Source organism: Populus euphratica, unplaced genomic scaffold (assembly GCF_000495115.2).
Source record: "Populus euphratica unplaced genomic scaffold, PopEup_1.0 scaffold84.1, whole genome shotgun sequence".
NCBI lineage: Eukaryota > Viridiplantae > Streptophyta > Magnoliopsida > Malpighiales > Salicaceae > Populus > Populus euphratica.
The window spans coordinates 35,618-175,439 of NW_011499964.1; the positions used below are offsets into that span (position 1 = coordinate 35,618).

The 139,822-nt window shown below is 31.2% G+C and overlaps 12 protein-coding genes, 1 long non-coding RNA gene and 1 pseudogene across 25 annotated transcripts; 9 read left to right on the forward strand and 5 right to left on the reverse strand.

Annotated features, from left to right (window-relative positions):
• Window positions 1–12,548: 12,548 nt before the first annotated feature.
• LOC105138852 (uncharacterized) lies at window positions 12,549–19,805 on the forward strand. 3 transcript variants are annotated; one of them, XM_011045060.1, is made up of 13 exons: window positions 12,549–12,662; window positions 13,823–13,862; window positions 14,047–14,626; window positions 14,970–14,995; window positions 15,842–15,919; window positions 16,651–16,724; window positions 16,851–17,101; window positions 18,041–18,132; window positions 18,410–18,466; window positions 18,845–18,912; window positions 19,060–19,166; window positions 19,246–19,316; window positions 19,442–19,805. In XM_011045060.1, exons 3-13 carry the CDS (start codon window positions 14,059–14,061, stop codon window positions 19,556–19,558), a joined length of 1,509 nt encoding a protein of 502 aa, XP_011043362.1. In that variant the 5' UTR covers window positions 12,549–12,662; window positions 13,823–13,862; window positions 14,047–14,058; the 3' UTR covers window positions 19,559–19,805. The 3 variants fall into 3 exon arrangements, with proteins under 3 accessions (XP_011043362.1, XP_011043361.1, XP_011043363.1); XM_011045059.1 differs by lacking the exon at window positions 13,823–13,862 and having other exon boundaries at window positions 12,551–12,662; XM_011045061.1 differs by lacking the exon at window positions 13,823–13,862 and having other exon boundaries at window positions 12,552–12,662; window positions 16,854–17,101.
• Window positions 19,806–22,000: 2,195 nt separating this feature from the next.
• LOC105138853 (monothiol glutaredoxin-S17-like) lies at window positions 22,001–25,071 on the forward strand (annotated as a pseudogene).
• A 1,376-nt stretch (window positions 25,072–26,447) lies between these two features.
• On the reverse strand, window positions 26,448–29,008 carry LOC105138854 (pentatricopeptide repeat-containing protein At4g21705, mitochondrial-like). The gene is made up of 2 exons (XM_011045063.1): window positions 28,659–29,008; window positions 26,448–28,154 (listed from the first exon to the last, which is right to left on the reverse strand). The coding sequence occupies exons 1-2, from the start codon at window positions 28,965–28,967 to the stop codon at window positions 26,916–26,918; spliced, it is 1,548 nt and encodes a 515-aa protein (XP_011043365.1). The 5' UTR covers window positions 28,968–29,008; the 3' UTR covers window positions 26,448–26,915.
• A 1,022-nt stretch (window positions 29,009–30,030) lies between these two features.
• On the reverse strand, window positions 30,031–31,947 carry LOC105138855 (heat stress transcription factor B-2a-like). The gene is made up of 2 exons (XM_011045064.1): window positions 31,485–31,947; window positions 30,031–30,663 (listed from the first exon to the last, which is right to left on the reverse strand). Exons 1-2 carry the CDS (start codon window positions 31,773–31,775, stop codon window positions 30,331–30,333), a joined length of 624 nt encoding a protein of 207 aa, XP_011043366.1. The 5' UTR covers window positions 31,776–31,947; the 3' UTR covers window positions 30,031–30,330.
• A 16,466-nt stretch (window positions 31,948–48,413) lies between these two features.
• Window positions 48,414–51,236, reverse strand: LOC105138856 (E3 ubiquitin-protein ligase RMA1H1-like). 2 transcript variants are annotated; one of them, XM_011045065.1, is made up of 2 exons: window positions 51,076–51,236; window positions 48,414–49,277 (listed from the first exon to the last, which is right to left on the reverse strand). In XM_011045065.1, exon 2 carries the CDS (start codon window positions 49,251–49,253, stop codon window positions 48,552–48,554), a length of 702 nt encoding a protein of 233 aa, XP_011043367.1. In that variant the 5' UTR covers window positions 49,254–49,277; window positions 51,076–51,236; the 3' UTR covers window positions 48,414–48,551. The 2 variants fall into 2 exon arrangements, with proteins under 2 accessions (XP_011043367.1, XP_011043368.1); XM_011045066.1 differs by lacking the exon at window positions 51,076–51,236 and adding an exon at window positions 49,391–49,791.
• A 6,987-nt stretch (window positions 51,237–58,223) lies between these two features.
• On the forward strand, window positions 58,224–61,068 carry LOC105138857 (putative golgin subfamily A member 6-like protein 8). Of its 2 annotated transcripts, none has more exons than XR_844876.1 (9): window positions 58,224–58,514; window positions 58,592–58,681; window positions 59,157–59,216; window positions 59,308–59,347; window positions 59,476–59,569; window positions 60,203–60,262; window positions 60,341–60,432; window positions 60,528–60,725; window positions 60,825–61,068. XR_844876.1 is itself a non-coding variant. In XM_011045067.1 (9 exons), the coding sequence occupies exons 1-8, from the start codon at window positions 58,408–58,410 to the stop codon at window positions 60,612–60,614; spliced, it is 630 nt and encodes a 209-aa protein (XP_011043369.1). In that variant the 5' UTR covers window positions 58,224–58,407; the 3' UTR covers window positions 60,615–60,616; window positions 60,825–61,068. The 2 variants fall into 2 exon arrangements, 1 of the variants encoding a protein (XP_011043369.1); XM_011045067.1 differs by having other exon boundaries at window positions 60,528–60,616.
• A 4,486-nt stretch (window positions 61,069–65,554) lies between these two features.
• On the forward strand, window positions 65,555–68,688 carry LOC105138858 (multiple C2 and transmembrane domain-containing protein 1-like). Of its 2 annotated transcripts, none has more exons than XM_011045069.1 (2): window positions 65,555–65,588; window positions 66,171–68,688. In XM_011045069.1, exon 2 carries the CDS (start codon window positions 66,345–66,347, stop codon window positions 68,661–68,663), a length of 2,319 nt encoding a protein of 772 aa, XP_011043371.1. In that variant the 5' UTR covers window positions 65,555–65,588; window positions 66,171–66,344; the 3' UTR covers window positions 68,664–68,688. The 2 variants fall into 2 exon arrangements, with proteins under 2 accessions (XP_011043371.1, XP_011043370.1); XM_011045068.1 differs by having other exon boundaries at window positions 65,563–66,242; window positions 66,336–68,688.
• A 2,975-nt stretch (window positions 68,689–71,663) lies between these two features.
• LOC105138859 (CASP-like protein 1C2) lies at window positions 71,664–72,834 on the forward strand. The gene is made up of 3 exons (XM_011045071.1): window positions 71,664–72,007; window positions 72,122–72,224; window positions 72,342–72,834. The coding sequence occupies exons 1-3, from the start codon at window positions 71,853–71,855 to the stop codon at window positions 72,573–72,575; spliced, it is 492 nt and encodes a 163-aa protein (XP_011043373.1). The 5' UTR covers window positions 71,664–71,852; the 3' UTR covers window positions 72,576–72,834.
• Window positions 72,835–78,191: 5,357 nt separating this feature from the next.
• On the forward strand, window positions 78,192–81,245 carry LOC105138860 (probable 2-carboxy-D-arabinitol-1-phosphatase). 2 transcript variants are annotated; one of them, XR_844877.1, is made up of 8 exons: window positions 78,192–78,493; window positions 79,366–79,517; window positions 79,612–79,731; window positions 79,814–79,913; window positions 80,188–80,327; window positions 80,411–80,490; window positions 80,747–80,977; window positions 81,013–81,245. XR_844877.1 is itself a non-coding variant. In XM_011045072.1 (7 exons), exons 1-7 carry the CDS (start codon window positions 78,352–78,354, stop codon window positions 80,871–80,873), a joined length of 861 nt encoding a protein of 286 aa, XP_011043374.1. In that variant the 5' UTR covers window positions 78,192–78,351; the 3' UTR covers window positions 80,874–81,205. The 2 variants fall into 2 exon arrangements, 1 of the variants encoding a protein (XP_011043374.1); XM_011045072.1 differs by having other exon boundaries at window positions 80,747–81,205.
• Window positions 81,246–81,267: 22 nt separating this feature from the next.
• LOC105138861 (uncharacterized) lies at window positions 81,268–81,821 on the forward strand. The gene is made up of 2 exons (XR_844878.1): window positions 81,268–81,517; window positions 81,597–81,821. It is a non-coding gene; the product is annotated as an uncharacterized LOC105138861 (long non-coding RNA).
• Window positions 81,822–84,786: 2,965 nt separating this feature from the next.
• LOC105138862 (pentatricopeptide repeat-containing protein At2g33760-like) lies at window positions 84,787–87,197 on the forward strand. Its single transcript, XM_011045073.1, has one exon. It carries the CDS (start codon window positions 84,869–84,871, stop codon window positions 86,624–86,626), a length of 1,758 nt encoding a protein of 585 aa, XP_011043375.1. The 5' UTR covers window positions 84,787–84,868; the 3' UTR covers window positions 86,627–87,197.
• A 10,992-nt stretch (window positions 87,198–98,189) lies between these two features.
• On the forward strand, window positions 98,190–105,580 carry LOC105138863 (callose synthase 11). 4 transcript variants are annotated; one of them, XR_844879.1, is made up of 3 exons: window positions 98,190–103,779; window positions 104,965–105,045; window positions 105,160–105,580. XR_844879.1 is itself a non-coding variant. In XM_011045074.1 (2 exons), exon 1 carries the CDS (start codon window positions 98,418–98,420, stop codon window positions 103,764–103,766), a length of 5,349 nt encoding a protein of 1,782 aa, XP_011043376.1. In that variant the 5' UTR covers window positions 98,190–98,417; the 3' UTR covers window positions 103,767–103,779; window positions 105,160–105,580. The 4 variants fall into 4 exon arrangements, 3 of the variants coding, with proteins under 3 accessions (XP_011043376.1, XP_011043377.1, XP_011043378.1); XM_011045074.1 differs by lacking the exon at window positions 104,965–105,045; XM_011045075.1 differs by lacking the exons at window positions 104,965–105,045; window positions 105,160–105,580 and adding an exon at window positions 104,370–104,480.
• A 1,088-nt stretch (window positions 105,581–106,668) lies between these two features.
• LOC105138865 (uncharacterized) lies at window positions 106,669–110,928 on the reverse strand. Of its 3 annotated transcripts, none has more exons than XM_011045079.1 (2): window positions 107,763–110,928; window positions 106,669–107,151 (listed from the first exon to the last, which is right to left on the reverse strand). In XM_011045079.1, exon 1 carries the CDS (start codon window positions 110,664–110,666, stop codon window positions 107,811–107,813), a length of 2,856 nt encoding a protein of 951 aa, XP_011043381.1. In that variant the 5' UTR covers window positions 110,667–110,928; the 3' UTR covers window positions 106,669–107,151; window positions 107,763–107,810. The 3 variants fall into 3 exon arrangements, with proteins under 3 accessions (XP_011043381.1, XP_011043380.1, XP_011043379.1); XM_011045078.1 differs by having other exon boundaries at window positions 106,669–107,231; XM_011045077.1 differs by having other exon boundaries at window positions 106,669–107,158; window positions 107,763–110,925.
• Window positions 110,929–112,656: 1,728 nt separating this feature from the next.
• On the reverse strand, window positions 112,657–120,435 carry LOC105138866 (probable ubiquitin-conjugating enzyme E2 24). 2 transcript variants are annotated; one of them, XM_011045080.1, is made up of 9 exons: window positions 119,955–120,435; window positions 118,287–119,138; window positions 116,731–118,185; window positions 115,720–115,857; window positions 114,637–115,086; window positions 114,486–114,549; window positions 114,243–114,382; window positions 113,628–113,939; window positions 112,657–113,218 (listed from the first exon to the last, which is right to left on the reverse strand). In XM_011045080.1, exons 3-9 carry the CDS (start codon window positions 118,153–118,155, stop codon window positions 112,973–112,975), a joined length of 2,775 nt encoding a protein of 924 aa, XP_011043382.1. In that variant the 5' UTR covers window positions 118,156–118,185; window positions 118,287–119,138; window positions 119,955–120,435; the 3' UTR covers window positions 112,657–112,972. The 2 variants fall into 2 exon arrangements, with proteins under 2 accessions (XP_011043382.1, XP_011043384.1); XM_011045082.1 differs by having other exon boundaries at window positions 118,287–119,153.
• Window positions 120,436–139,822: the final 19,387 nt, after the last annotated feature.

The following is a 139,822-nucleotide window of genomic DNA, read 5'->3' on the forward strand; positions in this document are numbered from 1 at the left end:
AACTTTAATTTTTCTATGAATTGAATTGCATCCCTAAACATTAAGGATTCCCAATTATACACTAAACCATTCGACTCCTGTGCAAAGTCACAAGCAGCCCATAATAGCTACTGGAAATAACACTCCTTGAATTTATTTATTTTTGTTTAGATTTTTAGGTAGTATTGGTATGATGGACAATATTAATCGAACTAGATTGAATTGAACAAATAACTATTTTGTTTCATATTTAATGTTTTGGATTGAATTAGATAATTTGTTTTATTGTATTTGATAAATGTTAGATGAGACTTAGCTGATTTGAGGTATAAACCAACTCGAGTTAAAAAAAAATAAAAAAAATTAATTTGATATAATCTAGTCAAAAACTCAAATTAACCTAAATTAAAATATAGGCAAAAAAAATTTATTTCAGAGTAAAAATTTCTTTAAATATGTATGATTAACAAGCCTAGATGGTAATATTTCATCTTTCAGCTCACCAAGTTTCTCACGGGCTGACTGGCAGATTACAACTTTGCAGTGTCACGAACAAGGCATGATAGAGAGGCAACGTAAATATTGCACAATTATTTGATGGACCATGTCTCCTGCTCCATTGCATTTTCTTGTAGAGTAAATGAAAGCAATTTCTGCTGAAGACCTTTCCCGCTATGATTTTCCCACCTGTTTGATGAAAATAAACAGAACCACGGTATAATTTCTTCTCAAAGCCTTGGATAATACATTTTCTGAAAGTGAGCAGCTTCAAAAGTAATCCATGCCTGAATGGATCTTGTGCACTTACCGAGCCACTCCCGGCTAATATTGTCCATATTCTTATAGAGTAAATCAAAGCAATTTTAATTTTTATTTATTTATTGTAAGGGTATTTTGATTATTTTATTGTAGAATGTAAGAAGATTTGGAATGACACAACCATCGTAATCTTGAATCTCGGTGAACATTGTTTTTAATGGGGTTTTAGGTTGTTTTAATCTAGGCTTCTCTGGGAAAATATTTATAAATGCTGGCACGGGATGACGATAGACATCGAGACTCGGATGTTCAGGTATTTTTTCATCAACTTCTTATAGTAAATTCGTCTTCCTGCAGTATTAAACCTTTCGAATTGTATTGTAATGGAATCTTTTATGCCATTTCTTTTTAACTATCTCCCCTGTTTCATTTTATAGCACCAAGCATTAATACGCATTAGTACTATTATTTTATGGGTGGTATTACAACGTTAATTGCCATGCCCTTAGAATAGTTTTCCCTCAACTGTTCACGACTCCAGGTGTAGAGGGTGATTGTATTATTATGTTTAAATCATTGATATATATATATATATATATATATATATATATATATATATATTGTTAGGAAAACTAGGAACAACCGGACACCAATTTACCCGGATCAATTCAGCGAAATACAATTACAATTCACAAGTCTCAATTCTTTCCCTCTTTGTGCAGTAAAACAGAATCAAACAATGATGAAAAATAATACAAATAATCACAAAATCAACACCAAGATTTTTAACGTGGAAAACCCGATGTGGGAAAAATCACAGGACCGTAATCCACCTAAAAACTTCCACTATCAACAAATAATGGGTTCACAATCATTCTTCCTCAGATTCAACTAAGGGATACAACATATATATCATCAAGAACAACTTATTCTCGGATTACAACAAGATTAAAGGAGAATTATTTGAGAAAAACTCACAAAATTGACAGCCCTGTTTTCTGTCAAAACGGCCAGATTCCACACCACCAATCTTCGATCCGACCATCCAGAATGAAGATCAACGTGTCTAGAAGCTGCTGTCAAAATCTCAGCCCGATCCAACGGTGAACGAGCTGGATATCAAAGAAAGAGCACAGGCTGCTCTGCTGCCTCTTCTTCTCTTTTTCTCTCTTCTAATTTCAATCTTACGCTACAGTATCCGAACCACTTAATTTTAAAGTGGTTAGCTGCCTCTCTTCTCAATAAATATGGTGGTCCCACCATCACATGGTATGAGACCATACACAATATATATATATATAGGTTAGCTGCCTCTCTTCTCAATAAATATGGTGATCCTACCATCACATGGTGTGAAACCATACACAATATATATATATATATATATATATATATATATAGGTTAGCTGCTTCTTTTCTTAATAAATATGATGGTCCCACCATTACATGGTATGAGATCATATATATATATCAGTGCTTTCAGTAAGATAATCTTACGAAGCTTAAGCCATGATCTTACCACGTTGTTTGATTTTCATGCAGTCTTTGGGGAGCTTTCCATTCAAGTCCATTTATCCTCTTGTTTACTTATATTATGAATTGATGCATGTTACGGGGATTTTTGGTTACCTGAGGCGATACAGTTTACCAACTCCTGGTTGTCCTAATGTTTTTGACAATAGATTGATGCAGCAGAAAACAACATCTATGTTGATTCCTTTTCCTTTCTAGCTTAAGTCAGTTTAGGCAATAGATTGATGAATGATATGGGGTCTGTCCAATATAGACTTCAGAGGACCGTGAGGGCATTTCTTCCCGTGGAGGAGATTATTTATTGTCAATAGATATTGAAGGTATACGATTCGACATCTTTTGATCACGTATAAGAAGTCTGCCGAATATTCTTGGATCCAACTCTTGGAATCCCGACGAACTGGTTGAGGAAAATAGTGCAATGGATACTGGAAAATCTTTAAAAAACGTATCTGAATTTCCTGTGCCGATGGAACCAGAGTGGTTGTGATACCAGGACCAAACAATAGAGGGAAAACTGCTTCAATGAAAATCCAGGTGTGATGTCTCTTGCTAGGATTGTTGTTATTAACGTGCAACAATAATGAAAAATATAGTTATAGTTTACTCTAAAATAAGGAATATTATTGTCAAAAAATTATAATGATAAGTTGGTATTATTAAACAAGTTGTATCAATTATTAATAAAATGATATAACTCATGTACTATTATTATTATTGTTATAATTTATGACTAAGTTGTCTTACCATTCATACTTATAAATAAAGGCATACATTAAATAGCAAAATAAAAGAGTAGAATAAAATTGAAATAGAGAAAAAACAAAAGAGAAAATGTGAGAAAAAAAGAATAAGAGGCAGTATAGCAATATGTCTTCTTTCTTTGATGTCTAGCTTATTTACCATTGGATCGGACTGATATTTTACCAACAATTTTTAGACAAGTTACTCTTTATAGGGGTGATCATTTTCGGTTATGTTTTTATTAAAAAAACTAAAACCTATTCAAATTGGCCGGTTTTGGTTTGATTTTTAGGAAAAAAACTGGTTCAAATCAATTTGGCTTGATTTTTTTTATTTTGGCTCTGTTTTATCTCGGTTTTTTCTGGTTTGGCTTGGTTTTTTCGGTTTGGCTTGGGTTTTTTCAGGTTTGGCTTTGGTTTTTTTCTGGTTTTTCAGTTTCAGTTCGGTTTATTTTTTCAATTTCAAACTTATAAAACTGAATTGAACCGAACCAGTCAGTTTTTTCAAAATTTAAATCAATTTTTTTCACGGTTCGGTTTTTTCAATTATTTTTTTTTATTTTCTGGTTTTTTTGCTCATCCCTAAATCTTCATTTAGAATGGTTGGATCGAAGATCAGTGGTATAGAAGCTGATCCTTTTAATAGAAAATGGGGTTGTCAATGTTGTGAGTTTTTTTCTCAAATATTTTTCTCTTTAATCTTATTGTATTCCAAAAATAAGTTGTTTTTTATGATATATATATATATATATATATATATATGTTTTAGTCCTTAATTGAATATAAGAAAGAACAATTGTGAACTCATTATTTGTTGATAGTGGAAGTTTTTAGATGGATTACGGTCCCGTAATTTTTTCTGCATCGAGTTTTTCACGTAAAAAATTTTGGGTTGATTTGTGCGATTGTTGCATTATATTTGTTGATTGTTTGATCCTGATTTTGATTAAGAGTTATAACATATATATCATCAAGAACAACTTATTCTTAGAATACAATAAGATTAAAGAGAGAAATGTTTGAGAAAAGTTCATAACACTGATAACCCTGTTTTCTATCAAAACGACCAGCTTCCACAACATTAATTTTCGATCCAATAGTGCAGAATGAAGAGTAACGTGTCTAGAAGCTGCTGTCAAAATCTCAGCTCGATCCAACAGTGAACGAGTTGAAAATCAAAGAAAGAAGATAAACTGCTCTACTGTCTCTTTTTTTTTTCTCACATTTTTTTCTCTGTTTTTGCTCTCTTTCAATTCTGTTATACTTTCTCTCATTTTGCTTTGTAATTTATGCCTCTATTTATAAGAATGAATGGTAAAACAACTTGATTATAAATTTTTACTCTTTTTCAATTTTGTTATACTTTCTCTCATTTTGCTTTGTAACTTATGTCTATTTATAGGAATGAATGGTAAAACAACTTGATTATAAATTTTGACAACACATAAATTGTACTATTTTATTTATTATTGGTGCAACTTATTTGATAATACCTTCATCTATATTGTTTGATATTGATTTTGATTACACGAAAAAAAATTAAAACTTGTAAATTATGAATTGAACCAGCTAAATTAATATCTAATTATTTGTTCTTAGTTTCCCCTGACATCTCTCGGGTCAAATACTGGTTATATTTGCCAGTTATGAATACCCCAAGCTTGTATCACGGATTTGTACGATCTTGGAAGCAGCTTCCAATGAATCAACTTGTCCTCATTGATGAAATTTGTAGTGGAACCGATCCTTCATATGGAGCGGCCCTCGCAACTCATTACGCTGATTCAAGTCACCAGGAAAGACAAGGATAGTCGATTTGAGAATGCAGCCATGGAGTTTTCTCTTCAAACATTACGATCTAAGTATTAGATTCTCGTTGGGGGGGGGGGGAGTGTGCTGGTGATTCAAATGCATTAAGCATTGCTAAATCAATTGGTTTTGACAGAAATATAATTGAACGTGCACAGAAGTACTGGGTGGAGAGGTTAGTGCCTGAGAAGCAGCAGGAGCGAAGTGACATGCTGTATCAATCATTGTTGGAGGAAAGAGAAAGAGTGGAAGCTCAGGCCAGGAAAGCTGCATATCTTCATAGAGAGATTATGGAGCTTTACCATGAGGTAGAATTTAGAAGATCTAAATGAGCACAGCAGCTTCTGATTTTGTTGTCCTATTTTATATATATGCTTCTGCAGTTGAAACACCTGGTGATGATGAGACAGTCTTAGTCCAATACGGTAAAACAAGAGTTCGAGTGAAGAGAAGTGACATGAGAACAATTAAAAGCGATAAGAAAAAGAAGCAAAGCAACCATTCTAGTCCCAAGTTTGAAGAGACAGGTATGCATGGTTTGCTGCTCTGGAGAAATTTCAATGGCTTCAGATACAACAGGCATTAATTCCTATCTGTCTTCGCTTCAGACGCATCCGCTATTCCTTAAGCTAGATGTCCTTGTCATTCTGGTTTGAATTGTAGGTCAAGAAGAGTTTTTCAGAGCTAAACAAAGATGAGGACGTTTCTTATGGCCCTCGAATGCACTGTTCTTCGATGTCTGCAAGCGAACCGCACTCGGTTATCTTTGTTGTGCATGGCATGGGCACTGGAGTTGTCAAGGAGTGCGCACTGGAGGTACAAGGTAAGCATCCGCGTGTTGCCAAATATAAACCAGAAAGTCCACTGAATTTTGGCTGTACAGTTTCTTGTATCAAGTGATGAATTTACAAGCTGCTCACAAATCTTTTCGTGAGCACGAAGTCTCCAGGTTTCATTTTTCTCCCTTCCATTTCATCCTTTTTTCCATACAAGAAATGAGTTATAGGAATACTTAAACATTGCAACATTATCTATTGAATTATTTCTATCACAACTGAAACATAAATGCCTTGTTAACGTGGAAATGTTGGTTCCCTCAGGTGAGCTTACACGACCACATGCTGAGGAAACCAGCCTTGTGCCAGTTAGTCCTCTGGCAGAATACCCTCTTGCTGGTGAATAGTGTTCTTGTTATCGGTATTTGTGAGTCCTTGGGTACTATCATGTTGGCTATCGTGACTGTCAGTTGATTTGTTTGACCAATAGCATGCAATGAAAAGTAAAAAGGAAGATCAGAAAGTGACTGCACGGCTTGCACCAGCTCAGGGGACTGGGACTGCACCAATTTGAGTAACTACACTAGCTCGAGGGACTATACCAGCTTGAGGGATTGCACTGGCCCAACAAGCTCAAGGGACTACTTAGACTGGACTACTACTCTGCAGTCCAAGCTCTCGACCCAAACACGCGGTCCAACTAGGTTTTATCCCAAAAAATATCAAATCCTTTCGTGCAAATTTTAAAAAAATTAGCGATTGACACAGTCCCAATATAAAGTTACAAACTCAAGAAGATCAATATGGTACTCCCCTCAACTTACGTGTGGTACAAAGCTTACTTTTCTCTTGTTAATGACTATTTCCTGCCAGCATATTTCCTCGAAGAGCACCTACCACGAGGTAATTATTCTCCATTATTATACTACTTTCCACGAAGTAAACTGACATAAACAAGTTCTATAAATAATAAAAATCACCATGTAAGTGAGGTTCTAGTCTAGCGGTGAGAGGGACTTGTTCTTTTTCTCTGTATCTGGGTTTGAACCTTACCATGCACGCCTGTCACTTCCGCGGTGCCTTACCTGTTCATTGGACTTGCAGGATGTTCAGTGAGCCGTGGAGATTAGTCGTGGTGCGCGTAAGCTGGCTCGGACACCCTACGTAAATCAAAAAAAAAAAAATCACTCGGTAACACAAGCAATTCAACTAGTTCACACAATAACAAATCCTACGTTCTTCACTCTCCTTTTTTTATATATTATTTTTCCTTGTACATTTCCTAATTTAAATTTCAGAGGGTCTCTTGAAGGAGGAATTGTGTTTGTAAGAAAAGCGTGAAATGGCCATGTTTAGTCACATATGAAGTCTATCAAGCCCAGGGCACAATCGTGGAAACCCAATCCAATATGAAATTCTTTAAAAACTTCATCTATGTCATAGAAAAAATGCAAAGTAAAGATGGCAGATTGAACTTGAACGCATGAATGTAACACGTTGGAGAGTAGTCACATTGCTTGTTAGATTGATTCAGTCCGCATCCAAGTATACCATGCACCAGTAACAAACTAACAATCAGTCATGTAGGAATAGTTTTCTGGCATCAGTTTTCCTAACCTTGAACAGTTTATTGAGCTTGATTCATGCACCTTTTTATTGAAACTTTCTCTCAAGTTCTCTTAAAGGCTATCCTTTTCTTTTCTTTTATACCTGTGGACGTTCGTGCTAGTTTATAAATATTTTGATTAATTCTCTGAAATTCTAAAATTAATAACTATATAAATTTTTAATAATTCTAAAACTTGTAATACTTGAACCGATAACCTAACCAATTAGTACCATGAGGTTCTCTCAAGGCTATCTTACATGCAGAGATGGAGACAGAAAACATACACTAAGTGCCTGTCTTGTGTAGTTAAAGACTTGTAGTTCACGCACTTGGACTTCAACGATGTTTTGTTAGGGACATGCCTATTGTTAGCTAGACTATTGGTTCTAGATAGGGCATGTCATCATCACCATCAAGCCAGCCCTTTTTGCTGCAGGATTGAGAAACTAATGAAATATCAAAGCTATCTTTCCTCCATTGCTTATGCTTAATATTTAGCATTTTGAGACTGTCTCAAGGCATTTTTCTGCCTTCTCACATTCTAGAAAAGAAATTTAAAGCCAATGCTTTTGGATTTTTCTATAGACATTTGATAAAATTCCTAATTAACTTAATTCACATGTCCATTTATTCTATACAAGAAAAAGACTTCAATTAATGTAAAGGCTGAAGGCAATATTTATGTTTTTAATCAAGAAAAATATAGATGCTTGAAGGCTACCACCGACGACCCTGTTAAAGAAAATCCCCGTTCGGCTGCTCCAGAGAAGAGATGGGCTTAAAGTCAAATTAATGGAATAGCCCACTTCAAATTCAATAAAACTTCGTGCTCCACCACATGGCATTATCTAGTCAATTTTGAAATAATTCACAACGAGCGATTAGATTTTTTTTAAAATGTAAAAAAAAATATTAATAGCATAGAAATTTTTTTTTATAATGCAATTAAACTTGAGTAAATTAACAAATCTTAAAACTTTTCGATTATCTTTTTATCCAGTATGAATTTCCAATTAAAACTCATCCATGCTAATTCAATATAAATTAGTTGATTTTATGAGTTTAAAAGCAATTAAGATAAATGGTAAAAGCATGATATAATTTATATATAAAATAATAAAATCAAGATGAAAAGCTTTTTTTAATTATTAAAATTATAATATATTGGATGATTCTGATTACCTGTAATTTGATTTATAGACTCAACTAAATTTAATAATTTTATTTTTTAAAATTTTTTTTACTTAATTATATAATAAAAATTGATGTTCATAATTTTGAATATCAATCCTAAAATAAATATTGATTCAAGACCATGTAATATTTATACAAAAAATAAAAAAGTCACTCATGAATTTTATTTTTTAACCAATTCAACATTAAAAAATAAAATTGAATAAAAAATAAAATAATTTTTTTAATTATTATCAATATTAGTTAAAAGATCAAATTTCTCCCAATTAAGCTACTAAAGTTAAGCTTCAAGAGTGAATTTTTTTTTAAAGAAAGCATTAGACTTAAGTTAATTGTTATTTTATGTTTAAGAGTATTCTAATAATTTAATTTTATAGAAAAAATGTAAAAAGATAGCAGTAACCTCGAGTAATAAAAAAATAGCTTATTTACAATAATTGAAGGATGGAAAATGTTAAAGTTTGTGTAGGAAAATATAGTAAATTAATTGTTTTAATTCATAGTAATTTAAGTAAATTTTCTAAACTTGAATTAATATTTTAAATTCATAGCTTGTGAAATTGCAAATCTGAGTTCAATAAAAAAGTTTATTTTTTAATTAATTTAATATTGAATGAAAAAATTAAAAAAAAAATCAAATTAAAAAACTTATCAAAAAAATAAGCATCAAATATGAAAAAAGAAAAAAATAAGGAGGGTAAAATTGAATAGAAAACAAATAAAAAAACAGAAATCAAAATAGTAAATATCAAATCTAATATACTAAAAAAATTAAATGAGAATGAAATTAAAAACAAAATTAAATACGAGAAATTAACTAAAATAAAATAAAAAAATAAAAAAGAGGGGGAAAATCAAATAAAAAATAACTTGAAGGATTTATTTGTAATTTTGGAGGGCTTGATGTGGATTTTTAGGAGAAAAGAAAAAAAATGAAACAAAAAAAATATTTTCAATATTATATCAAAGATTCATTAACCATACATGACATATAAAGAAAAAAATATCAAGATGAATCAAATAACAGGATCAAATAATGATTTTGATCATCATATTAAATCACATGTATTGCTTGAAAACGGTAAAGCATGTATTAATAATTTTTTTAATTTTTATTTATGAAAATACAATATTACCTTTAAAATCAAAAAATTATTATAAAAAAATCATTATGAAATGATGAATAAACCCTTGAAGCCAAGCTTTTGACGATTTAATTTCAAAGGCAATAGAGTTATTATATTATAGCAAAAAAGATAAATATTAAAAAGGCCCCTAAACCGTTGTTGAATGTTTTTTTTCTTTTAAAAGTAATAAAGTAATTTTATTGTATAAAAAATTATAAAAAAAACTGAGATGCCCTAAATTTTACTACAATGACAAATGAACGAAATAAAAAGATTATTTTACTCTGTAAAGTACAGTAGCTCACTGTGATTTTTCTAAGGATAAAACCATCAATTTATTATTATATTCCACATCAAATCAAGGTATATGTATAATTATTTCTCCTGTTCTAAACATAGTTATTAGACTCAATTTAATAAGTTAAATTAACTGGATTAATTTAAAAAAAAACAATCCAATTTTAATTAAAATAGTTGATTATAATTGATATGAAAACCACGAGTCGACATGAGAAATTAAATGTCTTTTTATCAGTGTTCGACTCAAATTTTATAACAGTCATAAAAGATATTTGTAATATCTCTACATTTTCAAATTGACTTAAATTGAACGTAGTTTTGGATTTTAACATCCCAGAAATGGAAATCAACGCTAGAATTGCATGAAACACCAACACCACCGTTATCCGTTCTTCAAAAATCCCCAGAACTTGATCATCTGCATTTTTATACGTTCATGCAGGAGCAAGTAACGTGATTCGATACATGAACCTGCCCTTCATTTCTTCACATGAACAGCACCTCGCCGTATTCCGAATCGTTGAGCAATGATTTAATTTACGAGATCAGGCACAAAATCTTCCAAGAAAACAGGTCCTCCAACCCCTAAAAGGAAATCTACAGGAAGCCAGCACAGAAGAACCTTAACGCAGATGGTTATTGACTCCATATGCCAAAAGAAAGCGAAAGGAGATTCCCCATATGTCGAAGCACCTTCATATTGAAGGTGTCTTGATGCTTGCCTCTCTTTCATTCTCAACATGCATTCATGCCCCACCGGCTAGAGATCGTATTTTTAGCTTGTTTGGTTTTTATTTGAAAAAATAATTTAATTTAATTTAATTTAATGTTTTTAGAAAATTAAAATTAATTCATGGTTTAATTTAGTTATTTTATAAAAAAAACTAAAACTCAACTGACTGATTTTAGTGATTTTGTTTATTTTAGTTATTTTATATTAAAAATAAAAAATTATATTATTTTTTGAAATTATTTTATAATTTTTAATGGATCTAATTTTGATTTAACTCGTTTTTTAGTTCGGTTTATTTATTAATTTTGATTTAATCTTTTTTGTTTCATAATTATAAAATCAAATTAAACCAATTGATTTTTTAAAATGTTCGAATAGGTTTAATCATTTTTATTCACAATTTAATTTTTTCAATTATTTTTTTACCGGTTTTTTTAATTTAATTGATTTTTTAATTTTTTTTTCTGATCTCTACTGCCGGCCCTGTGCTTTCCCAGCGATATCGACCATAATTATCAGGCTGCAACTTCTTTGGGAAGACAATACATTTGTCCCCCAACTATCACCAAACTCTCAAATTGCTACGCCAACAAAAGATATCTCCAATTGGACCCTCCATCTATCGAATAGACTAGCATTACCCAGTTTACTCGTCATCAAAGATTTGTACAAAAAACGATGTCACTTTAATACAAAATCTCTCTCTTTTTTTATGATGATCTTAAAGGTGAAGGTACTGATAAGAGGTTGATCAAGCAATGTCCGGTAGATTGGGGGATTTAATTGAGTTTTTTCTTTTTTGGATTCAATTGAGAATTGAGTGATAATTTAGGTGCCATAGTGAAAATAATTGTGTTTGTTTTTATTGTGATCAAAGATCAAAGCTCAATCGTGTGGACTTTCAAGATAGCTTGAAATTATAACTTTGATTAGAAAGATCGAATTCCCCTTGTAAAAACCACGGGAAATTGGTGACAAATTTTAATTGTGAAGTAGTTTTTGTATTGCCATTTAAAACTACAAATCCGTTTTATTCCTCGTGTTCATGGAAAGCATGGTATTTTTTTTTAAAAAAAATTAATTAAAAATATATTAAAATAATATTTTTAAATTTAATAATAATAAATTAAAAAAATATTGATATAATAATTATTTATACCAAAAATATTTTAAAAAATAGAAGGTATCATAATTTCAAATGAGAGGAATGTTTGAGAGTGTTTTTTCTTTATGTTTTTGGTTGATTTTTAAAAATATTTTTCATTTGATAAAACATCTAATTCATATTTTTTAGTGTTTTATAATGTTTTATTGATAAATAAATAAATTATTTTAATATATTTTAAGAAAACTATTTTAAAAATGATTATACACACAAATAAAATGTGATCATGCCAAACTAACTTGAGAGGGGAGCTTAATCAAATGCTACAATTTTCTTTTGTTTTTTTATTTTTATTTTTTAGAATGATTGAATAACTTGGAATCTTTGAATCCAAGCAACATGCATTTAATTGCTGTGTTGAACACTTTTTCCCCCCTTTGCTTTTCAAAGAGGCATGCATTTGGGGCCCCCTTGACCATTTTCAAAACAAAGTTTTCTTAAGAAGTTTCTTTCTCATGATTTCTTTTAAATTCCAAGTAATATGTAAATTATTTTTATATACATATATTTTATTCTTTTTAATATATTAACATAAAAAATAAATTTTAAAAAATAAAAAAATATTTTAATATATTTTTGAATAAATAGTTTTCTAAAAATAATCTACCGGCCACTTTTTTAACTCTTCTGTCAGCGTATGGATGAGACGAGAAGGAAGAGGAGAGAACCTAACCTGTAAAGGAAAAGGAAGTCTATTTAAATAACAATAGAATCAAAACATGGACCCACTCTTCAATTGAGCGCCAAAAGACAATCATTTTGTATTCTTCTGATTCTCAAAATAAATAAATAAATAAAAACGCTATTCAATCAATATTCATGTTCTTTCCATTTCTTTTATATATATATATATATAGAAACGATACCCTGACCGGAACCTCTTGAGGCCAAAAGCTTATCTCCCTCTACCAGTTCTCACTGCCAAAGCCTCTCTGGTTAGCTACTTCAGTTCACTCTCCTTATAAAAAAGAATTTTTTTTTGGGTTTCAGTTGTTTTTTTGTGAAAATGTTTCTTGCGGGGAAGCGAGTTTTCTTCTTCTATTTCTGGTGGAATTTAAATCTTTTATGACTTATGGATGTAGATTTAATAGTTTTTAATCAAATTTGATTAACTGGTAGCCGCTGACTGGTAATTGGATACAAAGTATGAGCCTTTATAAAGTTTGATGCGTTTTGATTCTAATTTTTTTGGTCTTGACATTTTGTCAAATAAGTAGACTACATTTCTGATAATCTGGTTTATTATTAGTTCTTGTTTGCTTTTAGTGGCTTCCATGCTCTCTCTCTTCTTCTTTTTTTTTGGGTTGGGTGGGTGTTAAGATAATTCTTTTATGCTTAGTTTGGTGGTAGGCAACTGTTATGCATTTTGGTTTTTGGTTTCTGTCTGCTACCATTCAAAGTCGAATTCGTGGGCATAGCCGCTATAGCACTACTGGAATGCCTTTCATTCATGCTGTTTTTTTATTGCTTTTATTATTGGCTTAATGTGGTTCTTGTTCTGTTAGCTGCTATGGATGTAATGGTCGTGAATTTTCTTTACATGTTTCAGGACTCTAAGAACTAAATAACAAATTGGGATTTTTTTCTCTGCATGCTCGTGTCTGTTTCTTTTGGAAGTAGAATCTAGTTTTAGTGTAAATTTAATTGCTTCTAAATTACATTTGATTGCTTCAGTAGAAGGACGAGTTAGGGGATATAAATAATAGATCTTTTGATTGGTTTCACTACTTCTGCTGCATCTTCATGGTGATTTGTTTCATCGTAGACGTTTTGTTAAGCATATAGACTATATGCAGACTGCATTATTTGGGAGATGGGTTTTTATTTAGGAAGGGGTTAGCTTCTCCTTTTATGTTCATTTTTTGTTGCGTTAATAGTTTCTTTTTTGCATCACAGAGCATTTTTCTCTCAAATTAATTCTTTGTGACGCCCCACCCTCATTAAATTCATTTCTATTACTGGTATCATTATTTTGATTGCTTTGTTTTATTTCGGTAATTTTTTTATTTTTTGGTTCTTGCTCTGTTGGCCCATATGAATTCAATGTTTTATAATCATGTTTGTTATTGCTTGGATGTTTTGCGGGTGTATGCAGATGGGAAAACAGTATGTCTTGCCCGTGGTATGGATGTGAGGTTGGATTTGCATTTAGTGAATATGACATTTTTTCCTTTTTTCTAGCGCATGGATTTGCTGTTTTGGTGAGGGCTATCGCTCAATTCCTTTCTGGCATGGTCTATGTGAATGCTGAAATGATCTCTCCAATCCAATTAAATATGCTGAATTGATTATTGAAAATTTTCTTTCTCCTTTTTTCAGTAGTGCATTGAAATGGAAGTATCTACTTCAAACATATTGAAATATGATGATGAGGAGAAGACATTGGGGGCCTTGCTTGAGGCATTTGGTTCAAAATTTTCTCTTGAACAAATAGCATCTGCTTATTGCAAGGCAGGCCGAAAGGCAGATTTGACTGTTCAAATTCTTCAAGATATGGAGGGAGGTGCCTCTACCTCTTCAAGTCATTCATCCAATGGAGAGGCTATGCTGAGTGAAGGGTCTTCTGAGTCATCCAATGGTTATATTTTGAAGGAATGTGATGCAAATGGAAAGTGCAGAAATGTAAAGCAAAAATGGCGTCCAGTTTCAGGAGGCACTGTTTCAAGTGTTCTTGGGAAAAGTTACATTAGATCCATGCCAGTGGGCAATGGCTCTTGTGTCGCAACCAAACCATTGAAATTGGACGCACAGGAGTTCTCAATGTCTGAACTTTGGGGAGAAGAACCCAAACAAACCCAATCAAAGCATGATCGTATGCATAAGGATATGGAAGATTTTTTATTCAAAATGCTAGGAGATGGCTTCCAGCTGGATAGGGAAATGATTCGACAAGCTTTAGGTAAACAATGCTTTAACTCTTTTCTCAATCATACATTGATGTGAAACCTTCTATTCCCTAGTAATTGGCTGTCCTGTAACTTCTACCTTTAAAAATATCTGGAATGAGTGGAATCTGTTTTAAATTGATGAGATTTTCTGTAATTAAATGTGAGCTCTCCTCTATATGATTTGTGTAACCTACTCTGTATGATTTTGTAAATAACATAAATCTTCAATCAATTAAATATTTAAATTTGAGATGGGATGGAGGATTTAGATCTTGAAAGATTCGATCCTGCACTACTATATGCAAATGAACTATCAAACCAGATCTCTGATCAGGTTTTATGTTGATTTTGCAGATACATGTGGGTATGATATGCAAAAGGTATGCATAATGTCCTCTTCAATGTTCAAGGACTATTTTGATTTTTTTTACCAAATGCCCTCTTTTCTATCATTTATTTTCAAAACCAAATCTTGATTACACTTGTTGCTGGTTAAAGCAATGATGCTTTCATAGTGGTGACATATTGTAGGTTGGCATTTGTTGCTTGCCTAGGATTCAGAGTTATATACTTTTGGTTGCTTACAATGGTTGAGCTTTATAAATTAGTTAACTGAGAGGATTAAAAGGCATCACGGATTTACGGTGACAATGAACAAAGGCCTTTAAAAAGTAGGCTAGAGTTTTTAGCCACAAAGCTTGGGCTTTAATAGTTAATTTGTGATCACACCATGATCACCTTCAAGAAACCCTAAAATTTGTGCAACTATTGACCTTTTTTTGGTGCATGGCTGGTTTTTTATTTTTTAGAGTAATAAGCCATTCTTTCAGTATGCTATTTTGCCCACAAGTATGGCTACCTTATAAAAGTTAATATAATTTTGAGGGTGTTCGTTGTGAGGGAATTTTAAGGTGGAATGTAACTGGAACCACCCATAATGACGAAACCAACTACTTGAGTATTACCAGCGTACACGTGCTAAAGCTTCAGTTCGTTTTAGTAGGATGCCTCAACTGATGAACTTCACCCTGATCTTCCTCAATGAACCTATCAAAGAACCTGTGTTCAAACATCGTTGATGAACATGGATGAAACTTTTAAGTTAATGTGCATGATGAAGTAACTCATGAAGATACTGCATGTTTTAGTTTGTTCTTAATTAATGTGATCTTATCATCTGTGTTAGTAAGCATTTCTAAATCTTTCTTTCTTTTTGTACCTTTCAGAGCATGGAGAAACTACTTAATTTGTCAGCAGTGATTTTGGACAAAAGGAACAATTATGCTGGTAGTTCCACTGGAAAGGTTAGCATGACCAGCTCAGTTTAGAAAAATCCTCATTTATTGAGGGATCATTTTACATACCATTTAGTGCATACCTTACAGAGAAACTTTTAGTTTGTACAAGTTGTTAACTTGAGTATTTGAGTAATTAGGCAAGGTCAGTTGTTACTAGTCTTGCATCTTAGTGCCTGTTGGCATTGAGTTTGCAACTGTGTTTGGGTGCATTTCAAAATCTTGTTTGCCCTGAAAATACATTAAATTGATGCTTTTTTAGTGTTTTTCAATATTTTGATGTGGTGATATAAAAAATGCAAAAAAATCCGAGAAGAAGCCACCACACTCCTAAAGAGGCTTGAGTAAGGCTGGGAGAGTACTTTAAATGCCAAAGCTTTCCTGTTTGTCCTATATGATACAAATTTTACTCTTGTTCTTCTTGGTTGGTATGAGATTATAATTCAATAATTAGTTGTCTATTGAATACAGTTCTTCCTAGTATTAAAGAAGAAGTTTAGTGGTAAGAGGCTCATGATGACTGGCTTCATGGTTTTTAAGTGTGCAATTAATTATTCAATTGAAATATATGGATGTGTCAATTGTTCAATTGTGCTGCTTTTTTTCTCCCTCAGTAAGTTGGTATTTGTCTTGTGGTTCACATTATCATCTTTGGAATTAAGTGAACTTCCTCTGATTTAAGGTTTATAATGATATACTTGATTTACAAATCTTTTTCCTCTTGCAATATTGTCTTACAGTTCACAGATGCACGGTCAAATAGTGGAGGACCTTCATGTCAAAAAACTTTACAGTTTATGAGTTCCTATGGAGGGTATGATAAAATTTCTAGCGAGTTAAATAATTTGCTTTTATTAAGCTATAGGATACTTTTCTCATAATTAAGGAAAGATCTGATTATTTTACATCTTAATACATTTGTTTGCTTGCATTTGCTCAGCAGTGCAAATAGAATTTCAAATGCAAATGGGGGAGGATCACCTGGCCAGGGGAAAGAGAGACACAACCTCCAGAAGGAAATTTTGGCCTCACTTTTTAATGGTGCTGAGAGATCTGGGGAGTTATCTGGAAGAATAAAAAAGACCGAGAGGAGGTCAATTGTATATGGAGAGCCAGTGGTTGAACCTCCTACTGACTTTACCTTAGAGAACAGGACTGATTTTATGGACTGTCTGCAAGATTATGACAATGGTAAGAACTCTTTTGAGATGAACTTCATTAACGAAGTAATTTGTATAAAAAAGTTAGAAGGCTTGGATGCTTTAGTAGCTCATTCAGAAGAAATTTGGGACCTGGAGCCCCTTTTGTGGCTTCTATGGACTAGATTTCTTTTCACTGCATCTACATTGCTTTTTAATTCATGGAGAGCTGAGCAACACGTTGGATATGTTTTTGCTAGTCCCTAACACCCCCTTCACCAAAGAAACAAAAAAACAAACTGAAATATTCTTGCATGGATCTGGGAGCTTACAATTTTCTTTTATATTTGCTCACTGTGGCTTGAGTTAGAATTGTTTGATGGCCTGTTTGTAATGTTTCTCTCTGGTATGAATTAAAGCACTGATTCAGTGATATGCACCGTTCTTTCCTTCTTATTTTATGGCTTGATGATAACTAAAGGATGCATCAGGCAATAAAGTTCAGGGCATGTGTTTTGCTGGTTGCTCTGAAATGTTGTAAGCAGGCATGCCTGCGCTCTCTCCCAGGCCTATCATTGCAGCTTGTAAACTCATGTGGCAAATTCTATTTGTTTTTCCCCCATGAAATATTGCATTTTTTAATAGCAATATGATGCACTTTGAATAGGTCTCAGACATTGATAAATTTTACTTCTTTCATCAGAAGAAACAAAAAAATCTCCACGGACATTTATATGTTACTATGTGGGGTTAGTAAGAATCCGTGTTTGTAAAAGAAAAGTTAATAAATTGCTTATGGACCTCTTCACTTGCTGCAAAAAAATGGTTCTGATCCTGTCTTTTTGAGTATAATTTTCTTTTCTTTTCTTTTCTTTTTTTGTGTGTAAACTTTGCAGACTTTTTTTTTTGTTAAAATGCTATATATGGGCCTTTTAGTTTGTTAATTTTTTCTTGGTTGGTTTGTTAATGTTATTCTCTTTATGCTAAGTAGTGTTATCAGTTGAAGATGAAGATGATAGTTACCATCTTCTTCGTAAAGCTTGGAAGGAGTATCGGACCACAATGAATGAATTTTACAAAGCTGTAAGTTGCTAATTCTATTTTCCTGAAATTTGGTCTACCTATGATAATGGCATCTATACCTATATTTTCTAAATTTGTAATTCCTGAGTAAATTTGGTTATATAACATGTTATAATAATTGTAGTAACATGAGAAAAAGTTTCCTATGAATATTAATAGCTACAGGCTACTGCCATTTGATAGCTCAGACTAGCTTTTGCATAAGAAATCTGCAATGTGGTTTGCATCAATCACCTTTTTAGTCTGGTCACGCTAAAATAAGAATGTTCCTTGTCAGGCTGGTGATGCGTTTGCCAAGGGAGATGATGAGCGAGCAAACAAACTAATGGATGAGGTAAGGTTTCTGACTGTGTCACAAAGCAAGATGTCTGTTTACAAGTCATCACATTATTTTTTATCTGGCAACATGATCGGCACTCAAGATACGAACAAGATATATATATTTTTTATTTTCTTGGATGGTTATCAATTAGGTGACCACAAGATCAAAACCAAGCTGTGACTGGTTGGTAGAGCTGGTCAACATGAGTATGGGTAGCATAATAACCAAAATGAAATGTTCATAGCTAAAATGAAATGTTCACGAATGGAAGTTCCATGTGCATGCTTTTAGCTGTGGATTTCAAAAGCATCTCAGTTGTGTCAATTTCAATTAGAAGGTATTGTTGGATAATATAATAATTTTGGTTATAATTGTCCTTGGTATTTGCAGGGAAATTTTTTTCGTGACAAGGCTTATGAGGTAGACGAGGAATCTACTCAGAAGATTTTTGGAACCCAGTTAGTGATTTTTTTCTATGCTTTTTTCCATTTCATTTGGTATCTAATGGTGTGCACTCTTTGTTTTTTCTATTCTGTTTGCGTTATAAATCTTTATTGCTTCCCTCCTTGCTTTTTTTCTAATCTATTGGTTGCTTTCATTATCAGAAATGTTGAGACTCAAGACCAGATGTTGCTTGATCTGCATGAACATGGTGCAAAAGATGCAATACGCTCCTTGAAGAGTAATCTTCTCTTACTCTCAGGCATCCCATGTAAGCTATCATCAAAGCATTCTTTTGCCCTCGTAATCTCCACGTCATGTATCTTATCAAAGTCAATTTCTTGCTTCAGCATTCAAGTACCTCAAAGTCATCATTGAGACAAATGAGGTGGATGTTACGAAAGGGGCTCGTAGAAGATTGGTAAGATTGCTTTGATTCTTTTATTTGAGAGATTGAACCAAAAATGATTCACTTTTTCAAGTGATACTCATCACATCCGAAGGATCCAAAACAGAATTTATATCTTACCCCCTTTACTTTTGCAGATTATGAAGCTATTAGAGAAGGAATCGATAAACTGGACTGAAGGAGCAGATGCTGGAACATTACTAATTCAACTGGATAATATCAACCCTAAGCGCTTGAGTTTCGCCAAAAAATAGTACACGACATGGAATCAAGTGGGTTTCTTGAGAAGCAGGCAAGCAGCCACCATTTTATTTATTTTTTTTTTTTTTTTGAGAATCATTGTCGTGAATCATGATCATTTGTTGACAAGTTACTATTTATCAAAATGTTGACCGTGTAAACGCTATAAAGAAGCAGCGAAGAATAAATTTTGATGCATTCTTTGATGTATTCTCAACTCGTCTTCTGTAATCCAGTAATACGTTTCAACTTTCTTGATTTGATCTCCCTTCTTGAGGTGCTTAATACTTTTAATGGCATTAGAAGAAGGTTAACCGTATCCTAATGATTGTTAAAAAATTATTTTTTTTAATGAATCAGTTTACAGTAAAATATCAAAGGTTAAGTTTGATATAATCATGAGCATAAATGAGGTTTCTACTCTTCAATCAACTTTTGAATTCAAGTTCATTTTCTCTGTTTAAATTCTTGCAACTCCATAAAGCTAATTTTCCTGGTGGGTTTTTTTTTTTTTTTTTGTCAGTGATTAGTGAAGCTGCCTTTTGGTTTAAAATTAGGAATTATTAATGAAAAAGATAAAAATAAAATTGGGAATTCTTGTGATTTACAAATTTGATCATGGGAGAATTTGGTAGGTTTTGAGCAAGGACTTGAAGGATTTGAATTATCAGACAAATTGGGATAAAAACAAATTGATACTAAAAACTTCTTGGAAACACCAAAAAAAAAAAGTTTAAAAATAGAGAAAATGCCATAATAGTCTTTATGAATAGAGATTTGTCAATAGCATCATTATAGACAAAAAAAAAAAATTGTTTTTTTGATATAAATGTATTTTTAAAATATAATATTTTTAACATTTATAACTAAGTTTTAACTTTATTATTTTTAATTGGATGATATATTTTTACTTGTTTGGATTTTTTAATTTTTTTTTTCTTGATATATATAAAAATATTTTTAGTCACTATACTAATTTTTGTCATGTATCATAGGAATTAACATAATTACTTGAATACAATCCACAGAAGATTTTTTATAAGAAAAAATTCCATAAAAAAAATAAGAATACAAGGACAAATATGCCATTAACCCATTTTTATTGAATAAATGCATAAATGAATGGCATTTGTTCTCTTAACTAAAAACAAAATAGATAGAATGGTATAAACTTTAATAAAGATAGTATATATATATATATAGAATCCATAAAATATATATATATATATATATAATAAGAATAAAAAAAATGCATCATTAATCCATAAAAAAATAACAATAAATATTTAAAAAACACTAATAAAAAAAAAGTTCTTCGCAATCAATCACCACCGATAAATTGAAGCCAGGTATTTTCGTTACTAAACTGAAAGCCGAAATCATCCAAAAGACGTATCTGTGGGCCCGACTCACCTATCATCTGTTCAATCAAAAGCATACACGTGTCCTACACTAACCCATTAAGAGACCCACGTAAGGCATCCCTGAAAATAGACGGTGACTGATACTGATGTATGTATGCTTGCGTTGGTGCCATCAGAAGTTGATGGGTCCCGACAGGGGAAAGGGTAAAGTTTATTTTGGTCCCAATTAAAGCTATATTTTCATGCAAGCCCTAATTGTTAAATTAAATAGATAGATAGCGAAAGTTGATGAGCACCTAGTCACCTACTTTCGCCTTATTATTATTATTTTTTATTCCATTAAAATAAATTAAATATATCCAAACCTAATCTGTATGTTAATTTGTTAGATATCATATAATTTATAGTTAATGATAACGAAATTAAACATTAAACTTCAAACAAGCACTTAATCCATAAATTCAAATATGCCTTTATTAACTATAAATTTATATTTTGAAAGTAAATTTAAAAAATTAAAATAATAACCTTATCAAGGAAATAAAATATAATTTTTTTTGAAAATTGAATATACCCAAAACCATATCAAAGTTTAAGAATTTTATAAATACCTCTCCTCATTTAAAAAATATTACGAAAATTTCTTTTGGATTCTCTTGTATCCAAAATATCCTTAGTATTTTAAAAATCATCCCCTTCAATAAGAAAATCTTAAATATTAAGGATATTTTGAATACAAAAAGTATTTTGATAATATTCTTTAAATAATCTCAATGATTTTTTTAAGAAAATATTCTCTTTGGACTTGGTGGACTTGGTGGTAATTAGGAGTAGCTGCTTAACATTAATGAGTTGAATTGAAACTTTTGGGGATTTTAGGTTATTACAACAGGAAATCTTACATTGAAGGGATGAGTTTGAAACTTGTTGAATTGTATGGGGTCAAAATATAGTCTAAGTAAAAAATCTAATAAAATAAAAGAATATTAAATAGTGTTTGAGATTGTGATATTGTTTTCAGTCTGAAATATATTTATTTTTTAAAATTTATTTTTAATAGCTGTATATTAAAATAATATATAAAAAAATAAAAATAAAATAAAAATAAAAATCACTTTTTAAAAGAAAAAACAAAGACACAGGTTTCTATTTATAAACAAAGGGAAGGGAAGTTGTGCTGTGTCTGCAAATTTCTGCGAGTGTGTGGTTGCAGGCTGGAATAAAAAAAAATGACGGGGTCGGTAAAGGACGTGAAATCAAAGGCTGAGCTTGATAACATAACCAAAAGTGGAGAAGTAGTAATCATTCACTTCTGGGCATCATGGTGTGATGCTTCAAAACAAATGGACCAAGTCTTTTCTCATCTCTCCACTGATTTTCCTAACACCCACTTTCTCACGGTATGTAATGTGAATTTCTTTGTTTGCATGTTGGTGGGTTTTTGTTTTTGTTTGAATTGGTGATGTGGGTTTTGTCTCGTAGATTGAAGCAGAGGAGCAACCAGAGATATCAGAGGCCTTTTCAGTGTCTTCTGTGCCTTATTTTGTTTTCGTGAAGGTATCTTCGTTTTCTTTTAAAGGGGAGGTTTAGAGATTTTTATGTTCTTTTGGGTTGTTATTGATGTTTTGTTAGGAAGTATCCGTATCCAGCTTTGCTGTTGGAAATTTAGGCTGTAATGGTAATCTTAGAAAAGGACATCTTTTGGCTGTGTTAATATTGATTAATTTGCTCTGTTTTGGTGGGTTTCATGATTCTACTCGTTTCTTGTAGAAGGTGAATTAATGAATTGAATATCATGATTCTAATCTTCTCTTGTAGAAGATGAATTAATGAATTGAATTATGTAATTCACTTGTGCAAGCCATTCGTATGGTTTTAAGTGATGATTTGGTGGAGCACTGAGTAGTCTTTTAGCTTGCAGGATTAAGGATTTCTTATTTGGGTCAAAATTGAATCCATGAAGCACATTATTAGAGTCTTTAAAATGAAAAGAGTAATGCCAAGTAAAATCGGTTTTTAAGAACAACTATCTAGAATTCATGAGATACATGGTGCTGCTGGCCCAGGCTTTGAGACAAAGACGAGATGCAGTGGCTTTTTTGTATGCTTTTATTGTGTGCTGTTTAATAATCCCGTGGAAAGATGCTAGTTATTTTATACTCCTGTAAATTTTGGATTAAGTCTGCATCCAACTCATGTGATATTGTTTGTGGGTTTTGCAGCTTAGCTTTGGAGCATTCTTTAAACCCACCTGACTAATCAGGCCACCGAACTTCTCAAAACCAAAACCATTCATTTTCAAAACCTGCCTGCCTAATCATGTAACACAACTTCTCAAAACCAAACGAATTATGAGATCCTTAAAATTGCTAGGTTTGGATTTAGTTGGGCTGAACTGTGCATCCGGCAAGTAGATGGGTATACAATGTCTATTTCTGAGCCATGTAAACCAGAAAAGTTCTTGATATGTAGCACACACTCAAGTCACCATAAAGGGCCTATTTTCATCATCTTTTTATTCCAAGAAATTAGAAAATGACCTGAAAATTTCAATTTGGTACTCTATTTTTTGCAAGATTGTCTACATTCATGTATATATAGCAACCTAGGAATGGATTACTGCTGTTCTAGTCTCCTGAAAACATAGTTCTCATTGTGAATACTAACCAGCCATTTCATGCATTTTCTTCATCAGGATGGCAAGACAGTTGATACATTGGAAGGTGCAGATCCTTCCAGTTTGGCAACCAAAGTCGCTAGAGTTGCTGGCTCAGCCAACCCTGGAGAACCTGCAGCCCCTTCCAGCCTTGGAATGGCTGCTGGACGTACTGTTCTTGGAACAGTCAAGGAGTTTGCCAAAGAAAATGGCTCCTCCCCCCAAGCAAACCAAGCACAACCTGGCCTCAGTGATGCATTAAAAAATCGATTGCAACAGCTGATTGACTCTCACCCTGTCATGCTATTTATGAAAGGGAATCCTGAAGCTCCTAGGTGTGGGTTTAGCCAAAAAGTTATTGATATTTTGAAGGATGAAACTGTGAAATTTGGAACTTTTGATATCTTATCTGAAAATGAGGTTCGTGACGGGTTGAAATTGTTCTTGAACTGGCCCACATTTCCTCAGCTGTACTGCAAGGGTGAGCTTCTTGGCGGATGTGACATAGCAATTGCAATGCATGAGTGGTGAATTAAAAGAAGTTTTCAGATATCATGGAATTGATGCTATTGGTTCCGTTGAGGAAAAATCAAGTGGAAGTGAAAATGGTAAGGGCGGCATTACACAATCTACTGGCTTGAGCACAACCTTGACCTCCAGACTTGAAAGCCTGATTAATTCAAGCCCAGTTATGTTGTTTATGAAGGGAAAACCTACCGAACCAAAGTGTGGTTTCAGTGGGAAGGTAGTTGCAATCCTTCAAGAGGAAAAGGTGACCTTCAAGAGCTTTGATATTCTCACCGACAAAGAAGTCCGTCAGGGGCTTAAAGTCTATTCTAATTGGTCCAGTTACCCTCAACTGTACATCAAAGGTGAACTTATTGGCGGATCAGACATCGGGCTGGAGATGCAGAAAAGTGGGGAACTTAAAAGGATTTTGGTTGGGAAAGGGATTGTTCAGAAGGAGACTCTAGAAGATCGCTTAAAGAGCCTGATCACTTCTTCGCCAGTGATGCTCTTCATGAAGGGCACCCAAGATGCCCCCACATGTGGTTTCAGTTCCAAGGTTGTGAATGCCCTGAGGGAGAAGGGTGTCAGTTTTGGGTCCTTTGATATTTTATCAGATGAGGAAGTGAGGCAGGGACTAAAGGTCTTCTCAAATTGGCCAACCTTTCCTCAGCTTTATTACAAAGGTGAGCTAATAGGCGGTTGTGATATTATACTGGAGCTGCGAGACAATGGAGAACTAAAACCCACCCTATCTGAGTAGGGTTGACATCGATTCTTTCAAATAATGACCAGCCAAACCTAAATTTTCTACTCATGTTAGTGGTGTCTGTTGATGTTATACATGAGCGATGAGCCTGAAGATTGCACAGTATACTTTCTTATCAATGTTCTGATGCCTTGCTTGGTTTTCTGATGGATCATAGATTTAAGCTATATTATGAAAGTTTGTCTTGCAACGTGGTTCAAGTGGTATCAAGTATGATTTGGGTTGCTTTTACGATGGATGAATCTAGCTGGTAATATTGTAGGGTCCATGCTTTCAATGGCCCTCTCGCACAGTCCTATTGTCATTTGTTAGTGCTTTCAACTTGCTCGACCTTTCCTGTTTCCTACCATCGTGAAGGGTTGATCTGTTGTGTCAGATTTGCTCGTTAAATGCAGTCTTAATGGCCAGAACAAATAGTCAGAGGTGACAGACATGGGGTAAGATTGGTCGAACAGAAGGGGAGATAAGTGTTCCCGTAACTGTGACCAAAGTCTGAACGGTGGTTTTGGGCTCACAATACATGACATGTGCTTGGCTGCTTGCTTGGGCATGTACATGCTTTCCTTTGCAAGATGAAAGATAAAGGTTTCATCACATGGTCATATTGCCAGTTCAACTGAAATCACATACACAGACAAGTTTTCCTGACTATTGATTGTTTGACGAGGTAGAAACTCCAGAAATTCAAGTTGGAAGCAGAAAATTACAAAATCGATTTATTTCGTATGAACTTCTATTCACACGAGGATTTTTCATGAACTCTGACAAATTCATTATGGAAAAAAAGAAAGAAGCAACAGGTGCTTAATAATTGCGCAGTTTCTTCGCTTAAAAATCCAATTTTAAAGCAAACAAGAAAGCACAGATGATATTGAAAACCAATAGAACATAAAATTTGTACTTGAGGAGATTTAAAGAAAACCTCAAGAGATCATAATATCTTTTAAGCTGGTGATAGGTTGAAAATGAATTGATGTGATTACTGAGAATCATAAGCATTTATAAAGCATTTATAAAACAAGTAATCTGCAAGTAAGGTTCTAGTCTAGCGGTGGGAGGGACTTGTCCTCTTCTTCCGCACCTGGATTCGAGCTTTGCTATGCACGCCTGTCACTCTCGCGGTGCCTTACCTGCTCACTGGGCTTACAGGATGTTCAATGAGCCGTGAAGATTAGTCGTGGTGCGCGTAAGCTAACCCGGATACCCCACGTAAATAAAAAAAAAAAAAAAAACAAGTAATCTGTTGAATTCATGGACCCTATGATGCTAGAATTTGTAACGTTGCAGGGGAAACAAAGTCTTAGAGGCTACAAGGTGTCCATCGTTACAGAAAAATGATGAAAAAGGTGATAAGGATGCTGAAAATATTAAGTTGTAGCCTTGCTTGGTTCACGGAAGTTTATATATCTACATTTGGTGAAATACATTCTGGTTTTGTGGACTTGGATCCACACCCTAGCCCATTTATTTTTAGGCTTAGGTCGTGTCTGGTATTTTGAGTCTTCGACATGAATCATGCCTCGCATTCTGTCTTAGAATTTACCTTCTTGAATGTGTCAATTCTGGCTTTGTTGCTAGCTTAAAATCTAATGTTTGCATTTTTGAAGTTTTTAAGCAATAAATGCTACAAAGAAAAAAAGAACCAAGTACAAGGATGGGATTATCTCCTAACGAAACACTGTAAGTAGTTTTTAAGGGAGAAGGATTGTCTTCCACCTTTAATTTGTGTGGGGGTATAAATCTATCTTCAAACCAGAGAGAACGGGGAGACAGCAAATCCCAAGCAGCACTCTAGCCAATGCATTATGCATGGAATAAGGCTGTCGATAAATTAAATGGACCAAGCATATAAATAAAACCCATCAAGATTAGCTCGAACAATTTCATATGGACAGCTGGTAGCAAGCAAGGGAATAATCTTGATAAATTTGAACTACCAATTGCTTCAGCGCAACTAGACAGACAAAATGGAGTGCTGCACCAGTTGCATGATTCTCTCAGGAACAAACTTGATTTGAATACGGGAGTTATTGTGGTTCTCAATGGAATAACATTAAGGCCTTATGTTGTTGAATTTAATTCTGCATCATGCTCAAGATTTTCTTAGTTTCTTCGTCCTCCTTTATCTTGTAAGTTTTCATGGCGTCCAACAGTCCATGCACTTCTTTCCCAGCTCTTATATGTGCCTTCAATACAGCATGATACATTTCCCTGTTCATTGGGATGACATTCTTCAACGAGGACACAAAAGCTTCTGTGTCTTCAGCACTACCTTCATCACCAAGCCAACTCAAAATGCCACTGATTACCTTTTGATTTGGCTTCCATTCTTTATTCTCCTCGTATAGGCAGAGGGCAGCCTTCATACAGCTGAAAGCTTTTGCCACCTCATTTTTGTCAAAGAATCCTGCAGCAACTTTGCCCCAAATGTTTGGGAGAGTCGCCTTTCCTTTCTCGGTCAAGTTCTCAAGCAGTGCCTTTGCTTTCTCATACAAGCCTTTACCAGAGTACCCAATAATAAGGGTATTTGGCACCCGAACATCATAAAAATTGCCGGATGATTCCCACTCTTTTAGCACTTTCTCCACTTCTTCAAACTCATCAAGCTTCACTAGAGAAGCCATAATGTTGATATAATCCTTGTTTATAGGCCTTCCACAAGTAGATTTCTCCAGATCCCACAATCTCAAAACCTCAGTCTTCTCCCCTAGTGTGGCATAGAGTGAAATCAGATGATTGTAACCAGTTCCATCTTTCTTATCTAGCCTTGTTTCTGATTTTTTCAGGGAATCAATGGCCTTATCAGTAAGGCCACCTTTGATGTAAGAACTAGCAGCAACAGCATATGAGTTCCAGTCCACAACAATGTCCGGTTGGTGCTCCATCTCATTCAACATCTTTTCCATTCCCTCAAGGTCACCTCGAGCACCATAGGAATTCATGCAAAGTCTGTAGCTGAAGTTATCAGGTGAAACATTTTTTTCCTTCATCTCATTTAGGACCTGAGGAACCTTCTCAAGCTGGCCAACATTCGTGTAGAGGCACATAATGTCATTGTAAGAGAGAGATGATTTGGCAAAGCCCATCTCTTTCATTTTCTGCAAATGCGAGATGGACTTATCAGTTTCACGCTTCTGAACATAACAATTCAGAAGTGCACCGTATGTCTTTTCATTTTTATCCTGGTCCCTCAGGTTATTGAAATAGTTCTCAGCAGAAACAAGCCCATGAACTCTACCAATCAAATCCAATTGAACAGCATGTTGACTTGGTGAGAATATGCAAATGCCCTTTTTATTCATCCACTCTGACACCTGCACCCACAAAGTGCCACAAACTCAGAGGCAATAAAATATAAGTATATATTACCTGAACAAAAATTCTAAAGAATAGCAGATTAAATTAAAAAGTTCTTTGGTAGCCAACATTAATAACAAAAAGTTCAAATGAATTAAAAAAAATTATGCTCTCATTTACCTCCATTTATAAACATTGCATCCTTTATCAACCGGAAAAAAAAGAACATTTGTATGTGTTTTCATAAAGAAAGATATATAGATTAAAAAGGCAGCAATCCATCCACCAACACGGTTGAGATGCACATACGGTCAAAATCCATACAAAGCCAAGCATTTTTTATGTGAAAACTCATTTTGAGGAAAAAGTCCAACATAGCATTGACCATTAAGCAAAGTGATCGACAATTAGTTTAATGTTCAACCTTCCTTTCTTTTCCTTTCCTACATTTTCTCAGCAGCCAAATAAAACCCAAATCAACAAAAAACAAAGAAGGAAAAAAAACCCAAAAAGAGAAAAACCTGAAGGGCGTGAGTGAACCGTTTTCGCATGCGAAAATCGTGGATAATGCGTTGAAGCTCGGCAACCTTGACCTTCTTTCCGCTTTGGATCCAGCTGTCAAGCTCAGGCTCCAAACTTGGGGTGCTTCCTAAAGGACTGAGCTTTGAGTACAGGGTAGCTTTATTAGTTTTGTTGGTGTAGTAAGATCTGGAAATGATTGCATTTTGAGTTTGGATTAGGGTTTTAGAGATTAGTTTTGTGTTCATTGTTAGGGTTTCGCTGCAAAGACAGGGTAAAAGAAACAGCGGAGTTTTTTCTTTTCCTGCCATGAGGGTTTAAGAGAAACGGGTCTTGGAGCTCGGCTGGGCTTTTATTGGGCTATCAGCGGTAGATTCCAAAGCCCGTATGTTTGTAAAAAAGTCGTTTTTTAAAAAAAAATGAATTTCAAACAAGTGAATTCTAAAAAAAATAAATTTATAAAAAGTAAAGTATTTTCCGATATTTGGCAGTGTTATGGAAAATGAACTGGAAAATAATTTATTAATATTTTATTTTTCTCAAATTTATTAAAATAATAAGAAATAAATCTTACAAATTATTTTACAATTGATTTTTTTATGATTTCTTCTTCTTTCTATTTTTTCTTATAATATTTGATCATCATTCTTTTAATTGTTATTTTTTTATTTTAATAAAGCTTCTAAATTTATATATTTTTCTCAAATTTATCATTTAATATTAAATTAGTTATGAATCGAGCTTAGATATAAGATTTCACTAATTATAAATTTAATAGATTAATTCAACTTTAAAATATTCGTCAAGGTTTGTTTGTTTTTTAAAACTCATGTTTTTTTAAATTTTATTAGTATTTATTTGCCAAGGATTTGGGCTATATTAATTTTTTTATTTTTTTTATATAAGATTTTTCATTGAATTTATAAATAACTTGGATTATCTTGAATTTTTTTATTTATCATTCTTTATTAAATTTAGTTTTTTCACAATAATTTTTTTAATTAAATTAATTAATTAATTAAATACATGAAATATTTATTTTATAATATTTTATTTAATTTATTTTCTAGATTGTTGTTTTAACAACATGCGTGGTATAATTCAGTATTATCATACAACCTTTAATAGTGGTATAAAAATCACCTTAATGAACTCTTTTTTTTTATTATTATAAGATGGTGTCACCGCGGAAAATAATGACTTTCGAACATGTCTTTTCTTCTTCTTCTTCTATATATATATATATATATTGATCCAACTTATAACATAACGCTAACCACCTATCTAACTAGAAACTATAAATCTATAACCCAATTCAAAGCCAGGTTATGAGTTTTGAGTTGGATAAAAAGATATCGAAAAAAAAAAACCATATACAAGAAGTCATGGGTTGTGACCAATTTAACTACGAGGGGAACTACCTAGCTGTCCTGGTTATAACATAGCAGTAACAACATTCGTAGAAGAAAAAACGCACACAAGAGACCTAGACAAAGGCATAAACCTACTTCAAAAACTAAAGCTACAGGCATCTCTCTCTCTCTCTCTCATCAAGACAATATTACAAATATTTAGGGAAAAGTAAAACTAAACACTAAGCAATACACTGGAGAAGGAGACCCGCTGAGAGAGCACTCCTAGGCCTTTGCTAAATTCTTTTAATTTCATCAGAACTTAACATAGCCTCCTGGTTTTGTTCTGGTGGTTTCCCATGTATTGAGTAAGACAGTCCAATAACTTAGTTTCTAGAGCCTTGAATTGTGCTATTTGGATTTGCAGTTCAAGTTTCTCTCTTCGAAGGTTCTTGTTCTCCGCCATGAGCATCGAACAAGTAGTTTCTTCCATGTCAAGTGTTGCATTCTCTTGATTAGAAGAAGCCTTTAAATATGTTGGAAACATACTAGGCTCACATTTTTTCCGAATGATCTCGACTAGCATGTGCCTCCTCCCTTTCTGAAACATTTCATGCTTGAATTCCCATTGCTTCGATGATGTTTTCTTGAATCCCTGCTTTAATTCAGAGGATTAGATTCACTATAAAATCACAAGGTCATGAGATTCATGGCACCGAGCCTAAAATGTTGCCATCCTGGTTTGACAGAAAGACATGTACTAAAGCACCAAGGCCCATTTGGATACCAAATTACATGAAGAAAATGTTTGGAGTGTTTTTGGAAATTTTTATTTTTATTTTTTGTATTTTTAGATTGTTGTGATATATTTTTAAATAAATAGTACTTTATACTTTAAATAACAGTGTTAACTACACTCTTAAACATACAGAAATAGACAAAAAGTGAATCCATATATAGTAGCTTATACGTAGATCATAAAAACAGTATAACCACTAGCCTGTGGTGCTTGCATAAATTGAAGTGCAGGTTTCTAAAGAAAAAATGGGGTACAGGTTTGCTCCCTAAAAACAGTCCTTGTCAGAAGAGAGAAAAACTCGCTCTGACCCACATGATTGAATTGTAAAACTCATACAACAACTACATTAAACTTAGCACGACTTTGTTTACCCTGTACTTTAAGCAGTCAAATATGAACAATCAATCACCTCTGATCATGATAATGCATAGTGTTCATCGATAATCCTTAACTTGGATCAGATCGTTAAGAAAAAGTAGGCAAAAAATATTGTAAAACTCCCATTATGTCGTGCTAAAAAGAATTTCCCTATATATTATATGGTGAACCCTAAAAGAAACTAACTGCAAAACAAAAGGGGATCATTTTTGCCTAGAGGAAAGTTGCTGGCACCTGATAGGAAGGCATAGCATTAAATGTTGAAGAGATGAAAGCATACAGTAACAGTAATTACTCACATAAGTGTTAAGCTGACGGATGAAGCTGGAGAAGTTGCTGTGCTTGAAGTATCTAGGCAAAGTGAGCTCTGAGAACTCAGCTGGAGACCACACTACAAACCCATTTCCCTCTGCATTCCAAGAAGCAATTCTCTTACCATGAGGAGCGCTATCATGAGCCCCACCTTCTTCTAGCAAGTCGTAAGTCTTGGATAAAAATGGAGCAGGGCATTTTGTTCTTGGAGACCTGGTGTTGCTTGAAGAACTCTTGCTTGTTGTGTCTTGTTCAAGCTGAGAGAAAGTGGCCGCCATGTTTTAGCTTATTTATGATATCCAAAAGGTTTCTCTAATGTCGAGGCTTTCTACTTGTATCTTCAACTCCGGCCTTGGGAAACTACTAGCAGCGAGGAAGGTGGAATGTTTCTTTTGTACTCTTTCTTTTTTTAATTTAATTTAAATATTTTCTTATCCTTTTGTAACTTTAGGTGCATGTAACTTTCTTACGTTGGAAGGAGATAATCATTGGAGATTGTATGGGACTATCTAGAAAATGGGCGACAATTCAATTTAAAAAAAAAAACTGGAGTAAAAAAAAGGAAAAACTGTTTAAAAGTTTCAGATGTAATACTTCTCAATTTATAAAATTGAAAAATTAGTTTCTTAAATCTATATAAATGAAAAGAAAACATGAACTATACGGTTTTTTTTTCTTTTATTAACTATATACATATATAGTTTCATAAGTTTAGTTTTTATTGTAAATCTATTATGAAGATTTTTTTAGTTAATAATACAATTTTTTTTCATTACAGTTTTTAATTTGAATGAAATAAAATTTAGATATAAAATAGTAAGATTATTATTATTATAAATTATGGTTTTGATTTTTATGAAGTATACAATTCTCTAGTTATTTATTAGAAAAGAAAAGGAAAAAAAAAACTAAAATGAAAAAGAAAAACTGTTTTATTTTTTTTATCAATGAACACGCCCATATTATTGATGTGATATCCTCAATTTATTCCCATAAAATAAATAAAAATAAAGTGAACATATTTACTAATCCCTCGGTCAAATAAATACAAAATTAATCAAAAGAAGGGCCGGGAACTCTGACCTTACTTTAGAAGTCCCTACAAGCTATATTGTCTGCCTATGCCATTATTGAATTGTTATTCCCTGTATGACTGTGACCACTACATTTGTCCGAACTTATCAAACTATGCACGTCTCCTTTGATCGGTACAGTGTGGAGCAGCCATTTATGATTTAAAGTAAAAAGTTAAAAATATATTAAAAATATATTTTAAATATAGAGTATTAAAATATTTTAAAAATAAAAAATATTTTTAAATTTTTAAAAATTACAGTTTTAAATTTTTAATCACTTTTTCAATTACAATCATAATTTCAAATTTTAGTTGGGTCTAAGTTTATTTTTAATCATTAAAAGAGTTAACTTAATTAATTTTAGATATTCAATAAATTAATTCATTATTAGAGTGAAAATTAGTTAATTTCTATTTTAAGTTTTATTCAAAATAATATTATTATGGATTTTTTTAATTTATAAAAGATAATATCATTTTAAATGATAAAAAACACAATAAATTTATATCAATTTATTAACTCGTTGATTAACATATTTAATTTATAATCAAAGACTAAACCAAATCATAAACCGAACTAGATTTATAACTATGCACTTATCCTAAGTCGATAGAAAGTATTGGGAGGCCATAAGATGTAGCATGTTTTACTCCTGAAAAGTTTACAAGCATGTACGTTCAAGAAGATTAGGAGATTAAGCTCCCTCTGAAATAGGATTAGCAAAATGGTTAGAGGGATGTCCTTCTTGAGCTATTAGAATTCAAAGTAGTGAATTTTTGTTTTATAAATTTTGATAAATTTAATATAAACGGTCTGTCTTTAAATATAAAAAGAGATTTAGATCTTTACCGGTTTTTATTTTTTATTTTTCAATGTGAATAGTCTATCTTTAACATAACTTCAAATACAAATGAAACAATTCATCCTCAATTTCTGGGTTTTCATATTTAAAAGTATAATAAAAAAATATTTATATTTTCACATATTTTTAACTTATCAATTTGAGATGTTTAAAAGTATAATAAAAAATTATTTATATTTTCACATATTTTTAACTTATTCATGTTAAAATAAATTTAAAAAATAAAAAATATTATTTTAATATATTTAAAAAATTACAACTACTTAAATTTAAAAAATTACAACTACTTAAAAAAAAGACTTTGAATGGGATTGTTAGATTATTCTACAGCTGGAGGCAGACATGATTTGACAGCTGAAGTGGTTAGGTGTTCACCGATCCACAAAGTGCCTAAAAAGGCCACTAATAGCCTCCATTTATCATCTTGCTTGCCCTTTCTCTTGAGGCCATACCTGTCAATGTCATGCCCTATCCAAAAGAGTTTTTCTTTTTCATTTTTCCTCAACTTCAAAGCAATTTGCCACCAGCACGGCAGAGACTTCGGGAAATTCCTCCGGAACTGCTTGAAAGGGAGTTTTTTTTTTAATTTTTTTTATATTTTTAAATCATTTTATATGATAATATTAAAATAAATTATAAAAATAAAAAATAATTTATAAAAACCGAGATAAAACTAGAAAAAAATAACTTAAATATTATAGAATAATATAAATTATATTTTAGAATTTTATCTAATAGTTTAAAGTATTGAATCGAGATGTTTTTTTAATATAATATTAAAACTTTAATGATTAAGCAATTATAAGCTTGAATTTTATTATTTTTATTTATTTAATAAAAATTAAATATAAAATAATATAAATATATATACATTTCATGATTTAAAAAAAAATAAAAAGTAACCAATGGATATTATCGCGAGGCACTAAAAACCGAAAACCGAATTGACTGTTAGACACCGATTTAAAATTTGGTGAGGATTGTGTTTTTACTCTAGAAGAAACCTTTAAACAAACAACTTATTTTAATAATTTGGGTTCTTCATTCAAATTTGTTTTTTATTTTTTAAATTGTATTTTATAATTTTATTTAATTTATTTTTAATAAAACTATTCTATTATCATCATTATATTACAAATTTGGATCAATCTTATTTTATTTTTAATAAATTTATTTTTCATTATTTTATTTTTTATTTAAATTAATTAAATTTAAATGACTCGGGTCTTGAGATATTTTTTAATTTATGATTCATCTTAGCATTTTTTTTATATTAGAAAAAATTTACGGCCGCCTGGTGTGGCTGTTCTTACAAAGAAGATTAAAGGTGACGAACAACCTCTCAATTATGCCAATCACACATTCCCTTTTGGGTGCGTATTTATGATCTTCCTTTGAACATACGATCCATGGGAAATATTCAGTGCATGGATCATATGAACAAATTAAAGAAGGGTGTCGTAATTCACCTCGTTCTAGAGTTTCCATTGATGTGAAGAAAAACATGGTAGAGCATGCTGGAATAAGATAGAAAAGGCACTTGTTATGCAGGACATTTCCCTTTTAACCCTTTCTATACTGATTTTTTAGACTAAAATTGATGCATAATTAATGTTTATAATTATTACAATTAATTCTCACTAGTTCGATTTAATTATCCTTCACAAATAAATAAATAAATAAAACCCGATAATTTTTGCTTTAAAAACTATTAGAAAATAAAAGGATATTGTTCAGAATGTTCGCTGGATAAATTAAATGAATTGATAAAAAAATATATATTTATAGAAAAAAATTATTTTGCCAAACTTAAGTTGAAAATATGCTAGAAAAAATAACTGCTTATAATCCAAAAAAATATTTTATTTCGTTTCCAAAAATATATCTATTCCATCACTAGCCTGAAATTCCCTAAAGACTCATCTCTTAAATCCCCCCCCCCAACACCAAAAATAATAATAATATAAAATAAATAATGAAGCTCTCACTCAGATTGCAAATCCATTTACGTTCAATTTTGGCTAAATAATGAAGCTCTCACTCTATTGCAAATCCATTTACGTTCAATTTTGGCCTCTCAACATGTTTGCACCCAACTTCTCAGTTACACCAATTCTTGATCAATGGGTTAGACAAGGCAATTCCGTAACAACATATGAGTTGCAGCAGATAATAACGGAGTTGAAGATTTACAAGCGTTTCAATCATGTGGTTTGTGATTTTTATTATGATTTTTACTTTTACTTATGGTATTGGATTATGATTTTTTGTTTCCCATTTTTTTTATATGGAAGGAAACGATTTATTGAAAATAAGTAAAAAAGTGCACTTGGTGTAGAATTCATGTGGTTTTCACTTTTTAGATGATAATTAGGGACTAAATTCTGCTGATTGCAACAGATAGGGATGCAAAAATGAAATTTTATTGAATTTGTGAAGTTTGAATGACCCACTTGAACCATTGTTGTTTTGTTATATATAATTAAAAAAATGAGACCTTGATCTTTTGTTATGAAACAACCAAATCTTATTACGGATTTTGCCAATCGAAGCAAATGGGCCTGTGAAATTAAGTAAGTTAATCAGCTTGTAGAGAAGTATGTATACTTGTAAGTTATTCCGTGCCTTTGATTGTTTATGGTCGATTTGGATTGGTTTTCTTCTGCGAACGAGGCTGTTGGCATTTCGTGGAACTCTTTACATTATAAAAAATTGATCTTTTTGCTTGGAGACAGCTGCAAAATTGACGGGGAGGTCAAAAATGCAGGTGGCCTCGTCCTGATACAGTGATTTGAAGAGATATTTTATTTTCAAGGCAGAACTTCTTCAGAACCTTATACTTTAGTTGCGTAGTGGATATGTTTCTAAGTCATGCTTGTTTCCTCATCCTCTTTATTTTGATTTAATTTTAATTCTTTGTTCTTGCTGGATATCTCACTGGATGAGCAACAGGATGTATTTTCCTCTTTCATGCAATGATATAGCAACCAGGATGAACTTAGTCTCGAGGGTCCATGGCATGCAAGAAGCAGAGAAATATGCTAATGCCGTTCCACAGAAGTTGTAAGGGTTTATGGTTTAAACTGCTCATCTCAACTGCTATGCACGTGAAAAGGATCTGGAGAAGGCAGTGGCAACTTTTAAGAAGCTGACGGGCATTGGGGTTATGAGATCCCCTCTAGTTTTCAATATATTGATGTATCTTTGCTTCCAGACGGGTAATAATGAGAAACTAGATGCCTTGATGTCCAAAATGGAATCAGAGGGCATTCCATTTGACCAATATACTTTCTGCATCCGCTTTACTGCAATTGCAGCTGACTCTGACAATGAGGGAATGGATAAGATTCTGGAAAAAATGGAGTCAAATGGGGAGGTGGTTCCAGATTGGAATACTTATTGCGTTGCAGCAGATGGGTGCTAGAAAGCTGGGATAATGGAAATGGCGATGACAATGCTGAAGAAACTTGAGGGACAGATAACTGAAAAAACGAAGAGTATTGCATTTGATACTCTCCTGAAGTTGTATGCCAGAAAAGGAACTAAAGATGAGTTGTATCGTATCTGGAAATCTGACTAGAAAGCGATAAAATATACAGTAAGGGCTATATGAGCATGATAAGCTCGCTTTTGATGTTGGATGATGTTGGAGATGCCGAGATGATGTTTAAGGAGTGGGAATCCAGGGAATTATCCTATGATTTCCAAGTTCCTAACATATTGATTAATGCATTTTGCAGGAATAATCTTCTATAGAAGGCTGAATCCATATAATAGATCATGCGATGATGAAAGGGAGTGAACCTTCAGCTGATGCATGGTATTCTCTGGCAAGTGGGTATCTTGAGGTTAATCAAATCCCCATGGCTAAGGAAGCTATGAAGAAAGAAATCTTGGTGTGTCCGGGATGGAAACCCATGAAGGAAACTTTGGCTTCCTGTTTGGATCATTTGGAAGGGAAGGGAGATCAGAACAAAGCTGAAGAGTTCATAGAATTACTGAGAATATTTTATCTCCAGTTGCTCACAACAGATTGCTGACGTATATTAAGGGTCTCAAATCACAATCTGATGGGCTTTTGTAATCTGATACGTTGAAATGTGTGGGAAAGGAACAAATGATGCTAGACAACTCACTCAAACTTATAATTTATATTTCATTTGATTATGTGATTCTATAGGGCCACTGATGGGATAAAATCTTGGAAAAAATAGGGCTTCTAGCTGATGTGATCTGCGCTTCTAACTTAAATAAAAAGAAGGAAGCTTAGGTGATAAATTTGGTAGCTAAAGGGATTTATCAAAATGTTCTGCGCTGAAGGATAGCAGGTAGCTTCGAAGCTAACACCATGCAATCCTCTGGTATACAAAGGATGGATGCTAATGTAGATACGGAACATAACCAATTTATCACAACTTAGGCTATGCAGGTATGATTCTGGTGAGCGGTGGAGGAACCGTGTTAGCGGGGACAATCCGATGGCCTATGAGGTTGCTTCTGGAGTTCTGCCGTGATGTGGACGCCGCATGGGAGGACTGGGGTAAGGGGTCGGCTTATTTTGCAATGCTGGAGTTTGAAGATGTATTTTCTCTGGATCTACATGGGCCAAAGGCCCGCCATTGCCCAATTAAATATGTTCATCAACTCCTTTGATTCCTGTAAGTAATCATCAAATGTCAAATTAATTTATTCTTTCTTGGATTTTTTTTTATGGTATGACTAGAATAGTGCCAGAGCAAGAAAAAAAAATTAAAGAAAACAAATCAGAAATTTTTTTACTGTTATTAAGATTTAGAGGTGTTGCTGAAACGGTGAGATGATAAATTTAAAAATGCAAATTGAAGAATGAATATTAGAAGGTTAGTTATGGGGTGTTGGAGCTTGGACAAGGGTGGGTAGTTAACAAGATATAATGATGACCGATAAAAATTATAAAATAAAATTAATGAAGATTGAAGAATTGAAGGATTATTTGAGTGTGGATTTGTGAGTTGTGAGTATTGTGAGAGGTTGTGAGGATTGAAGAGGTGTGAAGTGAGTTATGTGAGTTGTTTATATAAAGGGTATTTATAAAAAAAAAATTAATTTGAACCGGGTCAGTTTGATTCGGGTTATTCGATTTAAGTATTATAAAACCAAACCAAACTGTAAATTTTTCTAAATATTTCAATCAGTTTTTTTTATATAATTTGAATTTTTAATTAATTTTTTTTTTAGTTTTTTCAATTAAATTAACTTTTCAATTTTTTTCTCAACCAGTGACCTGATTTTGAACACTGAAATGACCAGCATTGAAAAGAAAAGGGAAAGGTAAAAAGAAAAATTCGTTTGATCATGAAATAAAGTCCCAATATCCTATGAAAAGTAAACTCCCATTAAAAACATAAATTAAAGGTTTTCACAATCAAAGAGACTTTAATTATTTCTTCCATATCATGACAAGGTACAAGTTTGGTGAGGTTGCATCATGAACTACGGAGAGAGATTTTGAGTTCAAATCCCATTTTTATTGAGAAACATGTGTAAATAATTCTCAGAACTGCTATGAGTTCAAATCCCATCTATGGAGCATTTTTCTTGAAAAAACAACAAGATGGGCTGTCAACAATCCACAGACTGCTATGACTTTTGTAAATAATGTTAAAAAAAGACCTCATGGCGAACACAGAACACGTCTGAAACAAGCATTCCAGGCAGAGTGGCAGACAGGCGCCTGCTAGGAGGTGGACGTCGCCTTGCACTAAAGGCAGAATTGGAAAGGTATTTGTAGGCCTAAACAATCATCAAGCCCAAGTTGTGCATCAAATTTCGTTCTCTTCCCTCTGTAACTTCAGAGATGAGTGGCCACTTTGAGGGGGACAGCTCAAATTCTGTGTGACTTTTGCTTGCATCCTTCAATTTTTAAGGTCTCAGTGACCCAAAAAGACTAATTTGTTTTCCTAGAGTGGATAACAAGCAATGAAAGGAGAGAAAAGTGACAAAAACTTGGACTCTTTCCAAGATATACATGATTTGATGGGGCAAAACTGTTTTTTTAAATTAATTTTTTTATTTAAAATTAATTTTTTTATATTTGTAGATCGTTATAATATACTGCTGATATAAAAAATAAATTTTAAAAATAAAAAATATTTTTAACATGGAAATATGTGTGTGTGTGATTTTTTTATATTTTCTAGTATATTAAAATTATCAAAAAAAATATATTAAAAAACGGCATAACATTATCATTTTTCAAGTGAAAAGTACCCCAAAAAAACAAGGCTAAGTTAACGAAAACACTAACTAATTAAAGCATAAGGTCCCGCCATTAGATAAACGTTCATTTCAAGTCCAAAAGTCCGTAGCCCGCAAAAGGGGATAGAGTAGCTTACTATTTGTGGTCCGTATTTTGGTGGAAATTAAATGCCATCAGCTATGGACCACCATTTTGCTTTTTTTCTCTGGTTGAGAGTGAAAATGCAGTTATAATTGTTGTTTAAATTGTTTTTTATTTAAAATATATTAAAATAATATTTTTTTAATTTTTAAAGAATTATTTTTGACATCAATACATTAAAATAATTTTAAAAAATAAAAAATATTAATGTAAAGAGAAAATTAAAAAAAATGAAAAAATAAAATAAAAACTATTTCCATTTAAAATGAAAAGAATATATGTAAATTACTCTTCTTTTCTTTTTGTTTTGTTTTTTTCATGCATGCTTCAAGTTTCTGTGTTTTAAAAGTGGTTTTAATATATAGATATTAAAAATAATTTTTAAAAAATAAAAAATATTATTAATATAATTTTTAATATAAAAAATTATTTTAAAAAAAATAATAGTAACTAAAACAAGTGACCATGACTCTACAGGACTCCAATTCTGAGGTTCGACCATGACTCTACAGGACTCCAATTATGGACTTCGATTATTTGCAGGCATCAATCAAGCTAGCTGGACAACGCAGACAGAGGGGCAACTCGTAGACTTGCAAGTCAAAGTGCTCGAAAGTTTTTTTGGGAGCATGCAGACGTGAAGATGAGTTATAGCCTAGTGACCATGGGGGGATTCCATGTCAAAAAGGCAAGTCTATGAAGCTTCGTTTTTAGCTTGGCATGGAGAAAAGGGCAGAGGGGGGCCTAGCCAAGTAATAGGGACACCACATCCACTGAAAAAGAGATGTAGAATGAAGCCGGTGTCATGTCTATTCTGCAACATCGACCAAAATGAGTGATCATCATGGTGGCAGCCACCAGTACTGGAGGCAGTTGAGTCAATTATGGCTGTGGCTAATTTCCTGCAATCTATCATCACCATCATCTTTCAATTTGATAAACAAGATTCGATTGTACCTACTTCAACGCTTGCAATAATTTCAATGCTTAGTTTCTTGTCAAAATCCCAAAAAAAAAAACTATTAAATTTAAAAAACTTTAATTACTCTTCCATCCGCCACCCTTGGAGGAAGGTAATGGGGTGGTGATGATTTGTTAACCATTTAGGCTATGGCAGTGGATTGACAGAGACAGAAAAGCTTAAATCATAACGCACGTTCTACGCTCATCAGCCTCTATCATGTCAAATCAATTTAATTTTAAATTATTAAATAATATTTTAAAAATAAATTATACTATACTTTAACATAATTTACTCATAAAAACTTTTTAATTTTAAAATTTACATAAACTTCCACAATTTTATATTTATTTTTTATTAAATAAATAAAACATATTCAGATTTGAAATCAGGAATATTTAATTTTTAGTATTAAAACATTAATAACCAGGAATATTTATTTTTTAGTATTAAAACATTAATAACCAAGTTATTACGAATTTAAATTTTATAATTTTAATTTATTTAATAAAAATTAAATATAAAATAATTTAAAATTTAAAAAAAATATTTAAAACATATATTATATACAAAAATAATATAAATTATATCTTAAAATTTTATTTATTAATTTAAATTTTTATATCGATTATTAAACATAACTGCCACCGACTCTCGACAAATGTTTTTGAAACTTTAAATCACAAGGCCTTAGTGCTTCACCAGTGGTATCATAATGAATCAATGTAGAAAAAAAGTGATTTGCTTGAAACATTTTGGTCATGTTTGTCTTTTTAAAAGTGATTTTTAAAAAATTATTTTTGAATTTTTATATATTTATTTTTCAAAAAAATATTTTCTAATAAAAAAAAATTGGTTTGATTTCTAATAAAATATTTTCCTGAAAACATTAGGTAAAAAACATTTTTTAGAAATTGTAAAAATTTTAGAAATCTCATCTTATTTATTGGTTATATTAAATTTTGATTCTCAAACTTTTCATTTCTATATATATATATATTATTTAGAATATTTATTATTCGATTTGATATTTTAAAATTTAATTTTTATAATAATTTTTGTTCTCATTTTTATAATTGTTATTTGTTTTTTTCTTATCATTTTTTATTCAAAATTTTTATTTATCAAATTTGATTCTCATTATTTTGATTGTTACTTATTTTATTTGAAATAATTTATAAAATGTTAATTATTATTATTTTAATTTCTTCATCTTTTATTTTTTTTATTTTTTAGATTTGATTTCTATTATTTTGATATTTATTTATTTTATTTGAGATAATTTATTAAATTATATTTTTTTTAATTTTATTCTCATTCAACTTTTTAATTTATAATATTTATTTCTGGTTATTTTAATAAACTTGAAAAAAATAAAATATTAATAAGTTATTTTCCAGCTTGTTTTTCATGATGTAACTAAATACTAGAAAGTGTTTTCCAACTTATTTTTTATTACATTATCAACTATCAAAAAATAATCTACTTTTCTAGAATTTACTTTTCTAAATTTATTTTTCAAAAAAAATTACTTTTCAGCAAACAAACAGGATATTAATTTATTTCTTTTTTTCTAAATAATCGATTCAGATATTATGTTTTTAAGCTATGCAAGGCAAATGCCAAAAGTACATCTTTTTTTTTCTCCCTCCCCATTTTGTTATTTACCCATAACCTTAAATTTTAAAGACAAACACTAATCACTAACCCTAAAAACAACACCAATCAATAATTCTAAAAACAAATGCTAACTAGTTATATAAAAAAAATCTTAGTTTTTTAGTCATTTTATTTATCTTTTAAAGTTATACTATTCTTCAAATATTTTTTTGGTTTATACCACTTTGCTACAATTTCTGGTCAATAGTGTTAGAAATGAAAAATACTCATTTATGTAATAGTGTTTACAGAGAGAGAGAGAGAGGAGATCCATTTGCTTTAGAGTTTTTTTATGGGAAAAAATGAAAGGAAGGGAAGAGATGAGAGAATTTTTACACTTAATTGTCTGTCTAGATAAATAAAAAGGGAAATGATTTTTTTTTTGATAGAAAATGCTAAAAAAAAAGAGATAATAAATAATAAATAATAAATTTCTTTCACGATCGTCTTTAGTTGAGGAGAAGGAATAAAGTGACCAATTAATTTAAAAGAGTTTAATTAAAAAAATGATTGGATTTTTCAAAAAACAATAATTATGGCTAAGATAGTAATTTAATGTCAAAAAAATAATTTCCAACTCCATTTTCTACCCTACTTTCACTTTTCATTTTCCAACAGAAAATCTGAATATATATTTATCTTTCAGACCTCAAAATATTTTTTAAAATAAAAACCATGTTCAGTTTATAATGGTTTACTACATATAGAATAGTGAAAACAAAATGTTGTTCGAAATACTCTTGTTTTCAAAAGTAAAGATGTATTAATTATACTAATTATATATTTATCTATAATAACACGCAACCATGTGAATTTATACAGCCATAAATTACCAATTAATCCTATTTCCAACCAAGTATTCACACGCAATACAATATAGTAAATCATGTTTGGTAAATATTTGATATTGTGATAGCTTCTATAATTATAATTTAAAAAAATATATATTTTATAAAAAATATTTTTAATTGAAATTGATTTGGTATTTATATATGTTTAGTTAAAACTGTGATTGAAATTAACATTGAACAAAAAGTATCTTAATATATTTGGTTAAGAATACTTTTGAAATTGAGATTATAAATAATTTAATATCTATATATATATATAGACATACATATTTATATTAATGATTTTTAATTTAAATATTATAGATTTAACTATTGTTATTATATTATAAAATAAAAAATATTTTATAAAAATATTTTTTATTGTTCCATTAAACTATATACAATTCAATCACGTATAAAATACATCCAACAAAGACTAGGGTTTTCTTGGTTTTTTAAGCACGCAACAACATCATATAAAATATAATTAGGAACAAAATTAAGATTGCAATCAAATTCTACAAATATTATATCATCAAACGATCTTTGTCTAATTTATATAATGTCATTGAATAATATTTTAAACTATTTTTTAAAATAAAATATAATTAAAAATAAAAAAATATTTTTTATTTTACTGGGTTATATCCAGTTCAATACATTTTTAGTTATAAATCAAATCTAATCTGGCTAAATAAACAGTAAAACATGGCTACACTGTTTGTATGATTTATTGTTTCTTGTGATTCGCTTCAAGAAAAGAAGCAACTACAAAAACAAACATTCAAAGAAAACAAATAACAAATAGGGTATGCATTTAAAAAAGCACTAAAGTTTGCTAAGATGATTAATCATTTAAGGAATTACAATGAAACTATAACAATTCATAAGAGTTAAATCATATTACACGATTGAAAAAAACTATTTATTAATTCATTATGTAATAAATTATAAAGATTTATAATAAGAAACTATATAAATTTAGAATCCATCAATAGTAATAAATTTATAAATTTCTTAACTACGAAAATAATTCAAAATTTGTCACACAAGGAAATGGATAACCTAAAACTAATAAGATTTTGCATTCATTATTTTAACATAAACTTTTAAATTATCATTTGTTTTTGTAGTCTAACAAATGATGATAATAATAAAAAAAATTATAAAAATAAAAATTAAATTAACCAAATAAAAATTAGATCATTTGATTTATAGTCAATAAAACACAAGTATTTGTTATATATCATGTAGAGCTTATCCAAAACCTTATTAGATATGGGTTAAAAATTAATATTATTTTATAATTTTTTCATTAATCATATCAATTAATATGAGCATAACAAATGATTTGTTCACTTTCACTGTATCCCTTTCTCTTTTATCTTTGCTTTTATCTTGATGGTCAAGCTTTAATGGTTAACAAATGCATTTTGTTTTCTTCCCAAAAAAAAAAAACTTTAACCCAAACATCAAATATTAGAACAGATCTGACATTAACAGAAAATAAAAAATAAAAAATCGTGTTGTTGATGTAATTTTAGTGACCATAGGATATGGATTTATTAATTAACAAAACTTGGCATTGAAGAAGAAAAAATCCCAAAGAAAATGTGCATGTTTGAGAGAGAAAAAGGAGAAAGAGGGAAATTGGAAGATGAACATCAACGTTTCTTAATTACAAACAAATATGAAAATAATTATAAATGGATTTCAAAAAATAAAAATCATTCAGAATTATTATTATTATTATTATTAAAAGAAACTAAGAGGAGTAGAGAAAATATTGTGGCAATGTTTACTATAACTCTACATTCATTGGCATTGTAGATTATAACAATAAAATTATAAATTTGCTCTTATGAATAATAAAAAAAAACATTGATATACATTATAGGAATAATAAGATATTTTGATTGTTTTATTACACAATAAAATCTTGAATACCCTTTTAAAAAAATATATTGAAGAACCATCAACCATGCTATTTTTATTTTTTCTTAAAATAACTACATTGCCTTCGCATTCAAATTATTTTTAACTTATGTCAAAGGATTTTTTAAAAATTTTAAATTTTAATTTTTTTATTATTAGCGAGTTTGATTATGAAAAATTTAATATTTTAATAAATATAAAATATTATTTAGTATTAAAAAATAGAAAATCCATGTTGTTCATCCGTGCATTGTTATATAACAAATAAATACCAACTTTTATGGTGATATTTGAATTTTAATGGCACCGCTTTCATATTTACATAATGTATATAACCAACAAACCCTAGTCTGATATTAACATTCTTTTCTTTTATTCTCATCTTCTCTCTTTACTTGTTTGGCCATATAAATTTTTAGTATGATCTTTAATTTTTTTTAGATTTAGTTTATTTTATTTTCATTTTCATTATTTTTGTTTTTAATTATTTTTCATTTAATTTATTTTAAAATTTTATTATTTAAAATTTTATTTTATTTTATATCAAAGTTAGATTTTATTTTTTATTTTACAATCTTCATGCTATCATGATTTTATTTATTTATTTATTATGAAATAATTTTAATTTTAGAACTCTTTTTTTAGTTTCTTTTTTACTATTAATGTTTTTTATTTCACTTTTATGGGTTATTAAGATATTATATATCAGGTCATAGATTTTACAAGTTAAATTAAATTAATTTTATTTTATTTGATATATATGTTGTAGTTGTTTTTTTTTAAGAAATATTAAATTAAATAAGCTTTTTAAATTAAATAAAATTAATAATTTGATTCTTAAATTTCTTTTATTTTTTTGAAATGCTAAAATCTTTTAAATATTTTTTTTGATATTAAAAGAAGCTTCATCCCACTGTCGTGATAAATTGGACCGCCAATCTAGTTAATTAAATGATAGAGACTACGTTATAGTTAGCTTATTTATCAAAAGTCATCACCATTATTAATAGTGGTGATTAGTTGGTATACAATAAATAATAAATAAAAATGATATATTATTTAAAAAGCTAATTTTCATTCTTTAATTTTTATTTTTATTTATACTCTTCATAGCTTTCAATTAAACAATCACTAAGGCATGTATCTTTTATACAAATGTTTTTTTTTAAATTTTCTTGCATTTATTTATAAGTAAGAAAGTTAATTAATGAAAATACTTTTTAATCAAAATAACATTTAATTTAGTTTGTGGGAAAACATTTCTATTTGGAGAAAAAATATTTTTTAAAAGTTATATTTTTTTTAAATATCATGTTATTTACGGACAATATTAAATTTGTTTTTTAAACTTTTAATGGTTATATATTTTATTTTAAATTTTTTTTCTTTAATTTCATCGTATATTATCTTATTTAATTTAATTTTTATATAAATTTTAGTTTTATTTACTTTATTTTTTATTATTTTTAATTTAAATTTTTAATCTATGATGCTCATTATTCTTATTATTATTTATTTTATTTAAAATAATTTATTATATTATAATTATTATATTTTAATTTCATTATTTTTTAATTTTTTTATATATTATATTTGATCTTTATTTTTTTTTAATTTTTTTATATATTATATTTTTTTTATTTGAAATAATTTATAAAATTATTTTTTTTCAATTCCATTCATTCAACTTTTAAATGTATAATATTTATTTTTTTATTATTTTAATAAATATAAAAATATTATTAATTTATTTTCTAGTTTAATTATAATATAATTAAATATTAAAATATATTTTTTACTTTATTTTTTTTATGATACTATCAATTTAATTTAGTTTGTGGGAAAACATTTCTATTTGGAGAAAAAATATTTTTTAAAAGTTATATTTTTTTTAAATATCATGTTATTTACGGACAATATTAAATTTGTTTTTTAAACTTTTAATGGTTATATATTTTATTTTAAATTTTTTTTCTTTAATTTCATCGTATATTATCTTATTTAATTTAATTTTTATATAAATTTTAGTTTTATTTACTTTATTTTTTATTATTTTTAATTTAAATTTTTAATCTATGATGCTCATTATTCTTATTATTATTTATTTTATTTAAAATAATTTATTATATTATAATTATTATATTTTAATTTCATTATTTTTTAATTTTTTTATATATTATATTTGATCTTTATTTTTTTTTAATTTTTTTATATATTATATTTTTTTTATTTGAAATAATTTATAAAATTATTTTTTTTCAATTCCATTCATTCAACTTTTAAATGTATAATATTTATTTTTTTATTATTTTAATAAATATAAAAATATTATTAATTTATTTTCTAGTTTAATTATAATATAATTAAATATTAAAATATATTTTTTACTTTATTTTTTTTATGATACTATCAATTATAAAAAATAATTGGGAAAACATTTCTATTTGGAGAAAAAATATTTTTTAAAAGTTATATTTTTTTTAAATATCATGTTATTTACGGACAATATTAAATTTGTTTTTTAAACTTTTAATGGTTATATATTTTATTTTAAATTTTTTTTCTTTAATTTCATCGTATATTATCTTATTTAATTTAATTTTTATATAAATTTTAGTTTTATTTACTTTATTTTTTATTATTTTTAATTTAAATTTTTAATCTATGATGCTCATTATTCTTATTATTATTTATTTTATTTAAAATAATTTATTATATTATAATTATTATATTTTAATTTCATGCGGCCGTAACTACCGGACACAGCTTGCCGGTACGTACATGATGTTTTTAAATTTTTTTAATTTAATTTGATGGGTTAAATTAAAAAAATAAAAATATTATTTACATCTGCAAACTAGGTCAAGCCCTAGTGATGGAAGGGGTTTGAGCCCTGGAGTGCATGCCTGTCACCCCGCGTGCCTTACATGCCTATTGGGTTTGCAGGTATTCAGTGGACCGTGAGGATCTTACATACTAATTCAGTAGACCGTGGAGATTAATCGTAATACACGCAAATTAGTCGTAATGCACGCAAATTGACCCAAACACCCCACGTAAATAAAAAAAATAATAATAACTGAGTGACATCCATGGCATAACAACACATGGTGGAACAATAAGATTCAGATTTACAACCTGCATATTCAGCATTAGTTCCCATGAAACACTGTTCAGGTTCTTACCATGGGTATATTTGATTAAAAGGCATGAATTTCCAGCAAAATATGAAGATCAAATCATATATATATATATATATAAGGGATCCACGGATGTTTCATAAAATCGGATCCATTGCTCTTTACAAACTAACTATTGTGGTGAACAATGGACAATAACCTAGTACTGTATTTCAAAATACAATGAGGCATAAAAGAAAGCAGCAAAAGAGAAAAATGGAGATTCTATTCAATGACTTGTCTGCCATCAGCTCATGCCTTCTCAACCTAGGGCTACCAGTACCCATTAAGTGATACGAGTTTGGAAAGGGACCGAAAACCCTCGCATACACCATCTCTCTGAACATCCCAACAACTGGTTGCTGCAAACCGGACATTGTAGGGTCTCCAAGATTAAGCACGGGTGTTGGGGAAGCCTCTTCAAAACCGCCGTATGGATTAGAATTATAGTTATGGCTCCGGTAAGGATTACGATATGGAAGCCTCTGGCCGCTATTAGATGTGTTTGACACCACACCTTGAGCACCACAAGCTGATGGTCTGGGAGGAATGATCGTGCCCCTGTATGGTGTCTTGCCTTCAGCTTCGGTTGAGCCTTGGCCACGGCCATAGAGGGGAACCATGGTGGTGTGGGATATATCAGCCTTGCAAACTGGGCATTGCGGGTGCTCATCGGAGGCAAGCGAGGCGCTCTGGACGTGGAGCCACTTGTAGATGCAGGGCCAGCAGTAGAGGTGGCCACAGAGGGTGACTACTGGCTCATGTGCAAAGTCAAAACAGATATTACAGTCGAAACAACCACTGGGATTTTCCGAGTCAGTTGCCGCACTTGAAACTGATTTCCATCCCTGGGTAAAATAATTCTCAAATTCCATAGATTCTCACGTTCTTCTTTAACTCTGAAATAGGCAACAGAAATCAAACCATATCAGTAACAAAATTCCTCTCATCATCCAAGCACAGGTACCCACTAACTCATAACCTTCCAATGATACAAACTATGAAACTCTACTGAGAAAGAATACAAAATCAGTAAAGATACCACTTGCGCGTATGAGCATGTAAAAACATCTAGATAGGCACAAGATATATGCCACCAGCGAAGCAATTATGATGTCTGAACTAGAATAAGTAAAGGCACCAAACAAAAGGTCCCCATGGCCCACCCCATCGTTTTGTTTTTCATACCAAAGGCCAGAGCTCCAAAAAAACGCAGGTTTAAGGACCCCACAACTTTAGATTTCTTATCAGATAAGGACTCCACCCTAACAATAATTACGGGGAGAGCGTGAAACATATCCATTCCTGGTTCCCATTTTGTTTTTTGTTTTTCTATTCTCGGTAAAATTCCGTTTAAAAAAATTCCCATTTCATCTCTCTTGATAAAGCAACGGCAAAGTATGGCCAGACCTTCTAGCAAGAAACTTCGCAGCTTTTCAATGAGAGACGTTAAAATCCATCCTTCTAGATAATTCTAAATCTTTGTTAGACAATCAAATAGGTTAAAAAATAAAGTGAACTTTTCGAAGACAAAATCTAACCAGGAATGAAGAAATACAATTTGAACAAGGATAAGTTCAAGAAGAGCCCAGTTCCTCGCGAGAGCGTCTCAATCAGCAAAGACAGTCTCAAATATAAAATATATTTAAGAAGTAGACTCATATAAATCAGATATTCAAGCATTGAATTCTTGTTAAATCATAAAATCAATGACAGACAAAACCACAAAACAAAAAATAAAACAATTTTGCTTTCGATTCAGAGAGCTGACAAGAACTTCAAGACAATCAGTGCTTTTATGTCAAGGTGATCGCTCACATCAACAAAGAACTGAAAAGAATAAGATTAAGTTCCTTTCTAGGACCGATCTTCACTTAAATTAAGAACGACACAGCATCTCTAGAACTAAATAAATTATGATTATCCATGAACATCCATCCAACATACCTAATTACCAGACTACCAGTACCGGGTCCATTACGAACCGCCATAATTTTTCACTATTAATACCTTCATCAACCACCAATCATCAAAGCTATCACCACAGGGCCATTTTAAGCTCAACCAATGAATTTTTTTTTATGCGCTTAGAAAACGGGAAACGAAAAAACTGTGACGCACACAAAGATGATTGCATACAAGGGGAACGCACATTTGTAAGATCGCAGAGAGGGAGAGACGGCAGGATAACAATGGTTGGATGACTATCAATGTCCCAGATGGTCATATGTTTCAAGATTTAGTGTAATTAACAATATATGAAAAAAAAATCTATATAATTGTAGTTTTTGTTTTTAAGATGCCAAGAAAAGCAGTCGAATTGAACCTCAAAATTGTCTAATTCTTCACGTCCACACTTCAAACCTTCAAATTTGAAGCAGACTTTACTGCTTCTACACACACAAAAAAGAAGTAAATTTCCCAACCTTACTTTTTTCTAATTAAGCTTAGAAATTGCCAATTTTCCCTCATTCACCTTGCCTTTCCCCCTCCCTTTCCCAGAAACCAAACAAAACACAAGATACAAGACAAAAAGGGGGAAAAAAGAAGAAATGACAACAAAAATCAGCCAAATTAACGAGATCCAGGACACAAACACAACTCAAAAATCCAAACAAACAGAGAAATGAAGCATTAAGAGTAAACAAAGAACAAAAAAATTCACGAATCCTAGAAAGCTGACTAACCAAAGATTACCTGAAAAAAAACTAAAGGCAAAATAACAGTGTGTTGTTTGGCTTATTTAAAATAAGAGGATTCGAGGAAGCTTTAATGGAGATTTTGCAGATAACAGAGAGACAGAGAGATTTTTGCGCAGGGGACTGGTTAAGCGTTGTTGCCGGTGTGGGGTTTATATAGCAGTGCCGGTAATCTAATGCCCCCTGTTTTCTTTTCGACTATTAGGTGGGGTTTTTGACATATGTGGATCCTGCCTCGATGTTTTCCATTCCCTCCTTTAACTCTATAAATTTAACCTTTAAAGATATTATCTAAAACATTTATTTTTTTATGAATTTGGTGAATTGACGCAGAGACTGCGTATTTAAGATCATTTAAAAAGAAGAATGAGCGTGTGTTGAGGTATAAAATGATTAAAAAAGACTCCCATTTAATTAAAAAAATTCTTTTATTGACAAATTAAGAATCCTGTTATGGTACTGTATCATGCAGTCTTAAAAGAAATAGGGTTTTATTTAGTTTATAATTTAGATCCCTTCTTTTTAGATTAGGGTTTCTAATTTTTATTTCCACATGTTTTTCAAAATATATTTTTTAAAAATATATTAAAATAACATTTTTTTAAATATTTTTAAATGATTTTTACATGCTAGTGTTAAAAATAAATAAAAAATCATTTTAAAATACTTTCAAAGAAAATAATATCTTAAAAAAACATTTCATATCACAGTATAAAAAACAGAATCCATTTGAACTTCTACCTGTCATTTTACCCAATCTCCAACAAAATCAGCCAAAAGTCACCAAATAAAAAAGCTTGTTGCGTGTATTATCACCATGTCATTACCAATCCAGAATATATAAAACTATGCAAATAATTTGATTATTATAGTTTATTTTTATATTTTAAAAAATTAAAAACATTATTTTAAATTAATATTTTTTAATAAATTTAATGTACTAATATTAAAAATCACCCTGACCAACCTAGAATTTGTAAAACTATGTGAATGATTTGATTATTATATCGTGTGTTTGTTTTTATATTTTAAATTAATATTTTTTATTGTATTTTTAAATAATTTTGATATGTTGATGTCAGAAATATTTTTTAAAAATAAAAAATTATTTTAATATATTATTAAATAAAAAATATTTTTAAAAACAATTAAAACCATACTTTTAAATAGATTTTTAATTTTAATTAGTAGGAATTTCAAACTAGATCCATATGATTAATTATTGCATAAGAATTTGACCCTGAGCCTCCATTCATTTGATATTAAACGGTGATTTCATTGAGGTATTAAAAGTTTTATTTTTTATAAGTATTCATTTTTTTAAAAAGCATTAATTTAATGTTTTTGCAAATGATTTTCAGTTTTTCCAACATCCTTGTATTAAAATCATTGAAAAGGATATTCTAAGAAAATATTAATTTATATTTTAAAAGGCATTAAAGCTACAATATATACTGAATTATGCGATTTATGTAATAGACCAGATCTTCTGATTTTTTTCGAGTGGAGGGGGAACAAACTAATTTTGTTGAAAATAAAAGAATCATAATTTAAATGGAGACCTTGTCTTTTGAATTTGACAAAACAACCTGAGAAATAAAGGGTTTCGACGGCGGTATTCTGGCAAGGCATCAATGGCCTGCTTCTAGAGAAGCTTTTCGTGTGTTTTGTAGTTAAAATAGTTTTAAAATGATATTAACTTTCATAGTTGGGCCCGATTTGATTGTTTTTATCGTATCGTTAAATTTAAATACTAATTATATAAATATAGCTGTTTTTTTTATATTTTAAAAAAATAAAAACATAAAAAGGTTTTTATTTTTTATTTATTTTAAATTAATATATTTTTAAGTTTTTCAAATAATTTTGATGTGTTGATTCTAAAAATATTTTTTAACAAATAAAAAATACTGTATTGTAATCTAAAAAATAATTATAACTATATTATTAATGAAAAACATAAAAATACAAAATAAATTATTTGGATTTTTTAAAAAATAAATTAGCGGGGCAAATTGAAAAGGATAAAAAAAAAACCTACAGGTCAAAAAGAAAATGACAAAATAATACAATCTTAGCCTTTCTCAATTGTGAAAGGTACCATCTTAAAGATGACGTTATTCCGAAACACGATAATTTGTCCTGTCAGAATTCAAAGCACGTTAGATAAATGCATCAATGTATTTTATGCTGTGAACGTTAAAAAATTGAGTTTGTAATATAGTTTTTACTTGTTTTTTAATTGTATTTTATAAAAAAAATCTAGCAAACACTGTTTACTTTTTATATTTTAAAAGTATTTAAAAAAATATTTTTTTTTATTTTTTTCTCTATTTCAAATTAATATTTTTTAATATTTATAATGTGTTAATATCAAAAATAATTTTTTAAAAAATAAAAAATATTTTAATACAATTTCAAGTAAAAATTACTATAACCATACTTCCAAACACAACAACCAAATATTTTATAAATATTTTTATTTTTTTCTATGCTTCAAATTAATGTTTTTTAGTATTTTATATAAAAAATAATTTAAAAAAAAATATATATATATTATTTTAATATATTTTCAAATAAAAAACACTTTAATCATATTTCCAAACACAATAACATAACATTTTATAAATATTTTTTACCATACATAAACTTCAATCACAATTTTTATCGTAAATTTATTTAAATTTAACTAACCGCATATAGCTATAATTTTTTAAAACCTATTTTTTTCCTAATCATAACTACAAATATTAATGTAAAAACAAATAAACACAGTCTTACCTTGTAACATTTTGGGATCAAGATATATCATTAAAATAAACTCGGCCGCTCTTCTTTTTCCCTGCAAGAACATGACTCTCCCTGTCTCTGAAATTGACATATAAAAAAGTCATGGTTTGAAAATATAATATTTACTTGGTATAGTAACTACCATAATCTTAAACAATGCTATTTTACAAAAATAAAAAATTAATTAATTTTTGTGTGCATAATGGCACAAACTCTCTGATATCTAGCAGACTGGACTTTCTTGGAAAGAACCTTGCGGTGGATTCGAAGCTTCTTGTTTCTCTTTCATTGCCCATCACTACGCCGCAACTACCGATGCTCCTAAAGGGACATTGGTAACGACGATATTAAATGAGGATTATATTATAATGTTCACCAAAGATATGTATATATAAAAAATCCTTGTATGGAAATTAACCATAATAGAAGGTATTCTATTCTGCTGAATTGATGGTCAAGTTTACAGAGATAATTATTTTTTAAAGTATTTTTTATTTAAAAATATATTAAAATATTTTTTTTATATTTTGTATAATTTATTTTTAATATCAACATATTAAAATAATTTAAAAATAAAAAATATTTTCCACCCGTACTGCCACGGCACGGGTTCTTTTAAACATCTAACATACGCCCACCACACATGGTCAATGGCTGGTCCCTTTTGCCCGAATGTACAAAAGAGTCCCTCACAAGCAACATAATGGAGCTAAATCACCAAATTTCCCATGACAAATGTGTAATATGGCATGAACAAGTGAGATTTGATATACATATATAAAATCACTATAATCTAAATCGAAATGATTTTCTTCTGGTTTTTAGCCCTGAATAAGTGAGATTTTGAAAGCATCGGCCATCGGCATTTGCTAAGACCAGTAGAATTAGAAACTTAAAAATCAAGTCATTCTACGTGGATCAAACGCACCCAAACTTCCAATGGGAGCTCCCCTCGTGTAAAAGTAAGTAATTTCATGTTGTGTGCCTAATTGATCTATGATTTAATGTTAATAATATTTTTTTATTAGTTTTTATAATTAATTTTATAAAATTTCAAATAATTCTTCAATTTGTTTTTTTCTTGAAATTTGGTATGTGTTCCTTTATTTACTGCTTGTTTTATTTAAAATAACCTATAAAATTAGAGTTTTTTTAATTTAATATTTTTAAATTTTTACCTATTAAATTTGGTTTTTATTTTTTTTATTTGCTTTATTTAAGATAATTTTTATAATTTTGTTATAATTTCATTATTTACGAGTGGTTTTCTTATTAGATCCAATTTTATTTTTTTATTGTTATTTTTTTTACTCTAATAAATCTTTTAAATTGATTTTTTTATGGTTTTATTTTGATGAAGATTTGAGTATTTTAATTGAATTCAGGTTTTAAATTTTACAGGTTGTGGATTTGAAAAATTAACTCAAATTTACTTGGTTTTTTTATTCTTTCTTTAAACTTATATTTTTATTTTTAGTTTTATTCTTCAATATTTATTTAATTAGAAATTCAGTTTAATATATATTTTTTTTATTTTTTTATAGAATTCTTTATTAATTTTAAAAATAACTCAAGTTATCTCGGATCAGTTTATTTGTTATTCTTTGTTAAACTTAATTTTTAAATTTTTTTTTTATTTAATTAAATTAATTGATTGGATATAACTCTAATATACTAACTTTTTAAAAGTAATTTTTTTGATGCACCTAGTAACTAAATTACGTGGCATTGTTCCTCACCATGATAGGATTTATCGTCATGTTCTAGCCGTGAATGATCTGTTTAATTTTGGATTTCTTGTGAAAAATTAAGTTGAAGTTTGTAATGTTGTGTGCATGCATTCGCTCATAGCATATTGTTGATCATTACTCACGAGCGGTGATTTATAATTTTTGTAACATTCTTCTTCTTCTTATTATTATTTTATAAGATGATGCTTTTGAGATTATTTGGAAAATATGTTTAGAACATAATTGACGGGGTTGGACACGCCCCTAATATATAATTAAGGTAGATAATGTCACATCTATATACTCTAATTAATTAAGAAATTTAAAATCCTTGAACTCAACATTGACATTCCTATTTGTATAATTGAGACACAATGATTTTCAAACTTTTATATCTTAAAAAATAGAATTTAAAAAATATGTATGTTCACTTTAATGTAATTCTATTAAAAAAATGTCATTATATTAAAAAACATATACAGTGATGCCATCATGCTAATGATAATGACATAGACAGTAAATAACTCATTATGTTTACCATTGGTAGCATATATAATTACGTTGCTTAAAATAAATAAAGAAGCAAGTGGACGCCACGCTCTATCTCAGGCCTGATAATTACGTTTTAATGGTGTTTTATGAAAAATTAAATTAAAATTATTCCCAGCTGTCCCGGTTAAAATAGAAATCCCGTGCTCTTGGCCTATTGCTCACCTAGTACCAGCCTCGTATTATTTAATTTTTTATTGCTATAAAAAACCCTAAAAAGAATAATCCAATCATGAAGTGACACATGGTCAAATTAAACAAGGTTGTCAGATTCCACCGAAATTTGTGGACATCTATATTTTTATATTCGTATTATAATCTCGTGCCCCGTGATGTTAGGATAAATTGTTTGTGTGTTTTAAAAATATTTAAAATATTTTTATTTTATTTATTTATTTTAAATTATTTAGGTATGTTAATATTAGAAATAATTTATAAAATATTAAAAATATTATTAATATATATTTTAATATAAAAAATTATTTAAAAATTAATTAAAATTACACTATTAAATAAGCGAACACGACAGATGGAAAACGTAGAGGTAAAGTTAATCTAATACATGACTATGTATTTCGGTTCACAGTATCACAGTAATCATATGCTTCAATGATCTGAAGAAAAAAAATTAATTAATTCGGTATTTTTAGTTTTATAATTGTAGCAGTTGAGTGGAATTTGTTTTGTCTTTTGGCAGGATAGAAATGTCAATTTTTTAATTTTAAAAGTAAATTAAATTGAATGAATAATGCCAAATAAATTAAAATAATCTAAAAAGATAAAAAGATAATTTGAAGTGAAAAAAATAAAAATTATTTAATTTTCTTAAAAAGCGTTTTTAAAATGAAAACATTTATAAATGGTATTTGGCATTATTCAAAGAGAAAATCCGTAAAAGTTATAAATAGCTTTTCAAGAAAAGTAACGCTGGTCCCACAATTTACGGATAATCCAAGTGCCAGCTGTATGGAAAAGGCAAGGATTCTATCTAATTTACTGGTAATATAATACATGATTTGTGATAAGGTTAATCTCAAAATATATATATAAAATCTTAAGTAAAAATAAATTTTGAATGAAAAAATAATATATCATGATAAAGTGAAAGGGAGAGGACGCCAAAAAAAAAAAAACCGTGAGCTGCTATTTATCATAGTTTCTTACTTATATGGTTTTTTGATGTTGTTTTTTTTTTTAAAAAAAAAACAACATCAAAAAACCATATAAGAAAGAAACTATGATAAATAGCAGCTCCCGGTTTTTTTTTTTTTTTTAAAAAAATATAAATATATTTGATTAGTTAGATTTAAATATATATTTAGTAAAAATTGTAATTGAATTCTATGTATAATAAGAAATATATAAAATATTATATTATTATATTTGAAAGTATAATTACGGTTTTTTTAAATTATTTTTTATTTGAAAATATATTAAAATAATATTTTTTATTTTTTAAAAATTATTTTTAATATCTGCGTATTAAAATTATATGAAAATATGAAAATATTAATTTAAAACAGGAAAAAATAAAAAAAATTAAATATTTTAAAAAACATTTTTAAAATATAAAACAAAAATCTGAAAATTTTACAAAAATTTAATTAAAAAAACATATAAAAATTACTCCATAAAAACTTCATTTCACACTTAATTTTTTAATAAATCTCATAACATAAAATACAATTCGATATATTATCAGATATCTTACTGCATTTGTTTAACTGCAAAGCTAAAAACTAACAGAAAACAAACACAACCGGGCCCTCTTTCAAACTTCTATTGTGTTCTTGTAAACCCTTTTTTCAACCATCTTTTGGCTCCCTGCCACTCATAAACCTTGATGGCTAAGCTAGTGTGAGAATGTATTTGAAATAGTGTTTTTTTAAACATTATTTTTGCATGTTTTTTTAATTATTTTGATATACTAATATAAAAAATAATTTTTAAAAATATATAAAAAATAATTTTAGTATATATACATGCCATGTGTCAGAAGGCAGGGGTGGAAAGGTAATTGTCTCTTCAGGATTAACCCTGTTGGCAGTCATCAATTGGAGCAAAGGACCAATCCCAAGCGAGATAACCGCACACTACCAAAAAAGGAACAAATTTGAATTCGAGAAAAAGAAACCAAATTAAGCAAGCGCGCGCCAAACACACAAAACGCACCTCCCTCTCTCGTTTCGAAAAACCTCTCCTTCTGTCTCAATTTCAATTCCAGATACAACAAGAAAATACTGCTCAATCAAAACTAAAAAATGTCAACAGCGAAAACAAGCTCCAAAAAGCGAGTTGCCGAATCGTTACTCACCAAATCGGCTTCCAAATTCCGAGTCGAGGACGAGTTCGATCCCGATCTCTCAAGGCACATCCTCAAGACACCTCGCTTTTCATTGTTTATGAAGAAATATACTAAAATTCAAATTATAATCTTAATTTCAGCGATATCAAGGGGATTATGTCGGCGCTACACCAGATCAGAGAGAAAGCTCAAAAGGACGGTCTAAAGAAGAACGAGCAGACGATTTCTAGGTTAGTAGAGTTTGATGCCTTTTTTTGTTAGATATTAATCGGTTATTTGTTTTATATATATATATATATATATTCGTGGATTCATGATATTTCTAGTTTTTTTAGTAATGCTTCCTGGATTTTAGTGATAAAAAGCTTGAATGAAGTGTTTGATTTCGGAGGCGATCAAATTGATTTTCATGTTTGTAATGTTTCGAATTTTTTTAACCAAATCCGTTGAGAGACTGATTTTTTTTTTGTGTGTGCTTCTGTGTGTTTAAATATGTTATTTTGGTAATTCTTTTTTATATCTCATATAAATTTAATTGTCGATCGGACTCAGTTTTAGTAATTCTAGTTCTCTAAACAATATGAATTTAGTTTTTGATTTTTATTTAAGAATTGATTTTGCTTTCTTTTTTTTTTGCTTTTAATTAATTTATTGATCTCTGTAATTTGTGTAGTGATTTGACTGTTTGTTATTTTACTGGGACAGTGTGGGCTCTGAGATCAAGTCTATGATTGATGAATTGAAGTCTAAAATTGAGAAGGACAGGTAAATTAGTTCGAATAAACAAAGCCATTATTAAAGCCAGATAAACTCTGTAGATGTTCTTGTTTAATTTTATTCCTTTTTTAACCGTTAGGCAAACTTTTACAAAGGCACTCTCAAAGAGCTCAAAAGAGGTAGGTAGAGAAGAAAGGGGGATTAAAACGAAGATAAAATTTTTACTTTATTGTTTTTTCTTTATGATTTTTGAATGGGTAATTAATGATGAGCATATGGGTGTGGTTATGTGATTGGATGTCTGAAGTGTGAAAATTGCTTGAAGAGTGAGACTGCCAAGTTCCAAGAGATATATGACAAGTTTTGCAAGGAGAAGGAAGCTCATTTGCAGTCCCTGAAAGGTACTTTGTTTACCGACTTTCTGGGGTTAATTTTCTTGGATCTTTTTCCCAACTGATGATGAACGCTGAGCGCTGAGCTAGTGTAACAATAGTTGAATGAACGGATTTCTAAAGTCAATTTTACACATGGGTTTTGATGGAGTACGTAGAATAAGACTCTGATTTGTGAAGGAAAGTAGGGACATGGGGCCACGGATAGTGCGGGAACGGTTAAAAAGCATTTGCGCATAATACTCTTGTCTTCTACTGACATCTAATCCATATTATTATCTTTCATCGATTTGAATGTTTCTTTGAAAATTGATACCTTTATCTTAAAGATGAGATGATTTTGCTTTGCTTATGGGACCACTCTGAAAATTCTTAGATATTAATTTCAAGTTTTTTCCGATCCTGTGCATCGAGCAGCACTTTGTAATAATGTAAAGCATTGTGTCACTATTCTAAAGGATTTGCTCTTACATCGAGCTACTTTAATTTGAATCATTTCGGGAGGATCAACTCGTTGAGTAAAACTAGAAAACTGCTCATGGTTTGCCTTTTCAAGTTAGAATGCTGTTCTCTTTATGGAAAACAAATTCAGTTCCAAATGATCACTTTCGGTGCTATTTGTTTGTCAATGCTGTTTGGCAGATACTGTTTCCAAATTCGAGGAAGACAAGGAAAGGCTGTGTATGAGATATGAACAAATGAGTAAGGACTGCACAAGAAAGCTCTTTCTTTCTTCTAGTGAAGTATAACTCAACTCATTCTGTTATGGATCGATATCAGGGAAGAAAGAGAAAAGCATGATATCTGAACATGAGAAAACCTGTGCTGATAAAATTGCTAAATTGGAGGAATCATTGAAAAAGAAAAAGCAGGTATGCTGATTATAGATATCAGGTTACTGAATTATTAGATCCGCCCACCCTCATGCCAACACTATTAACCAAATTTTTCTTTCTGAAAAGCACAGGATGACAAGACTTTCAGCATTTTGAGGAAAAGCCTCGGCTCATTCCTGGAAGATGCTTCAGATGAGGACTTCCCTCCTGATGATTGAAGGTTGCATATTTGCATTAGTTTTAATCACTCCGAGCATTTAGCTGTGGATACCCAATTCCTTCCTTTCCAAAGTCAATCTAGTTTACAATATACTGCCCCTAGGAAACTCGTATGCATTCTGCTTCCAGCATTCTCCTCGTTCATGTTCATGTGTCAATTTAACTTTTACTTGGGTCAAAATTTTGGATGTAATCTAATTTTGTTGCAGGAGGTGATTATCTCTTAATATCCTCTATTACTATAATGGTAAGGAGGGCATGACTAGTTCAATGTTGCACATGCACCTGTTGGTGGTTGTAGCTACCCATGTCAGGCTACGTATTCCCTCTTACTTTTCACGTTCTGGCCACCGATAACGGCTGAAAATTCTGTGGTAAGAGAGTTGTTTGGTGAGACTTCGGAAAATATGAATTAATGACTACAGTAATGAATCAAGTAGTTTGGTGAGGCAACAGGAATTCTTTGTCGGAGTTCGTAGTTAGTCACAGAAGTAATTAACGTTAAAAAAAATAAAATTAATGTAGGTTTGGCTTGACATGAAAATCATGCTTTCCAGGAGTTTGAATTCTTCGAGTTTCATTATTTTCGAAGTTTCTATAGTCAATTATTCATCATTTTGTGGAGGACTATAATTCAACATGAATTGACATGGTGATTTTCAAATAGATCTCCGTTCAGATTGGGATCCACAAACGTGTGATTATAAGAATGTGGGATCCCATAATTTCTGGATGAACCTAATAAAGTGCCCTAGCTATTGGGTTTGTAGTATTCATTGAGTCAGAACAAATTCTTACATTAATTTTGCCCCCAAACAATTATGTTTTGATTGATTTTTAAATTGCAGCGTTTTGTAGGGAATCTAATTATTTTAACAGAAAACATTAAATAATGCCGTGTTTTTTAAGTGCAATTTGAATGAAAATCAGGGATCAAAATTGATAATGAGACAAAAAAAGTGGGTTTTCCTTTTAATTTTTATTTTTTTAGTTTGAAATTTTTATATTTTGTTCTAAAATATTATTTTATTTACATTTTAGTTATAAAGTTTGAGAGTGCAGAAAGAGGGTCACTAGAAAATAATAAAAGAGAAAAAATAATCAGTTACCTATAATTAAGACAATGTTTTATTTTTTTTATTTTAAAAAATTATATTTAAGATCATGATAAGTTTTTATTTAAAGAATAGTGCTTACAATAAAAATACAAGCTTTTGTTTAAACAATTAAGGGAAGCATTAATAAACTAACAGGTTGAAGAAATATATTTTTTTCTCAATAATTTAATTTTTTATTTTTCCCATAAATATCAATTTTTAAAATTATTTAATTAAATAAAAACTAAAATTTGAAAAATAAAATTATTAAACTCAGTTACATCTAAAATTCAGGTTGACAGTCAGCACCAAAATATCATAATACTTCTTCTGTGAGGAGATCCAGCACAAGCTCAACTTCTTCTTCTTCTTCTTCTTCTTTTTTTAATCGATCCTCTCCATGAATTGGAACATTTTCTTACAAGTTTTTCGTTTTGTTAACTCCTTTTCAAATGGATATCATCCATAGTTGGGCTTATAATACGAGCCAGGCTGTGAACTTAGGTGTAATTCGTGCAGAGCCCACTCCCTTTTATTTGAAAACAAAAGTTCTTACCGTTAAAAAGTACCTTGGCTTCTCCCTCTCTCTTTCAACGCTCTCTGGCTTTTCACAAGGCTTCGAGATCAGCAAGGACTTGGGCCGGCTATTTATTGATTTCCCTTTCAATCTCCAAATTTGTTTTCAGTTTTTCTTATAGATGTTTCACTTTCCATTCATTTATATGTATCTGTTTGCATCTTCTTTTATTGCAAGTGCTAAGAATAACCATCAAGCTATTGCTTTTGTGTGTGTACATTTTATACTGAATAGCAAGAACTCAGCATTTTGGAAATAGGGTTTGCGTAATTATTGAATTTTCAGACTAGTTATTTGTTATCCATGTGGTTAGAAATGGGGTCTGTCATTAGTAAAGCTGCTAATGGAAATGGAGGTGTTCTCGGAAATGCTTTTGCAGCTCTTATCAAGACTATATTTGGCGCATCATGCGAGTATCTAGGATGCAATGCTCTTTTCTTCTCTGTTTGAAAAATTAAGTACTCATTTTCGAGTTACTGTAATCCATGGATCTTTTCTCTCATACGCTGCTGTTGATTTTCTTGGTTAGAATCTGCAGGGACGTTGGCTCAGGACCATGGGGTTTAATTTGTTTCACTCAACATTTATGCGTCACTGTAAAGAAACATAAAAGAGTGTTTGAAAGATTTCTACTCCTTGTTTTTTGCTTGTAGTTTACAGTATAGCTACAATTGAAATCATAAACTTCGGTTTTCAAACTTCTATACAGCTATATAATCATATCTTCTCATCCCTAAGCTTCAGCAAGGATTGACTGCATCGTTTTCAGTCACAACAAGATCAATTCTCCTGATCTTCAGCAGTGATTTCGGTTGAAATCACTTGATCTTTCTACACGCCCCCTCCATATGAAGGGGAGATCACGAACATTGAGATTGGATTGAACATCTCTGCACTTTTTTTGGTGGTGATGGTTTTGTTAGTGCATCTGCTAACTAATTACGACTTGAGATGAATTGAATTAACTCTTAGTTGTTTGCGTTGGACTTGATCTCTAGCAAAATGAGTCGATCCCTATGTGTTTTATTCTAGCATGAAACACATGATTGGATTGACATAAGTGGAACCAATGTTGTCACACAAAAGAATAGGTGGTTGTCGAATAGAAAGTCTGAGTTCAGTGAGAATTGATCTGATCCACATAAGCTCGACTGTTGTATTTGCCAAGGCATTGTCTTCAGCCCCAGTACTGCTACGAGCCACTTTTGGGTGTTGTTTACAGCTCTAGGAGATCAAGTTAGGACCCTGATAAATACAATAAGCACCCATAGATCTCCTGCAATAACTAGTTGATCGATGAGTTTCTTAATGAAAACAAAATATTCGGTGGAAGACTAGTACGAATTTGCAGTGTCTTTTGTTGCAGTTACAAATTGTGTCCGAATTTGCACATTCCTTGCACGAGACCTTGAGGAAAAATTTTCATCCAGTACTGCAAGCCAAAACATCATAGAAAATAGTATAATTTATTACCTAAGCAAGTACCGAGGACAAGATTATCCTAGTGCATTTAGTGATAGTAGTTTGTATTTGGTGTTTCAGATATAACACCATTGTCAGGATGAGATACAAAACTGGTTTGAGGAGGCTTGGGCATAGTACCATCAAGGCATCCAAAAAGATTTTGACCATACAACTAAGGCACCATTTATGCTTCGCAAAGAATGTAATTATCGGGATTGAGTTTGACAGTGACCACATTAGACATAGTGATAGATTGCCATTGTTAATTGTTAGTGATAGTAGAGGAAATTGGAGATGAAGAAGACATGGCGTAATTATCTTCAGCAGTGATTTTAGTTGCAATCACTTGATCTTTTACAGTCTCTAATCTTCTGAAACTGTAGATGATCTTCGGTTGCTCTTTTTTTTTTTGTATAACTTCATGGTCTATAGAGTCTATAATGTTAATTCATGTTTTTTTTTTCACAGAAATCACTAATGCTGCTACTAAATGCTTGATTTAGTTGAGAAGCAATAATTATAGATGTTATATTATGTTGGTTATGAATTTGGGATACGAGGAATTGATTTCATCTCATGTCTTCACTTTTCTACTTGCAGCTTTGACGCTCTTCTACGTATTGGGGTTCGCAATGAATAGGAAGAAGAACAAGCCTTTGATATACTGGTTTACTGTGGAAGATATCACCGGCTTCTTATGACACAAATTGAAGAAAACAAAACGAGTAAACAAATACTTTTTTCTAGATATGAAAGTAAACCGATACTTCTCGAGCTCTAAAAGTGATTTTCCTTCGGATGATTATCATTGTTGAAGTGTCGGAAGAAAGGGGAAGTGACTTCTTCTGTTTTTCAAAAAAACTCCAGCCATGAACGACTAGAAATGCAAGCCATCCTAGTTGTTCATGGATGGGAATGCAAATGGCAATGCTTGGGACTTTTGCATGTCCCATTTCATATCCATCTCCATTAGTCACCATCTTGAATCAGCAAACTTCGTTTACAAGGCATCATCTACTATTAACTATCAACTATTTACACTTTTCATATTAATTAGATTATTTGAACTAAAAAATTAATTAAATATATAATATATCAGTTTTATTTCTAAATATCTTAAATTTTGGGACTCATTATATCCATACAATGTTAAATATTCTCTTAGATTGCCAATTTGCTACCAAAAAACAATTATATCAATTTTAAAAGAAACTTTTAGCATTCAATGTAAATTGAATTTCGAAAACAACCTGATTGTATTATCATTAAATTTTTTATTTTAAAAAAATTTCCTTTTTAGAATGATATTCAAGACCCTCCACCCTGCAAGAAGAAAACGGAAAATCTCAAGGTTCTCTTTCATTTATTGGCCCCTGGTACACAGCTTATTCTACATTCAACACTCGAACGTTACATCATTCTGAAAGAAATATAAGCTTACCATTTTCAATTGCTATTATTGTCAAAATATTCAATTGTAATTATTAATTCCAATTCTTTTAGCATAGACAATCTCTCTATTTAATTATTTAGACCTGAAAAACTCAAACAATTGCTACAAAACATGTTCTCAAAAAATTGAATTCAATCATGCTTTTCCCTAGGTACAAAAGAGCTAGCGAATGCCTTAAAGAACTACGACATTCAAGATAATGTATTTTTTTTAATTTTCTTGCATCATTTTCTTATATATATATATATATATAAACAATTAACTACTGTATTTTCAAAATTTAATACTCATTCCAAGCACTTTTGGATATTGTTTGTATAGGGTTCTAATTTCTCACTAATTTTACAGCACGGTCTGCGGGAAATTTTTGTGCATGAAAAAGGTAAACTTTCTATTCTTTGTGTTCATCCTGGCTAATGACAGAAAGACAGTATTGTCATATGACTTCTTAACTGTTTCTTTGTCTGAAATTTCTATTAAGATTTATGCCTTTCAGCTTTCTTAGAGATTCTGCTTTATGTTTGGGTAATGATCTCTGCATCACATCACTTATAAGTAACTTATGCTAGGCGGATGAATGTCTCACACAGACAGAAAAAATTATGCAGATCAGATCATTATATGCTGGAAAATTACAAAATGATCAATGTGCTCGCAACCACACATCATACTGCTATATATTACTATAATATAGATCATCATGATTTAAAGATTTTGTTCATAAATCATTAATAAGATATTCAAGTGCCGGAGCTCGAGGGGCCAAAGTGTGCAATCACTGTGTTTGATAGGCATCGGGATGTTATGCAATTCTGTCCTGGCTATACAAATTAGGTTTCGTCATATTTATATCGAATTATAATATCTTGTACTGTTTTACTAGAATACATGTATAGATTGCCTGGTTCTTTTGTGTAACCAACACTATCAAATCTGACAGTATTTTCTTCTCTTATGATCACAGATTTCAGGCATTCAAAACTTTCACAGAGGCCTGGTATTTTTATATACTTGGACATTAATTTTCCTTTGAAAGGTCTCTGCTCCTACAACAAAATGTCTTAACAGGAAATAAAGATTCAACACTAAGCAGTGACTGATTTTTTCCACCTTCTGTTATATCTTGTAGTTTGAGCAAATGCCTCCAAAAGAGAAACCAAATGAGGACTACACCCTTAAGGTGACATCACCTGATATCGGTGGAAGGACAGTCATAGGCAGTGACAAGCTTACTCTAGTTGAACAAAGACAGTTTCTTTATGTCAGAATTGTGAGAGCCAATGGCTTGCCAGTGAACAACATGACTGGCACTTGTGACCCTTTTGTCGAGCTGAAGATTGGAAACTACAAGGGAATAACTAGGTGCTTTGAGCAGACCTCAAACCCGGAATGGAATGAAGTCTATGCTTTCACAAGAGATCGCCTTCAGGGTGGGAGATTGGAGATCTTGGTAAGAGATAAAGAATCTGCGATTAACGAGATTATTGGGTGTCTTTCCTTTGATTTGGGCGATACTCCTACGCGGTTTCCACCAAATAGTCCATTGGCACCACAGTGGTATAAATTGGAGGATCGCAATGGGGTTAAGGTTGCAGGAGAGTTGATGTTAGCTGCTTGGATAGGGAATCAAGCTGACAACGCGTTTTCTGTTGCTTGGCATTCTGATGCAGCTGCTGTTAGCGGAAAAAGCGTGACAAACATTCGTTCTAATGTATACCTCTCCCCTGTGCTTTGGTATTTAAGAGTTCAAGTGATTGCAGCACAGGATTTGGCACCTTCAGAAAAGAACAGGAAACCAGAAGCTTACATCAAGGCTGTTCTTGGGAACTTGGTTTCGAGGACTACAGTATCAAAGGACAAGAATCCGAATCCTACTTGGAATGAGGAAGTGATGTTTGTTGCAGCAGAGCCATTTGATGATCATTTAATTTTAAGTGTGGAGGACAAGATGGGAGCTAATAAGGAAGTATGTTTAGGGAGGTCTGTGATTCCTTTGCACCAAGTGGAGAAGAGGTTGATGCCTCAAGCTATTGGTGCTCAGTGGATTAATCTTGAGAAGTATGTTGCGGAGGGTGAGGAGAAGACAGAAGTGAAGTTTGCTAGTAGACTTCATTTGAGGATCTTTTTAGATGGTTTATATCATGTTTTTGATGAACCAACTTACTACAGCAGTGATTTGAGGGCGACATCTCCCAAGTTATGGCCAGAGAAAATTGGGGTCTTGGAGCTAGGTATCCTAAAAGCTGAAGGGTTGATACCAACGAAGTCCAGGGATGGTCGTGGAACTACCGATGCCTATTGTGTAGCGAAATACGGGCGGAAGTGGGTTAGGACAAGTACTATAGTAGACAGTTATGCCCCGAAGTGGAATGAGCAATACTACTGGGATGTTTATGATCCATATACAGTTGTTACCATTGGAGTTTTTGATAACTGTCATTTACAGGCAGGGGACAAGAACGATGGGACGAGTGATCCACGACTTGGCAAAGTAAGGATTCGGTTGTCTACTCTCGAAACTGGTAGGATTTATACACATTCCTACCCGCTTTTAGTCTTGCAACCTAATGGATTGAAGAAAATGGGAGAGCTTCATTTGGCTGTGAAATTTAGTTGCAACAATTGGATCAACTTGTTTCATACTTACTCACAACCTTTGCTTCCTATGATGCACTACCTTCAACCATTATCAGTCTATCAGCTAGATAGTTTAAGACACCAAGCTACTTATATTCTCTCTTTAAGGCTTGGTCGTGCCGACCCACCCCTAAGGAGGGAGGTTATGGAGTACATGCTTGATACAGGTGTAAATAGATGGAGCTTGAGAAGAGCAAATGCAAATTGTGAGAGAGTCATGACATGTTTGAGTGGTATCGTTGTTCTTTGGAGGCAGTTTGATCAAATACGCCATTGGAAGATCAATTCAGCAATCACAGTCCTGATTTACTCATTGTTCGTTGCCATGGTTATGTGCCCAAAACTAATATTGACTGCATTCTTTCTAGCTCCTTTCGTGCTTGGAGTTTGGTACTTTCCAAAGAGGCCAAGGCATCCTCCACATATGGATACCAAATTATCTCATGCTGAAACTGCAAAACCTGATGTACTTGACGAGGAATTTGATTCGTTTCCATCTTCCAAGCAAGGTGAAGCACTAAAGACAAGGTATGATAGATTGAGAGGAATTTCAGGGAGGTTGATGATAATTATAGGAGATTTGGCAACTCAATTGGAGAGGATTCAAGCTCTTGTAAGCTGGAGGGATTCTCGAGCTACTGCAATGTTTTTGGTATTCTGTCTGATTGCTTGTTTGTTGGTTCATAAAGTTCAGTTCAAGTACTTGGTTCTTGTTATAGGGACTTATGCAATGAGGCCTCCAAGACTTCGTGCTGGCATTCCTTCCATTCCTCAAAATTTCCTCAGGAGACTGCCTGCTAAAACTGATAGCATGTTGTAAGGAAAACATTTTTATGATGTGCTGCGGCCAGGTTTTTTGTTTTTTTTCCTTCTAACGTTTCATAATGTCGTTAACAAGCTCAGGTGCTGCATTGTTGCATGAAGCAGAGGGCATTAACCTCTGCTTATTGACAATGGGTTTTGAAAGTCTTAATTCAGGGGTTGATACGCTTCCTTTATCCATCGGCACTTCCACCTCACACTGTTCTTCCTTCGTATTTTTCTTGTTGACAAATATTCATTCTGGTCTCTATGTTCAACACCAATAAAAATCATTGGGAAGCAGCAGCTTGAAAAACTGATAAAGAAGCTACCACAAAAAATCTCAATTGTGCAAGACTGTTCACCATGACAAGCCAGTCGGAACTGTGATGAAGTTTTTGCCAGGAGCAACAGGTGAAGTTCTTACAGTGAAACGTTGTTTAATGATAAGAAAGTAACTTCTAATACTTCCAATATATTTTTCTTAAAATAGAATTCTTCGTTGGATTATGCAATGTACTGAAATTTAGTAGATACATAGTTTAGAGATGGAACTTGAAGAATAACAAAACATTATCCGCTCCAGCAATGAAGAGTAACGCCAAGCAGTCCTCCAACGTTGCTGGATTAGCACTAGCAGATGAAAAATAAAGGACACTATTTGACAAGTTGACCATTGCCACAGCCAAAAAAACATGAAAAAAAAAGGGAAAAAAGCTTGTTACCCATGTTATTTTGTTGAATTTCAGTTGCACTACTTGTGACTGAACATCCATAATCCAAGACAAGCTAATGGCTAAATTCCAAAGACAGTAGCCATTGATAAATAACAGATATTTCTTCATGCCTTGAATAACTCGAGAAGTTACATCCAGAATGAAAGAAACTTGCACAAAATCGCTGCATCTGATGATAAAAATCCTCAGAGAAACTTGAAATCTATCATTTAAATCAGCATAGACCCACAACTATACAGAAATGCCAACTTTGACAGTTGAGATAAATGGCAAGAATGTACACAGTTATATATAGCTCCCACATTCCAGAAAAAAAGATGGATTTGAAAAAAAAAAAAAAACACCGGGATGGCGGCACCCATTCTTAAGCACTTCAGAAAAGATTGGCTCAAGCTGGAGGGAGCATCACCCAACTGAGTGGCGCAGATCCAAAACGAAGTGGTCGTAGACAAAAAGGATTACAACAGGGCTTTCCTAACCAAATATTATCATTTGCTTCATTAAGGTTAAAAGCACTTCTGAGTTGAGCCAATAGATTGAGCCGTGACGCACCAAGTTTTATGGTTGGGTATAACCTAATTATGTATAAAACTCAACTATAAAAGTTAATGTTTTTTACTTTTTATAGTTTTTTTTTTTTTATGAATTCCACATCTAAATCACAACCTCCACCTCTAAAACAAACACACATAAATGAGAAGAAATAACATGGGGAGTGTTGTCGTTTAGCATGTCATTAAACGACACCGGTTATTGCCGAAAGTTTTTTTTAACTATCATGACCCCACAGTCAATGTTTGAAAAATTAACCTGCGATTTAACCCATAATTTAGATAATATAAAAACTAAATTAGATTATTTTTAAATAAAAAATAATATTGTATGATTAATAAAAAAAAAACTGGATTGATTGAGCAATTGGCCTAGAAAAAATATGATCGATTTTTTTATTTTTTAAAAATAGTATAAATTTTATTATTTTTATAAAATAAAAGAAATTAACTGACCTGTATTAACTCACTTAAATTGCCGGATGAACCTAAATTGGGTTTAAAAACTAGGCATTGTATTTAAGGTTAGTTTGTCTACAATTTATTTATTAAAACATAATGAACATGCAAAAAAAAAAAAACTCAAACTCAAAATAAAAGGCGAAAAAACTATGAAATAATAATAAGAAAAAAAAACAAAATAGAGTAGAATAGAATTTGCACTATGATGACGCAGGATTGGCAAACACAGAGGCTTCAATGTAGCTGCACAAACTTGGAAAATTTGGGGATCGATGGAGTAAAACTACCGCACTTAGAAAATTTGGGATTTATTATTTATTTTGAGTTAAATTTTTAGTTAAAATAGATAAGATGTTAATCTGGTAAAATAAAATTAATTTGATAAAACCTAGTTGTGTGAGCACTATTTTAATATAAATTTTAGGTTGTGTTTAGGAATGCTTGGTGTTTTTATTTATTAAAAAATATATTAAAATAATATAATTTTTATATTTTTAATATCAATTAATTAAAGTTTAAACTAATAAAAAACACTAAAAAAGTATATTAATTTAAAATATAAGAAAAAATCAAAAGTTTGAAAAAAATACCTATTAATCTAGAACCCATAATCCCTTTTCCGGGTACAATGATGAGGTTGGAATCTGTGCCTCCACCACCTATCTACTCAGCCATAAAATGTCCTTGTGGACAGTAGCGGTAAAACTCCGTCGGGATTGGTTTTGGTGGTTCATCTGCTCATTTGATAATTTGAGCCGATGCTGCCAAATGATGAGCTTGATATTTTCACAATTTTATTTTTATTTTTTATTTTAAAAATTAATTTTTTGATTTAAATTAATTTTTTATGTATTTTCAAATCTTTATAATATACTAATATCAAAATTAATTTTTTAAACAAATATTATTTTCATATATCTACAAAAAAAAAAATAGTTTAAAAAGCTACTACTACACTTAGAAATATTTAAGAATGCAGTGGTTGTTTTTTAAATTTTAAAATATATTAAAATAAATTTTTTATTTTTAAAAAATTATTTTTAATATAAGTATATCAAAAAAATATGATAATATCAAAAAATATTAATTTAAAATAAAATAAAATAATTAATTTTTTTAAAACACTTTTAAAATACAAAAATAAAATAATATATTTTATTTTATATAAAGAAAATAAAAGTAAAATTTTTAATAATGGAATTATTCTAAAATAAAATATAATAATAACTCCATGCATTGACCGGTGACCAACCCTTGTTTCCAGAAAGATACCATTGGAGGAGACGAGATCACAGCCCTCTTTCTCTCTCTGTCTAGCATCACACCTCCTTGCTAGCTTCACCCACCTGGACTATCCCAGGCTCTTGTGTCCAAATGTTTCTGCATATAAGAACTTCCATAGCCACAGCGTTTGCCTCTTCATCCTAACTTTAGTCATCCAACAAGAGCTTAACCTCCATGGCTAAGAGTAAAAAGATTTTCACCAACACCCTCAGGCTCCTTGCCTTGGCTGCTACTGTGGTTGCAATTGTCTTCATGGTCACCAGCCATGAATCTGCCCAAGTCTTGAACTTAACATTCACTGCAAAATATAGCAACACACCAGCATTCAAGTAAGTGTAGTTTCCCCAACTTTCTGCCCTGACCCCTGCATTATTATCATCCTATTTTGAGTACATTTTTATGCCTGCCTTGTGGTTTTACTGGTCCCAAATGCTGGCATTTAGGTACTTGGTGATTGGAGAGGCAATTGCAGGTGGATACACCGTTATATCTATCCTTCTCTCGTTCAAAGGCCTGTTTTGGCGCTTGATTGTAATCCTAGATATGGTAATTAATGATGCAGATCTTCTTCTTCTTCTTCTTCTTCCCCTTTTAGCGGCATGTGCTTCTGTGATCATGAAATATGAATTTATGAATTGTAATGGGAACTTGCTTGTCATATAGGTCACAACAGTGCTACTCACATCAAGCATTTCTGCTGCGGTGGCAATAGCTCAAGTGGGCAAGAAAGGGAACACTCATGCTGGTTGGCTACCAATTTGTGGACAGGTTCCTGATTTCTGCGACAATGTGACTATAGCTCTTATTGCTGGTTTTGCAGCAGCAATAATTTACTCTGTGCTTCTTCTCTGTTCTCTCTATGTTGTCCTCAGTCCTATTTTTGTTGCAATACCTTAGATAAGCTTCCTTTGAGTAAAGACTAAAGATACTGTAATTTCATCTATACAATTTGGTTAGCTTATATGCCTTCTCTGTTTCTCAAGGACTGCTTAACCTGTTAAAGAATATATGCACTTCTTCCCCGACTGATGATCATTTAACATATCGGTGTAGCATGCTTGCTTTAGTTATTGTCTTGTAGATATGACAGTAGGAACCCTTAGAAAGGATTTTCTTGGGAATCTTCATATGGCTTGCTGTTTGAGGCAACCACCTCAGAACATTTAAAGAGTTAACAGGCCTAGCAAAGAGAAGCCACTAAACATGACTGCATGAGGAACCGTGGAAATCACTGGGCCGCAAAGGAAAAGGAAAGCAAGCAACAACAGATATTATAAACTTTATTCGACGGGCTATGGTTCTCTTGGGGTTTTCATTATTGGAGCTGGAGTCCTTAAGGATTTTCTGGAGAATCTTCATATGGCTTTCTCCTTGAGGCAACCACCTCAGAACATTTAAGAGTTAACAGGCCTGGCAAAGAGAAGCCACTAAGTATGACTGCATGAGGAACCATGGAAATCACTAGGCCTACAAAGGAAAAGGAAAGCCAGCGACAACAGATCCTATAAACTTCATTCGACGGGCTATGGTGCTCTTGGGGTTTTCATTATTGGAGCTGGAGTCCTTAATTAATACTGCGTGGCTGCAGCAGGCTTTGTGATGTAATTTTCATTACATTTCGGTGCATGTTTCCTCGACAGAATCAAAAACGTCCTTTCCAGTTTCCTTGAAGAAGGCATGAACTGTATTCATCATTTCCATTAAAGCAATTACGTACCTTATCCACACCCCTCGTTCTAAAACGTCCCTGATAAATGAGAGTGATACAAGCGTGGTTAGGACTTGAATATTCCCATTGTAGATTCACAAATTAATTATTTGAAGAATATAAGTGAATATTATATAGCTCAAGAGTAAATATTAGACGTTACCTTGTGATCTCTAGAGCTTTCTTCCGGCCATGTCATTTTCAGCAAGGCGTGGTTGTCAAACAAAAACATCGTTCTGATGATCAGAAATATTTCTAGCACAATAAAAGGCCATAGGTATCATTGCCCGATGAACCACAGAAGCTGTGACAGAAAGAGAAGCAGACTCCTACAAGAAAGGCTCCACGCTAGTCACAAAAAATCACTATTTAAGCTGCGTAGAAGTAGAAGTAGACGGTGAGGAATTCACTGAAATCAAGAGCCATTCCCGTCCGTGTCCAGGGCTCCAAAGAACTTACGTTTTGTGATTCAAGCGAAACCTTTCTTTTCAAGGAACTTCTTATATTCACTGAGGGTTATTCATCCGTATTCTCCGTCCTCATCCATTGATGTATAAAAATGAGTTACATTTCTTCTGCCGCCTCGACAAGTTTTCACAGTAAACGCAGTTTCGCATATCTCTTCCACGCTCCCTGCTTTCACTGCCACTGGCGCCACCGAAAGCGCTAACCAGCAACCAGGGAACTAGTTATAGTATAACAATAACCTCAATGTTAATCTTCTATTTATAAAGACAGGCTAGACGGCAACATATTTTATTAAACACTTAGAAGGCTGTTCCGCTGCAAGAGGGGCTTGTCTGTCTGTGGTTTTTTTTTTTTTTTTAACGGAAAGTTGCATACTTTTTTAGGGAATTGTTTTTTTTTTTTTGGTCCCTAGATAATTTATAAAATGCATTCCTCCACATCATACATTTAATAAATTTTCTAAAATTATGATTCTAAAATTTGAAATAGAAAAATAAAAAATGAAATATAACTTATTAACTATCAAGCAAGCTAATCCTTTACAGCGAAAGGACAATAAGAAAAGAAAAGAAAAATTAAAAGACATAAGTGAATCATTGTGAAAGTGTTTTTTTTCTTTTTTTTTCACTTTGGTCATCAAATTATTATTTTTTCAATTTGATCCTTCCATATTACACTGATTGATAATTGAGTTTGATGATTTATTTTGTGCTTCTTACTTTTGAATTTTTGTAATCTAAAAAAAAAATCCTAACATTGAGTTGGTTCTTGATTTTGTAAAGAAATTTTTTATTTGATTTTTTGTGAATAATTAAAATTAAGAGGACCAAAATGGAAAGTGTAGTCCTTTATTTAAGAAGAAAATATTTTTCTTTTTTGGTCATTTATTACTTTTTTTAGCTTGGCCATTATGTTTTTTCTTTTTAATTTTATTTTTTTATATTATGTTGATTAATGATTTAGCCTGATTATTTGGCTTGTGTTACTTTCTTTCAGGCAATTGTAATCTAAATAAAATACTTCACACCACTAAATTGGTTTTTAATTTTACAAAAAACAGTTTTTTGTTTGTAAAAATTTAAAAATTAAAGGATCAAAATTAAAAGTTTGATGAGATGGCAACCCTTAAAACAAAAAATTGGTGTCAATGCCTTTTTTGGCTTAAGATTTTGACCAAATTAATTTTTTATTCTTTTAGTTTGAAAATTATACAATTTAGTTTAAAACTTCATTTTATTCATGTTTTAATGTCTTAATTTAGAAGAGTAAAGAGAAAGTTGCTTAATTACAACAAAGGGGAGAGTTATTCAATTGAGATCTTTTAAAAATTTTAAAATAATTAGTAGTCACATTTCATCAACAAATTTTATTCGACAAAGAAAATCCAATTGAGATCTTTTAAAACTTTAATCTTATTTGAAAAAATAAATCGGGGATAAAAAAAATTTTTATTCCTTGATTTGATTTATATTTTTGAACTAATTTCAGAGTTTTTTGGATTGATAACTTCGTGTTTTTAGATTCTAAAAGTGTTAATTAAAGATTTTTTGGGTAAAAAATTAGCTAAAAAATAAATTTTGAAGTTAAAAGCCCTTGTACCCCCAATTTAAATATTAGTGTTGAGATCTTTTTTTTCTTACATTTGTTAGTATATATAATTTTTAATCTATTTTATTAAATGGATGTATCAGATTTTGAATTAATGATTAATATTTTTTATTTTTTAAAAAAATATTAGCAATATTTAAATATTATTTTAAATTTAAAAAATTTATTTAACTTGCAATTTAATGCAGATTAATTATCTAGTAGTTATTAATATGGTGAGACTTATTGGGTTGATTTGAGAAACTCAAAACTTAGAATCTCTTATAGACTAGATTTTTAATTGAATTGACTAAGATATTAATTTGATTAAAATTGAATAACTAAATTAGCATTTTAATAACTTAGTTAATCAAGTAAAATCTAACTATGTTATTATAAAAAAATAAAAAAATAAAATGATATTGTTTATATAAATAATAGATCCAAATTGATCACACGTAACCTAATTTAATAATTCAATAATCTAAACTTTTTTGTAAAATTCGTTTAAAAACCTGACAACTACAATATAAGAGCTTTGGTCTTATCTTTAGTGAAACACTAACTAACTTCAAATCAAAAATTGTTTTTCAATGAAAAACACAAAGAAGAAAGTGTGAGCATTATCAGCTTGTTTTTTAGCTTGAAGAAAAATTTGTGATAATTTTATTTTAAAGTTAATGACAAATGATTTTTTTTAATATAAAATTCATACAAATACAGCTAATTCATGTAAAATATATATATAAAAAAACTTAATCCAAATCAAACTAACATCTTAAAAGTGTCATGTAACTAAAATACAATTTTAAAAAATCAATCACTGTCTAAAAAGATTGAGTCGATTTTCTTTTAGAAACAAGAGAGCAAGCACAAATCAGTATTTAAATAGAAAAAATTGACAGAAAAAAAAAATATAAACAAAGACGTCAAGTGTTAATGGGTTAGACCCACTCACCAGATTGCAATAAAAAAACATAAGTGTACATAGGCCTAGAAGCCTAGGCCTTCACCTAGGTTTTTTATTATTTCCTCGTAAAGGGCCGCCCTTGTATTTTCCTTTTTTTTTAAGGTGAGCGATAAATCGCATGAAGTGGTGGCAACTTGCCACTAACTAGTTTTTTTTCTGGTGACCTTTGGTGATTAGGAACTAGGATCATGTTTCTACCTTTAAAAAATCTAAATTTTAGCTTGTTTTTATTTTGAATACCTTAAAAAACATAATTTATTCCTCAAAAAACTACTCAACATCCACGAAATCACTCTGAAAAATAAAAATTAATTGAATAACAAAACCCTAATATTAGTTTTTTTGAAGGAGAAAACTATCTCCATTAAATTTCTTTCGATAAAAAAAACTTATTAATACAAAGATTTTTTTTTAAAATAGTAAAAGCTTGGTTGATTAATAATATTCTCTCTCTTTCATTGTTTCCTTGCGAGTTTTTTTTTTTTAAATCTATAATTAAAAAATAAACAAAATAAATTTTTAAATTAAAATTAAATTTCTAAAAACTCTAAGATTGAGCATATATTTTCCAAATGTTTTAAATTGTGGTTCTCTCTCTTTTAATTTTATCTTTTTACTATAATATAAAATTTTATCTTATAAAATTAGATTATAAAAAAATTAAATAAAATAAAAGATGAGAATAAAGTTCAGAATAAAATTAAAAATAAAATAAATAAAAAAGCTTGAGAGTTGATTCAATATTCATATGAACAATGAATCAATTATAACTCAGTCATCTAAGTAACTAGATTATTAGATTATTTGTGTTTGTTATACCATCAATTAAATTAAAGTTTTTAAAATATAAAAAAAAAATCCATATAGAGAAAATATCTTTTTTAGTAGAAAAAATAAACATCGTGAGGGATAAGCTAATTTAATATAATTAACTTAATAGAGAAAGACAATTCAGATGACTAGTAAAAAAATAATTTAATTAAAAAAATTAAGACAATATTTTTTTATATATATAAATATTAAGAAGATAACATATTAGATTTATCCAAGTCAACTTAGATTAACCTTTCAAATTTAGAATCATGGTGATAAAACTATGATAATCCCACATAAAATAAATTATAATGCAATTAATTAAATGTTAAAAAATAAAATTAATAAAATAATTAATAAAAAATTAAAATTAACTTAGATTAATATGTTAAATTTATGATTTAGATTATGAAATTACAATAACTCTATAGAAATCATATATATATATATATATATATATATAATATTCAAATAAATAAATAACGTTATGTGAGATGAATCACTATTAATTACCATCTCTTTTATATAGTATTATGTTAATAATAATAATAATCATTTAGCTGTGGAAGGTTTCGATTGTTAAATGGTTGGTTTTTTCAGTACCTATACTTTTGTGGGTATTTTAGACTTTTCCTCTATAATATTGATAAGGCTGTATAGCGTTCATATACGGTCATGCGTGCCACGTGTTCCCTTCATTATCCCTTTCCTAATCCTCTACCACAAGTATCAGGTTAGAATAGACGGATGGAGGGATGAAAATTGAAAAGAGAGAGAGAGGAGAGGAAATGCAGAAACAGATGGAGAAGAGAGAGAGAGAGAGAGAAATCACTAAGGGGTAACATCAGAACCTTTTAGAAACTAGAATGGTAACAGTGATAATTCTTAAACTATAACAGTATAATTGAAACATTGATGAATTTATAGGGACGAACATAAAGTTTACCCTGGAAAGAAAAGGGGTCAAGCAAATTTATCTGATCAACATTCACTATAGTCCCCAGTCTGTATTTCCTCGTCAATGCATCTAAACCACCAACTGATATGGTAGAGAGCCAAATGGGACATAAAAAAACGAAGAAGAACCATTAAGACACACTTGGTTTTCGGACACATCTTACTGCAAGATGATTTGTGGTGCTCTCACCTTCAGAGCTCCTCTTTCTTCAAGCTCTTCCTTCACTTGTGATTCCAAAAGACCTGCTAAGCATTCTGCCAGACTCAAAATTCAATGCTCAAATTCTAGTCCGGACATTCCTTTAACCACCGGTAAGTTCTTGCTTTTGTACTTCTCCATTCTGTAAGCAATGGATTAAGTTTCCATTATAAATCCAATACACAAAATTGTAAAGAATCCAGTGTTCAAGCTATATGTTCAACAAAGTTGTTTGCATGCTTTACTTTTGAGTGGTCTGGGATTAATTATGAGAATTTGGTTTTGCAAAATGGTTAGCTCTGTGGCCTGTTTGACCTGTTAAAGGATGTAATTTTTCCTCAGTTGATCATTTTATGTACTCTCAGAATAGGGTGCTTGCTCTCGTTTTAGTCTTGCAGATATAACTATTGAAAGCCTTTCGAGTTTCTTGAAAATCTTCATATGACTTTCTTCTTTACACAAGTAACACAACAACCCCAGAACAAATAAGCATTGAGGCCCAGAAAATGTTGGTGTCCTAAGGCCATCACACTAGGATTTCACCAACTCGTGCCTTGTAGTGACAGAGAGGTACCAAGCCAGTTTGTAGGGTACTCAGTGTTCTGGTTGCAATTGCCTATTTGGAGAAATGAAGAAAGAAATTTTATGAACTGTACCAATCTGAGAGATGGTAATAAGTATTTCCTGGGGAAAATCTCAACAGTGATAGGAGTTCAATAGGTTGCAGTTTTTCTATGTAATGAAATTAATGAAGCCATTGAGAAAAGAAACCCCTTTTAGCATATTTTGTGTGAATGACAATAGCATCACATAATCTTGGTATACATAACATCATGCCAACCTATATGTGCACAAGGCATTAATGCATAACACCCCCTTCCCCTCACATCTGCCGCAATCCTAAGGCTTGCTCAATCAATCTTGTGAAGTGCTAGGTGAAGCTTGTTCGCAATTGAAGCTGACTTTTGTTATGGATTTATGACAGAGAAGATTGTAAATGACTCTTATTTGACTGGCGGTGCATATGATTTTGATAGAGCATCAACATCACTTACTCAGAAGTTATTATCATCTCCAAAGAAGGTTACTATTGTAAGGCATGGTCTTAGCTCTTGGAACAAAGAGAGTAGAATTCAGGTTTTTAGCTTCTCTCTTGCAATTTGTGGATAAAAATTTCTTCTTTTGACCATTCTCTGTAAGCTGCTAACCTGATTACGTTATGGGTACCTAGGGAAGCTCAAACTTATCTGTCTTATCAGAAACTGGAGTGAGGCAAGCGGAGAGGTGTAGGAAAGCCTTGGGAAATATTTACTTTGATCGGTGCTTTTCAAGTCCAATATCTCGTGCCAAGGTTTGATCAATGATTGCCATGACTGGTATCCTAACTTTCAGTTTTTCTCTCTATCAAATTACAAACTTGGCATTCAATGCAGTCCACTGCCGAAGTCATATGGCAAGGGAGGGAAGAGCCACTGGTTTTTCTCGATTCATTGAAGGAGGCCCATCTATTTTACCTTGAAGGCATGAAAAATGGTCTGTTCCTTTTGTTTTATTTGCTCAGCTACTGCTAAAGCTTGAGAATTTCTTCGTACAATTCTCATGTTTACTCGTCATGTTCTTTCTCACCCCATCACCAAGTTGTGGTGTTCATAAGTCATAACTCAGTCAAATTTGAAGAATGAGCAGTCAACTTTAATGAATAAAATTATAAAACTAATCTCTACTATCTATGTGGAGAACAACACTGAACATGCATTTTTCTGTTCATTTTTATAAGACTAAAATCACGTTCTGAATTTGGAGGCAGTGGATGCCAGGGAGAAATATCCAAAGGAGTACACAACATGGAGAGAAGATCCTGCTAATTTTACTGTCAATGGCATCTACCCTGTGCGAAAGCTATGGGGGACAGCTAGAGAAGCTTGGAAGGAAATATTGTTTTCGTCTGTGAGTAACCTTGCTTCTGATGGGTATACCTTATTAGTTTTCTTGGAATGTTAAGTCTACTGACTTGAAAATATTTTCTTCAGGGAGAAAGCTTTTTGGTCATCACGCATAAGTCAATATTGAGGGCATTGATCTGTACAGCTTTGGGGCTAAGTCCAGAAAGGTATGTGCTGGACTTGAAATAATTTCAGTAACCCAGTTTAAGGCATAATGATCCTTCTGGGATATCAACAGCTAGTTCTCAAATACCTAGAACATCTTTGAGCCTTGGGCTGTTTTTCGGTATTAAGTTTAATGTGGCCTTATTTAGACATTTTGTTGAAGCCTGATTGCCACCATGCTTGCGTATCAGTTTTATACAACAGTAACACTTTTTGCTGCTTACTTTCAGCTTGTAAGTGCATTATTTGTTGGTTCAGGTTCCGTTCAATTGATGTAAATAATGGTGGCGTATCTGTATTCGCTTTCAACAAAAAAGGAGAAGCAATGCTTCAATCTTTGAACATGACAGCTCACATGTATAATGATCATACCTATCTTTACTGAAACTTCAAGACTTCACTTTTTGGCGAGGAAGAAAATTCTGCTGAAAGGAAACGCACACCAGAAACAGTGATACAGTGCTCATGGAATGATAATGGGCAGAGTAAGTGATGCAACTTATGAATGATAATGGGCAGAGTAAGTGATGCAACTTATGAATCATACCAGCTTCATCTTTGTTTGGTTACCATGAGGAGATAAGGATTGTAGTTTAGAAGTTGAAAAGGTGTAACGGATGCATATTCTTAGCCCACGCTATGGTCGCTTGTCCATGTTAAAGCTTTTATCTGAATTCATTATGAGAAAACCTGCATTACTGTGGAATAGTATTCCTGTAAAGCCCTTTCCAGAATATTCATTTTCTCACTATTCTCTCTTCCAATGTTCCTTTCTCAGCTATCATTGTTCTCGTTGAAGAATGGATTCTTACAAAGCAAGAGGGTTAAGGACTCGAGTTTGAGTCCCAACTTTGTGAATTCATTAACAATCACAAAAAATTGTATACTTGGAACTGATAAAGTGGCAGGCTAAGGAACCTGAAAAGCAGAGATGTGTTGAAGCTTTGTTTTGGCAAAGAGCTAATAACTTGTCGGGGAGTCGATGAACTGCTTGGTGTCAACCGTACATTTTCTTGGTCAACACTTCCAGTATCATTTCTTGATTTAAAAAAAAGGGTGAGGCAGTGAGAGCTGAGTGTATTCTTATAGAAATTACATATCACTGCAGAACTCTTTTGGCTGCCTTTGTTGAACAGTGATACAAGGAATTTATGGCAAACGAGAAGGGAGATGCGTGACCATTTTATTCTATGTGAAAGAAAAAAGGTTACTAGAAATGGACATCATATATTTGGTTTTTGCCATCAATATTATTGAAATGACAGAAGGAATGTTGCGCAGGAGAAGGTGTGAGTGCCTCCAAGCTGCTGCTTTTCTTCTTTTTTCTGATTTGTAGTCTTCTGTTCTCAAGTATCTGGTTGCCCACAAAAATTAAAATACCCTCAAGAACAGGAAATTATCGTTTTCAGGTCTATAATTTGGTGCAAAATACAGTGTAAAAGAAGGTATAAATACCACATTAGTTAACTGAACAACGCAAGTGTGGTTAGGGAGGCAGTGAGGTGACCGAGGTCTCGGACTCCGGTGCTACTTCTGTCATCCAAAGAATCTTGAAGGAGAAAATAAAAAAGTTGTGGGCATCATGGCTGCGGGGAGAGAATATATCATTCATGTCTCATAATATAATATCAAATTCGTGAAACTTGACAAACAGCAGGTTTGCCCGAGAGGTTAAGGGGGAAGACTTAAGATCTTCTGTACATAAGTACGCGTGGTTTCGAACCCCCCAGCCTGCATTTTTATTTATTATGGGCCTCTTAATATTTTCATCATCTTTCTGTCTTTCTTTTTCCTTTTCAGGTTCCCTGTTGAAATCTTTCTCGTTTCATAAATTATATTTTAATTTTTACTAGGATTATTGGAAATTTATACACACACATCAAATCTTTATAGATAGGGAAAAATTTATGGATGTTGCGCGGCTGAAGGTACTTTTGGAATACCCATTTGACTGCAAATGTGATCTCATCGGAGATGATGGTGGTCATGGTGGTGTTCATGCAAGAAGGTCAAGAGTGGAGGCTGGGATGTGGAACGGTGGTGGGCCTTTGAAGGAAAAGAAAAGTCGTCTATGGTTATGATTCAAATTTCTGCCGTTGTTGTGAGATCTCTTGTCATTCAGGAGTGACAAATGGTGGTCGCAAGTACAATGATTCCTCAGTTTTACTTCGGTTTACTTCTAGATTTCTCTCCCCCACTGCGGGCTTATCAGATCAAGTTTTACCGTGTGGTGTTAATTTAATGTAACTTTGTCTATTTTATGAATTTAAAAAAAATATAAATTATAAAAAATATGATATAATTTAAAACAAATTAAAATAATATTTATTTAAAAATAATAAAATATGATTTACTGAATTCATTTGGATTAATTAGAATAACTTCTTAAATTCATAATTCAAATTATAAAATTAGAATAACTTAATAAAAAATAAATCAAATTAAATTATAAATCTTAATTTTTATTTAAAATAATATTAAATAATAAATTTTAAAAAAATTAATTAAAAAATAAAAAAAATAATTCATATCAACTCGAGTCAATATGTCAAACTTGTAGCACAGATTATTATACCATGATAATCTTATAGAAAATAAATTAAAATAAATTATAAAATTCAATTTCTAATCAATTCAATGTTAAAAAATAAAATTAAATAAATAATTAATAAAATGACTTAAGTTATCTTTATTAAGTTAAGTCAATGATCTTAATTATGAAACTGAAATAATTTTATAAAAAATAAATTATAAAATATAATTTATAATAATAAGTATATAAATAAAAATTAAATTAAAAAAAATAAATTTATCAGGTTAATCTTATAACTTGAATGATAATATTAAAATAATTTAATAAAATAAATTATAAAATTCGAGTAAACAAAGATGAAAAAAAAAAAGTTGTTCCGGTGAACAGTGATATATAAGGAGGGGCTGAGGGGAATGCCGGAATGGTGATTAACCATTCTCAATTATTTCTTATTAAAATGCAAAATATAATATATGGAAATATAAGAGTGAAGTGTTATTTAGGTAATGATGACATGTAGGATGTAGGTATAGGGTGGTGTTTTTGTGTAGGTGGTGCTGACGTGTAGCACCTAGGTTGCTGTAGCAAGCACGCATCGCCAAGCACGTGTTTAGCTCCACGCATTTAATGTAAAATGCTGTGTTTGTCAGGGGCGAGAGAGATGAAAAGTTGTAAAAGTAACAAAATTCGAAGATAACTTCTTCTACTTTTTTTTTTTATAACTTCTTCTACTTTTTTAATATTGCGGAAGATAGTATATTATATCATACGTTTTTCATGTTAAGTTGCTAAACTTTACATTCAGATAATCTTATAAAATATAAATTTTAATTTTAATTTAATTAAATAATAAAATTTTAAAAATTCAATTAAAAAAATACAACAATAAAACTTATAAAAAAAATCACGATGTTCAAATTCTTAAAAAATTAATTAGAAAAATGATAATAAAAAAATTTAAGCTAGTTATTGTTAATTGATTAACTTGTAATTTGAATTATTTTAAAATAAATTATAGAATTTAATTCTAAATCAACTCAATTAAAAAAATAAAATTGAGTTAATTTAATTGAATTATTATTAAAATCATGAAATTAAGATAATTTTATATAAAATAAATTATAAAAAATAATTTTTAATAAACTTAATATTAAATGATACAATTTAAAAAAAAATCAAAGCATTATTTATGTGAGGAAATAAAAAATGAATCCATCTCCCTTTTAATTTTTTTAAGAAAATAATATTCATTTAATATCATATTAGAAATTTACTGCTTTTTATAAAAAATTTGTTTGATAATCGTAGCAAAAAAAAAAAACACTACTATACTCTTATTATACTAAAAATCTCTAACCCATATATATGATTTAAAATTGCATAAACCTCAAATATATCGTATACTATTAAAATAATATCAGTTCTGCATCCAAATTATTTTTAAACAAATTAAATTTCTTAATTACATATTTTTAGTTGCATTACTTAAGTAAATGTTAAATTTTCTATACAATGATGCTGGTATTTTTTTTAAAAAAAAAGTATAATTTAGATGAAAACATAAATAAAAGCTCTTAAAATTAGATATAATTTTTTAATTAAAAAATCATGAAAGTTTTTAAAAGAAAAAAAAAAGATTGTTTAATGGCAGGTTTGGGGATGGATTAAAATTAGATATAATTTTTTAATTAAAAAATCATGAAAGTTTTTAAAAGAAAAAAAAAGATTGTTTAATGGCAGTTTCGAGGATGCCCTTCCACATTTGTATAAACGGGTTTAAAAGAACGTTTCCTCACCCGCCAAAATAGCATAAAAACAGGACGGCAGCAGATTCATGGCACACTTTCATGGAGACCAAACAACCCCATAAACTCCCACATTCTCCGGCCTACAATTTCCTTCTTCAAGCTGGACCACGTCTCTATCTTCTCCACCAAGTCCATGCCCACATTGTAGTCTCTGGCTATGGTCGCAGCCGATCTCTTCTTACTAAGCTTCTCAATTTAGCTTGCGCTGCTGGCTCCATTAGCTACACGCGCCAAATCTTTCTCGCTGTCCCAAATCCAGATTCTTTCCTCTTCACTTCCCTTATCAAATCCACCTCCAAATCCCACAACTTCTCAATTTACTCCCTTTACTTCTATAGCCGCATGCTCCTTTGTAATGTTTCACCTTCAAACTATACGTTTACGAGTGTGATTAAATCTTGTGCTGATTTATCGGCTCTGAAACATGGTAGGGTTGTACATGGGCATGTTTTGGTTCACGGGTTTGGATTGGACGTGTATGTTCAAGCTGCTTTGGTGGCTCTTTATGGGAAGTGTGGTGATTTGATTAATGCGAGGAAAGTGTTTGATAAAATACGTGAGAGAAGTATTGTGGCATGGAATTCAATGATTTCTGGGTATGAGCAAAACGGGTTTGCTAAAGAGGCAATTGGGTTGTTTGATCGAATGAAGGAAACGGGTGTTGAACCGGATTCGGCCACATTTGTGAGTGTTTTATCCGCTTGTGCTCACTTGGGTGCATTTAATTTAGGGTGTTGGGTGCATAAGTATATTGTTGGTAATGGCTTAGATTTGAATGTGGTGCTTGGTACTTCGTTGATTAATATGTATATAAGGTGTGGGAATGTGAGTAAAGCGCGAGAGGTTTTTGATTCGATGAAGGAAAGGAATGTAGTGGCTTGGACGGCAATGATTTCTGGGTATGGAACAAATGGTTATGGTAGCCAAGCAGTTGAATTGTTTCATGAAATGAGAAGAAATGGATTATTTCCTAATAGTATTACATTTGTTGCTGTTTTGTCAGCATGTGCTCATGCAGGGTTAGTGAATGAAGGGCGCCGGTTGTTTGTAAGCATAAGAGAAGAGTATCACTTGGTTCCTGGGGTGGAGCATCATGTTTGCTTGGTGGATATGCTTGGTCGTGCTGGACTTCTCGATGAAGCATACAATTTTATCAAAGAAGAAATTCCTGAAAACCCAGCACCTGCTATTTTGACGGCGATGCTTGGAGCTTGCAAGATGCATAAGAATTTTGACCTTGGAGCACAAGTTGCTGAGCATCTCTTAGCTGCCGAGCCAGAAAATCCAGCTCATTACGTGATACTCTCAAATATATATGCTTTGGCAGGTAGAATGGACCAGGTGGAAAAAGTCAGAAACAATATGATTCGAAAATGCCTGAAGAAACAAGTTGGCTATAGTACAATTGAAGTGGATCAAAAAACTTACTTGTTTAGCATGGGGGACAAGTCTCACTCTGAGACAAACGCGATTTATCATTTTCTAGATGAGTTGATGTGGAAGTGTAGAGAAGCGGGTTACGTGCCAGTATCTGATTCAGTGATGCATGAATTGGAAGAGGAGGAGAGAGAACATGCGCTTAGATACCATAGTGAGAAGCTTGCAATAGCATTTGGGTTATTGAAAACGAGCCATGGAACTCCTATCAGGATAGTGAAGAACCTTCGAATGTGTGAAGATTGTCATTCGGCCATTAAATTTATTTCAGCTATCTCCAGTAGAGAGATTATTGTCCGTGATAAGCTTCGCTTCCATCACTTCAAGTTCGGCTCATGTTCTTGTCTGGATTACTGGTGAAGGCTCCCTTTGGCATCTTTTAATCAAATATGAAATAAATATCATTTTGCGATGCCTTGATGTACCTTTCAAAAGGGACTTGGAGACACATCAAGATTCAGTTGGTCAACAGGAGTCTCATCATATTGTGATTGGGAAAAGCAGAAACAAATATGAAGGGCATCGATTGTTCATTCTCAGTCAGGATCCTATTCAGTTAGACATGGAGGATGAAGGAATCATCACCAAATTCGCAGTAGCGGACCTATTTCCTGAAATGTGGTCATTAGCCAATTCCTTTTTGGATCATCCCATGAGAAGGTACTTATTCCTCGGTGTTCCTCGATAAGTAATAAGCCACCCGGAAAAGCCACCCGGCCAGCAGAAAACTGTGCTGTTCATCGTGTGATTGGTGGTCTAAGGCACTCCATCAACAGCAAAGGCAGGAGTAAAAAGAGAAGGGAATAAGAAGACCAACCATCAATCGTGCATTTTTTATTATTTTTTTTTAAAGGTTTTGTTAATTCAGTTCCGTGCATATGGAAAGATTTGCCTGGCAATTTCCAGCATTTCCGCGGGACAGTATTTTGCAGCCTATTCTTATCGGGTTTTTTTTTTTTTTAAATAGCACTTTAAAAAAATTTAGGCCAAATAACATTATTTTTAAAAAATATATAAAATAACATATTTTATACATATGTCGTGAATGAAAAACATAAAATTCAAATTTTTTGTAATTTTGGAACTCTAAATTTCAATTAAATTGTGATGCACAAAATAAGGTAGAAAAGATGAGCGAGGAAAAAGAAATAAAAAAGAGAATCTATAGGCTTAGAAACCATGATTCTAATTCTTATCATGTCACTATCAAAATAATGTTAGCGTGATGAATTCAACAATACTGAAAAAAGATATCAACGATTACGCGAGTATGTCACAGATGTCTCATAAAGACGATAAAGATGATGGGTGGCAGACTGGCAGATTCATGGGTGTTGTCATTAGAATTATTTTTTAAAATATATTTTATTTTAAAATATATTAAAATAATATTTTTTATTTTTAAAAAATTATTTTTAATATTAGTATATTAAAATAATACGAAAATGTTAAAAAATTATTAATTTAGAATAAATAAAAAAAATTAAATATTTTTAAAACACAAAAACAAATACTTTTAATATATCACATAAAATTACATACGTACACACAAGTTATAATTCAATCTTCTTTGCAAACAAGAATACTTAGGTGAATTGATTAGATTTTAAATTATTATTTTTAATGATTATTAATTTGAATTTTAAAAAAAAAATTAAAAATTTATATAACTATTAATATTATAATTTATAAAATTAATTAATATATATATATATATAAACTGGTTTGAATATTTATATTAATAAAAAATATATATACATGCTTAGCATCTCAAACTTGTACCATTTCACAGCAGACCCATTTTATGAAGGAAGACATGTGCATTATTGAGTTTCTTGTGCATATTTTGCTGTTAAATTCACTCTTCACGAAGCGGACGAGGGCAGCTCTCTTTTCTCAAAGGAGAGAACAAAGCCAGTACATAATGAGAATCTTGACAGCTCTCTCCATGTTCAAATCATTAAAGAACAGAAAGGGCAAATTGAACTCATTTTACTGTTTTTTATCTGGCATTAATTTCATCATAGGAATTTATTTCTCTGTTTCTTATTAGGTATTAATTCCTTCATTGAAATCACTTCTATTGTTTTTTTATTGTACATTAGTCTCATTACCGGAATTAATTTTGGGTGTTAATCCATTCATTGAGAAATTATTTTCTTTCATTATATATTTTACAATTTAAATATAAAATAACATAACATACCTAAAATATCATAACAACTATATTACAAAAACAAAACATTAAGGTGTGGAACTCCTATGTGCAGTTAATATTTTTGAGTGCCTCTTTGTTGTAGCATGGTTCTACAAGTCTCTCTTATATTGACAAACATATCATATTTTCTTTTTATATATTTTACCAAATAAATTGTTATTTCCAAGCATTTATCTAATAATTTAAATTAACCAACAACAATAAGTTTGACTTATTCAATTAAAATTATCATCTTTTGGTTAGTTCATTTCAAATTAAAATTTTCATTCATTTTCATATTTTCTTGATTCTACTGATAAAGAAAATCCTGCATAATCTCGTATATATAACTATTTTTTTTATTTTTTTTATTTTTTTTATTTTAAAAAAATCCAGAATTTTAAATTAAGATTAATTCCAAATATAGGTTGAAAACTAATTCATTATATATGATTTGTCATAATCAACTATAAACTCTACTCAATGTTTTAATCATAATTAAAGTTTTAGAATTTGGTTCCGTGCATAATTTATTTTTTTGAAAAGCTACATTTATAATTTTGATGGTTAATACTAGATCTAGTTATGCTATCTAGATGTCTAATATCATTAATTATAATAACATGTGGAACTTGTCTTCCTGCTCTTAGTTTAGATGTGTTTACTTGTTTTATTCTATATTTAAAGTTTTATAACTTTAATTTATGTAATATCAATCTAGTTGAAAAGTTAGCATCCTTAAATATAACTTTCATGTAAAAATAAAATTTAAATCTCATTATTTTCATGCCTAAAAATTCCCTATAAATTAAGAGATGAAAATGTCTCATGTTTCATTCATAAATTTTATAATTAATGAAATATCATACACAATTCTATCTTTTTATGACAAACATTATACACAAACACATATATATATCTATACATGTATATTGCAATATTATTAATTTTAATTTTTTAAAACCTTTCATGCTTATTTACATTTTATTTAAGCATCTAAAATTAATTCACGCAACATTCATGTAAACAAAATTTTCAATTACGTAGGACATTTCAGTACAAATTTTTTTGAAAAGATTTGCCTAGCAATTCCCAGCATTTCTGCGGGACAGTATTATGCACCCTATTTTTATTGATTTTATTTTTCAAAAGAAATAGCATTTTAAAAACGAAATTAGCCAAAAAAACACTACTTAAATTATTATTTTTTGTGAAATAACATATTTTATAGATATAGTGAATAAAAAAACACAAAATTCAAATTTATTGTTATCAGAAACACGAAATAGGAAAGCTGAGGGGGAAAAAAAGAAATAAAAAAGAGAATCTATAGGCATAGAAACTATGATTTAAATTCTTGTCATGACGCCATCAGAAAAATCTGAGCGTGATGAACTCAACAATATCACAAAAAAGACACTATCAGCGATGACGCGAGCATGTCACAGATGTCTCGTAAAGACGATAAAGATGAGGGGTGGCCGCCTTATCTTCTGACAGCAAGTTGCTGCAGTTTCCTAGAATCTACTGCTGCCCAAAAGTACGCATTGACACGTAAGTTATAGTTCAATCTTCTTCGGGAACACTTGCATGTTCTGTCACGAGTTCAATTATTTTTGGATTTATTAGAGAATTATATAATTATTAATTTTAGGATTTATAAAATTAATTAAAATATAAAAAAAATACTTACATGCTTAACAACTCAAACTTGTACCGTTTCACGGTAGACCCATTGTTTAACGGAAAACATGTGTATTATTGAGTTTGTTGCGAATATGTTGCTGTTAAATTCACATGAACTCGTGACGGAGTGGACGCGGGCAGCTCCCCTTTCCGGAAGGAGAAGACAGAGCCACGTGCATAATGAGGATCTTGACAGCTCTCTCCAAGTTCAAATCATTAAAAAACAGAAAGGGCAAGCAGGCAAGTGGAATCGGCAAACTGAACTGTTTTTTATTGGGCATCAATTCCATCACCGGAATTTATTTCACTGTTTCTTGTCGGTAATTAATTCCTTCACTGAAATTAATTCTACTGACCGTTATTGGATGTTAATCTTATCACTGGAATTCATTTTGGGTATTAATCCTTTTGAGAAATTTTTTTCTTTCATTATATGTTTTATAAATTAAATATAAAACAACATAACATATTAAAATATAAAACCTCTCCTCAGTTTTTTAATCATAATTAGGATTTTAAAACTTGATTTGATGTATATTTTATTTTTTAAAAAAGTTAAAACATTTTTATATAATTTTGAAAATAAATAATAAACCTATTTATGTCATCTAAATGTTTAAAATCCTTAGTTACAACAGCATGTGAAATCTCTCTTCCTACTCTCAATTTAAATTTACTTCTATAATTACAATTTATATAAAATTAATTTTGTTACAAAATTAAAATCCCTAAATATAAATTTTATACAGAGATGAATATTAAATCTTATCATTTTCATACTAAAAATTCTCTAAAAATCAAAAGATGAAGGTGTCACATGTGTTTATTCATGAATTTTATAGTTAATGAAATATCATACATAATTTTATTTTTTTATGACAAGCATATATATTCCAATATCATTGATTTCAATTGTTTAAAATTATTTATGTTAGTTTACATTTTATCTAAGCATTTAAAGATAATTTACGTAACATTCATATTAATGAAATTTTCAATTACTTTACAAAATTTTAATAAAAAAATTCAAATTATAATTAAAGCCTTGTTTGTGCCGGCAAAAAATAATTTTCTAAAAATAATTTTTAAAACTTTTCCATATTTATTTGCTATGAAAAAAATTGCACATACAACTATTTCTTACATTCCTTTTTCATTTTTGTTACTTCAAAAAAAATCAAAATTTTAAATTAAGATTAATTTCAAAAATATATTAAAAACTAAATAATTTCAAATGGTCTGTCATAATCAAATCTAAATAATATTTTAATCATAATTAGAGTTATAAAACTTGTTTTTATGCATAATTTATTTCTTTGAAAAGCTAATAATTTTTTCTATATTTTTAAAAATAAATACTAAATTTAGTTCTGTCATTTAGATATCTACAATCATTAATTACAACAACATGTGAAATTTCTCTTACTACTCTTGGTTTGGTTTAGATTTATTTTTTATTATTTTTATATCTTGAGTTTTATAATTCTAATTTATACAAAATCAATTTCATTTGAAAGTTATTATCTCTAAATATAATTTCTATGTAAATATAAATTTTAAATTTCATCATTTTTTATATAAAAATCCGCTATAAATCAAGAAATCAAGAAACAAAGGTGTCACGTGTTTCATTCATAAATTTTATAATCAATGAAATGTCTTGTATAATTGTATCTTTTTCATGACAGGTACTATACACACACATTGTGATATTATTAATTTTAATTTTTTAAAACTCTTCATATTCATTTATATTTTATTTAAGTATTTAAAATCAATTCACACAACATTCATGTTAACAAGATTTCTAATTACATTATGACATTTCAATAAAAAATTGAAATTATAATTAAATTCTTTCAAAAATCATTTCTCTACATAAAAATATATTAATTCACAATAATTTCACTTAATTTCATTCAATTATACATGTATCAGCAGCAAAGACATTAGTAAAAAGAAAAAGGAATAAGAAGACCAGCCAGCAATAGTGCATTTTTATTATTATTATTTTAAAAAGGTTCTGTTGGTTCAGTTCTGTGCGGTAAGAAATATGAAAAGATTTGCTTGGCAATTCCCAGCATTTCCGCGGGACAGTATTAGGCAACCTATTCTTGTCGATTTTTTTCTTTTTAAAATACAGCACTTTTTTTAAAAAAATTAATCAAATAACACCATCTTAAAAAAATATTATAATAAATTAAAACATTTTATACATATTATAAATTAAAAAATAAAATTCAAATATATTATTATTCAAAAACATGACATTTCAATTACAACAAAGCAAGGACAAGTGAACTATCGATTTTTATGTTAAAATGGATCAAACTCACGTGCTCACTTGAGAAATAATATGAAAAGTAAAGTGTTTAAATGTAACATGAACTTATAATACACTAGTGTAGCATTATAGACAAACAAATGTGGAGTAAGGAATTTTTTTTGTTCAAAGCTATTAACTATATATATATATATATATTTAAGATAAATCATTAACTCATATACATGATTTTTTAAAGTTAATAATAAAATTTTAATTTAAATACACTATCTAAAATATTTAAAACTAAATTTAAAAGTATATAAAATAAAAATAAAAATAAAAATAAACTTACTATTAAAATTATTTTCTTGATATTTTATAGAATATAATTCAGTTATAATTGAATTTAAATTGATATTGTAACAATTTTTTAATCAGGATAAAATAATAATATCATATTAATTGAAAAATAAAATAATTAAATTTTTTTATTTTTCAAATCCTCTTCTCTTTACTTGATTTTTCTTTAAATTATTATTTTATAAGTTATACTTTACAAGTTTAGGAAGTTATTCCCTTTTTTTATATTTTTTCCTTTAATTTTTCTATGTTTTTTCTTTATTTTTATTTCTTTCTCTCGTCTTTTTTTATTTTATTTTCTTTTTTATTCTAATTTTGTCCAGTCATCAACATATCAAAGAAAAAAAATAATTTGTTTTATTTTTCAATGATAAATAACCATTTTACCCTTACTAAATTATTTTATTTTTATTCAAAGTTTTTTTTATTTTTGTTAGCACTCGTCCTAAAATTTTAACAAGATTTTATTCAATATATTTTAAAATTTCTTATAAAATTTTGATTCAATTTGATAATTTGATTAAAAATAACAACCAATAAAATAAAATTAATAAAATTATAAATTTCTTATTAAATTTTTGAATTTTTCTAAAAAAATTAAAGTTTTAATCCAAACTAAAGCATTATATTAAAAAAACTCCATATAAAATTTGAGAATTTTTTAATACATCAATTAAAATTCACAAATTCTTTTACATAAAATTAATTAAAAAATATTAATAAAATGTTTACTCGGTTGGACCTCATACACGCCTCCATCCATGTACATGAATATCTCACTTCAAAAATATAATGTGAAAATGGATATGGAGCCCACCATTGTACGTGAACCTTGTGCGCGCAGACCCACATATATTTTAAAAAGAATGAAAACTCCATCACGAAACGGAAAAGGTTTTTTTTTTTTTGACCTGTTGATAAAAGATACAACAAAGACTTTATGTAATATTTATATTGCTAAACTATAAACCTTTTTAAATTTAGATTTTGTAATTTTCACCTATTAGAGTCTAATTCCAACCGAGTCTTTAATCATAACTTACAAATTTTATACAAAATAAAATATATTAATTTTAAAAACAAAACATGATGCAGCTATTTTAGCAAGATCGATTGTGGGAAATATGAATATTAAAAAAACACTATTGATAAAACTAAAATAGGTTTGTAGCAGGAGTTAGCAAAACAACTATATTATTTAATTTGAAAGGTATTTAAAAATATTGTAATAGTTATATTTTAAAATATTTTTATTTAGAAATATATTAAAATAGTATTTATTTATTTATTAAAAATTATTTTTAATACTAATATATCATAATAATCTAAAAATATATAAAAAAAAAATAAAAAATTTTTTTTAAAAAACTTTTAATATATAAAATCAATGTGAACACAAATGCCATCTTCACATTTGAACCCACCCACATGCGAGTGCATTGTCATCAAGCTCGAGCTGACAGATTCTGTACAATGCCAGGTGGCAAGTAAGACGCACAGAAATGTTCTGTAGAGTAGCGCCCAACAAGCAAAAGCCATGATGGCAAAAACAAAAACGAAGAACTCTGTATTACGCATTTACAAGATGCTTAATCACTTCCTAGGCAAAAACAAATTTATAAGGAAAAAAATCGAAAAGTTGTAAGAGCCTCGTTTTGTCATCCGATATCTCAATTCGAAAGTTTTTTTTTTTTTTGAAAATCTCAATTTAAAAGTTGAAAAGCTTAATTTTCTCTTTTTGAGAATATATATATATATATATATATATATATATATATATCATTGATTTTAATTATCTAAAACCAAGGCCTCATTTATTTAAGTATTTAAAATAATTTACGCAATATTTTTTTATGTTTATTTTTTATTAAAAAATTAATCAAAGAAAAATACTTTTCAACTAAACAAATTTGATTTAGTTTCCATAAAAATATTGTTTTTTAGTCTTGGTTGAAAATATTTTAAAGAAGTAATAGAAAATTTAAAAATATCATATTATTTACTTATTATAACAAATTTAACTTTTAAATTTTTGATTACTATATATTTTATTTTAATTTTTTTTAATATCACCCTTTTTAATTTAATTTTTATATTAATTTTGATTTTGATTTTTATAATTATTACTTCACTTAAAAATTATTATTTTTTAATTAAAATTTTTTATTTATCAAAATTAATCCTTATTTTTTTGTTTGTTACTTTATTTGAAATTATAATTATAATTATTTTAATTTCATTATCTTTTAATTTTTTTATTTGTTAGATTTAATCTCCATTATTTTAATTATTATTTATTTTATTTGAGATAATTTATAAAATTATTATTTTTTTTAATTTTATTTTTTTAATTTTTTAATTTATAAGATTTGTTTCTCATTATTTTAATAATCTTAAAAAAAATTAATAAATTATTTTTCAATTTAATTTACTTGATATAACCAAATACTTAAAAATATTTCTCAATTTATTTTTCATGACATTATCAAACATAAAAAAATAATTTATTTTTTATAAAAAGTTACATTTCATCAAACAAACAAGCCGAAATTCTTTCAAAAATCATTTTTTATATAAAAATACATTAATTCACAGTAAGTTCATTCAATTGCGTACATGCATCAGCAGCAAAGGCAGGAGTAAAAAGAACAGGGAATAAGAAGACCAACCATCAAAGTGCATTTTTTTATTTTAAAAAAAGGTTCTGTTAATCCAGTTCTGTGCGGTAAGAAATATGAAAAGATTTGCCTGATAATTTCTAGCATTTTCACATGACAGTATTATGTAGCCTATTCTTAACGATTTTTTTCTTTTTAAAATATTTTTTTTTCAAATAACACCATTTAAAAAAATTATAAATTAACACATTTTATACATATTATAAATAAAAAACAAAAAATATAAATATATTATTTTTCAAAAACACGACATTTCAATTACTAAAAAGCAAAGACAAGTGAACGATCGACTCTTGTGTTTAAATGGATCAGACTCACGTGCAAGGAAGAGATTTAACAGGTACACACACGAGTAATAAATATCTCACTTAAAAAATAATATGAAAAGTAAAGTGCTTAAATATAATATGAACTCATAATACACTGGTGTAGCCTTATACATAAATATCTCACTTAAAAAATAATGTGAAAATGGAGATGGAGCCCACCATTGCATGTAAACCCTTGTGCACGCGGACCCATATATCTTTTTAAAAGAATGAAAACTCCCTTACGAAACGGCAGTCTTTTTTTTTTGCTTTGCGTGGGTTGATAAAAGATACAACAAGACTTTGTGTAGTATTTATATGGCTAGACTATAAACCTTTTTAAATTTAGATTTTGTAATTTTCATCGATTAGAGTTTAATGGGATGTAAGTCTTAAATCATAATTTATAAATTTTATAAGATATATTAATTTTAAAAATATTGTGGTTGTTAATATAATAATCTAAAAATTTATATATTTATTAATTTTAAATTTATAAAATTAATAAAAATAAACTCAAATTAGTTTAGATATTCATATTAAAAATAACATGATGTAATTATTTCATCTGTATTTGTTTGTTAAGAAAGTAAAATAATAGTGCCATTTAATTTAAAATATTTTTAAAAATATAGTAGTGATTGTTTTTTAAATTATTTTTAATATTAACATATTAAAATAATATAAAAATATGAATTTAAAATAAAATAAATTTAAATTCTTTTATAAAATCTTTTAAAATACAAAATCAGTACGAGCACAAATGCCTTCTTCACATTTGAACCCACCCACGTGCGAGTGCATTGTCATCAAGCTCGAGCTGACAGATTCTGTACATTGCCAGGTGGCAAGTAAGACGCCCAGAAATGTTTTGTTGGGTAGCGCCCAACAACCAAAAGTCATGATGGGTAAAACAAAAACAAAGAACTTTGTATTCCGCACTCACAAGATGCTTAATCACTTTTTAGGCAAAAACAAATTTATATATAAAAAAATTTGAAAAGTTGAATAGCCTCTTTTTGCCATCCGACATCTCAATTTGAAAGTTGAAAAGCTTAATTTTCTCTTTTTGAGAATATTAATTAATTAATTAATTAAATTTGGTTTCAAAGCTCAAACCGAAATAATATCTACTCTCCCCCAAGAAAAGCTCAAAGAAATTCAATGATCATGTGTATTTCTTAACGTGTATTTAAAACCTAATTTAATTGTAATTATAGAAAATCATGCACGCCAATAGGAAATCCTTGAAAAGTATACGATCACACCATTTTATTTATTATTATTTCCTATTTAAATTTGGTTTAGACACCAAAAATATTCTAAACTATTTTTTTGTCCAATTGTAAAGGGTATTTTCATATCGACTGACCAAATATTTCATTTAAGATTTGAATCTAGAAAATAAAAAATAAAGTTTATCGCTTTAATTATGGCTAATTCCTTGCTATTAAAGTATTACTAACGTTAAAATGTGAAAAATCACCCATAATTAATGAATTTTGCTATTTTTTTTTTTTGAAGGGTATAAATGTGCTTCATTTTTTTAAGAAAAAAAAGGTTACTATACTTGAATCCTAAACTATAAGACCTCAATTGAAATAATAGATAAACATTGAGGACCGATATGTAGCTATCTCAAACTTTTCCCTCGGCCACTAACCTTGCTTGATGATCTTACCAAGAAAAATGAAAGCCCTTTTCCCATTTGCACTACCGTTACAGCTCAGACGTAAGGCCCCACCACAAAATTAAATTAAAGAAACCACAATCAATAAATCTGAGACGTTCCCCATAACGTCTATTTTTTCAGTTTCACATAGGTCTATGCAATCAAAACCAGCCAGATCAGCATGTTTCCCATCTCTATTATCGTAAGTAAAAAGCATTAAAGAATATCCCCCATGCATCATTTTACTGTCCTTTCTCTTTTATTTTTTATTCCTAGAAAATCACGTCAAGGCAAGTCCTTGACTGGTGGGCTCCGCCATGATTTCCTCCTCAGTACCTCACTGATTGCTCCGTGCACGTCACTTCTTTGATAGCGCGTGCTGTAACATCACAACATTTTCAGGTGGCCTTAGATACCTATCAGTTCCCATACGTTTCTCTATTCTCAAAATCAGTACACAAAACTATAAGTATTTCAATTTTACCATCCAACATCCATTTTGTCCCTCTTTCTCTACAGGGCATTGCATTTGGCTTGGCTGCAATGCCCACCATGTCACTAGAGTAAAACAAGCAGTTTGAAAAAGTTGGTCATGGAATAAATATGATGATTGAGGATCAAATTAGACGATTGGTGTACGGTAATGACTATAATTGTATTATTTAAAAGTATAGGGACTGCTTTGAAAGGATCTGAAAACCTCAACAGGAACAGAAAGCCGAGGTCTCCTCTTCCACTTCAACTTTTGAAAATTTCATTTCTTGTGTTATCCAAAGCCAGCAACTGGTGCAGCTTTCTCTCCTCCTCCTTAAAACAGTGCTTAACCAAAAAAGAAAAGAAAAACCACCAGCTTTCTCTCTCTCTCCTCAGACTTCACTCTCCTCTTCTTCCTTACCATAAGAAAACCAAGCTGAGATGAAGTCAGCAGCGGCTACACCACAGGCATTTGTAGACTGAACCAACTCAGCCAACCTGTTCCTTACGATGAATGTAGGGCAGCGGCCTCATCCCACGCGCGTTTGGAGTAATCTCCACGCGCGACCTCAACCACCACCACCACCACCACCACCAGCAGAATCGTCAGTCTACAACATAATCCCAATACACGACCTACTCACGGACCACCCTTCTCTCCGGTATCCGGAGGTCCGAGCAGCTGCCTCTTCCCTTCGCACGGTCGGCGACCTCCGTAAACCACCGTATGTAACATGGGACCCGCACTGGGACTTGATGGACTGGCTTGGTGTCTTCTTTGGGTTTCAGAACGACAGCGTTAGGAACCAGAGAGAACACCTAGTTCTTCACTTAGCAAACTCCCAAATGCGGCTTGAAAAGCCGCCGCTTGTCCCTGACGCGCTCGACCCCGCCGTTCTCCGCCGGTTTCGGAAGAAGTTGTTGGGAAACTACACTTCTTGGTGCTCTTATTTGAGGCGTAAGTCGGAGGTGATTATACCGAAAGCTAGGGATGACAATAGTCTTCGCCGTGAATTGCTTTATGTTGGGCTTTTTCTCCTTGTTTGGGGAGAATCTGCAAATCTGCGCTTCGTGCCGGAGTGTATTTGTTATATTTATCATCATATGGCAATGGAATTGAATAAAGTTCTTGATGATTGGCCTGACCCTAATACGGGTAGGGCTTTTTTGCCTTCAATTTCTGGTGATTGTGCGTTTTTGAAGAGTATTGTTATGCCATTTTATAAGACTATTAAGACTGAGGTTGAGAGTAGTCGAAATGGGAGTAAGCCGCATTCGGCTTGGAGGAATTATGATGATATAAATGAGTTTTTTTGGAGTAGGAGGTGTTTTAGGAAGTTAAAATGGCCTATTGACTTCTCGTGTAATTTTTTCGCTGATGTTGAGAAGATTAGGAGAGTAGGGAAGACAGGTTTTGTGGAGCAAAGGTCATTCTGGAATGTGTTTAGGAGTTTCGATAAGCTTTGGGTTCTGCTGATTTTGTATTTCCAAGCTAGTCTGATTGTTGCTTGGGAGAGGACTGAATATCCGTGGCAGGCGTTGGAGAGGCGAGATGTTCAGGTTGCGCTGTTGACTTGTTTTATTACTTGGTCTGGGCTTAGATTTGTGCAGTCGGTGCTTGATGCAGGGACGCAGTATAGCCTGGTTTCGAGGGAGACAATGCTGTTAGGGGTGAGGATGGGGTTGAAAAGTATGGTTGCTTTGACGTGGACCGTGGTGTTTGGAGTCTTTTATGGGAGGATTTGGAGCGCAAAGAATTCTGCTGGATTTTGGTCTTCCGAGGCAGACAGGAGAATAGTGACATTTCTTGAGGCTGCCTTTGTGTTTGTTATCCCTGAGTTGCTGGCAGTGTTGTTTTTTATTCTTCCTTGGATTAGGAATGCCCTTGAAGAATTGGATTGGAGTATTTTGTATGTGTTCACTTGGTGGTTTCACACTCGGATTTTCGTGGGACGTGGACTGCGGGAAGGGCTTCTTAACAATATCAGTTATACATTGTTTTGGATTGCAGTATTGGCTTCGAAATTTGTGTTCAGCTATTTCCTTCAAATCAAGCCTCTGGTTGCCCCAACTCAGGCTCTGTTGGATCTCGGGCAGGTGTCTTACAATTGGCATGAGTTTTTCAGTAGCAGTAACAGAATCGCTGTTGTGCTGTTGTGGCTGCCTGTTGTTCTAATTTATTTAATGGATTTGCAAATCTGGTATGCTATTTTCTCTTCATTTGTTGGTGCAGCAATTGGGTTGTTTTCTCACTTGGGTGAGATTAGGAATGTTGGACAGCTTAGGCTTAGGTTTCAGTTCTTTGCCAGTGCTATGCAATTTAATCTCATGCCTGAAGAACAGTTGCTAGGTCCTAAGATGACACTGGTGAAGAAGCTCCGTGATGCAATCCACAGATTAAAGCTAAGATATGGACTTGGCCAGCCTTACAGAAAGATTGAATCAAGCCAAGTGGAGGCAACTAGATTTGCCTTGATATGGAATGAGATTGTGACAACATTTCGGGAAGAAGATCTCATCAGTGATCGGGAATTTGAACTCTTAGAACTGCCACCTAATTGTTGGAGCATTAGGGTTATTCGCTGGCCATGCATCTTGCTCAGCAATGAGTTGTTGCTTGCCCTGAACCAGGCAAAAGAGCTGGCAGATGCACCTGATAGGTGGATTTGGTTGAAGGCAAGTCAAAGTGAGTATAGACGGTGCGCTATAATTGAAGCATATGATAGCATCAAGTATTTGCTTCTTATGGTTGTTAAACAGGGCACAAAAGAGAATTCTATTGTTGCAAATATTTTTCGAGAAATAGATGAGAAAATACACATTGAGAAGTTCACCGAGTCTTACAAGATGAATCTTCTAGAAGATATTCTTTCAAAATTAATATCACTTGTTGAGCTTCTGATGAGACCATGGAAAGATCTTAGCAAAGCAGTGAATATATTGCAGGCCTTGTATGAGATTTATGTTCGAGAATTTCCAAAAAGTAAGAGGAGCGCTCTGCAATTGAAACAAGATGGTTTGGCCCCTCATGGTCCAGATTCTGGTGAAGGGTTGCTCTTTGAGAATGCTATTGAGTTTCCTGATGCTGAGGATGAATTCTTCAATAGGCAAGTACGTCGTTTGCACACAGTTCTTACTTCTAGAGACTCGATGCATGATGTCCCAAAGAATATCGAGGCAAGGCGACGTATTGCCTTCTTTAGCAACTCAGTGTTCATGAACATGCCCCGTGCTCCCAATGTCGAGAAAATGATGGCTTTCAGTGTTCTGACGCCTTACTATGAGGAAGATGTGTGCTTTGGCAAACAAGACATTCGATCCCCCAATGAAGATGGCATTTCCATAATCTTTTATCTGCAGAAAATCTATGAAGATGAGTGGAATAATTTTATGGAGCGCATGCACAGAGAGGGAATGGAGGATGAGGATGAAATCTGGGAGAAGAGGTCTAGGGATCTCCGACTTTGGGCTTCGCACAGAGGCCAGACACTATCCCGCACCGTGAGGGGAATGATGTATTATTATCGAGCACTTAAGACACTTTCCTATTTAGATTCAGCATCTGAGATGGATATAAAGATGGGCACACAAGAACTTGCTTCTCATCACTCATTGAGAAACAGTCGTGTTTTGGATGGTCTTAACTCAATCAAGCCACCCTCTGCACCTAGACTGACCAAAGCTAGCAGCAACGTCAGTCTTTTGTTTAAAGGGCATGAGTATGGGAGTGCTCTGATGAAATTTACATATGTAGTCGCCTGCCAGTTGTATGGACAGCAAAAGGCAAAGCCGGACCACCGTGCTGAAGAGATTCTATATCTCATGAAAAACAATGAGGCCCTTCGAGTTGCTTATGTTGATGAGGTTAACTTGGGGAGAGATGGAGTGGAGTATTATTCAGTTCTTGTGAAGTATGATCAGCAGCTGCAGAGGGAAGTGGAGATTTATCGGATCAGATTACCTGGTTCCATAAAGATTGGAGAAGGGAAGCCTGAAAATCAGAACCATGCTATAATCTTTACTCGTGGTGATGCAGTCCAGACCATTGACATGAACCAGGATAATTACTTTGAAGAGGCACTGAAGATGCGGAATTTGCTGGAGGAATTTAAAGCCTTTTATGGTATCAGGAGACCAACCATTTTAGGAGTCCGTGAGAATATCTTCACTGGTTCAGTGTCCTCACTTGCTTGGTTCATGTCAGCTCAGGAGACAAGTTTTGTCACCCTGGGGCAGCGTGTTCTTGCAAACCCTTTGAAGGTGCGAATGCATTACGGTCACCCAGATGTGTTTGATAGGTTCTGGTTCTTGCCTAGGGGTGGAATCAGCAAGGCTTCCAAAGTTATCAATATCAGTGAAGATATATTTGCTGGCTTCAATTGCACGCTTCGAGGTGGCAATGTGACGCACCATGAGTATATACAGGTAGGTAAGGGAAGGGATGTTGGCTTGAATCAGATTTCAATGTTTGAGGCAAAGATTGCAAGTGGCAATGGTGAGCAGGTTTTGAGCAGGGATGTATATCGATTGGGCCACAGATTGGATTTCTTCCGGATGCTTTCTTTTTACTACTCAACTGTTGGGTTCTACTTCAACATGATGATGGTGGTCATGACTGTTTACACATTCTTATGGGGTCGCCTTTATCTTGCTCTCAGTGGTGTTGAGAAATATGCACTGAACCATAGCAGCAACAACAAGGCTCTTGGCACAATTCTGAACCAGCAGTTCATTATCCAGCTAGGACTCTTCACCGCCCTCCCAATGATCGTAGAGAACACACTTGAGCATGGATTTCTTCCAGCATTGTGGGACTTTCTGACAATGCAGTTGCAGCTAGCCTCACTTTTTTACACGTTCTCCATGGGAACTCGTTCCCATTTCTTTGGTCGGACTATTCTTCATGGGGGTGCCAAATACCGAGCAACGGGTCGTGGTTTTGTGGTGCAGCACAAGAGCTTTGCTGAGAACTATAGACTCTATGCACGAAGCCATTTCGTGAAGGCAGTTGAACTTGGAGTCATTCTAACAGTTTATGCTGCCAACAGCCCATTGGCTCGGAATACTTTTGTTTACATTGCCATGACTATATCTAGCTGGTTCCTTGTGATTTCATGGATAATGGCCCCCTTCGTGTTCAATCCTTCTGGTTTTGACTGGCTAAAGACTGTATATGACTTTGGAGGTTTTAACAATTGGATATGGTATAGTGGCGGGGTGTTCACAAAAGCAGAACAAAGCTGGGAAACATGGTGGTATGAAGAACAGAGCCATCTGAGAACAACTGGTCTTTGGGGGAAGCTACTGGAGATTATTTTAGATCTTCGTTTTTTCTTCTTCCAATATGGTGTTGTATATCATCTTGACATTTCTGGTGGAAGCACCAGCATAGTCGTTTACTTGATATCATGGACATACATGGTTGTTGCGGTTGGGATTTATGTGATCATTGCTTATGCCAGTGACAAATTTGCAGCCAAGGAGCACATCAAATATCGTCTAGCACAGCTTACAGTCATCGTGCTTATAGTACTAGTGGTTGTTTTAATGCTGAAATTCACTAATTTGACAGTTCTTGATCTTGTGAGTAGCCTTCTGGCATTCATCCCAACAGGGTGGGGCTTTATTTGCATTGCCCAGGTACTTAGACCGTTTCTGGAGTCCACTGTTGTGTGGGATACTGTGGTGTCCTTGGCTCGGCTGTATGATTTGCTGTTTGGGGTAATTGTTATGGCTCCTGTTGCATTGCTGTCTTGGTTGCCTGGATTCCAGTCAATGCAGACAAGGATCCTATTTAACGAGGCATTCAGCCGAGGACTCCAAATATCTCGTATCCTTACTGGAAAGAAGTCTAACTGATATATAACTTGAGGTGATTTCTTCTATCTCGAACATTTCATGGACTTCTGGAGTTCTCGATATTGCTATTTCTCATTGGCTGCATGTCCATTTAAGTGAATATTGTGATTGAGTTGGATTAATTTTGTGTTTCGTGTATTCTTAAGTTAATATTTACTGTTGAAGTTTAAACCATAAAGATTTCTTTTTCAATTATTGCTCCTTTTTGCCCTTGAAAACGTGAGGCTTTTTTTTGTGAAGAATCCATGGGGTGCTTCGCTGATCTTCCACGGAGATTCAAGTATTGGTCCTGTCATGAATATCCTGCTGAATGACATTTTTTGGTTGTATTCAATGACAGCTATTTCTCTGTACCGTTCCCTATAAGAGCATTCACTTTCACCCCCTGTATGTTCGGATATGAAGAGTTGTGTTACAAAAAGTTGAGCTAATCAGTAGCCTTAAGCTGGGCTTTTCTTGTGCAGTCTACTAATCTACTTTACTTGATGGAGCTCATATCAGCTTGAGACATCCTGCGGGAAATCTTGGTTTGTTTAAGTTATGAGTATCTAAAGTGGGAATTTTATTAGAGTGAATCTCTAGTTTGACCGAAAAATTTCCTAGGTGAGCCAGGAAACAGGCTGCTCAAGATGGACTGTCATTCAGTTAATCCCAAGCTGACACCGACAGCTTCTTGGAATGCCAAAACTATCATAATTATCAAGCCATCAGAGGTTAAATTGTATTCAGACTTGAAAACCTTGGTCATTCTGTATATGCTATTACTCTGATTGATGCTGGATCCTACCTGTCCTAACGTAAATGTTTCCCAAATTAGATTTGGAGAGAGCCTATTTTTGTTGCTTTCTTGCTTTTCATGCTCACGGAACATGACTTGTCATCTTTTACTGCCAATTCTTGCATGAATCATAAGAACATCACATCCTGCATCCTTCATATGTTTGCTGGTTCCAAATCAGCAACTTGCTTTTGGCACCTGTGCTTTGCCTGCTGTCAGTGCCTTTTCACATTTTAATGTGCAATTTTTTTGAGAATTGTGTGTGATCCTGAGAGTTACTGCCAGAATTGCATATTGAAAATTAATGAATTCTCGGACCTGCCTATTTGATTCAATCTATGACATTGCTCAAACAAATTTTTTATTTAATTTTGAATGATGCAAACAAATATTTGATTGTCAAAAGAATGCTTATTCCAGCTGTGTGTTAAATGAAGTTGGAGATTCCTCACAACTGCTTTCTGGATTGTGCAATGTGAGCGCTATAAATTGTGCACGCAAGTACTGCCATGCTTTATGAAAATTATGCATCTATGCAATTCTTTTTTTCTCTCTCTGCCTGGCTGATTGTTGCTATTCTTATATGAAATTAACAAAGATCTTGTTACATCTCAGGTTTCTATGTTGGACTTGAGAACAGAAGTAGACAGGGTGGTGGACTCCTTTCCGACAGACCAAGGAGTTGGTTTTATTCTATGCTGCTGCTACCTGATCTTTACCACTGTCAACTTAATCCGCTGCTGCCATATCAGATCATGTTGTTGCATTCGACTCATTTCAAGATCTTCTGCTTGTACAGAATAAATAGAAATGATTCACAGGAATTTTGATCCAGCCGCTCTTTTATTATTTTCATGACTTCGTAAATATTGTTGATATTGTAAGCTCCAGTGCTAGCTTGTTAGGAGTAGTGCCAAGTATATTGCCAGTAATTCTCTTGAATTCCATGTCCATTGCTAGTTATTCTGTTGTACTTGTGAGCATCGAATATTGATTGAATTGCATTAAATATGAATTCCGCGTAACACATTTAGAATCTTGGCTTATAAATACTCGAGTGTTTGCTGAGGCTGAGCTAAGAGCTGCATTGTTCGTGTTTTTGAATCTTCATGATCAAGGCATAAAAAAGGTGATACTTTAGGGTTCAGATTTCAGAGAACTCGTAGAAGCAGGGGCTAAATTCATTGTTTAGCATAAATGATATGACCTGCTCTCGTTATCACCTGTTGATGCTATAGCCAAACTCCACCAGCCTAAACTTGAAATGTGAGAAGGGGTCAAATTTGAACAGCAGTCTCATCGAGTTCATGTCGGCAATTGTTTTTATCGCAGCAGGAACTCTTATAGCATAGCGTATTGTTCCACCCTTTGTGTAATTAAAAATTTCTCAATTTCATCAGTCATAATAATTTCTCAATTTCTCGTGTATACTATCCATTTATTTTTTTACTAAAAAAAAATTCTCCTGAGGATTAGTCTAACTCACAGCCAAATAATATTTGATGTGTTACATGATGATTGTGGTTATTTTTTAAAATATTTTTTATTTAAAACTATATTAAAATAATTTTTTTTATTTAAAAAAAATTATTTTTAATATCAGCATATCAAAATAATTTAAAAATATTAAAAAAATATAAAGTTTTACATAAATATAAACAGGTGGTATACAAATCCCACAATCAACTTGCTAATTTGAGGTTGGTGATTGTGAAACTCATTAATTCCTTTAGTTTTCAGTGAATTAAATAGTTGTTTCTAAACAGTTTATTTCTAATTGTTTTTTCATTTTTTTTTAAATTAATTGTTTTTAAATTATTTTGATATATTAATGTGAAAAATAAATTTTAAAAAAATATTATATTAAAATGTTTTCAAATAAAAAGTTTTTCAAAAAAAAAAAACCAGTTAAAAACTGGACTACACAGATGAAATTCTGAAATTGTGAAGAAAACACAGGTAAAAGATGAGATAAGGCTCATCTATCAAATCCAACCTGACCATTAAATCTTCACTAGATTCATCAAAAATGGTTGTAATTTGCATTTTTGTACTTGAGATTTACAAATAAGGTTTTTAAAGGGTGGCACAATTAATTGAGTAAAATAATGCTAAAACATAAAATGATTCAATTTCAGAAATTTCACTCAGAACACCATAAAACTCCCCCCAGCAGTCCAAGTTATCAAGTCCTTCAGTTGCTTTCTGAGGATAGAAGAGATATGGCAGCTCTTTTAGACAACATGATGTAATGCTCACAAGAGAAAAAATAAAATAAAATAAAATTAGAGCTGGGAGGAAGAACCATGTTTAGTTTAAATTATCCACACCATTTCTCTGTACGTATCAAAGCCTGCACAGATTAAGTTCAATATACATCAAGTATCGAAAAAAAATCAGTTGTTCCTATGGATAACTAACAATTCAGGCAACGCTTTGTTGGTTCATTTACAGCAAATTCTGACTTGAAAAGTATTCTTGAGATGCAAAGGAAGAAGTTCCGTGGATGAAGAAGGTAGTCTCCAGTCCACAGCTTGCCCCCCGTCTTCTAAATCTGCTTTCTGAGATTTCCATGTGACTGATATTATGACCTTCTCCGGTTGTCCCCTAGTAGCTAAATTCAAATCACCATGATCAGAACAGACTATGACTTCTGAAGATCAAATTATAATTATACGCTTTATTGGCTGCAATATCAAATTTAAAGAATGTCAATATGCCTGCAGTCTGCAGAGAATCAAAGAAATGCCAATTAAATATTCTCCTAATTAGCTCATGTGCAGGTAATAAGATAACCACCAACCATTCATTTTCCGCATCAAAATTTTATGGAGCACATACACATGGTGGACATTTATCCCTTGAAAGAAACCAAAGATTGATAGCATGCACGCAAACATATACACATGTAATATGATGCAAATATGAAGTTTAATATGCTCCATGATGCTGTTGAAGAACAAAGCAAAAACACAAACATGCAAGCAGCATAAAAAAATCCAGATATTGGTGTTGGCATTTGCTGTTTAAGAAAAATGCTAGATGACCAAGAACTCAATTTCCACGAATAGATGTGATAATCTCAAGAAAAAGTGCTATGGTGGATCTTGATACCAGGCTCAGATACTCTAAATAACCAAACAAACAAAGTGCTCAAATTCCATAATCGCAAACTTGTAAGATAACCAAGACAATCAGAGTATTTAGCAGAACTTTACCTCAGTTGTTTTCATGCATCAAAGCAGTCATTCAGTGTCACAAAATCTTCAATGAGTTGTTATCTCTTGCAGTTCCTCGTTGCTAACTATGGGAACCTTTTCATATGCAGGACCCCCTCTAAATCTCTTTGGAAGCAAGCAACGACCACCAAATTTCTGCTGTAAGTAAATGAGGATAGCAAACAACAGGCCACACAAAGGGATTATGATGTCCCATGCAGTAGAATAAAAATCATATGTGTGATTTGCATACAGGTATGACAAATCAAGGTACCATGCGGAACTGTGAGCCCTGTAAAGGTCATATGCATGAGGCAGCAAACGAATAACAGTTGTCCCCGCATAAAACGAAGGGGCAAGAGCGTTTTCACTAGAGTTCAAGAATAAGTTAAACATTATCTGTGGGAGTAAGAAACCATCCAGAACCAAACCAGCATATGATTTAAGATCTGTCCAGGGATAATGTTGTCGGTAAACCTTATGACCTTGTAGCAGGTGTGGGCTCCTAGAAGTGTTTTTCCAGCGATGCACATACCATGCAATGAGTCCACCAACAATGTACATCGGTAAAGACAAATAAAGAACCCTTTTCTCAGAAATCCACACGTTTTTGTTGCTTCCGTCGCTCTGCCTAGCAGACCAAGTGAGTTGGAGAAGCCAGAATATCAAAAGAAAGGCTACCATCTTTATCACCCTTACTGCTACTTCATTGACTTCAAGCCATCCACCACTCTCAAGAAAAACATTTTGTTGATTACGGTTTGACAAAAACAAGGCTTCGAAATTTAATAATAGAGGTATCATATGACCCAGAGTAAGAACAAGAAGCATCATAAAAGAAATGAAGGGTAGCACATCAGGATGCCTTTTCACATGATAGAGCTGCAAACCCATAAAGATACAAGCAAGAGTATTAGAAATTAAAACCATGGTTATTTCCATATCCATTCTCCAAATGGATTCTGCAGCTTGGTGCCTATAAATCGAGTTTGAAGATATCTCAAGCTTCTCAAAGTGAAGAGGGTCTGAGTTTTTCCTTACGCTTTCAATGGTTCCCTTGATGTTACCCTGACCCTTTCCATTCAATGGAGAAAACTGGACATTGACAAGAATCTCACAGTCAGTTGAATCATTTTTCATTGAATTTCCCATTCGTGATATCAAATGCCGACAACCTATCATGCATAGAACCCCGTTCTCATCATCATACATTCCTTCAGCTGAAATTGTGCCAGAGTCATTTGATGGAAGCATACCCGTGAACACCATCTTGTAGCTAATATTTAGATGACCACTGTAGTTGTTGGTCATTGGATATGGTTCAAACAGCTGATAACCCACAAACAATGGAGTTGAAAAACCCTGTGCTATGTGTCCTTCTCCATTTCTCACTAACATATCAAACCGCATGTCAGATGAATAACCATGTGGGTATGTCTTTCCTTTACCTTTCATGGACTTCTTTTCTGCACAAGATTTATGCACCTTGTCAAGCATAGTATACTTATAAGCCAGACCTCGAAGTCGCCTTATCCGAAACTCAGAACCATGAAACCCAATTCCAGGAAAGTAGCTCGTGTCATTCACGGTTTTGTTGCTATAAATTTGCCCCACTACAACACTCTGATCTCTAATTGACAAGGTTCTGGGGAATCGCAAGGTCAATTGAATCGAGCAATCACCAACAGTAGCATTAGCTGATGAATCATTAAAATTCAAGACACGACATGCAACCACAAATAGTCTATTCCTCTTCTCATCCCAGACACCCTCGCCAATTAGCGTTGTATAAGGATCAAAAACTCTTTCAGAGAGATAAGGTCCATAAACATTAACAACGGCAGAATCTGAAAACCCAATCAAAACCCGAGCTTCACGCCCACGCTCATAGTCACATCTAATTCCCTGAATTGTCATAATCTTCGGCAAAACCCCAGAACTCCCACTAAGAGGATTACATTTACCACCATTATCACCACTACAATCACTCCCATACTCCAATTCCAATATCCTAGTATGCCTATACATTTCATTTAAACACAAACTTCTATCTACCGATTCGATAGGCAAATTCTCTCTCTCCCCGACACTATCATAAGTTCCACTAAAACCCACATCCACATTCTCTTTATCCACCAATGTATACTTGTATTCACCAAAATGAGGAATGCCCAAAATCGAAACCTGCTCAAAATAACCAAAACTATCCTGAGAATCCAAACTTTCCAAAACCCCATTAATCAAGCCACTAAAGTCACTAAAACCCACCGGATAATTAGCCTTAAAAGCAGCATTTAAAGAACTGGCACCACTGTTACCTGAACCAGATCCCACCATACACAGCTTCCCTATATTCAATGACCAGAACCCATATAGCTCAAACAGTAGATACCTCGACCTGACTGGAATTCTCGGCGGGCGGTACCGGATTCTCTTCGAATTCCTGCGATCCCGTGTCACATTACTCCAATCAAACCGAGCAGGAAAGCGAAATTTAAGAGACCCTCGAAGGGAAACCACATAAGGGTTCGCAGTTTGCTGAAGATCGAATTTTTTTGGCTTAAAAGAGAGGACACTCGGAGCCGAATCAGAGTCCCTTTTTTTGGGTATGATTTGTGAGCCACCAGTAAAGTATGCGACATCAAAATTAAGGATTTTGATTTTGTCTTCAAAGAAAGAAGGATTGTTTATGAGAGTACCTGTGATTGGTGATTCAGGGACTACGTTGTTGCAGTGTTCGGCGTAATATTCAAGGAAATTAAAGGAATTTATTGTTGGTGCAGAGGTTGCCGAGGTTGTAAGGAGAAGAAAGGCGAGGGAAATGAGGAAGGGAGTGATTGGGAATCTGCGGGAAGTAGAGTTTTTGAGAAATGGAGATGATTTAGGAGCGCGAGACGGCTCCATAGTCGGTGGCGATTTGAGAAAGGTGAAGACTGTAGACTGAGGTGGAGATTAGAGTGGTATTTATAGGTGTGGTTGTTGGGTATTCGGCATTGTACCAGACCCGATTTTGGATCCTCTCTGAGATCGGGTTAAGCGGGCAAAGTTTTAGAAAAGGATCTCATGGCATGGCCACCGTTTCTGTTGATAAACTTTGATCGGGTGCTTCAAGAGATTTATTGTCTCCTTCGTTTACTTTCAAAGATTGAACATTTTGGAACCTTATAAAAAACATTTATGTTGTTGAATTGATGTGGAGGTTGTTGAGAACATTCGACAATAAAAAACTAGTGAACATTTAAGTTCAAACTCGAGATTTCTTAAAAATAACAATCCAGTTGAGATTTTTTAATAGCAAAGATACCGTTTAGTATGGCTTTGGAGTTGCGGTTATTTTTTATTTTAAAATTTATTTTTAATATTAGTATATTAAAATAATTTAAAATAAATAAATAATCAACTTTTTAAAAAAACATTTCTAACATGGTAAGACAAATTGGCTACAAGAATTTTTTTTTTCAAAACAAGTTTTAGATAAATTTTATTTTGCTTAAAATGTTAGAAAAGTTCACAGTAAATACAGAAGTATTTTTTTTTAATTTTTTATTAATTTTGAATTAATTATCATAATTTATTTTTATTTATTTTTTATAAGGTTATCATAATTTTAAATAAATATTCTAATATTTAATTGGCATCTACTTTTTGCAGATTTTTATTTTTGTTATTATATTATTAAATAAAAATTTATTTTAAAAAATATCACTTTCAATTTATTTTAAAATCAAAACATAGTTTACTTATAGTTTAAGTTTTCTCTAAATCCATCAAGTCAATTAGATCATGTTCATTGAATTCTGGATTCATCAAGTTAATTAAATTAATTAGATTAAGTAAGTAAATTTAAGATTCAAATGATATAAAAAATCAAGTTAGGAGGTTTAAAGGCTAATTTGTTGGGTAGAACTAATAATAATGTTAAATAATTTTATTTTTTAAAATTTTATCTTTTATTTTTTTAATTGAATTTTTTTTATCAATTTTATCTTTTAGTATTTCATTGATTTTGAATTGGTTTTTTTATTTTATTTTAGTTTGTTTTATATAAGATTATTATAATCTAAAACAAACCTTCTAATATTTGGTTAATGTTTAATTTTTCAAGCATGTAATTTTGTTATCATATCATTATAAAATAATATAAAAATAAAAATAAAAATAATGTTAGATTTAATAGAATTTATAATATGAGTTATAAGTTTTGTGAGTTTTTTAGATTAATATGGTTAGGCTAATAATATTATATAAATAAAATTCATCCTGACCTAAATTTTTTTTTAGATTCATTTTTTATTAATCACAGGCAGCAAAACTTGGCTTTAGCAAACTAGTTCTGACTAAATGTATTAATTGTTTTGATAACCTTCTCTTGCATTTGACTCCAAAATGGTATTTGAAAAGCAACCAACTGTGAAATAGTCAAGTCCGAGATGGTATCAGGTGAGCAACTGTGAAATAGTCGAAATAACTTATCAATTCTCATCGGAGAATCTGTGTATCTGGTCTTGATTTATCCAGAGATGAGCTCTGCGGGAGTACAAATCATGGGTGGTAAAACTCAAGCCCTCAATTATCAAAAACAGAAAGCCAAGCTTGCTGCTGCAACAGATTTTGAGATGATATGTCAACACAGGGGGCCAAATAATATAAAGGGCTCGGCTTTGATGCATCTAGTCGATGTAAAAATTTCAAATTTCTTCTCTTTTTATCAAGTGAAAAACTAGGTTAGGGAGAAATAGATTTAGCTTAATTCTTTGGTTGATAGGAATTGGAACCTCGAGAACAAACGTTTGTAAGAATTATTGCTTTAATAAGGAGTCTTTTTAGGATTATATGTGCAAGTTAACCTGAACATACACGTTAATTAGAGAAAAAAAACTTCAAAAGCATTGGCAGCATCACTAAATATAATCATTTACACACCAATCCAAATTATATTACATCATTCAAGGCTTTCTGCAGCCCATAATACATTTTTTTTTTTAGATAATACCTCTTTTCTCATGATCAATTTTTGTTGAAACCCACAGCATAAATACATTTACAACACCAAGACTCTAAAAATATTTACTATATTTTTTTTCCTTTTTTTTTTGGGTTCTCACACAGCAAGCGCACACAATGAGATCACACGAAGACTTAAAACCACCAAGAACACGATGGTATCATATAGAATTATAGATATGGGAGGAATGCCTTGTTATGAACATTCATTTATCTTCCTCAGTGAATCGGCTGCAATCGATTCCTTTACCAGAAAATGACTCTACGAGCTTTGGGAAGAGCTTTCCAAGCATGATTTTGAACCCTGTCGAACCACTCTTTTGATTTTCATGCTCGGTGCTTCCAGAGTCAAGTGCATACGCCACCGGAGCTCCTTCGAGATATGATTTGCAAGCCAAAAGAATATTCTGAGAACGAAGCTTTAAGTGCTCCTCTATGAGTGGCTCAAAATGCTGTAACAGTATATTGACACACTAAATTAATCCTGATTACTAACAAACAGCATTTCTACATAAATTCACAAGGCGGAAAAAAAAAAAGGCCTAAGAAAATAACAGGACAGGGAAGTCCAAAATCCTGTAAAATCTCAAATAAATTGTTCTTAATGAAGAACTTTCTGAGAACATAATATGTAACACTCTATCATCATGAAATACAGTACTCGGAACACAGTAGGACTATGCAAAATTCATCCAGGGATCCAAGCATCCTTAATATTATGTTAATCCAAAAACAGAAGTAGCAGTTGACAAGAGGCAGTTGGTTTTCTAATGATATTTTGACTATAGTTCAAAGCCAATTATCATCATAGTTATGAATAAAATCAAAGAGTAATTTTGTTATCAGAATTGTTTATTTTACCTTTGGTGGTTGGCGGAGCAGGTAAAGCATGGATTTCCAGGTCATAAGGAATGCATTTTCGTTATAGCTTATAGAGTTTTTCTCTCCCTCAGCTCTTCCTATCTGCTTATCATACCCAGCCTCGTTAAAGTAGGGTTTTTCATTAAGCACAAGGGCCTGGAGGGAGAGAAGAACTTGGAGAATACTGGAGCTTTCTGGATTCCATACTTCAGAGCCTGAGCCTGTCCATGTGTTGAGGAGACTCAGACAAATTTTTCCAGACTCATACAAATTTGGATTGACCCGAAGTCCACCAGAACGATAATGCACCAGCTGCATGAGAGATTGCATTGAACAAAGGTAAGTTTCTTGTCAAAAATGAATGATCCTCATTCATGTAAGTAGATATACAGTTAAAAAAAATAAAATAAGATAAGAATTCTATATCAGATAACCTAAATTTGAAAAATTGTATGTCCCTTTGAACAATGGCACTGTGTTTTCAGATTAGCCCTCTGGTATAAGGGAACAGAACTTATAGAGATCATTTTGTCTTTGAGCAGCACTGACCAATGTGCAGCCATTAACTCAAGCAGCTCTAGAGTGTAAACGCTTAGGAACTTTATATTAACTTACAGGTGGTTCATGAGGATACCCTGGAGGAAGAAATATATCAAAAAAGAACAGTCCATCATGATATGGAGTTCCATTTGAACCAACAATGGCGGCTCGAAGAAGATCCATCCTATCCTCATAGATGCGGACATAGATTGACTCTGTTCAGGTTACCAAAGGTCTTAGAAATGATGCAAAAGTTGAAAAATGAACCTCCACAAATAACAATCAAAAGTGAAGTCCAATGTTAGATAAAAAGCTAACCAGGAAGATTCCTCTCTAGAATACTCCACTCCTGTTGAACCTTCCTCAACCAACCTCTTTTCACCTGTGTGGTGCAAAAACATAAAGCATATGATTGGCTATTCCTGTTGACTACTAAGCTTACAGAAAAAAATGAAGTCAAGCTTCTGACCTGAGACAATGCTGGCACATTCCCTGCACCATCAAGAAAGTGGTGGTCAGAACAATCAGCAACCATATCAAATTGATTGAACCGTTCTGTCCTCTTGCTGGCAGATGAAGATCGATGTTCTTTGCTCTCCTGATCATCATTGGTTTCTAGCTTTAAATTTGTCCCTTCAAATCTCAGCATGTCAACAGCTACTAAAGGTTGCATCTCCGTGCACAGATCACAAGTTTCCAGATTTTCTTTCTCTTCAGGTGTCTTGAATTCATTTCCATCTTCAGAAATAAGGTCAGATGATATTGGGCCAGACACTGATGTGGAACCAAAGGGTCCAAATATACCTTCTGCAATCCTTGTGAAAAATCCAAGAGCGGATTGAGGAAGAAGGGAAAGGGAAGTGGATTCCCATGGGCACTTAGTGCTCTCATCACCAATGCTAATGGAATTTAGCATGTCCTAAGAATGTAACTCTCTTCAGTTCCAGTTTTAAAAGGAGATGAAAATGCAACTGATTCAAGAAGCTTTATAAATAACCAGAACATTAATTATTCCAAACTAAAGAAATTCACCAGAATTCTGTTTTTGTTTATGGTCTGCCAAATATGGTAACACAACTGTTTAGAGCCTACAATTCTTTGTTAATTCGTTTTGACATCAGTTTATTAAGCAATCAAAGATGGGCATCAAGCAAACATGTCCTGATGAGTGAGTTTTAAGTAGAGAATATTTTTGAGGTTATATATTCACTTTTACTATGTATCTTCTGTAATTGCAGATCAATCCTATATGTTTATGCACTTCAAAACTCAACAGATCAATCCTGGACGTCTATATACTTCTAAACTCAACAGATCATTCACCAAAATTGTAACAGCTGAAACACCTAGCAAAACTAAAATCCTGGATTTGGCATAAGCTATTCCAGAAGTTCATAGCTCAAAACTCAACATGAAAGTTGCTTCCTTATTTATTTTATGCTAAATTAAAGAATTGGACCCTTCATTTCAGCATGTTATCACCCATACTGAGCTTCCAGAACTGGAGAGCAACTCTATTTTCTTGGTATGAGAGAACGGAGTTGAATTTTACCTTTCCTTTCTGGACTGAAAATTGTTTGTCATGATCAACTGTCTCTTGACTCACTTCCTCTTCACGTTGTTCATGTTGCACCATTGTTTCAGCTGAAACTTCATTTTTATCAATTCGAAAAATGTCACTAGGTGAAACCTGTACAATGTCCAACACAGTATTTAAGATTGATGTTTCAATCAGTCTCCCCTCCCCAGCAATCGGTGAAAAAAATAAAGCAGACAATTGTTTAAAAGCTGATTTTAACCAGAGGAAGATTATGCCAACATTCAGATTTATCTGGTTTTTGAAACTGAGATTATCACATGTCAAGAACGTAAAGGTTACTGGAAATCAAACAGCACAATGGACCTGCTAATCTTCCAAACACGAATATAAATCCTAATTCTATATGTCAAAAGGAAAAGTAAAAGAAATTCAAATTACTGACCCCAAAACTACGCCTCCACAATATCACTAGGTGTGGGGTGGGGTGAACTAACCCAAGGAACCTGCTGGCCTATTTTTATGGCTCGTCTTGGATTCTGCTAAAAGCTTGCTAATGGTCTTCAATATAAGAGAACAAGACAATTTCCCATAAAAGTAGCAGTGCAAAGTCCAAACAACTTTAAGGCCACAGCTGGGTGGTGGGTTTTATAAGGCTATGATTGCAGGTTCATGACATGTGCAACCAGATTTGATATGAGTAACAAGAATAAGGAAATATGAATGTTTTAGATAATAATAACCAAACTAATTAGGGCACACATTGCCATTGCACTACGGGTTTTTTACCAAATTTTTCATAATTAGCCATTAGATTCAGTGCAACTTCCATTTTATCACCCCTAATTCTGTAATACATAGTACAACTTGGGAGACATGAAGCGGATCACACCATCTACATGTGTCCAAGACAGTGCAAACACATCATGGACTCTTAAATGCCTACTAAAACTAGAAAATTGTAAATTAATGAACACAATAATCATGAAATTCAAATGAAGAATGAAAAATGGCTAGAGCTCGCACCTTGGTTTTGAGACTAGAAGCCCAAGTTACGTCAATGCTACCATCTTCAAAGCCAGTCACATAGCCGATACAGGACAGGTAATCAACCTGATCTTTACCATGGTCACTTCCTTCGAGGGGAGCATCAGCATTCATTCCAGTCTCTCTGTTCACATGGTCTTTATTAGCTTGATCCAAGTTTTTAAATACAATATCCCCATAAGAGTAGGAGTAGTCAGGGTGTTCAACTAGCTCGTAAGCACTAACAGTTTCCTCAATCTGACCACTTCCTACATTGTTAACCTGGTTCATTCCAATGGATTTCCATTTCACCATAACAGTCCGTTCCTTCGCATCCACACAATTCACAACACCCCATTTTTGGTTACCTGAAACATGTGGATCATCACAAGCACCCTTCTCTAATACGAACTGCCCTGGCCAGAAATCATGAGCATTTACAATATTTACAGGAAGCAGAGACTGTGAATCCAATCCCTGCGAGCACCCACCATCCTGCCACACAACATCAACAATGGTTTTTGTCTTCACAATAACAAATATATCCTGAAAATTCAAGCAAGGGTTCTGTCCCTTAAACCCATGGCCCATCCTCCTGTCCTCTTTAATGATCTTGATGATAGATGCATCAAAAAATATCTGCCCGTTCATACCCTTACAGTCAGCCAAAGGAAGCATGCACCAATCACCAAGCTGCCAATTTTCATGCAAGAAGCATGACAGCAAAGTCAAGTTTCTTGCATCCTGCAAACGCTGAGGAGCAGGCAAACTCAAATCAACAAGAGCACAGGCAAGCCAATCAACATACACTAAACCTGCCTTTACAGCAGAGACAGTCCCTACATCCTGATTTTCCTTCCAAACTCCACATAACCATCTAGCTGATTTAGACACTGCTGAGAGTCTAATCTGTACTCTCTGTCCTGGATAATATGGATATGTCGGATCTTCAAGTATGTTAGAAGAAATAGGCAAGAGCTTTTCTTGATCCACTGCAGTAACCTCACAAGATGTCCCATCATCAAATACAACAGTGACATTGTCAACAACTTTATCAACCCTTCCTATCCATGGCCCATGAACCACATAATCCCCCACTGAAATGGATCGAATCTTCAAAAGTTTCTTTGAATCAACATCTTTTATGATTTTTCCATGCCTATTTTCCACGTTGACAAGCATATTAACATTTACAACTCTGCCCATCTGTCCAGATGGATCAGTCACAGAAGAAACAACGTCCCCATGTACATAGCCCCTCTCAAATGAGAGGAAATCATCAATTTTCCCTATGCTTTCCTCCAGACTAGAGAAAATGCTGCTAGCCCTCCCGCCATACAGAAAGTCAAGTTCCTCTATGTCCTCACTGCTACTACCATTATCACTGCAACTTTCCCAATCAGAGTCACTAGGGAGCATTTCCATCACATACAATGATATATCTAAACTTCACCTCTGACACAAGAACATGATAATTTAATGTCATAATAATAAAAAATGCAAATCTAACAAATATATTAAAAAAATAATGAATAGTGAGGAGAAGAGAGAAGTACCGTTTAATTAAACACTTTTTCAAGCCACTGTCCAACATCAGCGCCACTGTAATGCTATGATAAACACACTGGCAGAAGATGATTAAATGGTGGTGTGCCGTAGGATTGAACTACAGGTGCTGATAATGTGGAATAGGTTGAAAATATATGTTTTCTCAATTGATGCTGAGGATCAATATGGATATCTTAACCTTTAAAGGAAGAGATGATGTTCAAAACACCAAAATTTTCCTTAAAGGGATAATAGGAAGCCAACTAAGGACTTCCTAATGCCAAAGGAGATTTGCCCTAGAGGGATAACAGGAGTCAACAAGGACTCCAAATGCCAAAGGAGATTTGCCCGACAAATGGACTGAAGCTTCCGCAAGAAGAAACTTCCAAAGAAGATTGTACTTCACAGCTGCTAAATTGATGAGCCACAACTGTTGCAGAATAGAGCGAAACTCAACAGAGAGAAGAGAATTTAATGCCAAAGAAGATCTGCCCTTTATGTGGAGGGAACTTCAGTAACTTTGCCAAAGGAGATTTGCCATAAAGAACTTAATCTTAACGTCTAATTATTACTATCAACTCTTAAAAAGGAATTTATATTGCCAAAGAAGATTTGCCCTGCTAGAAGCCAAACTTTCTGCCAGGTGGGTCCAGTGCCAATTGCCAAAACCTCATGGAAAGCAGTCGGCTAAACAGAATAAAATGCAAAACCAGGTCATCCAGACACACTTCTTGCAGTTTAACTTGATTCATGGAAACTTGATTCTGTGCTCAATGATGTCTTAAACAGAACCGTCTCATAGCCAGCATTAGTTGCCAAAAGTAAGTCCTTCTGCATCTGGTTTAGAGCGTCCACGCAACCTTCAAGAACAAAATCTATTAACGATATTATGTAAAGAAAATACAAGCCAATAATTCAAAGAAGTCACGAAAAAGTAAACTTTTCTCAAGGAATTTATGATGGTTTTGTTATGTAAAAGAAGAAAAATCCGAAACAGGGCACAAATGTTTGAATGAGGAAGCAAAGAACAGAGAACTTGAAACATGTTGAATGAATTGTTCTGCGTGTTGCAACCATATTTTCTCAGAGACAAAGAATAACATCCCATGAGAGAAAGCCATTAAAAAAAAAACTCTAGTTGATTAATTCCAAAAACAAAAATCTACCCCATTCTCTAGAAAGACCTTCATCAGAACGTTCATAAATTCACAGATACAGGCAAATATATGGACAGTGAGCAAAAGTATTTAAGAACGCAGAACTTTAGCCCCATGCTGAATATATAATAAATAAAGAATCAAATTGCCTAAACCATATTTACCTGCATATTCCCAGGACCACCTCCTTCAATAACAGCATCATAAATTCACAACATAAATAAACTATAAAGCAAACAAGCACCTTGTAAACATAAGAGAAATTTCACCAAAAGCCAACAAAAGAATTGGCTTCCAATTGCCCAGGCAATTCAAAACAATATCGGATGTGAACAAAAATGAAAAATTAACCTCGAAGAACCCTTTTTATATATCAAAGAACCAACAAACCACACCATAGCTCTTAAGTCCTAAAAAAATCATCAATCCCACCATGACGCATAGCATTATTACACACCATACATGCACATAGAACGCATGTATGCAAAAAAAAAAAGAAGAAGTTAAATAGAAAAGTACCATTTAAAGCTTCTATACATCACAGGAGCCATATGTACAAACTATTACCAACAGTTCACCACCACCACCACAAAGAAAACCATACAAGGTATTACATGAGCCAATCAAAAGAACTCAACCCAATTCATAACTTGGCAATAAGGACAAAATTCTTCAGACTTTCCTCGCACTGTCTTGGCCAAGAAAAGAAAAACAGAAGCTTTATGTGACTGGGAATTCAGAGAGGTCAATAAGGATGTCCTCTCTGAACCCCACACATCAAGGCATGAACGGAAGCGGAGAACATTGCACAAAGACACAGACACAATCAGTTAGAAAAAGAAAACAAGGGGTCAGTTTCTTTATCTCTCTAGAGTTTAGTTAGGTATGTGTTAAAGGCTGTTTTGGTATGTCTCTCTCTCTCTCTCTAAAATCTAAAACTTTGGAGGTTGTTTTGGGTGCTTAAATTTGCAGTCATATCCAATAAGATATAGAGACGGTTAAATGTGGATACGCACAGAATATACCAACAGAATCAGGCTCAAATACTGTGCTGGCTGCTACAGAAGCAGTCACATTACTCAATTCACTATTTTGCCCTTGTCTAGCAATCAAATGACATGCTGCTAATCACGACTCCATTTTTACTGAAAAGATTTTTATATTTTTTTGGTTGCGATAGCAGTCAAGGGTTAATGGCATGGGGCTGGTTATGCCTAAAACCTATTTGTTTTTATTTTTTTTTGTAAAATAAAAATAAAAATTAGGGTATTCTCGAAATTAACTGTTCTTTCCCATCAAAGGAAATAATGCAATTTATATAATCATAAAAAGGGTCAGTTTTAAAAGAAATTAATTTGGAGTTTACTTGTAAATCTAATATATCAACTAATATTATTTTGGTAAAAATTTGATTTGATATAAAAGAATTCTTCAAACCACATCTCTTAATTTTTTTTAAATCATTGATCTGAATTAATTTAAATTAATCCAGCAATTTATGACTCTAATCTTACACTAGATAATGTGCAAAGTTAGATCTACTTTGTTTATAATGTCTTTGTACATATAAAGAAATATTTGTTTCTAAAAATTGAAATTTATGGAAAAAAAGGAATAAATCTCTTTGGTTATCAAATCAATATTCGGAAGTTACTTATTAATGTACTGTTTAGCGCAATGGTTGAATCATTATTTTGTTATTTTTGAATTTTTTTACTTTAAATTATTTTTTTAATAATTTTATATTGCTTTGATTTTTCACAAATAAATTTTAAAAAATAAAAAATATATATTATTTTAATGTATTTTAAAATAAAAAATACTTTAAAAATAACTTTTATCATTATCTCAAACATCTTCTAAACTTCTAATAAACCAAAAAGTGGTTAAACAACACACTTCATTTTAAGAGGGATTGGACAATCTTTTTATGTGAAATCCTCTAATAACCTAATTTTCTTTTTATTTTGTAAATTAAACTTTAATTATAACTCAACAACGGTAAAACCAAACAATATTATATGCATTATTATCATAAAAAATTAATTTTAAATCAAAAAATTAATTTTTTTTCAAATAATATTTATGTTGGGTTCTCAAACACTACATGCATAATGGACAACCAAGATGTTAACAAGATATGAGAAACCCTTAATCAATGTGCACTTAGTTGATGTTTAAATATAAAAAATAATTTTATTTTTCAAAAAATTAAAGAATATTAAAATTAGGATTTTGTGTTTCTAAATTGATTGTTTTCATTTCCAAATCTTCAACTTCTAACTAGTTTTTATGGGGGCAAAAAACCTATACCTAGTTTTTTGGATGATATTTTCGAAGCTTCTTCCATAAATATTCTTGCATGTTTTATGCGGACAACAAGTGTTTTCATGTTGATATTTTTAGGTAATATACATGAGTTTTCTTACCTTTTTCTTTCTAACATCATTAAGAGGCATTCATAAGTCATTAAATAAGATACCAATTATGTCTCTTTTCTTTGTGTTACTACAAAGAAAATGATCATGATACTCATATATATGTAGTGAATTATATAAAAAGACGTTAAAATTAATCAATGTGATAAAAAGGTTTTCATTCAAGAGAAAATAAAAACACCAAAAATAATTAAAAAACTTGGAAAAAAAATAAAAAATTGTAACTCAATGTCTTTTCCGAAGCTCAAATTAAGTGTAGGAAAAAATCCCATATTTAAATGGATCCTTAATTAATAACTAGCTGATTTAACATGCCCTTTTCTTTTCTTATTTGCATGTCAACTAGGCATCTAGGCATCCTTTTTGAAAAAAAATAATAATAATAAAGTCTCGATCCCACACTATATATATAGTTTCTCCCACTTGTGCTGACTTCTAATAGTGAACAACAGTACTGTATATTCAAACAAAAGAAAAGACGAGAGCTCCATCTTTAGACATATAAATTAGGGTTTGCCATGCGGCATATAGTTCAAGTTTTAGTCTCAGTTTTGTCCAGGACCGAGCACATGCTCTAAAACAAGAGAAGACAACTGTTGTTCCCTATCATTAAAATTAATGGGGACTTCAGGTACAATGATAGCTAGATTGCCAATAACATAATCATACATACATATATAGCAGTAATGGCTTCCACGTGTGTAAGCTAGTTGAAATCACAAGCTATTCTCTGCTTAAACTTATTTTGGAAATAGCATAAAGAACATGCTTGACAATGTTATTCATTTAAAGCATATTTCTGACCTTTTTTTTATATATAAATAAATGCCTAGTAATTAAGCTCATTATATGCATTATTATCATGAAAAAATAATTTTAAATCAAAAAATTAAATTTTTTTCAAATAATATTTATGCTGGGTTCTCAAACACTACATGCATAATGGACAACCAAGATGTTAACAAGATATGAGAAACCCTTAATCAATGTGCACTTAGTTGATGTTTAAATATAAAAAATAATTTTATTTTTCAAAAAATTAAAGAATATTAAAATTAGGATTTTGTGTTTCTAAATTGATTGTTTTCATTTCCAAATCTTCAACTTCTAACTAGTTTTTATGGGGGCAAAAAACCTATACCTAGTTTTTTGGATGATATTTTCGAAGCTTCTTCCATAAATATTCTTGCATGTTTTATGCGGACAACAAGTGTTTTCATGTTGATATTTTTAGGTAATATACATGAGTTTTCTTACCTTTTTCTTTCTAACATCATTAAGAGGCATTCATAAGTCATTAAATAAGATACCAATTATGTCTCTTTTCTTTGTGTTACTACAAAGAAAATGATCATGATACTCATATATATGTAGTGAATTATATAAAAAGACGTTAAAATTAATCAATGTGATAAAAAGGTTTTCATTCAAGTTAATTACAAGAAATTAAAAACACCAAAATTAATTACATATAAGTAAAAAACTCCGAAAAAAAAATAAAAAATTGTAACTCGATGTCTTTTCCGAAGCTCAAATTAAGTGTAAGAAAAAATCTCATATTTAAATGGATCCTTAATTAATAACTAGCTGGTTTAACATGCCCTTTTCTTTTCTTATTTGCATGTCAACTAGGCATCTAGGCATCCTTTTTGAAAAAAAATAAAAATAAAGTCTCGATCCCACACTATATATATAGTTTCTCCCACTTGTGCTGACTTCTAATAGTGAACAACAGTACTGTATATTCAAACAAAAGAAAAGACGAGAGCTCCATCTTTAGACATATAAATTAGGGTTTGCCATGCGGCATATAGTTCAAGTTTTAGTCTCAGTTTTGTCCAGGACCGAGCACATGCTCTAAAACAAGAGAAGACAACTGTTGTTCCCTATCATTAAAATTAATGGGGACTTCAGGTACAATGATAGCTAGATTGCCAATAACATAATCATACATACATATATAGCAGTAATGGCTTCCACGTGTGTAAGCTGGTTGAAATCACAAGCTGTTCTCTGCTTAAACTTATTTTGGAAACAGCACAAAGAACATGCTTGGCAGTGTTACTCATTTAAAGCATATTTCTGACCTTGTATTGATATATAAATAAATGCCTAGTAATTAAGCTCACTAGTTTTCCTAAAGAAAAAAAGTGATCAAAGCATTATTCAAGTTTGATCCGGTTGTTTGATCTCATTGTTTATTCTAATCTTCATACTTTAGTACAAAGAATATTCTTAAGCTTGGCTCACACCTAATTAACACACTTTATTTAATACTATATATGGAAAGAGAGATTATATATATACACACACACACATTCAAAATAAACAAAAAAATCTTATAAGCTAGCTAGACAAAATAGGATAGCAAAAAGTAATTATTTATAAACAAAAAAAAAACTATTTTATGATAAATTTAAATAAAAAACTTAGAGCTTGAGCCTTAGGGCTCGAGCTATGACGAGCCAGCCGAGTTCCAAACTATTTAAGATAGTTTTTGAACTCTTTATAAAACAATGATAATTTTTTAATAATTATAGTTATTTTGAAAGTTTTACTAAGAACCATACCTTTAATATAAATATTATACAAAATGAGCTGAAATTCTTAAACTTAATTTGTTATAATTTTTAAATTATTTATCTTGAAATTTAAAAATTTACTAACTATAAATTTTTTTATGCTAATATCTTTATTAATTTATTTTTGATTTAAAGCTTTAGATAATATCTTTTCGCTCTTCATTATACACATTGTAAAATGTGTTGTTGTCGAATTCACTCAAGATTAGTTTTTACACATAAAATATGTCTTTTCTTATAACAACTTTGATAAGTTTAAAATGATCAGTTACAAAATTATCTATTACATTTCAAAGTCCAATCTATTAAAAATTTTAGGAAACATAGAAGTTGATAGTATAATTTTTCTTACCAAAATGTTACTCGTCAAAGTAACATTGATTTGAGCAATCAAATCTTGAAAAACAAAAACATGATATGTAACACGTCTTGTTTTTAATCATGAATTTAAATAATGTATTTCATGGCATGACTGAAAATGGGGTAATTTTTTTTAATGATCCAAAATCGATGCAGAATTATGGGAAAATAATAAAGAATAAGGCAAATGAACTATTGCAATGTGCGCATAATATCCCCTTGTCAACCTTTTTTCATAATGATTTTCAGAACTAAAATTAATGCAAAATCAATTCTAGCTAGCAAAAAAAAATTATTTATAGATAAAAAAAAATTATTTTATAATAAATTTAAGCAAAGGACTCAGGGCTCGAGGCTTAAAGCTCATGCCGTGACAGGCAAAGCCCCAAATTTATTTCGCCTGGGTTTTTTTCCCATTAAAAGCTTTGGTATTTTTCAAGTTTATTTGAATTTTTTAACTTTTTATTTTATAAATTATAAGAAAATCTTATATTTTTTCTATATGAGATATAGGATTTTGAATTTCACAATTTAGATTATTTTCTCATTTATTTGTAATTTATTTTAATAATATTAATATTTTATATTAAATAATTTTTATTAGAGAATAATTTTCAATAAAATTTTAATTTTAAAAATAAAAAAATTTATTTTTAATTTGATTACAACTCATTGATCAAGTTTTAAAACAAATTTTAATATCTTTATTGCCATTACTTCAACCTCATTTAACTTCGTGATCCCTGTTGAGATTGAGAAGATATCATTATATTGTTTTTTATAAGTGAAAATATCATCTTTTTGATATATAAATATATCTTATTGTTTTTGTATAAATTTATGGTTACTCAAAATTGTTGGTCCAGTTGACTTTAAAAAAAACAAAAGATAAATTTATTTTTAAAAAATTAAGATGTAAGGTGATCATCTTTTATGACATGATTTTTAGCGATTTTTATTTTTATGTAATTTCTTTATTTTTATATGGTTTCTTTGTTGAATTCTATTTTTGCTATCTTTGCCTTATTATTTAGTTTTATTGTGAATAAAATATTTGTCATTGAATTTATTAGCAATTATATTCCCCTTTACAGTAAGTTTTTTCTTTTGATTTTTATTATGTGATTTCTTCACTTATTCAATAATATTTGTCAAGGGTAAAGAGTGGACTCTTTTTTTAAATAAATTGTTGTTCTTTTTTATCCTCGACTCCTATTTTTTTACATTTATATTTAAGGTAGTTTTTAAAGTCTTTTTAGAAAAGTGATATTTTTTCAATAATTATATTTACTTTGAAAGTTTCACTAAGAACCATATCTTTAATATAAATATCATTCAAAACGAGCTAAAACTTTTAAACTTGATTTATTATAGTTTTTGAATCATCCATATTGAAATTTAGAAATTTATTAACTATAAATTTTTTCATGCTAGTATCTTTATTAATGTATTTTTAATTTAAAACTTCACATAATATTTTTTTATTTTTAATTGAACTATACATATTATAGAATATTATAGAATGTGTTGTTGTCCAATCCATTTAAGATTAGTTGTTGCATATACATGGTGCCTTTTAATTGTTAAGTTTAAGATAATCACTTACAAAATTATCTGTTACTTTTTAAATTTTAATTTATTAAAAAATTTAGTTTTTTTACCATACAACGAAGAAGTTGATAGTATAATTTTTCTTACCAAGATAGTACCTATCAAAGTAACATTGATACCTGTCAAAGTGACATTGATTTGAGCAATCAAGTCTTGAAAAAGAAAAACATGATATGTAACACCTCTTGTTTTTAATCATGAATTTAAATAATGTATTTCATGGCATGACTGAAAATGGGGTAATTTTTTTTAATGATCCAAAATCGATGCAGAATTATGAGAAAATGATAGGGAACAAGGCAAATGAACTATTGCAATGTGCGCAGAATATCCTTTTGTCAACCTCTTTTTATAATGATTTTTAGAACTAAAATGAATGCAAAATCAATTCTAGTAATTACTAAAATTCATTTTCATTGTTTTCCCTTAATTACCAACCATAAACAGGTAAAAAAAAAACAACAATTTTTTATCTTAAAAAATAAATAAATGTTTTTACTAAGTGGAAAGTTATTATTCAAATTGTTCATTTATAAGCTAGCTAAACAAAATGAGCTAGCAAAAAGTAATTATTTATAAACAAAAAAACCTATTTTATAATAAATATAAGCGAATGACTCGGGACTGGAGGCTTAGAGCTCGTGCTGTGACAAGCCAAGCTCTAAATTCATTTCACTTGGATCATTTTCCTAATAAAAACTTTGGTATTCTTCAAGTTTATTTGAACTTTTTAACTTTTCACTTTATAAATTATAAAAAAATCTTATATATTTTTTTAATATGAGATATAGGATTTTGAATTTTATAATTTAGATTATTTTCTCATTTATTTATAATTTATTTTAATAATATTAATGTTTCATGTTAAATAATTTTTGTGAAAAATAATTTTTAATAAAGTTTTAACCTCAAAAATAAAAAATTTTATTTTTAATTTGACCATAACTCATTAATCAAGTTTAAAAATAAATTTCTAATATCTTTATTGCCATTACTTCAACCTCATTTAACTTCGTGATCATCCCTGTTGAGATTGAGGAGATGCATAAGCACCAGACCATATGGTCCGACATTACTCTTTGGTATCTCTCTCTCTCTTTTTAATGTTATTTGAAAGAGATGATGTGTTTCACTCTAATTATGAACACTTCTCACATTGTTTTCATTGCCAGAACAAAATTACGGATCTTATTTCTGAAAAAGGTTGGAATTGGCAAAGTTTATTTTCATATACATATATATATATATATTAATATATATATATTGATTAATCATATAAATAAAACAAATAAAACACATTTTAAAATTAAGATTTCAAGCAATGACCGCTAAGAACAGAAGCTACTTAGCTGCATCATCCTTCGCCATTAAAATACATGGGAGGACCCCATCAATTTTATATAGAAAAGCATGCTTGCCAAACTAAAGCAAGGGGGCAATAACTTTTATCTTTTCTAGGTGCAATCTTCAAAGAATGATATGGTCTCAATGTACTAGTTCACTGTCTAGTTGGAGAAGCAGAAACACTGCTTAAATATGGCTATGAAAATGACTTTTTCCTAACTATCTTTTCACGGCATAATTTAAATTTTTTTTTTATACATCCTTTTTCCCTCTTTGAGTGGACTATAAGTCCCACTTCTTGCACTTTCTCTTGAATGTGCCTTGGATATGATCCTTTTTGTCAATAAATAAATAAAGAGATATCAGTTATGCTCCAATACAAGTTAGTATGGATTGGAATAGCCGAATAAGCGTTTTGTCGTTCCAAAAAAGACCATTTAATAGCTAATTAAGTAAAATAACTAGTTTACTATTTAAAAAAAATTCAAAACTAATGGCTAATGATTTTTTTATATTTTTACTTTTTAAAATATAGTTAAATAACTAAGTTACTATTAAAAGCAAATTTTTTAAACTTACATGTAGTAGCTTTTTATCTTTTCATTCTATTTTTTTTAATTAAGTTTACTAAAGGGTGACTTGGTAATTTAATAAATATAAATATTATTTTAAAAAATAACAAACAGTGTAATTTACATGTCAATACATGAAATGTGGCCTGCCATTACGGTGACAAGTGTAAGGTCATCGGATAATGAAATGATGGTCTCCAGAGCAATGTTCGATAACCTCTTCATTCCTAGTCAATAGAGTTTTGGTTTATTGTTCATTTATTTTTCTCTTTCATCCTTGATTTTATACATGATCCTTTAAATTTTTAAAAAAACTTTTTAATTTATTTTTTATTTAAATTTAATTTTTATTATTTTTATTAGTATTTGAAATAGTTTATAAAATTAAAATTTCTTTTGATTTCGTCCTTTAATTTTTTTGTTATATTTGATCCTTATTCATTTGATTATTATTTTTTTTACTTTAAAAAGTTTTGTAAATTGATTTTTTTTTATTTTATCCTTTAATATTGAATTGGTTTAGATTAAGCATTTTGAATGAACCCGAGTTTAAAATTTTATGGTTTGCGAGTTTAGAAGATTAACACAATTTTATAAGATTTGCCTTTTCTCCCCCCTTTTTTGAAGTTTTTTTTTTTCAATTTCATTCTTTAATATTTGTTTAATTAGATACTGGACCCTGTTATTTTTTTATTTGTTTTCTATGATGTTTTTCATTGATGTTAAAAATAACTCAAGTTATCTTGAGTTTTTTTATTTGTCGTTCTTTGTTAATTTTACTTTTTTAAAAGAGATTTTGTTTTTAAATTAAAATTAATTGATTAAATATAAATATGAGATACTTATTTCATGATATTTTATTTGGCTTGCTTTCCAAGTGATTGTTTTGACAGCATGTGAAGTCTCTTTCAATATCGTTGCTCAACCTTTTACAGTGATATTAGAACTATCTTGATGAAATTTTTCTGGTAATGGAGTTGTACCAAATTATTTTTTATTTTATTTTTAAATGTGATATTGAAATCTTATTTTTTGTAATTAATTATTGTCATCTTTATCCTTTTATTTATTGTTGATGTTTGTTTTTAATTATATTATTAAATTAATCAACCGTATTGAACTCATTCAAGTCAATAACTCGAGTCTCAAGGTTTTTTGGCTTCTTTAAAAATTTTAGTTTTGCTTGAACATCCTTATTTTTAATTTAAGAAAATTTGACGTACTTCATAACATAGCGTGAAACACCTATTAAATTATAAAAGCCTAAAACATGTGGAAAAACCATTGAAAATATACCTTGATTTATGTAATAGTAAATTAAGGTTTTTGTTTTTGATAAAAAAATCAAGTGAAGTAGTTTTAAATGATAAAATAATCTTTTCCTAGGTTTTGTTTATAATTCTATTTTTGTTAAGGGTCAGTTTAATTTTTTTATAAAAAAATCACAATAAAATTACTGGCAACGGTCCATGTTCTACCTAGACTTGGGCTAGGTTATCAAGTTTCAACGAAAGGAGCGAGAAGACTTTTTTGAGCCAAGCCAAATGATATTTTGGAGAAAGATTTTTCAAGTGTCAACAGTCATGCAACTGTACTCGAGATGAACATCAGCTCGCAACTTTTGCCGAGTCAAACTCCAACACTAATGATTTGTTTGAAAATGGGGATAAATTTGTATTTTTCAAAAAATTAATTTGTTTATATATTTAAATTATTTTAATGTGTTAATTTTTAAAAAATAAAAAAAATATTATTTTAATATATTCCTAAATAAAAAATTCTTTAAATTAAAACTACAACCACATTTAAAAAAAAAATCTTTAACCTGCTCCCACTCCACTAAAAAAAAGAAGAAGAAGTTGGAACTAGAAAATTGCATTAACAAGGTCGGATTAAAAGCCTAATGAAAGAAGTTAGAACCTAGGCATTGGTTTATCTTATATATAATTAAATTAAACAAGATATTAATTCACTAAAATACGTTTAACTTAATTAGGTCTTTAGTTATATATCCAATTAACATAATTAAACTCAATTGAGTAAAAAATTAAAATAAAAAATAATAAAATAAAATATTATTGTTTTAATAATAATAATTTTAGTAAATATACCCGATGATTCATGGGATGGCTCATTCATCTGATGATATTTTTTGTATCAGCCATGGAGTTGGCAACAATAATCATGCTTCATTTTGTCTTTATAATGCATCATAAAGTTCCCAAAAAAGAGAGAGAGAGGGAGAGAGAGAAAGGAAGAAGAGAGAGATCACCCTTCCCTTTCCCCGTCGACCATCCTTTGAAATTTAAATTACTTATATTATCGAGCATAGTGGAATTGTGCATCAGAACTGCAAAACAACAATGGAAGGTTTGCAATCAAACAATATATCTAAAAAGTCGATGTCATGTAATGGTTGCCACTATTGTTCTTTGGACAATCTCAAGAGCTGTTAAATGATTTAAGAAACAGCCAGTTATCATGTCAAGGCGGCGATCAAGTTCGTTGGCTAATTATAGAATGTCTGTAAAGATGCTTGGAAGAAAGGTAGAATTTACAAAGAAAGCTCTGGGAGTGGCTTAGAGTGTTTTGGAATATAATTGTGATTGTTTTTAAAAGAATTTTTTATTTTAAAAAATTATTTTTAATATGAATATATTAAAATAATTTAAAAACATTAAAAAAAATACTAATTTAAAATAAAAATATTTCTGAAACACAATGTAAAATACATCTTAAAATATAGACTAAGAAATCAGTCTTTTTCCTATCCTTTCACGATATAACTACAGCAAACCCCATATATAGTGGAGGGATCACTCTATCCCTGTTCACAAGACTCTATCCCTGTTCACAAGCATGGACTTCTGTGCTCTCTAAAAGGAGGCTTTTTAATTATCACTGGAGGGATCACTCTATCCCTGTTCACAAGCATGGACTTTTATGCTCTATAAAAGGAGGTTTTTTAATTATCAATATAGATAAAGATCGGCAAAAAAAAGGTTCTAACATGTTGTATCAACTGTAATTAATCGAAAATGTTCAACACCTTATCTTATTTCAGGGTTTATGCTTAGGATTCCTCCATCTTTGTTGTGATTTTTTCAAACATAACTGCTATACACAGAAAAAAGAAAAATTAAGCCAAATATTCGATGCATACCAAACTTGGTAAAGTCTAGTCTTGAACGTAGATAATAAATGAAAAGTATAAAAAGTTTACATGATATAATATTTTGTTTAACAAAAAATAAGTGAGTAATTATTTTGAATAACATAAGTGGATAATTAACAAAAATTATCGTTGAATAAAATGAATAACTACTTGAAATTATCTTAAACTTTTCTATTTATAGATAAGGACAAGATAACTAAGAGGAAACAACTCAACAAAACAATAACTATATTGTAGTTAGATTAAGTTCATATGATATTCAAAACTTGTTTATCAAATATTTATGTAATTATAGGTTGATAACAAATAGACAATAACTTGTATGTGGTAATTTAATAGATGATAATCAAGTAGGTTTGTAATTTTTTTTTGTAATTAATAGACTTTTAGTTTTAATTTTTTTAAATAAAAAATACTAAAAAGATACTTCATTATCATCGAGGATCCTACTATAATTTTTAAATTTATTAATAATTTTTTTTGTTAATATTTATTCTTACAATATATCAGTAAAAATCTTACCAACATGATCATGAATAAAAATTATTCATTAAAAAAAATTCTCTTTAATAATTTATTGTCTATTAGTGATTCCAATATCCTGAAAAGTTTTCTTCCGAAAGCAATGCACATATAAAAATTGCATGATCTTTCTTTTCAGGCTGAAAGGGTAGCTCGTCCACTATTTGAGGATAATTGTTAAACACATCCTTGTATATTGGGGCAATTCTCAAATTGGTCCCTATAGTTCCAATTAAAGATAGACTTGACATTAAAAATGCGCATGGCCACCCCCACCATAGTCCACACTTAAACAAACAAATAGAATGAGAATAAAGTAATAGAGAATTTTGACAAGAGAACTCATTGAAAAATTATTTTATTATTTAAACCAGAGAGATATAATTGATTGGAGAATCCCTTTATTATATAATCACAAATTTAGCCCTTATTTCTCTTATTTTTGATCTAATATCCCATTTTAGCAATGCTTTCTCTCTTTTTTTCCTTCCACTTATGCAACAGAATCTCATTTTCAAATGTAATTATTAATAGAGCAATTTTATTTTTCGGCCTGTCCGTACTCCCTGATTTATTTTCAATGCCAGGCCCCGCGTATGTAACTAGGGATCATAAAATCATCACTGATTATATGCATCAGCTTATTTTTCTGAATTTTATATATATATATATATATATATATATATATTCATCAAGTTTTGCTTTGGATATGACGTGATTTAAATCACTCGTATTAGTAAATTATTGGGATAATTTATTATTTTTATTTTGAAAGATATTATTTTTGTTTTTTTATTAAAACAACATTAATTTTGATATGAATTTGATCAAATCAATTAATTTATCAACCCGTTAAATCATTCAAGCTTAATAGATTAATATAAAATATGGTATATATATATATATATATATTAATTTAAAAGACATTAATTTTGATATAGATTTGATCAGATCAATTAATTAACAAACCGATTAATTTACGAACGAACCCGTCAAGTCATTCAAGCTTAATAAATTTTAATAAATTAATATAAAATATGGCATAAAATGAAGCAAATGAAATTTCAAGTTATCGAAGTAATCAAGTTAGTTCGGATTCATTAATAACTCCTCACATTAGTGATAAGAAGAAGAAAAGAAAGGATATTCCAGATTCAGATGCTTCAGTCTGCCCGCGTCCAAAATGGGAGATCAATGAAGAAATTTAAAGAAATAACTTTCTATAGTGTGATCCAACCATGGAATTAAAGGAACCAAGAGAAATCAATTCTGACAATAGAGCAAGATGATGTGTGAGCTTGCCCGTAGCCATTGAAGGTGCCAGAGACATAGGCAAGTGGATCCATTAATTATGAACTGCGAGGGGAGAACAGGTCATCTGTTTGAAAGAAATAGTAAAAGAAGAGAGGGAGGGAGGGAGGGAATTCACCCTTTGCCACTAACTCTGTTTTAAATTCATGAAAACCAAATACATGGGTCAATGATCAGCCAAACAAGTCAACGTAAATGCACTCTTGCATTTCCAATTTTCAACCACTAACAGGGTTTTCTGGTGTGCGTGGTTAGATCCTCGCCGTAACTAAGAAACGTGGTAGACTTTTGGATCGGCCATCTATTTATTCTTATATTTTAAAAATATTTTTAAGAAAATTTAAATTTTTTTCTTTATTTCATAGTAATTGTTTTAGTAACATTAAAAATAATTTTTAAAAAATAAAAAAAATATTATTTTATTATACTTATAAAAAATATTTTAAAAAACAAGCGGTACGTTAACATCTCAGCAAAAAAAATAATACTACCAAGAGGCCCATGGATTGATCGGTATTCCTGCTCCATCATGCAGACATTTACCAAGAAAAACCAGTCCATAATAGAGTTGAATGCGAGAGAGATCCCAAGTGGTTCGAGACAAGGGTTTTGGCTTGAGTTTCTGCTAAGGAGATCACATTTGTAAACAAGTCCATCCAACAGTACGTAGCTTGCAATAATTGGGGTTAGGGAGGGAGGAAGTGGAGAAACTATTGTGACAGCCGATGTCTATTAGCATAATCATATTTTAAAGAGATAGTGGGGGGAGGAACAAAGTGCTTTAGGAAATGCCAAGTCTTGTATATATATAGTTCTTAGTTGAAAGATGACTGAAAGGTGGCAAAGAAAGTGAGTCCACTCAGAGGCACTATGTTTCATGGAATGAGATATTCATTCATATAATAATAATAATGATGATGATAAACAACGTGGCCCTTCAACCACCCATAGAACATATGGTAAGATTCAGGCTTCAATCTCGAATTATATTGAAGGAAATAGAAATTCTATGAAGGTAGCCTGTTAGGCTCACCTGTATTGACCCCAAGGCAAGTCCCAGCTGCCTGTGTGCTTCGTCTCCACTCCCCCTCGATTTAGTACCTGCTTCACTAGGCTTGCTCAACAGTTGATAATGGTCTTTCGTCACGTAAGTTCAGAGGGGAAGACAACATTTCACAGTTTTATCCTATTAATAATTAATTTATTAATAAAATTATTTACAGAAATATTTTATTGATAAATTTTTCATGAATAATTTTTTATACATCGATAAATTTGCTGATAATAAAAAATATATTATAACCTATAAATTTACTGACAGAATAAACATGTAAAAAAAATTACTCACTTTATTTTGTTGGTATATCACTCAAAAAATATTATCGGTAATTATATAAAAAAATTAAAAAAATTTATTTTATAAAATTATAAAATAATTAAATTAACATAAATCAATACTCTATAATATGTCGAGTCAAACAAATTTATAACAAATAAATAAAATAAAAAAATAAATTCATATAAAAAAATTAAGTTAAAATTGCTAAAAATTAAAAAATCCTATAAATAAATCAATTAAAAATTGATCTCATATGAAAAAAAAACTCACAAGAATATTTATACAATTATTAAGAACAAAAACAATTAAAATAAAATAAAAAACAAATATAATGAAAATAATCATGAAAAAAGAAGAAAAAAATCTTACTTTAATATAGTTGCAAGAGAAACTCCTTAAAGAAAAAAAAATTCATAGAGCATATTATTAAAAAAAATTTAAGAGGATAAAAGAAAAAAAGGACATACAGAAGCATGGAGAAAAAGAGAAGGAGATGAGAAAAGAGGTTAAGAGAAAGAAATAGATATTGATGTTTTTCATATATAGTGAAGAAGGAGAAGAAAAAAAATAAGAAATAAATTTGTCTCTTATAAAATAAGAGGATTCAAGCTTTTTATTTGGACGCGTTGACGATAGTTTTACTAATGGATAATTAACTATTAATATTTTTTAATTATTCTGTCAGTAATTTCGTCAATAATATTTCATTTAAATTTTTAATTTTATAAAAAGTTTTCAGAAACTGCCAACAATCAACGATGATTTTTCAATCTGTCGGTGATTTCGTCTGTAATATTTAAATGAAAATTTTAAATTAATTGAATTTTTTTAGAAAACCGTCAAATAACGCCGACTACTTTTCAATTCGTTGATGATTTGTCCATAAATAACAACAATTAACAATACAATTAAAAAGTGAATAATTCTAGAGTTCTTTGAAAAATACTGATGAAAAATTCGTCTATAATTTTTTTTATAATTAACATGATGAACAGTGTTCACAGTTTACCAATGAATTTATCAAAGGAATAAATATCATCGGTAATTTTGCTGGTAAATCATCATTTGTTTTGCTTTATTTTATTTTTTTTATTATAATTTCTTTAGAATATACCAATAAAAATATTTTTTTAATATTTCTATTTATATTTATAAATTTGCGGTGAGGTTAACATAATTTTGCTTGTGGGTTATAACTTCCAGGGCTAAATACAGCTACCATGCACAGAAAAAGCCTCAATAATGGAATATCAATGAAAAGGAGAAAATGAATAAATAAATCTAACGACCAAAAGTGAAGAGTTTCATCCTAATCTGGACTTGAGAGTCAACCAGAGAGGTGTGCATGCAAGAGAAAAGATCGTGGAGGAACTCACAATATTGCTGGTGGCATCAATTTAAAAGAAGAACAGGAAATAGAGGGGAGGATGTGTAGCTCTCTGCTGTTTCCATTAACATCAATCACAATCGATTGGAGCTCCTGTGCGTAGTAGGAAATGATGAGATTTAATGCATCGTCATTGTCTCTATCCATTTGTTTTCGACTGTTGCAGGCACCAAAAACATGTGCAAAATATTGTCTTGTTGCTGGAAAGAAGCTGCATGGCAATTCGGCTCCATGGTGTTAGCCCATTAAACAAGTGCTTTAGCCCACAAGCAAGCATTCGTAGCAGGCAGTCCTTCTACAATTCAGGCTCTAAAAGAATGGAGACTGACCATTTCTGATCACTCGTGAGATGTGCTACCAGGGAAGGAGCTTGGTCTCTTTGCTGACCTTGGAACCAATGGATGGATGTTAAAGAGCCCTCTCTTCTACATGGAGGCGTGTATATATATATATAATCAAAGTATAAATTAAAAAACCTATTTAAACATTTGATTAAATAAGTCGATAATATTTTATATATATATATAAATAAAATCATTAATAAAAAAAAATAATTAAAAATAAATATAAATCAAGATATTCAATCACATAAAATAATATATTTACTCAATTATATTTATTGGATATATTTATTTAAATCAATGCAAGATAAATTTATATCTTTAAGAACTCAGATAAATATAAATGACACTACTAAATAAACAAACATCATAAAAAAATATTAAGCAAGACCAAACATATCAAAAATATTATTTAAAAATAAATATTTTTTATTTTAAAAAAATAAACTTTATTTGTATAAAATAAAGAATAAATTATACATAAATTAAAATAATATCTTGAAAAATAAAATATAAACAAAACAACTAAAAAAACTTATATTTAATTGAAAAGTAAAATTGATTGAAGGATAAAACTAAAAAATAAAAAAATTTAATTTAAAAAAACTTATATTTAATTGAAAAGTAAAATTGATTGAAGGATAAAACTAAAAAATAAAAAAAATTAATTTAACTTCATGAATTAAATTGATTGAAAATTAGAAATGCAAGAGTGCATTTATGTTGAAATTTGTTTTAAAAAACACCAAGCACCACATTCAAAAGACCACTAGATAAATCATTTAGGTGGTGGTCAAGTCGTAAGAAATTAGGATCAAGAGGTTTGCTTTCTCTGTGGTCTCAGGTTTGAATCATTGGTTGCTCATATGATGGCCACTGGAGGCTTACATGGTCGTTAACTTCAGGGCCCATGGGATTAGTCGTGGTGCGCGTAAGCTAGACCGGACACCCACGTTAATCTAAAAAAAAACACATTACTAGATGAATCATAATCCTACGTTTTCAATGTAATTTTTTCCTCGATAGATTTTATCAGCTATTAATCATAGCATATTTTTAAACAGTGAAAAAAAAAAAAACAATGCAATTACGAGCACAACGCCAATGATACCATCTTAACTGCTTATGTTATTTAAGATTCCTAGGTGACTGTCTTTACAATTCAGCAATTTACGTAAACAAGAAGAAAAGGCAACTTCACCTCATCATTTACTTCACAAAACTTTTTTCTCTTAACGTAAACACAATCCCCATTGTTCACCTTAACTTGATGCAATTCAACCTGTATAAAAATTATTTTAAAAAAAAACTAAAAAATCATTTTAAAAATAAAATAAAATCCAATAAAAAACTTGAACAGCAACAAAAAAGGGCTCTTGAAGTTTAAAAATCAATTCTGATAACAAGATGTTACACTCAACTTAACAATTAACTAACGAACTAGCCATATATGGATCATATGTTCACTACTTATTTCATCTTCAAGCCTTCATGTTGCAGTCTATTAACATTTCCTCTTGTTAAACATTCTAATGCTCCTGCTAATACTGCATTTTATTCATTCTTGTGTCATTCTGATTATAACATGTATAGAATGTGTAGATATGTAACAATGCTCTTCCCTTGAAGAGATTCTTGACCATAAGAATCTGCAGACTCTAGTGAATTCTCTCAAGAATCAATGTTAAATTCTAGAAATTATAATCGGATCTCCTCCGATACCTCTAGTACCTCTCAAGAATCAATGTTAAATTCTAAAAATCATGTGCAGACTTGATTATTTTCTCCCTCAACAATCCTAAAGCCCTTATTGCGAGTCTTCTTTTGTACTTGACAACTCCTCCTTTGTATGTAAAGTTAGGATATTTTGCAACATTGACCAATTTATTAGTGAAATATCCTATAGAGTGACATCATTTTTATAGGAGTTATATATCTGCTCATACCAGGAAAGTATCACCTTAGTTATGGTCGCGAAGCTACCTTCTTCTTAACTTTTCTTCTGCAGCTTGCTTGTCACATAATTATCTCTTCCAGATCATGCATCTGCCATCATGTTCTCCTTGCTTTTCCTGTATAAGATTTGATGATTCAATCTTAACAATTTAGTTAGACCTTTTTTCTTAGTAGTGGCTTGAATCTTTTGATCTAACAGGTATTTAAGACCTTCATGATCATTTTGAATGAAAAAATATTCTTGTTCTAAATAGTGCCTTCATTTGTCAACTACTATAAGAATAGCAAGATACTCCTTCTTATAGATAGATAATCCCAAACGTCTAACTCTTAGAGCCTTGCTTATGAATATCAAAGGTATTATTTAAGATGCATTTCTCATACTTTCCAGATAACATCTTATTTCTTCTTCTTTAGTTCCCATATTTTATTTACCTAATTACTCTAGAGATAATTCCCCTGTATAAGTATATGTAACAACAATTTCATGGCAAACTTTAATGATGAATACCTGAGTTATTCATTAAAATAAAAAACTTATCACAAACATCTACCCAAACATTACATATTCCCTCCATTTCACAAATTGTTTCAAAACAACAAACCAAGAACCACATTCAAAAGACAACTAAACACTAGTAGATGCATCATAATCCTAAATTTTTAATGCAAACGTTTTTCCTCGACAAAGTTTATCAGCCACAATCATAGCATGTTTTTAAACAGTAAAAAACATCAACGTAATTACAAGTACAATGCTAATAATACCAACTTAATTGCCTGCATTATTCAAGATTCATAGGTGTTTGTCTTTTCAATTTAGTAATTTATGTAAACAAGAAAAAAAAGGCAACTCATTTACTTCACAAGACTTTAATCTCTCTACGTAAACACAATCCCCATTCCTCACCTTAAATTGATGCGATCCAATCTATATAAAAAATAATTTTTTAAAAAAAGGTCAAAAGAACATTTTAAAAATAAAATAAAATAAAATCCAATGAGGAACCTGAACAATGACAAAAAAAGAGAGGCTTGTGAGGTTTAAAAATCAAGTTTGTTGGCAAGAGCGATCCAATCACTTTATACCCAATTACAGCAACCTCCGTTTCTTTCTCTTCTACTGAATATTCTCTCGTTATATCTGACATGGTAACGTCATTCCCCTCCTTGTTGTCATCAATAACATAGTCTTTTTTAGTTCTTCTTCTCTATTTTTTCTATCTTCATGAGAACTTGAAGAGAAATCGTGAGTATGAAATAAGGTGGGATTCATGTACAGAAATTGTTCTAGGAGCTTAGGAGTGAGGAGGGCTTTTAGAGAAATCAAGGATGAGAGATGAGGTAGAGGTTTTAGAGTTTTGGCAGGGTTTGAGTAAAAAAGAGGTAAAGTGTTACAGTGTTAAATGTGCATGGGGTGCACACCTAAGGCATGCTGTCCAATACCAG

What these genes read in the sequence shown, in the direction of transcription:
- LOC105138863 (XM_011045074.1), top strand. Translation starts at nt 98,418, where the DNA reads ATGAATGTAGGGCAGCGGCCTCATCCCACGCGCGTTTGGAGTAATCTC.
- LOC105138854 (XM_011045063.1), bottom strand. Translation starts at nt 28,967, where the DNA reads ATGGCAGGAAAAGAAAAAACTCCGCTGTTTCTTTTACCCTGTCTTTGC. An exon ending in GGTTCACTCACGCCCTTCAG is followed by an intron (nt 28,155 to 28,658) that starts GTTTTTCTCTTT and finishes TTGTGGGTGCAG; the next exon opens with GTGTCAGAGTGGATGAATAA.
- LOC105138857 (XM_011045067.1), top strand. Translation starts at nt 58,408, where the DNA reads ATGTCAACAGCGAAAACAAGCTCCAAAAAGCGAGTTGCCGAATCGTTA. An exon ending in TTCGATCCCGATCTCTCAAG is followed by an intron (nt 58,515 to 58,591) that starts GCACATCCTCAA and finishes TCTTAATTTCAG; the next exon opens with CGATATCAAGGGGATTATGT. An exon ending in TCTAAAATTGAGAAGGACAG is followed by an intron (nt 59,217 to 59,307) that starts GTAAATTAGTTC and finishes TTTAACCGTTAG; the next exon opens with GCAAACTTTTACAAAGGCAC.
- LOC105138862 (XM_011045073.1), top strand. Translation starts at nt 84,869, where the DNA reads ATGGAGACCAAACAACCCCATAAACTCCCACATTCTCCGGCCTACAAT.
- LOC105138866 (XM_011045080.1), bottom strand. Translation starts at nt 118,155, where the DNA reads ATGGAAATGCTCCCTAGTGACTCTGATTGGGAAAGTTGCAGTGATAAT. An exon ending in ATGTGCCAGCATTGTCTCAG is followed by an intron (nt 114,550 to 114,636) that starts GTCAGAAGCTTG and finishes TGCACCACACAG; the next exon opens with GTGAAAAGAGGTTGGTTGAG. An exon ending in TCTAGAGAGGAATCTTCCTG is followed by an intron (nt 114,383 to 114,485) that starts GTTAGCTTTTTA and finishes TAACCTGAACAG; the next exon opens with AGTCAATCTATGTCCGCATC.
- LOC105138855 (XM_011045064.1), bottom strand. Translation starts at nt 31,775, where the DNA reads ATGGCGGCCACTTTCTCTCAGCTTGAACAAGACACAACAAGCAAGAGT. An exon ending in TCCGTCAGCTTAACACTTAT is followed by an intron (nt 30,664 to 31,484) that starts GTGAGTAATTAC and finishes GAATTAAAGCAG; the next exon opens with GGATTCAAGAAAACATCATC.
- LOC105138856 (XM_011045065.1), bottom strand. Translation starts at nt 49,253, where the DNA reads ATGGAATTTGAGAATTATTTTACCCAGGGATGGAAATCAGTTTCAAGT.
- LOC105138858 (XM_011045069.1), top strand. Translation starts at nt 66,345, where the DNA reads ATGCCTCCAAAAGAGAAACCAAATGAGGACTACACCCTTAAGGTGACA.
- LOC105138859 (XM_011045071.1), top strand. Translation starts at nt 71,853, where the DNA reads ATGGCTAAGAGTAAAAAGATTTTCACCAACACCCTCAGGCTCCTTGCC. An exon ending in AGCAACACACCAGCATTCAA is followed by an intron (nt 72,008 to 72,121) that starts GTAAGTGTAGTT and finishes GCTGGCATTTAG; the next exon opens with GTACTTGGTGATTGGAGAGG. An exon ending in TGATTGTAATCCTAGATATG is followed by an intron (nt 72,225 to 72,341) that starts GTAATTAATGAT and finishes CTTGTCATATAG; the next exon opens with GTCACAACAGTGCTACTCAC.
- LOC105138860 (XM_011045072.1), top strand. Translation starts at nt 78,352, where the DNA reads ATGATTTGTGGTGCTCTCACCTTCAGAGCTCCTCTTTCTTCAAGCTCT. An exon ending in GTCCAATATCTCGTGCCAAG is followed by an intron (nt 79,732 to 79,813) that starts GTTTGATCAATG and finishes CATTCAATGCAG; the next exon opens with TCCACTGCCGAAGTCATATG. An exon ending in CCTTGAAGGCATGAAAAATG is followed by an intron (nt 79,914 to 80,187) that starts GTCTGTTCCTTT and finishes ATTTGGAGGCAG; the next exon opens with TGGATGCCAGGGAGAAATAT.
- LOC105138865 (XM_011045079.1), bottom strand. Translation starts at nt 110,666, where the DNA reads ATGGAGCCGTCTCGCGCTCCTAAATCATCTCCATTTCTCAAAAACTCT.
- LOC105138852 (XM_011045060.1), top strand. Translation starts at nt 14,059, where the DNA reads ATGGAAGTATCTACTTCAAACATATTGAAATATGATGATGAGGAGAAG. An exon ending in CAGAAGATTTTTGGAACCCA is followed by an intron (nt 18,913 to 19,059) that starts GTTAGTGATTTT and finishes TTTCATTATCAG; the next exon opens with AAATGTTGAGACTCAAGACC. An exon ending in CTTACTCTCAGGCATCCCAT is followed by an intron (nt 19,167 to 19,245) that starts GTAAGCTATCAT and finishes TTCTTGCTTCAG; the next exon opens with CATTCAAGTACCTCAAAGTC.